Here is a 141,242-nt window from a genome sequence, read left to right as displayed (position 1 = left end):
AGCTATTGACATGCAGAGTAACTTCTACTGGTGACCTTTTGAAGCGTTGGTGTCTTAGGAAAAGTTGTTAAGCTACTTATTCCAAAAAAAAAAAAAAGATTTGGTTGGAAGACAGGGTGTCTCATCTACAGGGTGTCAACCCATTTCTCGCTTCTATTTAAGACCTTTTTGATAACTGAAAAGTGGGCGAAAAAGGTTACAAATCGCAAATTTAGGCCCTGTAGGTGTGTCACCCTGCATGTCAATAATTTTAAATAATAGTCACATTCATATACAATAGAAGTGGGCAAAATAGCTCTTTTTTAGGAGCCGCTCATTTTCGTTCGCTCTTTAAAAAGAGCCGCTCTTTTGAACGGCTCTTTAACTCTTTTTCAAAATTTGGATAAAAAGGGTTTTATCGAGAATCGTGTGATTTTATAAGTTATTTTACATTGGACTTTTATAAATTAGGCTGTAACCAATATTTTTGGAAGTTGTCCCGCAACTTTAGTCAAAGTCGCAAAAAAATAAAAATAATAACAAGCCATGGTTTGAACATTTTAATGCAAAAATAGTTTTAAAATGCATTTTACACATCCCCAGTTGTATTGCAATCATTAGTTTTGAAAATATTGATGTATTGATAAACTTTTTTTTAATCCGAAAAAAATTGGAATTGGAAAATTGCTATTAATTTTAAAATTGCGTTTATTTCTGCAAGAAATGAAATTTTAATGCTTAAGTTTTTGGAAATTCAATAAATTATATTTATAGCAAAAATCATGCCATATTGAAACGGTTCTTTTAAAAGACCGGAGTTTAAAAAAGAACCGCGGTTCTTTTTTTGTGAGCCACGCTCTTTTCAGTGAACCGGATCTTTGAGCGGGTCGTTCTTTTTTGCCCACCTCTAATATACAACAACTTTTCCTAAGACACCATTTTGCTAGCTTGCGTTAAAAAATAAGGTTCCGAAATATCTACACTCAAAGTCAGAAGTATCCCTCAAAAGGGTACTTTCAATCCTCAAAAAGGATACTTTCTATCCTTTTTTAAAGTTCACCCGGCGTCACCCTTTTAAAAGGGTATGTCAAATTCAGTACATTTTCGATGCCCTTTTAAAGGGTGACGACGGGTGAACTTGAAAAAAGGATACTTTTTACTTTGAGTGTACCGAAGTACTGGCAGTGTTGGCAAGAAAGATAATTTTCAGCACTTATTTTGAAATGCCTTTTTTTAAAACTCTGTATCTTTTTTCAGAAGCAAGATAGAACCATACTTTTTTCGGCAAAGTTTTAGAGGACATTCAGGGCTATACTTCTACGGTGTTAGCTTTTAAATTGAGTGAAAAATGAAAATGATAAAAATTAAAATGTAAAAACGAGGGTTTTCCCATACAAATTTCCATACCAATTTGAATCGCTTTGCGGAAAGCTGGGTCAAACCCAATCGCTCCCAAATTTGGGGGGGTTGTTTGGGGGCCCAAATAGGACCGGAAAAGGCCTGTTCTGAAAAAATGATCATGTCGAGCCACCCTAAATATAGATTTGTAGGTTGTACATTTTTATTTTACCATGTTATTGTGAGGAAGGCATCACATTCCGTGTTTGCTGTTGATCTAAGATTCAGCTATTTTGGCGCTCCAAAATACACCGTTGATGCTACCTTCCCTGACAAATGTCGCTTTAGCTAAACAGACGACATATTGCGTCGAAACGTCGGAATAAAAAAGAAAAAACTACAGGTTTTTTAAATTCTCTCTGACTGCTGAGCCGAAAAACAACCTAACTTGTTTTTATACATAACTTTTGAACCTCGCATTGAAACTTCATAAAAGTCAATAGTTATGTGTGCGACTTGTTTGATCAAAATCGGTTTAGCCAATGCTGAGAAAACTGAGTGACATTATGGGTCACATACACACAGTCTTCCCGAAACGCCATGTATGTTTACACGCCGTACAAGTTTCCAGTGTAGGAAGATTGCACGCGGTGTAAACACGAGGTGCAAATCTTAGGTACAAATACTGCTTCTCACTCTCTCTCTCTCTCTGCCGCAAACGGTGTATGGTATGGGATGAAATCATCACGAAACAAATCTTTTTCGCTTGCGCACTTTCTTCACCCACGAAAGAGAGAGAGGAGGCGAATCACCGTAAAGAAAATCGCTCCCGAACTTCTCACAAAAAAATCCATCTGTTGATGATTTTTTCTAAAATTTCCTTGTTCGCTTTGTTTACACAAATTGCCCATCCACAAAAAGTAGCAGGTCATTTTTCGACGTGTGACGTTACACTTGCAAATAACGTCACGCGAAGTGTAATGCTCATAGTTTCAAAGCATTTTTTTCCATCATAGCAACCAGTTTTGTTGAGATGATTTTGCCATTTCTTTTTCTTTTATAAGTTAAAAGTTTTACATTTGAAAATTGTAAGTTAAGCAAAAAGTTACACAAACAAATCATAACATAACAAATCATAACATTTTGGTCTGAAGTCATGGAACATTACATTAGGGTTCGGAATTGACACCCAGGATCCGGTGTTGAACCGCAGATTGCAATCAGAGACGACAACGATTATGTTGGCATTGAAGGATGCACCCGTGTGTCGGGGACAAGTCGGAATAGTAGGCCGAGCCGGTTTAACAACTAACAAAACTGACACCGCAGTGGTGGTGGTGACCATTGTAAATCAGGATTATTTTGTTGGGAAATTGGAAGTTTGAGTGGTGCCACGCCGTATTCGAGAACCCGAAACGGTATACAACAAAGCTATTTAAGGGCCACTTAGCACAGGAAGATATATGTTCCGACAACACTGCCGCCAGTCGCGGCAAAACAGACACGGTCGCAGCAACGCCGCAAAACGCGTCGACGCGACGCGTTGGCTACAACTGTCACAACAAAACAGAGAGACAGACAGAAAGAGCGAGGAGGAAATAAACACGAAGAAAGAGTGGTTAGCGATAGGGAGAAAGTTTGTTGACATCGAAGAAGAAGTTCACGCGGAAAAGTAGTTGCGCAAAAAAGTAGTTTGTGCGGGATTATTTGCGAGGTGAATTATTTGTGCGCGTAGGTCGGACGATCACAAGAACACGGATAAAACACTCGTACGGACTTCAGACCGTTTGACCAGGACAGAACAGGACAGTACAGACGGAACTGACGTGCCAGGATCACAGGTAACACGTAATTAACCTAAGTTAGTACAAAAGTGATAACTAACAATAGACAACACACAGATTTGGCACGAAGAACAACGAGTTAAAATCTCAGCAGAGCCCGGTGCGGTCATTGCTGCTGGGGTGAATTGTAAGTTGTTGCACAAGTTGAAAGTAAAGTTATAAGTAAAATAATGAATTAAAATTACTGATAGGATTTAAGGATCGGTGGATTGTGCAAGGATTAGGAGGAAATTTCTGTACGGAAGCGAACTAAAAAATGTAAGACGTACACACACATGTAAATAAGTACCAAACAAACTAAAATTGAACTTTTCAATATATTTTCAACAGTTTGATCTGCTGCGAAGCGGCTGATGCACAAAATTTGGGTTTTTATTCCACCACCGTCCGAACAAAATCAAAATTTTTTAAACCGGATTCGGAAATGGTTTCCCGTATGAAGGAAACGAAGTGCATGTTTTGCAAAAAGGCAGACAAGCACGAGCATGGTTGGGAGGAGTGTTCTAAGTGCGGTTCGTGGGCTCATACAAAGTGCTCGGGCGTGGATGAAAAGTCGGAAGAAGAGTGGATCTGTCCGAAGTGTGTCGACTCCGAATTTCTGCTGAAAGTTCCGGGGAATAAGACGAAGAAGTCAGGCGCCATCAGCGATTCGGGAACCGTCCCAGGCGCTAGTTCTGTTGCAGTTCCAACGGAAGAGGAGTTGGCTGAGGAACAGCGTGCCGAGCGGGAGGCTTTCGTGAAGCAAATTGAGCTGCGCAAGAAACGTCTGGCGGAAAAGCTGGCCTGGAGCGAGCAGAGGATGAAGGAGGAGGCGGAGATGCAGGCGCTTGAGTTGAAAACTCAGCGCGAGATCGAGCAGAAGCAGCTGGCGCACGATCAGGAGATGCTGCAGCGTCAGTTGTCTGTAGAGAAGGAGTTTTTAAAGAAACGGTCAGCTCTGAAGAAGCAGATCGATGCTAGCAAGGCCAAGGTCGAAGCGCTGAAGGCCGAGAAGTCCACGGAGCAGAAAGTGACCGACTGGTTGAAGGGCGGCGAGAACTCTGGAACTGGAGGGAAACCGAAGCCAAAGCCGAAACCGGAAGTCACTCCGGAGAGCAGCGATCATGAGGACTCTGGAGAAGATAGCGATTCGGTGAAGTCCGCAAAAAGTAGCGTCAAGAACAAACCGAAGAAGGGTGGCGGATCGTTTGGCAACACCACTCACATCACGCGAGAGCAATTGGCCGCGCGAAAGGTGGTGTCGCATGCCTTGCCGAAGTTCAAGGGCGAACCGGAAGTCTGGCCGCTGTTCATCAGTTGCTTCGAGCACACCACGGCAGCGTGTGGCTTCTCCAACATCGAAAATCTCACACGACTCGTGGAGGCACTTCATGGCGAGGCGCTGGAGAACGTGCGAAGCAGCCTAGTTTTCCCGAGTGCGGTGCCGGGCATCATCCAAGATCTCCGGAACATGTTCGGGAGACCAGAGAAGCTACTGAAAGCGTTGCTGGAGAAGGTGAGGCAGGCGCCGGCACCGCATGCCGATCGTTTGGGTACCTTCATCAACTTTGGGATGGTGGTGAAGCAGTTGTGCGACCACCTTGAAGCTGCAGGTCTGCACGACCACCTGAACAATCCCATGCTGGTGCAGGAGCTGATCGAGAAGTTGCCGCCTAGCTACCAGATGGATTGGGTCAGATTCAAGCGAGGCAAGAAGGAGAATCCACTGCGAAGGTTTGCGAACTTCATGAAGGGGATCGTGGACGACGCTTCGGAGGTGGCAGATTTTTCGTCCCAGAACTTGAGCGACCACAGCAAGCCGGAAAGAGGAAAGCCGCAGGGCAGAGCGTTCGTTCATGTCCATGAAACGGAGCTGAAGCAGGTCGAAGCGCAGCGCATCGAGAGACCAGGAAGGCCCTGCTGGTTCTGCAAGCGGGCGGATCACTTCATCCGATCCTGCGAGGACTTCAAGCGGATGAACGTCGCGGAACGGCTGAGGGAAGTAGAGAGATTGCAATTGTGTGGCCGGTGTCTGAACAATCACGGATCTAGACCGTGTAACTTCAGGGGCCGGTGTACGGTTCCGAACTGCGTCGGCGACCATCATCCCCTCTTACACCGCGCGGAAGAGACGGTGCAGCTGCAGAAAGCGGAGAACTCGAGTCGTTCGGTGATTTTCCGCATGATGCCAGTAACACTGCACGCCGGAAAGAGACAGTACGACACTGTAGCGTTCCTGGACGAAGGATCGTCGGCGACGCTGGTGGATGACGCCGTGGCCAAGCAGTTGAAGGCAGAAGGAGTTCCAGAGCCGTTGATTGTCAACTGGACCGGAAACATCAACCGGATTGAGGACGGATCGCGCAAGGTGGAGTTGATGCTGTCAGCCCAGGGATCGACAGAGAAGTTTCCGCTGTCGACGCGAACCGTTGGAGAGCTCCTTTTGCCACAGCAGGAAGTGAACTACCCAGAAGTGGTGGGAAAGTACACGCATCTGTCCGGCGTGCCGCTGGAAGATCTTCCATCAGGTGTACCGACGATCCTGATCGGATTGGACAACTTGCATCTGTTCGCGCCATTGGAGTCACGGATCGGCCAGCTTTATGAGCCGATTGCCGTGCGATCGAAGGTCGGATGGACGGTTTACGGAACGGAGAAGCGCAAACCGCGCAGAAGTGTCCTTCTGAATGTGCACTCGGTGGTTCCAGTGAGCAGCAGGCAAGCGCCCGAAAAGCGGAAGGTGCCGGATATGCAGGACGGCAGAAAGCCGTCTACAATTCCGGTTAGCGAGCCCAAGAAGGAGACGCAAGCACGAGAGATTCTGGAAGAATCGACGACCTCTCTGGGTCGAGAGCCGGAGAAGAACCCGGCACTGAAGGAGAAAAATGAGCCCACGAATCGCCAGCGGAACGAGGACTGCACAACCGAAGATGAGCAGCTGGAAAAGCCGAGAGCGGCAGCGAGCGAACATCGTTTGGACCCCGGGGCAGTTCCGAATACCAACGGCCACGAGACGAGCAAGGCGCCAACGAAGATGGTCCGGGAAATCGTCAACAACTGCGCGGCTCAGCTGACGTGGGTGCGGACGACGTGGTCGGTCAATCCTCCCCTGTCTTCTCACTTGGGAGATGCTTGGGAGCGACTGATGCGATCGGTCAGTGAAGCGCTCATGGCGCTGGACGATGGGCGGCGGCTCATGGACGAGATCCAGAAGACTGCCATCGACGAAGCGGAGAACGCACATCCGCTTACGTGCGTGTTGCAGCAGTCGGACGAGGCTGAAGCGATTTTTCCCAACTCTTTTCAGCGAGATGCTTCACCAAACCAACCGGGCGGGGCTCTACCGTCGTCACATCCGGCGGTGGCTCTACGGGACACGTGCCAGCGTCCCAAACAGCTGGCACGCGCAACATGGAAACGACGGAGCGACAAGAACCTGCCGAGGCGGACGAGGTTCGGGAAGACGACATCGCGGGAGAGAAATGCCCAGACCATGGAGGGCAACGAACGGAAGTGCTGGATTCGGGGCCCCGTGGACGAATCGATCGTGTGCAAGGACGAGCGGGCGAGCAAAGCGTGCGTGCGCACCGAAAGCGGCTGGTGCAAGCGAGCGGTGGCGAAGCTGGCAGTGTCGGAGATACGAGTGAGTAACCCTAAACCGGAAGCAGACTCCCGGATCGGGTTACGGGCTGGGGAATGTTCCGACAACACTGCCGCCAGTCGCGGCAAAACAGACACGGTCGCAGCAACGCCGCAAAACGCGTCGACGCGACGCGTTGGCTACAACTGTCACAACAAAACAGAGAGACAGACAGAAAGAGCGAGGAGGAAATAAACACGAAGAAAGAGTGGTTAGCGATAGGGAGAAAGTTTGTTGACATCGAAGAAGAAGTTCACGCGGAAAGTAGTTGCGCAAAAAGTAGTTTGTGCGGGATTATTTGCGAGGTGAATTATTTGTGCGCGTAGGTCGGACGATCACAAGAACACGGATAAAACACTCGTACGGACTTCAGACCGTTTGACCAGGACAGAACAGGACAGTACAGACGGAACTGACGTGCCAGGATCACAGGTAACACGTAATTAACCTAAGTTAGTACAAAAGTGATAACTAACAATAGACAACACACAGATTTGGCACGAAGAACAACGAGTTAAAATCTCAGCAGAGCCCGGTGCGGTCATTGCTGCTGGGGTGAATTGTAAGTTGTTGCACAAGTTGAAAGTAAAGTTATAAGTAAAATAATGAATTAAAATTACTGATAGGATTTAAGGATCGGTGGATTGTGCAAGGATTAGGAGGAAATTTCTGTACGGAAGCGAACTAAAAAATGTAAGACGTACACACACATGTAAATAAGTACCAAACAAACTAAAATTGAACTTTTCAATATATTTTCAACAGTTTGATCTGCTGCGAAGCGGCTGATGCACAAAATTTGGGTTTTTATTCCACCACCGTCCGAACAATATAGAAACACACGGAGAGCTGCGGAACTGCGAAAACCACGAGTTTTGGAAGACAGAAACGGGATTTGATTTTAGTGCGCTACCTTAGGATCTTTCGATTCGACGCAAACAAATCCCATTCGAGGGGTACTTGAAGTTCACGTCCGTGTTAGGGAAGCTCATTTCGGTATTCCGGTGACCGTCGTGGCAATCTTCATTAACTTCTTGGAACTCCTCCCAAGTTGGTGCACAAACTGATGGACACTAAATCCTCCAGAGGCAATCTGTTGGCTTATATTGGGGACGTAAGATTCAAGTACCTAGAATGTCACGCCGAGAGCATGCCATGCTAACGCTACATATTCGATTTTTTTTTTTGATTGACACCGCAGATAGAACTTTAAGACAAAAAAGGTTATTACTCACCTCTCGAACCGCTAGTCCATCACTGCCCTCGTTGGTTCAATTTCCGGCTGCACCAGGGCGGTGTTTTGTTTTGCTTTTTAGTAGACTCAACCGCTCTTCCTAGTTAGTATTCCGAAGCACTGCCATTCACACATTCACACTCACGCGCGCGCTCGCACCCTTTCACTCGCAATTCAATTGAAGCAACAGAAGCGCAAAATGGGTAGTAGGTAGAAGTGGGTAGTGTGTAACGTAACGTAATATTCAGCAAAATCTGCGCTCCTCGTTCCCAGGTTGGTTTGTTGTTGCTATTTTCCAGTAGCTGCGCGCGGCTTGTTCTCAGCGATTCTTTTTTTGTTTGTTTGAAGAGTTGTCTTGTTTAATGTATGCTTATAAATTTAGTTTTTACCATGTTTTTTTTTTGTTTTTTTTTCTTGTAATAGTTAGTGTTATACTTCATCATTTTTCTTTTATTGTAGTTATTTGATGTGTGGTTGGTTACAATTCAACAGTGTGTGGTTTTCCTCTCGCGTTGCTCCTCTTTTTGCTCTCTTATTGGTTGCTCCCTTTCGTGGAGGACGAGGGCGGGGGCATCTGGCCGTTGACGATGATCCCGAAGTAGGGATGTTCCATGGCTTCCCGCGCGGTCAGCCGCTCGTAGTGGTCGTAACGGAGCAGCTTGTCGAGAAAGTCGAGCGCCTCCGGCGACACCAGATGCTGGTTCTCGGAGTGGACGAAGCGTTCCCATCGCTTGCGGGAGTGTCTCGAGAGGATATCGTTGAAGCGCGGATCGAGCTCGATGTTGTACTTATCGAGATACGCGAACAGGTCCTCGGTGCCGAGTACCTTGGCGATGCGGACCAGCTGGTCGTAGTTGTCGTGGCCGTGGAAGAAGGGCTCCTTCCGGAAGATCATGGACGCGAGCATACAGCCGAGGGACCACATGTCCAGCGAGTAGTCGTACATCTGGTAGTCGACTAGCAGTTCCGGCCCCTTGAAGTACCGGCTGGCAACGCGCACGTTGTACTCCTGGCCCGGATGGTAGAACTCGGCCAGACCCCAATCGATCAGCCGGAGTTTGCGATTCTCGTGGTCAATCATGACGTTATGCGGCTTCACGTCACGGTGCATGATGCCCATGCTGTGGCAATAGTCGAGGGCCTTCAACAGCTCGTACAGATAGTACCGGATGTCGTAGTCGGTCAGCGTTTGGTACAGCTGCTTGAAATCCGTGTTGTTGACGTGCTCGAAGATGAGGGCCGGCGTACGCGAAACCGGATCCTTCACCACGGCCAGCAGCGTAATAATGTTGGTTCCGCCGCGCAGATTCTCCAAGATCTTGATCTCGCGTTTGATTTTCTTCTTCTTGACCGGCTTCAGGATCTTCACGACGCACTTTTCGTTGTTGGTAATCTTGATGGCCTCAAACACCTCGCTGTACTTGCCCCGGCCCAACTTCCGCACCAGCTGGTAATCATCCTGGTTGGCCCAGTCCACCACGTAATTCTCATAGTCCCAGTACTCCCGCGGCTTGTGCGAATTGACGTCCGCGTAAACCCGGGCACTGCTCGGCAAGGTCATTCCGGCACCCTTCTTCTTCAGCTGCTGCTGGGTGGTGGTCGTCGTCGCCGTCGCCGTCAAAGCGGACACCAACTGCGGACGAATTTTGCTCCCTTTGCCACCACCTCCTCCTCCTCCACCGGCACCTGCCACCAAACTCCCGCAGACGGCGGCGCTGCTACGTTCCGACGTAGAAAACTTTAAAATATGCGGAAATCGATGACGACGACGGCCAGTGGCGGCGGCGACTGCCTGCAAAGAGGCCGAACGAAGAAGAGCGGAGGTCACTACCAGCGGCAGGGTGAGAAATTATGGGGGGGTTCGGGGGTCGGGGGAAAGGTGAGGAACCTACAGAATTTCTTCACCGGAACCACGTCAAAACGCCACACGCGGAACACAACCCGTCGCTCGCGCAGAAACGGTCCGCGTCCGATTCACCTACTGGTTCCGGCCGGATCGGATCACACACGCACAACGCACGACTTTTTCTTCCGTTCCGCGCGGCGATCACGAAGCCAGGTTGACGAAACGAACGAACGGGGATTCTCAGGCACTCGACGACACCACGGCGCGATTTTCCAAGATGGTGGCCGCCACCGCAGAAAAAAAAAGTCTTCTCACCGAGGGGCGAGCGAGACCGACGACGACGACGATGGTGGGACTTGTGTGTGTCAGAGAGTGGCGGCGACGATGACGAGGCGAGACAAAACATGCCAGACGTCGGATGGGTGCGTGCGCGCGCGGTGGAGAGAGGGAGATGGAAGGATACGGCGCGAATGACAGCACTAAAAGGGAAAGGTTTGACAGGGTCGAGGTGGTTTGAAAGTGCAAGGTTGGGTGAGTTTTCGCATGTGTCATGTTGAGTTGAAATTTTAATTATTTAGGTTTTCTGTGCCATTTGTATTCAATATCATTCAAAATTCGTGATTTACAAAAATTTAAATTAAATTGAAAACATTATGTGACCCAATACACGCCAGATTCCGACTCAAATCCTTTGTTGTCAAATTCAAAGCAACTAATCGCTCTCAACCTATCCATTAAGAATCTTGGCGGGAGAAACGTCACATCAAAAGTCAAAAAAGTTTTGGATGAGTGTGGGCAAGGGTGCCATCAACGAAAGCCTCTGTTCCGAAGTGCTGTACTTATTTTGAAGAACTCTGTAAACTGTTTTAATAACTTTCTTGGCAGACAAATTAATGGAAAGTGTTTTTTTTTGCACTCGCGTTGATTACGCACAAAAGTTGCACGTAATCTGCAAACAGTGATATTTTCAGATTTATGTACGCACTTGCTAAAGAACAAGTCTAGAGTTTTTTTTTTAAAAAGGACCTAGGAACTATTGTCTTCCATATGTAATTTGTAATTTGTTGTTTTATTGGTTACGATAACCTGTTAGTATGTTTATAGGACCTATTAAAAAAAAACTCTAAGAGTCAAGAAAACACCGATGCAAATGTTTTTCTATGACTGTGACTTTGAAAAATAAAAAAATGATAATTTATTGAAAGTACAAGCACAGACAAACAGACGTGACTCTCCATACAAATTATTATGGAAATCCATTGTCCTTCATCAAACCACCAAATCACAGCGACGCCAGCGCTGCCTGGTGAGCTGATGCCGAAGCGCAGCCCAAACATACCAATACAAACCCTTCACTGTCATGTGTCATGTCAATGTATGCGTTAGACAATCAAGCCATAACGATTGTTAACATAATCAGCTGATCGAAATAATTTTGATGTTGCTGATCGTCCAGTCAGTACCCGATGAAAAACATAAAAATCAACATCGATGGCCGAAGATGACAGTGGCGAGGACAGTGGGTCGGTTCCACGGTTGGCTCTGTTTCCAATGGCAGAACTTCATGTGCCAAATCATGCGGCAGCATCAGTAACGACGCACCACAACTGCAACGACAGAGACTAAAAAACTGGTCCTCCCGTTGCTTCCAAGTTCTGTCGAAGATTCCTCCTCCACCGAAATCTCGATACCCCTGGTCACGAAAACACCAGTAGTGGAAAAATCCAATTCAAATCAAACATCCGCGGGGAACGTGTCCACGGAGCAGTTAAGTTGCCCCAAACAACAAAAGCAAAAAGTCGCAAAGATTCCAAAAAAACACTACCACAAAATCATACATCGAAACAGAATCAAAGAAACTCAACTGTAGAAGAAGATTGAGTGGCGCCCACGACGCAACATCGCCAAAAGGACGACCAGCAGCAGCAATCTGAGCAGCAGTCCACGAGGGATAAGCATCAGGTTGCTCCGAAGGAGATGACTCCACCATAGGATCTGGCTTCCTCCGCAGTATCGGGCGCCTCAGCAGCAGCCTCAAAATTGGCGCCCCAATCTTGTCCATCAAAGCCTGGATTGTGGATCATCGTTAGAATTCCTGAATTCCATCATAATTGTTTTGTTTTCATTTGCTGCCTCACACGTGCTCACGCTTAATTTAAAAACACACATCACACACACTGAGAAAAGACGGGCGAGCTGTAACGACAGCAGCGCCATCAGCGCCGGGTGAGTGGATGCCGAAACAAAATTGCATTTGAAATAACCGTTTTAGAAGGACGATGGTTCGGCATTCGAGTGTCCCGTCTGTTTGTCTGTGGTACAAGCTAGAATTTCAACAGTTCATTAGGCCGATGCAAATATTTTTTAAAGTCCCTCGGCTATGGCCGGGGTCGAGTGGGGCGAAAAATAAAAAAATATAGATATTGAAATAACAAGCCATATTTTGAATATTTACATGGAAAGGTGTTTTAAAATGCATTTTACATTAGTACAGTTGTTTTGCAATCATTAGTTTTCAAAAATGTAAGATTTTACGAAAACAAAAATTTCAGCGAAAAATAAAATTTTGCGATAATAAAGACATGATTCGAGTTCCCGGACGCTTCGAAACCCGGACACCTCATCTTGTTTTATCAATTATTTGGATATAAGTTCGAATTATGAATGTAAAAACTGTGCTATTTGATGAATTCTAACATCAACTTTCATTTTAAGTTTGTCATTTAAAGTTTGGTTTGAACACTGTAGGGGAGAGTGGGGAGACTTGATCCCCTTTTTTGTATCGCACATAACTCTGTCAATTTCTCACAAAACTATGATCTTTTTGCATGAATTGAAAGCTTAAACATTCAACTATGTTTGACTGATAAGGGCATTTCATCAGATAAACTCTTCGAATAATGCCAGCCTTTTTAAAAAAATATTTTAAACCGGCATTTTCAAAATGTTGGAGGTAATTTGACCCCACTTTCAACATTTTGAAGAAATCTTAAGCAAAATGTTTCTTATTCATCCAAACTTTTAATTTTCTATAAGATACAGCAATTTCACATTAAACCTGTACGTTTGTGTTCAAAATATAACAAGTTTAGCATGTACAATATTTAAAAACTTGAAATTTTCTTTTTTAGATCAAAATTGAGCATGTTTACAAAAGCTGGTAGATTTTGTTTAAAAACTTTTGAAAAATGGTTCAAACTGCAGTTATTTATGTACAACTATACTAAAGGAAACTATGTACGAAAACCCAGCCAAATTATTTAATCTTGAGGCTGATTCCAGTGACTGTAAAAATTCAGGGATCAAGTCTCCCTTAACGCACTTTTTTAAACAATTGATTGTAAAAATAGTATGACGATAACTTTAACGTCAAATGCGTAAGGGTTTTGGAGTTGATATGTTTATCAAACAATTCATGTATAAAAAATATTTTTTTGAATAATTTTTGAGTGTTTTCTATACTTATCAAATCAAAGAAAAAAGATCTCTTGGAAGTTTTTTGCAGCACTTCTTAAAAAAATGTGTGTAACTCAATCCAAACATTTTTTAATTTTTTTCTTTGTTTTCTACAATGAGTTTTAGTCAATTTCGCACAACTTTCTTGAACAAAGCTAATTGTTTTACCCACATGCTGACGAGATACAGGCTTGGGATCAAGTCTCCCCGGGGATCAAGTCTCCCCACTCTCCCCTACTTAATGCCAAAACAATGAAATAAAATTATAAGTTCACCAAAAATGAGAAACATTTCACTGAAATATGTCATAGGCATCTGAAGTACCGGGAAGCCAAAGCAGAGATTTATGGTTTTGATTTCCTTAAATTCTAACAAATTTTTATATAAAATATCGATTGTTTCGATGATAACAAGTTATTTGAGACCTAAAGAATGTCATGCACTAACATTTCAGTCCAAATGTGTGCGATTCATAAGCGAAATCGAGTGTCCGGAATTCGAATCAAAAGTGTCCGGATTTCGAATCAGCTTTTATCAGTGTTCGAGATTCGAAGCACAACAAGTGATTTTAATTTCAAAAATCGGATGAATTTTTTTTCGAAAAGACACAGTTTGCATGCATTCTCTTAAAACTAACTGTTTATATTACATCCTGATGATATTTCTACATTTCCAACTTATTACATGACTTTTTGCCAGCTATAACAAAAATGATATGCTACTAAGTGTCCGGATTTCGAATCATGACGTTAATCGAAAAGTTTCAAAAATTCTAAAGATTTTTAAATCAACCCAAACACGCTGGGGAATGCATTTTAAATTGATTTCAGCTTTAATTTCCATAAACTTTAATTTCCATAAACAAAATTTGTAGTTATTTAAAAAAAATATTTTTTTCGGGTAACCTTTGAAGGGGGAGGGGGAGGACAGACAAAAACTTTTAATCAAATTTGTACCAGCTGTTCGGAAGAACTATAAGTCAAACTAATTTTTATGTAGCAGCTGATTCCAGCAGCAGCTTTAAAACTGCAAATATATTTTAAGGTTAGTATTATTTACAAATTTCATCCCATTTCTCCTACTCACTCAATTAGTCTTCCTCCTCACAATAAACCTCCTTCCTTGACCTTCCTTCTGTCCTTCTCCTTCGCCTGTTCCTGTTTATTGTCTATATTTAGGTTATTATTAATATTATTCCTCTTTTTCAGGTAAACTCACAAATATAGTCACCGTCCGAGGTGGCACCAAGTGACGGTACGTTGAACGGTGCTGTTCTTTAGTCGTCGTGCGCAGCTGGTAAGTATTTTATCATTAGTTTTAACTTAATTGACACTAATTGTCGTTTTCACTCTACTTACAGGTTGCTTTTGGGATACGCTCTTTATAAACGTTGATTCGACCCTAAAAGCACTAACTTTGCACAGATTAAATCGAGCCAAACATTTCATTAGGGCATAAAACCAAAAACCGCGATTCGAGAAAATCGCTCGCAAAAAGTGGACAACTTGTTTCAATTCCTATTTAAAAAAGTAGCCTGACTGTTGGTATTTTTACTGATGATACTATAAAACACATCATTATCCTCAACTCTGCTTAAATGCTTCTTAATTTTTGTTGATTTTCGTAATAAAACTCATAAATTAAGAAAATTTTGTTATTAGGCCCTTTTAACTTTCCAACTGTTGTTCATAATGGGCCCTTTCTAAATGCAATTTCGAAGAGAGCTGAAAGGGCACTAAAGCGCTGTCACCGCATTGTTGTTTGGAATGATGTTTACGGGCCCTTTTGTTTAGTTAGAAATAATGAGGAATTCAGTAGAAATTTTGATAATTGGTTAAGTTTTGTGATTGAATAGTGTAAATAAGGTACGTGAAATATAAAAATTCTTCTAAAGTGTACTGAACAGCAGCCGCGGGACCGTATTAAATATTGTTTTTTGACGAAGTTTTTCTCTGCAGAAATCCTTGGTGAAAAGTAAACCAAACTTTTTTTTGAGGTGAATTAGTGTTAAGAATGCATGAAAAGTTCACTTTATAACACAAAAAGTTCCTTAAGTACGAGAAACTAACGAAAAATAAAAGGGCACAATTGAACTTTTTTTTTGGTTTGCAGTGAAAATGGTTATGTGCCCTTTTGCGTTTTTGTTTTTTTCAATAGGAAATTGTTTGTTATCAATCTGATTCTTGGAGGGCATGTAGGGAGTGTACTATTGAATGGAATAGTGGAATAATCCCGAATGTTTACGTTTTGGTTTTGTGCCCTAATGAAATGTTTGGCTCGAAATGATAATTTACCGCGAACTACTTTCGGTTACAACACCTCCAAAATGGGGAAATTTTCTTTGTTTTGTTTTTCTCTCTGCTTTGCGCGCGCATTGACATTTGAGATGGAATCGGTCGATTACACCGTTGGCCTTCCACTGTCTGGCAGTGCGCCCATCTCAGCGGTCGTAACACCAGCCTTAAAATAATTAAAAAAATAGTCTGACGAAAATTATTTTTTAGCGAAGAAAAACAAAATATGCATCCAAAATTCATTTAAACTCAAAATATTTTAGAAAACATGCAAAAAAAAAGATTCTAAATGTGGGGTTTCAGTTGATCGCACTTAAAGTTCCATTGAAAATTTCAAAGTCACCCCGGCTATCAATTTTACCCGGTTTGCGGTAACTTTGGAGCATTTTAAGAGTCGCATTCTACTCAAATTTTGATAAATATATAAATTTCGTGAATCGATTATCCGTATAGTTAAATTTTGATGAGAACTTTGAATAGTTGAGTTCGAACCTCGTTATTAAATTTGTTAACGCCTAAGCCTTACATATTTTTAATTTTTCGTGATTTAAAATTTTGAAGTAGTTGAACTTTTGATATTTTGTTTTTTTTAGATTTTATTTTTACATTTATTTTTTTTTACATTGCAGAATTTATTTCTTAAATTTTTCGTTTTATGTTTTGAATATTGTTTTTTTTTTATTTAAACAGAATTTTTTTTTAATTTTTATTCTGGAATTTATTTTTTTGGAATTGTAATTTTTTTTAATAAAATCATCTAAATTTCCGGTTTTTTTTTAATTTTTGAATTTTGGATATTTGTTAATATTTTTACTTTCAGATTTGGATCCAACTGTAATTTTTCGTTATGTTTAAATCCTTGACCTGATGCACAGTTTATACTAACAGGCTATCGTAACCAATAAAACAACAAATTACAAATTACAAATTAAACTTTTGAATTTATTTAATTTCCAAATTAGCCAAACATAGATCTAGGGTTTTTTCTCAAAATTTATTTTCCCTAAAAGAGCACGCAGCTAGCAACATCTAAACATAGAAACATGTACCCTCCATGTAAAGGCTTATGAATTGATCTCAGTTGAAAGGTTCTCCAAATCTCTGAATTGCAAATGTAACATCCTGGAGCAGAACTGTTAAATTCTAATAAACACCAATTGAATTGAATTGAATTAATTTCCAAATTTTGTGAACTTGTATTTTTTTATTTCTTGATTTCAGATTCTTTAAAATTTTTGTATTTCCAAATTTTCGAATTTTTGAACTTATGAATACTCAATTATCCGAATGCCTTGGAAAAAATTTCTCTTCGGATAGTCGAATATTTGAATAAGCAGTGTACGCACTTCACAGTATACAATTTCTGTGTAAAATCGCATGCAAAAGCATGCAGTTCACCTTTCTTAGTCAAAGTATGTAATATTATGAGAAAAAGTGTACACAAATATCATGCACTGTATTAGCCTTGATTTTTTTCAATTATTGAACAGATATATAAATTCAAAGCGCCACTTACTACTTTTCCCATCTCCTTTCTCCCATCAGGACATCTAAATCAGGGTGAAGGTAAAAAAAAACCCTACCAGAACTTCCCGCTGCGGCACCATCAAATCAAGTGAGAGGGATAATGTAATGGATCATCGTCCGCCACAATAAACCACCCACTAAATATGCTGGTAAACGCTAAACACGTAACCATCGCCAGCTGCGAAAACTCCCAGCCTCCTTTGCTTGGTGGGGGTGTGGAAAAAGGATGCATTTAAGGCAGCGCAGGTAAATAATTCTATTAATCATCGCGTTTCGGGTGCTTTTCTCTCCCCCCCCTCCCACTCGATTTTCCGTGTTTTTTTTTTCTCCTGTTTGGACAGCATCTCCAGCACCGCGAATTACACTTAACAGCCCTTTTATAAGAGCGCTGCTCCTGGTCCTCACTCCTCGTAGCGTGCATCTTGGCCAGGGCCGCATGCCAACAGCTCCCACACAATAGATAATGGCTTAGCGTGTTTCACACCCCTCTTAAATGGTTTGGTTGCGTGAGCGAGCACTTGGGCGGTTATGAGAAGAGAATAAAAGTTGGTTCCGATCGATTAGGGACTTTTTCCCGGATGCGGTAGCAGGCGGTTTGGAAATTAGTAATAAGAAGTTGTTTGAAAATTGGTATTACTGTATTTAAAATCTTGTTTGGTTACCTGGAAATATTATTGCTCTGTTCAGAAAATGTTTGTTTATATCCTTGACGTACGCAGTTTATGTCAACAGGCTATCGTTGCCAATATAACCCAAATGAAAATTCAACAGTTTTTTTCTACGAAGATTTTTTTGAAAGTTGTTAAAAGTAATTTATTTACTACGTGATTTATAGATGACCCATTCAAGGAGTTTTCTATTTGTTTACTGCGGTGCTGGAAAAGGCAGCGGTACACGTGCTGCAGAGACACCCTGTTGTTTGACCGTTTGACGTTTAGTTTGTGATTTTCCAAATTGAAGATTTCGTTCGGGTTTTTGGTGAAAAAATTATTTGAGGCCAGAATGAAAAAAGGTTTTGAATACGGTTCTTGCTGGCAATAAAGTGAAAACGTTGAGAAAAATATGAACAAAAGTGTTATTCTGCGACCTGTGAAGAATCAAAAGAAATTGAACGAAGAAAACTGTTCGATTTGTCGTTCGTCGTAAACAAATAAGAGGCGTATTCCTTTTATCAGTGATTGATGAGTGATGGGTGAAATATTTCATCGGTCAGTAATGGCTTTTTAATGAATCTACGGAAAAAATGTGATTAATAGGAAATTGTTGCAGTTTTGAAAAAAAAAAAATCTATAAAATTAGTGTGCTAGTGGCTATAAGTGAAATGAAATTTCAAGAAAAAGATTGTGTAAAAATGTTTAGGTTCCAAGGTATCATGATTTGGAGAACCTCGGAACCCACCGGCAGTCGCATACGTGTACTTTGTACACACTTTGTAAGGGCACTTGTATGAAACCCCAAAACAAGTGACTTCCGCAAGGCTGAGTGGACGCCATCTTGGTAAGTTTATATTTTTTTTTGCACTATAATGTACACTAAAAACCCGTTTTACGCTTCCCGATTTACGTAAAAACCCCCAGGCATTTTTGGGATCTGTACCCTGAAAAGCCAGATTTATGCTGATATATGCCCCAAAAAAATTAGTGCTTAAAAAATTCTACCTTTTCAACTATTTCACTTTTTGCACAACAAAATCTAAAATTCCAAACAAAAAAAGTATTATTTTTTTTTTAATTTCGAGATAACCAGGACAACATATTTTGTCGAGAATTGGGTCCTAAAATCAAGCTTGAATTTGTGATATTATTGCTCACAACGATAAAGCTTATTTTTCTGAGTAAAATGACCCTTTGAACAACCGCGATGGATTTAAAATGGATTTTTAATTCAATTTTGAAAAATTAACTTCACGGCCCTTCTTTACAGAAAAGGTCCTTCTTGACAGCTCGTTCCAAGGGGACCATAGTAAATCCATTGAAAAAATGTTGTCTTGTCAATTTTTTTTTTGGCACTAAAATGAATAAAAGTGATCCGAAATGGTTTTTAATCGTATTTTTAACCGTTGTACATATAAATTGACATAGGGCTTTAGTACCCAATTCAGGAAATTACCGGTTTTTGAATAACGTCATGATTCGAATTCCCGGACGCTTCGAAACCCGGACACCTCATCTTGTTTTATCAATTTTTTGGGTATAAGTTCGCATTATGAATGTCAAAACTGTGTTATTTGATGAATTCTGACATCAACTTTCATTTAAAGTTTGTTTGAACGCTGTAGTTAGTGTCAAAACAATAAAATAAAATTATAAGATTTCCAAAAATGCGAAACATTTCACTTGAAATATTTCTTAGGCGTCCGAAGCACCGGGAAGACAAAGCAGAAATTTGTGGTTTTGATTTCCATAAATTCTAGCAAATTTTTATATTAAATATCGATTGTTTTGATGTTAACAGCTTATTTGAGACCTAAAGAATGCCATTCAGTAACATTTCAGTCCAAATTTGTGCGATTCATAAGCAAAATCGATAGTCCGCAATTCGAAGCAAAAGTGTCCGGATTTTAAATCAGCTTTGATCAGTGTCCGGGATTCGAAGCACAACAAGTCATTTTAATTTTCAAATTCTGATGAAAAATTGTTAGAAAAGACATATTTTGCATGCATTCTCTTAAAACTGACTGTTTATACTAAATCCTGATGATATTTCTACATTTCAAACCAATTACATGATTTTTTGCCAGCTATAACAAAAATAATATGGTACCCAGTTTTGGGTGTAGCACAGCCCGAAAATCTTAAAAAGAAAATTTTGAACGTCAAAATCCGAAATCCGGACACTTAGTAGCATATAATTTTTGTTATTGCTGGCAAATAACCTTGTAATATATTAAATTTAAAATTTATAAATATCATCAAGATGTACAACAAACAGTCATCTTTAAGAAAATGCATGCAAAGTATGTTTTCTCTATTTTTTTTTTATTTTTAATTTCAAATAACTTGATGTAATTTGATTCCCTGCAACTGAATACATTCTGATTTGAAATCCTGACTCTTTTGCTACGCAATTTAGCTCATATTTCGTTCAAATTAAGACTAAACTCTAAGTGAACGGTATTCTTTATGCGATTTACTAAGCTATTTGCAGTCAATTTATCGATATTTATTTTTTATTAATATGTGCTATGATTTAAAGTTTTCATAATCATAAATGTCTGCGTTGCTTCCCAACTACTTTTGACGTCTTTGAAATGTTTCACGTTTCAGGCACACACATATGTTCATTTCATTTTATGTTTTTTGGTATAAAATACGGCCTCTAAATAAGTTTGAAATGAAAGTTGATGTGATTGAGTAAATTTTGTAATCAGTTATTCTTAAAAATATCGAAACAATATTTAAATGTCTCTTATTTTTTTCAAACAAAAGCCGTTAAATGAGAATGAATCGAATATTGCGATTCTTCTAGTACTTTCAAACATAATATTTTTTTTTGTTTTCTGATGCTTTAGGAAAACAATGAAGAGAGTAGAGCAAAAACTTTAAAATAACATTTGAATTGGAAATAACTTTAATTGAATGGAACATTTCTGAGCATTTTTAGTTTTGTAAATATTTGAATATAAATAAAAATATGTTTTGACTTAGCTTTAAAACAATAAAAAAGGTAAATGAAGTTGAATTTTTATCTGTTTGTAAATTGCCAATATTTATCACCAATTTAAAAAGGGGGTCGACAAGTTCCAACATCAAACAAAGATATTTACGAAAAACTGCAGTTCTTTCTCAATGCACCGTGCACGTGCAGCTAAACGACGACAGAGATGCTGGGTTGGTAATTATGTTCGTCTCGTTCTCCCTCACGACGACGATGGGTTGAAAAATAGGCGTTAACCTTTTTTTCTCGCCCCTTCTTCGCCGATGGAGTGTTGGCGGTTGGCTGATCTTGCTCATCTCGCGAAAAAAAAGAGACGGAAGAGAGCATGGATTTATAGTGTGGTGGTGATGATGCTGATGGAGATGAAGATGAAGTGATTTTCCAATTATGAGAGTGGGGTTAATCGCCATCACTTGTTCACGCCAGTCTGGCGGTGGATTTCGGATTAGATGGTGATGGAGCAGGACATTGACGTGATCAGTGACTCGAGTGAGGCCAGTTTTGGCAGTGAGAGGGATGTTAGTGAAAGGATTAGCCATGTGGACGTTGACACGTGTCGGAATTCTTCGTTGGACGACCCAAGAAAGGACTTTGGCTGCAAGAGGAAGACTTTTTCAATTGATGATATTTTGGGACTAAAGAAGGAGAGTAGTAGAAGAAGTTCGGTTGATGATCAGTGGCGGTACAAGGATCAGGATAGTTCCCGAGTGCCGAGCAGTTGGCCAACGGCGGCATTTCTGTACCCTGCTGGGTGGATACATCACCATCAACACCATAACCATCATCAGACGGACTCGGTCAACGGCTTCCCAAGTTCAGATTTATGTGAGTGTCAGCAGCCAGCAACCTTATATTTGCTCAACGCACGTTTCCAGTTGTGTTTTCCTCATAAAAACGAGGTGCTAAAATGAATAAATGTAGCTTAATATATTTGACTTGCTGGTTCGCTCCTCTTCCTCGAGCCAAAGCAAATAGTAGTAAACAATCGTTGTGTCCAAACCCAGCTTAACGGAGTGCCTAACAATTTGTTGAACAAGATTAAATCACAATACACAGAAATACATCTACAAACATCTTCATTCCGTGGCTATTTTAAAAGGCATATTTCACGGCTGATGGGGCTCGTCAGTCGAGTGAGAGCAAACATCAACTCTGTTAATAATAATGAAATGATCCTCGACGAAACGCGGATTGGGCTGTGGACGGAGCTGGTTAGCACCTACCCGTCAAGTCCCCATTATTAAACGACGACGACGACGGGAATTTAGAGCCGTCTATTTGTTCATTACACTACCATGCCGAAAAGTGGCGAGCTGGGCGCAAATATGCGGACACTGGATCGTCACCGCGAGTTTAGAGAGGTCTTAATTATCGTTTTGGAGTCATCAGTTGAGTAAACTTAATAAATTGGTTTGAAACTGCCATTTCAAATTCATGAATTCACGCCACATTACGTTACGTCCAAATCGATCGGTAATGACTAATTAGTGCACGGTATTTGTTTTTGAAGACACTCAATAATTAGCTGTACCGATAGCTCAAATGAGGTTGCACGCGGTTGACACCTTCAACGTAATTATCGACCGACCATGTGATCGAAGTCTTTTGTTTTGAGTCTTTATCCCTCTACTGCACAATTAGGCATCTCTAAAGTTTCATAAAATTGCTGTTCATGACGATCCAGAGGCATGTGTCAAACCAACAATATTTTAAACCGTCAAATGTTTCTTGATGTGTATCTAATAAAGACCAAAAACTTTTTATTACATGTTTTTTCATTTTGGTTTTATTTGGTCAAAAAAAAAAATAATAAAAAAATAACTGGATTGCAATCAGGCCATTGCCAATATTTTTAAAAGTTTTTGTCATTCCCTATTTCTAAATTGACTTCAAAATCAGTTCATAAAATTTCAGATTTTTTTTGGAAATAGAATAGAATTACATATTTTATTTCAAATGTTTGTACTTTTTTGCTATTTTGCCATATAAACTTCAACGGTCATTAGCGAAACTTAAACCTTATCCGATTTGGTAAAAAATCGCCACAGATTCTTAATTTTACCTTAGAAATAGGCCCAAATAGGGGAAAGTGGGGCAAGTGTAACAAGCTAAGGAAATGCTCGTTATAACCCATCAAAAACGTTGAAAAATCTGTCAGATTTTTTAATAATCATCTTATTTCAGGTCTTGACTAAGACTTTGATAGAACAAGTTTTTTAAAAATCCTGTTTTTTAATGTAAAAAAATGATTTTAAAAATTTTGATTTTCCGTACGTTCTTCTCAACTAGTGGGGCAAGACGAACAACCCGTTGGGGCAAAAGGAACAATCTATGAAACAACATGTTAATTTGCTAAAGATTGAACTGTTATCACTTAGATACATCAGATTAGAATGTATTTATAACGTTTCTTTCATTTTTAGATTAAATAATAACATTTTACTACAAAATTGATCGTTTTTACGAAAAAAATATTACTTAGATGATAAATTGCAAATTTTCATAATATCACTATTTTGTATGGACATTTTTTTAACAATTGTGTATCAAGTACTTTTATGTATTTATTTCCCAATAAAATATCTTGTTGCAGCAATTCGTATTTTTCCATACTAAAAATCCATATAGTACACTTGCCCCACCTGAACAAGATTTTTTAAAAGCTTTCAACAAAAATAAACAAAAGTTGAATCATACTTTATAATTAGTGCAAGTCATTGGTAGGGGCACTACTGATCTAGGAAAAATAGCATTTTGATAAAATGAGCCTCAAAACGAACCCTAAGCCTTATTTTGTATTTTCAAACATTCAAACATTCAAACATTCAAACATATTTTAAACAAAGGTTTTGAAAATACTTCATTGAATCTTTTGCTCCGTGGCGTTTACGTTGTTTTGGCGGTTATGTGTTAGTAGAATCAGCTAATTGCATTGCTAGCAACAATTCTTCATACTGGAAATAATCAAAATTGTAAAAATTACGACTGTACGAACGATTGTTCCTCTTGCCCCATATGGTCGTCTTGCCCCACCTTCCCATATGCACCCTTAAATATACAGGCTCTTTTCGGATATTTCTGAAACATTTCAAAATGAACCGATGAAACATTTCAACACTAAATTGTCAATTTAGCAATGTGCCTCATGATTTTATGAATTATTAAAATATTCTTAAAAATTTAAAAATGAATTGAGCGAATTCTACAGTTTTTTTGAACAGGGTTTATAGGCTGTGGACAGTGGAATTGCCAAATTTTACATGAAATATTAATTTTAAATTTCAATTATAATTTATAATGTAATAATTTGATTGAATATTGCTTAGGCAATTTTTGAAACAATTTGCGAAAAAATAATTTTAATATTTTGAGCTATTTTGAAAAAATAAAGTTTTGCTTTTCGCACATTTAATTGTAATCAACACAAAAAAATATCTGTTCATATTTGAATTTTAGAAAAAAAAGTGAGCTTGATTCCTGCTCTAAACTTTTTGATTTTTTTCAGTTGGATTGGAAGTTGGAGTTGAAAAATAATCGTTGAATTTAAAGCAGCTTCCACGTTTTAACATGTTGATATTATAGAAGCTGTTGCAAATATTAAAAAAGATAAAGGTTTTTTCTTGTTTAAAAAAAGGTTTTATCTTCCTTATTTCTTATATTATTCCTTAGTTTTGTGCAATTTCAGAATTGAGGAATTTCAAAACTTTATACCATACATCGAAAAGACAAATCTTTTTTATTCCTATCATTAAAAGTGATCAGATCATAAATGAATTAAACATTCTAAAAATCTATGCTTCTTTTATATAAACTCTACAAACTTTGTAGATCAGTTTACATTGTTATATATATTCTTGTAAAATTATAAAAATGCATAAAACTTAAAAAAGATATTCCCTAAAAATTATATCGCGAAAATGATGGTAGAAAAGCATTCAACGCAATCAGTTTTTGACAGTTCGAGGCGAATGAAATATTTCAAGATAACGGTAAACAAAAATAAATTCAGCGATAAAACTCAAAATGCTGAACTTAAAATATTCGGTGTATTTTCATCGCATAAATTGAATGGCAAAAGTGAGGCTGACATTTGACGAAAAATCTATCCCCGAAAAACTTTTTACCGACATGCCATAAGAAAACGTACCGATGAAACATTTCAATAACAAAAATCCATCAAAATTGTAAGTTTAACAAGACGGCTCTGAACTGATTTTTTTTATGCGTTTCATCGGTACGTTTTCACTTGCAGTGTAAATAAAAATTTGAGTAGTGCAAATAATTTGTGCGATGAAATGTTTCAATCAAATCTACCAAAATTATCAGTATAACAATACGACTCGGAAGCAATTATTTTTGTAAAACTTTCATTGATACCGAAATGTTTCAAATGCACTTGTTCAATAAATTGTTTTATTTTATTTATGGCGTCTTGAATTAAAAAAATAAAAAAAAAACATGACTATGACAAAAAGAGAAAAAAATATTTCCATTTTTTTTATTAAATAAAAAGCAAATGCAAAATAGCAAATTATTAAAACAAAATCTTTCTCGCGTTTGTCACAAACTTTCAGATCAGAAAATAGGTGCAAAACGGCGAAAGCAGGGCAATGACCGAAAACCCCGGCAAGCATACAGTGCAAAACAGCTAGAAAGGTACTTTTTACAAGCTTTAATTAATTATTAAATTAAAAAAAAACATCAAATTTAACTCTCCCAAGGCTCGAAACCGAATTCAAGCAGGACAAGTACCTCTCCGTCAGCAAACGGCTCGAGCTGTCCAAGAGTCTCAGCCTGACCGAGGTGCAGATCAAAACGTGGTTCCAGAACCGGCGGACCAAGTGGAAAAAGCAGCTTACGTCCCGGCTCAAGATCGCCCACCGGCAGGGTCTGTACGGGGGAGCCCTTGCCGGTCAGCATCACCACTTTATCAACGCGGCCGCCGTTAGCTTTCCGTTTCTTCCGGCGGCGGCCGGTTTTCTGCCCACCACCGGTCCGGCGATCCTTAACTTTAGCGTGCCGGAACTGACTGACAAGAGTAAGGTTAAGGTTGATTTGAGTGAATAAAACAGAGTTTTAGATGATTTTTTTGTGTTATTATTTTGGTGTTTTATTTTATTTACTTCTAAAATCACTTTTGAGAGGTTAAGCAATACACATACAAATTATACAATTATTTACAACTTTTGGTTCTTTTTTAAAATAAAACTACAAAGGTATCAACAACGACGTTTGTTCATGATGACATTCACGCCAGGGCCTCACTTCCGGTGCTTGGTAGGAAGAAACATAAAAAGCCACTTACTGAGAAATAAAGAGAAAAAGAAGCACTATTGAGAAATTTTGATTAAAATAAAATCGAATCAAAACTTACTAAATAACAAAATCGAAAACATCACAATTGGAACAACGCAGTTCAGATCGATCAGGTAACCAAAAAGCAGGTTCCCCACCAGGGCGCCACCGCGGCCAAAGGTCAAGGATAGGGCCGCTGCCATAACCCTGCAAAGAAAATCATTTTGATGAAAACCCGATTTTCCAAAGTAACTAAAATATCACCTCAAATTGGTCGGAAACAGGTCCACCATGACGCAGTACACCGTGCTGATGGCCATCGACGTGAGCGCCTCGAAGATGCAGGACAGGATCAGATTTTGCAGCGAGTTGTGCACAAAGTAGAGCCCGGCGGAAACGGCACCCGCCAGCAGCAAGCTGATGACTGAAATTTTAAAGAAAGTATTCTTCAATCATCTATATAACTGTGATTTTCTAGTTTTGTTTTTCTGATAACACCACGCGAAACACAACAAAAAAATAATCATTTAACGAAATGAAATTTGTGCAAAACGACAGTTTAGGGTTTTAAAAGTTTGAAATTTTTCTGCATGGTGGTATCACTGAAAGCATGAGCCGTGTTGTTGAACTGATTTTGGTAGATCCATGGTAGATTTTCTTGACAAATTTCGTTAGCATCGAACTGTTAAAAATTTACCAAATCATCCATCACATTGGTTAGAAAAGTATTCACCGCGATAAATTTTGGACGTTTTGACGCCAACGAAATATTTCAAGAAAATCTACCACGAATCTACCAAAGTCAGTTCAACAATACGGCTATGGTTTCACTAAACAAATGTGGCAAATATGTTGACAAACCGTTGTTTTGTGCACGCCGATTTTTACTGTTAACTTAGGTTGGACTAGATCTTCTATGTCTATATGTACTTATTTTTTTCTTCTGCAACTTATTTATTCTTAACGTTTAGTTTTAAGTTATAAATTGATATAAAATTGTTTGGTAACATCGATTTCTAATTTCTGATTCTATTTTCGTAAGAAGCCCAACAGTAATCAGATGACGTTCAATTACGATTATCTCCGTCTATCCTAAAGATTTATAGTTGGTAATGGTTCCTTTTCCTCATGGCTCATTATGCTCGGCAGAAATGTGGGATTGTCTCGTGATTTGCAACGTAATCTTTGATAAATTCATCCCGCAAAATATTGTTTTACGCTTGGTAAACTATTTTGATATTGTCACTTACGTCATGATTCGAAAGCCGGGCCCTAAGTAGGATGTCATTTTTTTACGGATCGGATCGGATACGGACACTGATAAAAGCTGATTCGAATTACGGACACTCGTTTGTTTATGAATCGCGCAAATTTGGACTAAAATTATAGTGAATAACATTCTTTAGATCTCAAACACGCTGTCAACATCGAAATAATCGATTTTTTTTAACGATTTGCTAAGATTCAAGGAAATCAAGGAATCATAAATTTCTGCTTGGCTTTCCAGTTGCTTAGGACGCCTGTGAAATGTTTCAATGAAATGTTTCACATTTTTGGTAAACTCATAGTTGTATTGTTAATTTGAGTTGTATAGTTAATTTCATTTTGGTTAACCGCGGTAGATTTTCTTGAAACAATTTGAACTATCAAAAGTCCACCAAAGCATCTACCACATTGATTACACAAAAAACTGTGGTAGAAAAGTATCCACCGCGATCAATTTTTGACAGTTCGACGCCAACGAATTCTTTCAAGAAAATCACATCAACAATACAACTAAGATGAGAGCCGTATTCTTGAACTGTCCGGGCCGAAGCCATCCTGGAACTAGAAGCATGACGGTATTCGAAAATCTGTATGCTGAGAAGAAATTTTCTGAATGATTCCAGGGTGGCCACTCAAGTCGGGAAATCGGGAAAGTCGGGAAATTGGGAAAGTCGGGAAAAAGTCGGGAATTTATATTTTTTTGTCAAAAAGTCGGGAAAAGTCGGGAATTCTGAGCATACTTGTTTGAAAATTATTTTTTAACTCTTGAATAATTTTGTAATATTTTGTACAATTTTCAAATTGATTTCACTCATATCTACTTTAGTAACTTACATTAAATTTAAGGTTCTTTTCACTATTTCAATCTTAATGAATATTGGAGACTTTGACACAGATTTTCATAATATTTTTTATGAATCAAATGATCGCCATTAATTTTTCTTCATCAAACAAGAGGTAAAGTTAATGAAAAAACTAATATAAAAATAGAGCCTAATGGCCAGCTTAGAATTATGATTCTATTTCATTTTGTCACATAATTGAATATTTGAAAACAGATTCCAATTTGAGTTTGGCGATGGTTTTTTTGTGAATATTTTTAATTGTTTAACTAAATTCATTTAGTAATTAAAAATATGTTTTTATTTTTTTGATGATGTTTTAAAAAATAGGAACGCTATTTTTAAGTTCAGTTATCTTTAACTTTTTGTCATGTCCAGTTGAAACGAAGTATCAAAAACTATACGTTTGCCAATTTAAAAAATAACGTGGAAGTTATAAGTATTGTTGAACTTTCGATTATTTTTTCAAAGACCAATTGTTTGTGTTTCTAAATCTGAATCATAATAATGAAATTCTATTTTTGAAGTTTTTTTTTATATTTGTTGTTTAGTTTCTGTATTTACAAAAAATGCTTAGGGTACGTTATCCATTAGTGGACCCCTTTCCTATAGTGGACCCTCTGAAGGGTTTTTAATGGAAAATTCAATAAAATCACAATTTCAAGCGTGTTGTTGTCTACAAATCTTTTATTTGGCATCATTTAGAACAATGTTGACTGACATTGAATTGTCCTTTTCACCAAAATAAGTGTTTTGAGTTCGACATCTGAAATCAGCCAATCCAATCATTTTTTGACTGATTATTTAACTTCAGCAAGTCGAAGTAATGTAAGTTTAAGGATATTTACTAAAATAAAGCGAAGAAATGCAATTTTCTAGCAAAAATTATGGGGGTCCAATATAGGACAACGAAAATCCAAACTTTTCCAAAAGTGGACCCCTGTTAATTAAACCTTCAAAAATGATGAAAACTGCGTACTCAAGCAAAAGTTTCTCTAAAACATACAATAAATGCTTGTTGTTATCAACCTAAACGCATATTTTTTCAATTATGAGTACAAATATAGCTGTTTTCATGTTAAAAGTACCAATAATGCTGAAGCCGTAAGAATTTATAATTAATCAAAACTATAGTTAATTGTACTTAACTGAAGCACCATAATTGCAGTTTGAAATGATATTTTATAATAATAAATCAATAACACTACATTTTTTTTCAAATAAACATGCTTGGTTTTATCAGCAACTGTAAACAATTCTATTGTTTAGTATCGGTCAACCATTTATGTAATTAATATGGAAAAATTTGCATCAAGATTACTTTTTTTAAAATTATTTTTATGTTTACAGTGGTTTTTGAGACGTTTTCTCTGATCTTTTTCGGAAATAAATGTGTTTAAATGTCTGTTTGGTTTTTTGTTGTTTAAAGCCAAATTTGTTAACAAAAAATATTTGTTTGTGATGAAAAGTGAGCAAAATCCATCTTTTATTCATTATATCTATCATTAGACCTACACCATGCATCAAAACATCAAATATCGGTTAAAGGTATAAAAATAACAGTTTGCCTATAGTGGACCCGGGTCCACAATCGGATTATGGACCCGGGTCCACTATAGGAAAAGGGGGTCCACAACAGGCAAAAAAAAACATTTTTTTCAATTGGCTATTTTTCTGCTCAAAAACAAATAACTGATGAAACAAATAGTCAAAATTGTTCGAAAGACTTCAGTTTTCATTGTTTTGTATAAAGGGTTATGAAAAAGTGCTTTAAATATTGAAAATTTGTGAAAAATGTGCTTCGGCTCTACTAGGGGGTCCACTAATGGTTAAAATACCCTATATTTGTTTTTTTTTAAATTCATTGAGATTTTTTTTTGTGGTTAATATTGACTGTTCTTATAGAAAGTTTGAAATCATTCTTTAGATAAGAAATGCCTACTTTTGGAGCATTCTGGAAAAGTATGAAAAAAAGTCGGGAAAAAGTTGGGAATTTGAAAATTGAATTTGAGTAGTCACCCTGGATTTGGTGTCATGGGCAAAGTTCTAGGCTATAATGTGGGACTTCAAAAAAAAAAATGGGCCTAATGGACCACGAATCCAAATTTCCAAAACTAGCCCATAATTTTTGAATTGTCATTTTCCCATCATCACATAAAAAAAATATCAGGCCTTAACGGTACACATCAACCAGAGCTTTTGCACTCAGATTTTTGTTACAGACATTTTAGTAACTTCAAAAATACGGGAACTATCGATATGGTTTTTTATTCAATCCTAAAATTACTGACTTCAAAGTTATTTACAACAAAGTTTGAATATTTTTACAATCAGATTCTTGCAGGATTGGGTTCGTAAGTTTGACAAATTTGGAATAAGAAGACAACAACTTCCTTGATTGCTGTGCACCCTTAAATGAATGAGTTGGTAAAACTAGTTTCCAAAAACAAACATCATCTTTTTCTTTTTTTCGCGAGATTTTTTGCTCGGTGATTCCGTAAAATGTCTGCTACTTCTAAGTTTCCATAGCTAGTTGCCTTCTGTAGAGGCGTCAATTTCAAGTAAGTATCACGCAGTTCCGCATTGGCTCCCATAAGAAGCAATAATTTGACAGCATTTTTAGCTCCATACGTGGCAGCCTCGTAAAGCGGAGTTTGGCGGTTGTCCGTGGTGGTACAATTTATGTTTGCTCCACAGTCCACTAACAGTTTGATAATCTCTGTCTGATCATTTCGGGCGGCCCGATGTATTGGGGTGTATCCATTTGTGCTTGTATCAAGGTTTACGTCGGTACCTCTACCGATTAGTAGTTCAACTATGTGTACGTTACCTTTAATGCACGCTTGTGCCATTAGACATATTTCTGCAGCCTCTCTTTTTCTATTATCTTCCATAGCTTTGAGTAGAAACTCAATATCGCTGGTGAAAGTTGATGGGTGCATTGCAATGCCTAAATCTGCTGAACAATTATGGACTCTGTAGTTTAACAAGATATGGACAATCTCGGAGTTGTCCCTGTCCGCCGCTATTTGTAGGGGAGTTTTTCCTTCATTGACGTTGACCTTCAAATCCGGATTAGCTCCAAGTTCTAGTAGTAATTTGACGGCATTTTTGGCACCATTCGAAGCAGCTTCATGAAGAGGGGTTCTACCATCATCCGTGGTGGTACAGTTTAGGTCTGCTCCTCTGGATTTTAATAACTTGACGATTTCAGTCCAATCATTACGTGCAGCCCAGTGTATTGGCATGTAGCCTGTGTTTCTTGTTCCGAGATTTAGGTCCGCACCACTATCAAGTAATAGCTGAACCAACTTCAAATGGCCGTTTTCGCATGCTCGAAGCAGGGGTGTAATTCCATCAACTGTCCATCTGCCATTTATATGATTGTGAATATTTTTTTCTAGCAAAAGTTTTAAAATCTCAACAGAGCCACATGCTGATACGGCGTGTAAAGCTGTATAACCGGACTCAATGGGATCAATGTTGACACCATGATCCAGTAAAGTTTGCACTATTTTCAAATATCCCTCGCTGGCGGCTATGTGAAGAGGTGTTCCATTAATAGTATGGGCAATCTCTGGATCAGCGTCCAAGGAAAGCAGTGTTTTAACAGAATTGTGTGCACCATACTGTGCAGCTTCATACAAAGGTGTTCGATTGTTGTTTGAGGTAGTACAGTTTATGTTTGCTTGATTTGCCACTAATAGTTTAACAATTTCAACGCAGTCGGAACGTGCCGCCCAATGCAATGGCATATAAGCTATGTTGTCTGTTCCGAGATGTACATTGGCACCTCTCTTGATTAAAAGCCTAGCTGCATCTAAATTCCCCGAGGCACATGCCTGAAACAAAGGTGTAATTGCAACATCCTTCCATATTTCTTGACATTCACTATCAATGTCAATGCCTTTATCGAGGAATAGCTCCAGGATTTCCCAAGAGCCACCTAACACTGCGGCATGTAATAGGTTTAAGCTGGTTTTGGCTGGTACAAAGCTAGCTCCATGCTCCAAAAGAACTTGCACTATTTCCAAGGCGTTCTTTCTAGCTTCTACCGAGTCATGTTTTGCCATCGCTGCATAATGGAGTGGTGTGTGTTGCTTAATCGTACCGCTTAGGTTCGCGTCGGCGCCCAATTTCAAAAGAATTTTAACAGCATTGGTAGCCAGCCGACATGATGCTTCGCACAATGGTGTTCGACCATCTGTAGTAGTGCAGTTAACATTGGCACCTTTGTTCACCAATATTTTAATGATTCCAGGGCTGTCACTTCTTGCCGCTCCATGTATTGGCATATAATTAATATTCGATACACCAAGACTCACATCAGCACCAAAATCAAGTAACATATGTACTACGTTAAAGTGTCCTTCGGAACAAGCTTGGAACAACGGTGTTACATCAGCTGCGTCCCTCTTGCTGTTAACGTTTATTCCACTGTACAACAGTAATTTAACCACCTCTACAGAACCACTTTTAGCTGCGTCGTGTAACAGCGTAAATCCAGAGCATTTGGCACGAACCGTTGCACCTTCGGCCAAAAGAAGACGCACAATGTTGGCGTTATCATTTTCGGTTGCAACATCTAAGGCTGTTTTCCCCTCTTCTGTGGTAGCACTGTCAATATCTGATCCAGACTCCAATAGAAATGAAACAATTTGCTCGAAGTTGTTCTGTGCTGCCCAGTGTAATGCCGTCCATCCCTTTGTGGTGGAAATGTTAACGTTAGAACCGTTACTGACCAACAACTGTACCATCTCCAGATGACCCATTTCCGTTGCTGATTGCAAAGGTGTTCCCCCGTCATCTGCCACAATACTATCGATGTTTGCCCCTTCCTCAAGCAAAATCATAACAATTTCGCTTAGGTTTTTCCGAGCAGCTAAATGTAACGGAGTCAATCCCTCTTTCGAACTAATGTTGACGTTCGATCCCTTTTCCAGCAGTAACTTAACAAGTCTAGCGTACCCTAATGAGGCAGCAAAATGCAACGGAGTATATTTCAAAAATTTAGTTGCGCTATCTAATGAAGCTCCTTTTTCTAGAAGCAGACATGCTATGTCATAAAAGTTTTTTTCAACTGCCCAGTGAAGTGGAGTGCGACCAAAATCAGAATTCCCAACGTTTATGTCTGGATTATTTTCCAACAATATTCGTACAATTGCCAAGTGGCCATTCTGTGTCGCAAAGTGCAAAGGCGTCGAACCGTTTTTCCTTGTTCCAACATTGACGTCTGCACCCATTTCAATGAGATGCTGCACGATATCCAGGTGACCATTGCCCGCAGCAATATGCAGAGATGTTTCACCGTCCACTGTAGTAGCACTGTCGATCACTGCCCTTTTCGCCAACAGCATGGACACGATCTCGACGAAACCTTCCCGTGCTGCCAGATGCAGCGGAGTGATGCCAGTGTTTGTCATACTAATGTTAGCATCCGCTCCGTTGTTCAACAACAGTTCTACAACGCTGGTGTGGCCATTTTCAGTTGCCATATGCAGTGCTGTCTGCCCATTTTCCTTTGTAACAGCATTGATGTTTGCCTTCACAGTTACTAAATGGTCCACAACGCTAGTATGACCTCCGTTCGCAGCAAAGTGTAACGCTGTCCAACCATCTAACCAATCAAACGTGGCATTTACTCTGTCCGTTCTTGTATCATTTATCATACGGACAAGACAAAAAAGCCCATTTTCCGACGCTTTGAGAACCAGGATATCTCGAAGGTGGTTAGATTTTCCAGAGAGAAATTCTTTTATTTGACTAAAACATTCACTGCATGATGCTACGGAACTTTCGATAATACCTAGCAAACATGGAAAAGATTTTTGGTTGAACTTTTTCCAGGAGTTAAGGGAAAAACATAAAAGTTTTTCGAGCAATAAACTAGCCTTCAACTCAACGTCTAAACAGTCTTTAATTTTTTTCTGCGCTATTAAGTGCAAAAAGTTGGTAATTTGGGAACGTTCATCTCGCATTAGGTGAATAATAAAAATGTGATCAATAAACGCTTCAAATGATTCATTTTGCAGGGAACTGTATTTCTCCCATAAAAACAATGCTGCAAAAAATTCTGCATAAGTTTGGTGTATAAAAATGGGCTTTCCATTGACTACTCCTGTAATAATCCCAGTTTTTTCAGTTGAATTTTGTACATCTTTAAGAAACTGCTGTACAGCTTTTATCTCAGCATCACTTAAAACCTTTACCACGTCGGTTTGTTCAAACAAGGCATACAATGCAGCTTTCTTGTGCTTGGTTTGAACTAGTTCGAAGCTTTGCTTAATTTGGTCGATCATGCCCGGCATATTGGTCTTAATTTTAAATTTTTCTTCCATAAGAACTGAATTGAATTTTAATTCAATAAATTTCTCGTACAGGCTGACCAAGTCCAGCTTCTCAAATTTAAACTGTCTTTTATTTGATAAACAATATTTCTTGAACTTGTTCCGAAATACCATTGCAATCATTTTAATTTGCAGTGGCACACTCAGCAGTTCCAACTCATCACTGGGAAAAGACTGGAACAGATACTGTTTTAAAAAATGATCCAACTTTTCTCGTTGACCAGTTTCAATTTTCAACTGTGTTCTCCACAAATTCCACAAAAGCAGTTTTGATTCTTTTATGGTAAAAGGTTTCAACGAGTATGCAACCAGGCCCAGGTTTGATTCTAGCTCTTTTTGAGCACCACCGGTACGAGTAGTTATCCAAATTGTGACGGCTACTCTTTCTTTGCAGAGCTCCAGTAGCTTCAGCACAACTTCGCTGTAGGTGGGACTGATTTCATCGAATCCGTCCAAAAGCAAATATATTTTCCTAGACTGTTCACATTCGTAGAGCCATCGAAAGAGCCTGTTCTCGAATGAATTTTGCTGGCATGGTTTAAAAGTCGTTGCTTTTACAATAAAATTAATTGCATCATTTGTTTTCAAAACTTTGTTGGCTTCCTTCCACTTTGAAAATTTATCAACATGATTTAGCAGGTTAATTCTCACAATCCATGTTGATGGGTTGGATTTTTTCAGTTCCCCAGCAAAACGAGTCAGCAATGTTGATTTTCCCATTCCTGGCTCGGCAGCTATTACAACCAGTTTATCCTGAATTTCGCTAATTGACTTGCTAAGTTGAAGTTTGCCCAGCAGTACTCTATCAATGTAGCATTTGACAGAGTCTTGATGATCTTTAGTGAAACATGACTTTGATATGACAATCTTTTCACCAGCAATTAGCCTCTGTAAGGTTAAGGCATCTATCAATGTTTTAGGTACATTATCCATGAGCATACCAAGAGGGATATTAGAACCTTGAAATTTTACCATGGTTTTTAAAAGTCTTTCCTGACACGGGATCGTAAGATCGAGTAAACTATCAACCTCATCTGATAGTGGTTTCCAGGCTTCATTATATTGTTGGTCGGTAATAATGATACATTTTCTAAATTTTTGTCGAACTTGCTCCATGACTGCACTATCAAACTTCGGTAGATAAATGATTTTCAAACTATGTTGACTTGCTTCTGATAAAATCGGAAAAATGTGCGTAATTTCGTCATAATCCATAATAATGAATTTAAAGTCGAGTTCATGCAACTTAAAATATTGAATAATCTTTATGCAGCTTAGCTCGGGTGTGCTGCTAGAAATGTTAACAAACAATCGCTTATCTTCTTTAACTTCCGAACATAAATTAAACCACTTTGAATTATTCAATATTTCATTTCTAAAGCTGATAAAGCCACTCTTGATTCTATCTAAACTAATCGCCTGCTTTTGTTCAAGTCGCACTTCGTTTGCTGCCGTTTTGAAAATGTTGCATGTTTTACAAAGAAATTGAACTTCACCAACTTTTTTCCACCAGTTTTCAACGGCCTTGTGTGATTGAAAGTAAATTGACTCTTCATTTTTGTATTGTTTCTCTTTGATTTCGCGCCTAATAATTTCATCAAGCTCAATTTCCGTCGTCTGTTCAGAGTAAAATCTCAATTTTGAGAAGAAATCCTCCACAATTTCAATGTGTTGCTTTTTTGACGGTAAAAGCGACTCTGGAAGTATTTCTGCAATCTCTTTACATAGTTTATTAAACATTTTATCATGATCCTGCGTCCTTTGCGGTTTGTAAAATTGTCTCAGAATATCTAACCATTTTAAATTGCGTTTGGTTGTAAATTGTTCTAGACTAAGAAGCTGCTCTATCGCTGCTTTCAAATTAGATTTATCGTACTCTTTCAACACAATTTGCTCTGCAAAAATCTTTGCGACTGTTTTCTTGTGCCATGCGTTTGATATACTAACAAAATACTCTGTCAATCCCGAGGGACACCAAATCTTTTGAGCTTTTCCCGAATGTATTGTATCGAATAAGTTACACTTGGTTAAATTTTCATATTGTATTCCATCAGAATAATCCATCTTGGCTGGAGTAAACATGATAAGCTCCAACTCCGCCTGCGCGTACTCTCCACTAAAAATTGTATGATCACTTGTCGAACCGAACATGTATCGTATTTGCAGAAAGCTCTCAATGTATTTTTGCGACAGAAATTCACACTTGTCAGCTTCAACTTTCACACAACTTTCCGCCTTTCGATGCTTGGCTTGAAGGCAGTACACCCGGACTTTTCCGCCCGCACAGCATCTCAGGACGATGTCATCGAACGCGCCAGCATCGTCAGGATTAGTGCCCAGGTAGAAGGAATCGATCCGGTCATCGTGCAGCAATCGGAACAGAACCAAAGTCAGTAACTTGGTTTCATAGTACTGACCAACATTCGCCGTTCCAGTGCGTTTGCAGTAGGTTCTTGGTGTTGTTTCCTGGGATTGCGGGTTCTTAATGGCATCGGACGGCTCCAACTTGACCAATTTAATGCGCTTGGGACACTGGTCCGTCTCCATCTCAGTTGGATTTTCGTCACCGAGCGTGAATTTTCTTAGCAATTTAAAAATTTCAACCGTTGTTACTTTTCATCCGGGGTTCTGATTGCATAAGTATGACTTTTATAAGAAAATTGAAAAAACTTCGAAATTGCTTCAACTTGATCAAGCAGTAAACTACAAATTCGATGTGCTTCGTTCAAAATTTCACGGATAACTGCGTATTCGCAGAAAAAACCTGCAAGACTTCAACTGCCGTTCTACGCATAATTGTCCCATGTTTGAAATCCTGTAACTGTAAGAAAAGTGCGATTGAAATGTTACCATCGTTTGCTGTATTTCCTCGCATAATTGTCCCAGCTGTATTAATTCGTTCCTTTTCGCTCTGCTTAGTAATTTATCAATATTATTTAGAATTAGAATCTTGATAAACACAATTATCAGCACCATATTAATAATAATTCTTTGAAAAAATTAAATTAAATTTTTGTGACCGAAAGCCAAAATCGACCAAAAATGACATGGGACAATTATGCCGTGGAACGGCAGTCAAACCCGTCCTCAATATGTTAGTTGCTAAGCTAATAATCCTTAGCGTAAATGTGTTGAGATCAAACCATATATCTTAAGCAAACAGTTTTTTTCAGCAAATTTTGTTGAAATTACGTTAAGTGCCAACCCTTATCTGAAGCATGCCAATTTTTTGCGAAATTGTTTACATTGTTAACCCTTAGCGCATCAATCAATTATTAGTTGTTAGGTAGCCCAAACAGAAGAAAAACTTTAAACAAAAAGAGGATGTTGCCCAAAAGTTCTTCAACATGATTAAGTAATTATAATATATATAATTGATACAAAACATTCAAAAAAAGATTTTTCCACAAATTGAGTTTTGAGGGTTAATTTATGTTTGTATGTGATGATAAGTTGCCGAATTGGGTTTGCATAAGTACACAAGATAATGTATTATTTTTGAATTCAGAATTTTTTTCAAATACCGCAAAACGGGGTGACTTTCATAGCCGGGGTGACTTTGATAGGTTTGCGATTTTTCCGCAAAATGAAGAGTATAATTAAAATACGTAAGGAATGGTTTAGAAACATACTGTGGTAGAAAAGTGTTCAAAGTACCTCAAGAAGAACTTTTCATAAAATTTTGACAAGTTTAAAAAGTTAGTTAACTATAGTTAAGAAAATGTTGATGAAAGTCATTACTTTAAACTTCTCAAAGTGTCATGATTTTCTCAATGAACATGATTTAGAATCGTAAAACGGAATGCATTTTCGGATTCCTTGGACAATTTTCCACTAGGAGAAGGTTAAATAAGTTTGTAAATAATAAATAATATGTGGTTTTGAAACACAAATAAAAAAAAAACTCAAAATTTATAGGCAATTTCAGTTGAACAAATTTTATGTAAAATGTGAAAACTTGTGATTCGTGCTTCAAATTCAGTATAAAATGCAACATAAATCGATAATTTTACAAACAAAACTATTTTTAACAAATTTCAGCCAAAATTCCGACTTTTTAACAATTTTATCTAAAATCTATATGTATTTTGGATTGGTGCGCTGGAAGTGGGGACGCGATGTCGTGATTATTCAGGTTAATTTTTTTTGTGTGCTTTTGTGTCGCTGTTCGTGTGGGGTGAGTGCATAATTTGTAAAGGTGGTGTAAAAAATATTCGGAGTATAAAGTGATTTTTTTGTGTGTGCCTTTGGTCGTGAATTGTGTGTGTCTTAATTTATTGTTTTGTGATTTTCAAAGCCCTTCCTATATCATCGTTGATCGGAAGGCACGGCGTCGGGTGGATTGTGTTTAAATTTTTTTATTTTTTATGGTGAAAAAGCCATTTCTATATAATGATCGAAAGACGCACTGACAATTTGGATCGTCGAGTTAATAGTGGAGCAAAACAACTGTGTGTGAGTGATTTTGTGGGCTAACCAGAAAGACCTTCCCATAGCGCCGTAGCTCGGGAGGCATCGAAAAGCCAATACCATATCCTACTAACCCAAAAAAATATTAATCACGTGATGCTTGAAGGAGATGCTGTGGATTCAACGGCCTCAAGCGGTATCAACAAGTATATAGCGAAAAACTGTGTGCTTGATGAGTCTGCAACTTCAACTATCGGACTAATATTCCTCCCTTTCGTTGAACTGCAGGCTTCTTGGGAGGGCGCCGGTATTGACTAATAAAGTAGGGATCTTCAGAGGTTAAACAGTGAACGGATGGTTGGCTCCCACTGATCATATTTGATTCATTGTTTAACTTCAGCTGATCCGTCAATAGCAGCTCATTGGCAGTCAACCATGCTCATGCTCATGCTCATTTTATCCAAATTTTATATGTATTTTGCTAAAAAGCTTATACACTTAGTTCACTGAATAGAAACATTGATTTTTTTTTCTTAAAAACTATATTAGCTACTTTAGTGATAGTACATTTAGCGTACAAATAAAGTTTAAACATCTTAAATAGTAAATTTTAAAGAATCAATGAATTTTTAACGTAACTATTTTTCTAGACATTATTGAAAAAACTTCTTTTTTTTTCAATAATGTCTAGATGGCAGGAAAATATTTTAAATACAAATTGAAATCCTATCAAAGTCACCCCGGTTTACGGTATTTGTTAACATGATAAATTTATGAGTCCGCTTTAGTTTATATAGAAAATTCCTGAAGAGTGTTATTTTTATTCGAAACATTTAGGAATTCTATATATATATTTTTAATATTTAGCGTGTGCAATTTATATTTTACACCAAATCTGCTGATATAAATTCTTATACACATATGACAGTATAATCAAACCTTCGAAATATCTAGGCTGTATCTTATTAGAAGCCTTCTTTGATTACTCATACTTTCTTCTAACATCTTTGTATAACAAAGACTCCCCTTGTTGCGTACTCACCAAGTATGAATTTGGCCCCAAGTCGGTGCACGCACAGCGGCAGCCAAAAGCTGGTCGGAATACAGGCCAGCCCGATAAACACGGTGTGCAAATACACGCTCGTATCAATTTTCCCGCTGCAAAACTCGTCCACCATCGTCCCGTTGACGTCACTGCCCAGCACGATCGACGAAACGTCACAAACGGACGCCGACGTGTCCGGGAATCGCGTCTCGTACTGTTCGAACCGATCGAACAGCTCCGGAAACCAGATCATCAACGTGTAGTAGCTGCTCGTGATGCCAAACTGGATCACACAGGTCAGGATGGTTCGCTTGAGGTGGGGTGGGTGACAGAGGGCCTTGGTCTGGTCCCAGATTTCGTTCAGGAGGATCATCAGGTGGTTCGGTTTGCCCAGGCTGAGCGTTCGCTTGGAGCGATTGTGCGTTTCCATTATGTTGTTGACCTTGTCGTTGCCCTTGAGGCCGTGAATCTGCGTCGGGAGGGAGTTCGTTAGGAGTTTCTAAGATTTGAAACTCAACTTGAGTAACTTACCGGATATTCAGTGCGATCGCGTCTTGAGTTCTTCACGTAGATATCCTTGATGATTTCGAGGGCCAGCTCGGTTTCGCCGCACTCCACCAGGAACTTTGGACTCTCCGGGAACATGAACAGACTCAGCCCGAGGACCAGACTGGGCAGGGCGCAAACCGCCACAAACAGCTGCCAGCTGCTGAAGACCCACGTGATCCCAAGCGAGCCAACGACCCACTCAAACTGGAGGTGAAAGGTCAACGGGATGATGAGCCACGCGATGATCGGCAGCAGGATGATGCCAACGGTCCAGAACATCTCCATCCAGCAGAGGACCTTCTCGCGGTACTTGGTCGGCTGGAATTCACCCAGGTAGGGGAAGCAAATGCCCATGGCACCGGTGATTCTGTAAGAAAAAGTAATCGAGATTAGATAATCATCTTTTGATAAACGTAGAAGTCAACTCACGCGAATCCGTTGATGAACCGCAGCAGCATGAACAGGCCAAAGATGGTCGTCACCGACGACAGCAGGCCGGACAGGCCGTCCAGCAGCAGGGCCGCGATCAGCACGATCTTGCGGCCCTTGGTGTCGGCGAGGCAGCCCCAAAAGTACGAACCGATCACCATGCCTGTCCGAGGGAGAGAGGGTGAATAGGAAATATTTGTATAAATCTCTAACAATCGACTGTAAGAATTTTGGAATCAATTTTGGATTTTTATTGGTCAAATGGGACAATTTAAATTAGGAAACCAAATTGAGAAAAGGAGGCAAACTTTTTTTTTATTAATTTTTATTTTGAATAGTAGCATAACTGTTTTCACGATTTTTTGATACGTTTTTGTTAAATTATGTTTTGAAATACCTGGAATCTTGAAAAAAAAAATATGATGTAATCAAATAATTTGAAATAATATTGCTCGTAAAAAGAGTTAAATTCTGATCAAGGGATCGTGCAAAAACCACGATCGAAATTTTAAATTTTCAGCCCCTTTTTCTCCAAACAAAAAAAAAAACAACTTTTTTATGGAGCGTGTTTTTTGCAAAAGGAAATATCCGAAAAAATCCATCAATCAACATTTTAACAGTTAATTTGAACACAGCTCATTTACACGCGTTTGACGGTTTGATAATTGCTTAAAATTGTATGAACTTATATTTGTGCAATAGTAAATATTACATTACAAAAATAATGTGCAAAATTAGATGCTTTATCCATGTTTTATATTTTTGTAAACATATTTTCTAGAAAATGACTCGAGTTACAATCATCAGTTTGAAAATAATTTAGAATTTAACGATACAATATTTTCATAAAAACTATTTAACAGCTGTCCATACAACAATGGTATGTGGAAATTCAAAAATCTGTATCTTTTGAAGTAAGTAGCCCTTTCATAAGGATATTCTCGATTAAAAAAAATAAAAAAATATACATAAAAAAAAATTGAAAACAGCAGAAAATTTCACAAAATTTTAATTTTTACCACCCAAGGTGATCAAAAAAGGAGGGCTGATTGGGTACTAAAACCCTATGTATTTTTATATGTACAACGGTAAAAAACACGATTAAAATCAATTTCTGATCACTTTTTTTCATTTTACGCAAAAAAAAATATTGACAAGACAACATTTTTTCGATGGATCAACTATGGTCCCCTTGGAACGAGCTGTTAAGTCGGACCTTTTCTGTTAAGAAGGACCGCGAGGTTAATTTTTCAAAATTGATTTAAAAATCCATTTTAAACTCTTTGTGGTCGTACAAAGGGTCATTGTACTCAGAAAAATAAGCTTTATTGCTGTTAACAATAATATCAACAATCTATGCTTCAACAATGTTTCAAAAAAGCAAATGGTATAAATTTTCTCAGCTTTCCGATTTTTTTTTCAAAGTAGGGCAAACATGGTCACTTGAAAAAATAAAAATAAACTGCGACTTTTTTCAAAAAAAGTTGTCCGAAATGGCTTTAACTTTAAAACGATACAAAGCAAAGCAATCCACTTTAACGACCCCCGGGTCTTTTGTGGTCTCTGTTGCAAGTTTCTGCTCTGGGATTGAACCCAGGCCTTACTGGGGTGAGAGGCTATCACGCTAACCACTAAACCATCGGACCCGGCCGATGCACTTTATTTAAATTTTACTTAAGTATTTGTGATTGGATCTCTTTGTTTTTTTCTCTTTCTTCGAAAAATCACATATTTAAAAAAAAATCTAGGCAAAGATTTTTTAACCACTTCAAATAATTTTGAACAATATTTTATGTCCAAATTCGCTTAAACAATAAAAATGGCGGTTTTCTTTCAAAGAAAAAAAATTTTATTTATGTAAACAAACAGGCAAAAAAAACATGCATTATTTTTTGCCGGTGCCGTTCTACCAAACTGATCATACAAAATGGCAGCCCAAAAAGTTTCAGTCAGAATCCAATAAAATAAAAAATTGCATGGCTGAAATCTCAGAGAATTGCTCGATAAAAAAGCAACGTTGGAGATTTAGATTACTTTTTAATAGCTTACAGTTGACTCAGAATTAAGAAATTTTATTTAGAAAAAAAATATGGCTCCTCATTTTTTGACAAAAAATAACAGGGGAGTGCTAAATATTGTGCCTTTTCTTGCTTAAACCGAAACAAAAGGTCATCAATAAGTATTTTTGAAAATTCCTTTAATTACAGTCCAGATTCGGTTATCCGAAGGCCTTGGCAAAATTTCACTTCGGATAATCGAAACTTCGAATAATCGAAACTTCGAATAATCGAACCACAAATAAATGTTTTTTTCGTTGTCATATTTTTGATTGTTGTGCTTTAGTATGACATCTAAATTACTCTAAGGTGGTTTAGAATTTTTAAATTAAAAATGGCGGCCAAAATGACGGTGAGAAATATTGAATAAAAAAAAAGGCATTTTTTCAAATTTTAATACGCAACCAACTATTCAAATTTTTAATAAAATGAGGTCACAGAACTCGAATTTGATATCAAAAACAAGAAAATTAAAAAAAAAAACGATTTTTTCCCTGATAATCGATAATCGGATAATCGAACTTCGGATAACCGAAACTTCGGATAATCGAGTATATTCATTTTTCGAGTATTTTCTCATTTTTCTTAAAAATAAAATGAATTTGAATTCTAAAAATTTCATGCATTTTTCATTATGATTTTTTGTTAAATTAAAAATGGCTCTGTTTACACGGAAAGAAATGTCTGAGGTAGATCCGTAAAATAATGATGACGAGTTTTAAAAAACGTTTTTTTACATGATCGATGACATTTTTTCAAAATCGTTAACATTTTTGTGATTTCGAAGCTAATGTTTTTAAAATTGAATTTGTTTTACAACTTTGAAGAAAAATGTAACGATTACGAAGACAGCCTTGTTTTCAAATTCGTTAACATTGATTTTAATTGATTTGCTCACAATATTTCTATCCTTGTACGAATCGCACTTAGGTCCTAATACAAACTTAAAATATTAAAATTTGTATTTTATACATATTAGGCCGTTGCAAATATTTTTCAAAGTTTATGTCGCCCCCCCCCTTTAAAATTGGTCTGAAAAATCAGGGGGCAAAAAAATAATTTCAAAAAAAAAAAATCTAAATTTCCATGAAAATAGAAGTCTAATCAACTGAAAACAACCTAAAATGCATTTTTCTGCATTGATAATCATATTTAGCTTATTTGGGCTTGTTTAAAAATGTTTTGATTTTTTATGGAATTCCAATGTACAGCACCGCAAAAATTTTATTTTTCGCAAAAAATAAAATTTTCGTCAATACATAAATATTTTGGAAACTAATGATGGCATAACAACTGGATAGGTGTATAATGCATTTTAAAACACGTTTTTCATTAAAATGTTGAAACCATGGCTCGTAATTTCAATTTTATATTTTTTTTTATTTTTTTTTGCTCCCTCCCCCCTTCCCCCCCTCGACTTTGGCCAGGGTCGAGGGACATAAACTTCAAAAAATATTTGAAAAAAAACTTGTCAAAATTTCAAAATAAATTCATTGGCCAGTTTCCCAAAAAAGTTTCAATCATAATATGGGATAGTAGGGTGGAATCGAAAATTGATTTTTTCAGCAACACATTTTTTGAGTCCCTTTTAGGGTCCCAAACAACCTCCCAAAATTTAGGAGCGATTGGGTAAGCCCACGATTGGCGCAAAGCGAATGAAATTTGTATGGAAATTACTATGGGAAAACTTGCATTTTCACATTTTTAAATTCACAAAATTCATATTTTATTATTTTATGAAGCTAACACCGTAAAAGTATAGCCCTGGATGTCCTTAACAACTTTCTCGAAGCTAAATTGTTCCTAACACAAGTTACAGAGCGTTAAAGAGAGACATTTCGTACTACTCGGTAAAAATCATACTTTTTGCCAACACTGCCAAGTCAAGCGGAAACTTTTTAATACTTTAATATATTTGAGGAATTGGGGTCCAATTTAACTAAATAATGTCTTCTGAACATTTCTCCATAACGATTTTACGTTAGGTTCATCAAAATATAAGAACAATCATGTTTGTTTTGTATTTCATGGTTCCTTTGGCAATGTTGGCAGAAATTATGAGTTTCACTGATTATGTTAATACACTACTTTTGAAAACTCTGTATCTTTTTTGCGACGCACTTCAGCACCATACTGTCTTTGGGAGAGTTGTTCGGGACAGTCTTGGGCTATACTTCTGCGGTGTTAGTTTTTTAAAAGAATAAAACATGAATTTTGTAAATTCAAAAATGTGAAAATGCAGGTTTTCCCATATTAGTTTCCATACAAATTTCATTCGCTTTGCGCCATTTGTGGGCTTAACCAATCGCTACCAAATTTTGGGGGGTTGTTTGGGACCCCAATAATGGTTTGCTGATTGGATTTTTATCATTTTCAATATTCCCATATAACTAGATTCCACCCTAATGGGATAGTTTTCCTTAAAATTCAAAATAATGTTGAAGGAATCTGTAATCTGTTTATCAAAGTTGTTCCTTTCTTACAAAGGAAAGGAAACGATCTTCCTTAAATGTGCTTCCGATCACAAAATCGAGTCCGAAAACAAGAATTCCAACCAAACCTCTTCCCTCACTCACCAAGCATGGGCGCGGCCGTCAGCCAGCCCTTGTCCTCGGACGTCATCCGGAAGTCACACGTCGCCGACGGTAGGACGAACGAGATGATGGTGATTCCGACGGCCGTATTGGCGTAGATCAGCCCGCAGATGCCGAGCAGCCAGTAGTGGAACCGGCCGAAGCCGGCCAGGATGAGCGCATTCTCGTAGTCGGCGTTGCCACCCTGGATAAAGTCCAATCCTGTGGGAATGTTTTTTTTTTGTGGGAACTTTAGTGTGAGAAGGTTGGGATTTTCGTAGACATTTTGGATTTACCCATCACTGTTGGCGGTTGGTGCGATGTTTCGTTCCGTTCTCGGTGATTTCCCGCGCAAACTGGTTCAGATCGACTGGTATCTTCTGAAAGCTTCTAGCAAGCTCGTTCTAAGTGACAACAGTGTGTTTACTAGCTTGTGGAAATCGACTGCTTACTATAGTGTATTCTGATGTACTGATAAAGAAATGCAGCAATTAACTAAAGCTATGCAGCTATTGCTTGTGGAGGAACAACTATTGTTGTTTGAATGGCATTCCTCTCATATCTTAAGTCAGGCCTTGCTAGTTTCTGTTTGTTCGAATTTGAACCAAGCCATTTTCGTCACACTTGACGTACGGTAAGAATAAATAAGCTGAGCAATTTTGTTGCACTTTAATCCGGGAGGAATGTCCTCTATCGACGGTTGAATCACGTGATTTGGCAGGCCTATTTGTGAATGGTTTGTTCAAACTGACAAAAACAATTCCTAATTGAGATATTAGCTTCCAACAAACAACAAATTAGCGCTCTGACGTGGGCTTACATTCCAAAGACTTACCAAAAAAAACAAGTTGAGTTATTTATTTTTTCTTGAACATTTTCGCACAGTACACAAAATTCGAGCAAACAATTTTCCCAATCCGTGCTGGTTGGTTATATAAGGGATACATGTAAGTCAGGGCTCAGCTAGTTATGTGACCGTTCAAAAGTTCACTTGCTCAAACGCTTTTCCTCCCTCAGGCAAAGGAAAAAAACCCAACAAAAACTTATCAATTCTCACGACACTTTACTCGCACAAGGTCCATCCTAACTCTAGAATCGATTTCGAGCTCAATTTACGCACTTTCGATGCAAAATCATGCTGAAAATTCGGAAAGCTTGTCGAACCCCACACAAACTGCGCACTTGACTTTCGAAAAAATAAAATCCCTGAGGACACACAGTATTGCTAAACAACCCCGAATTAGATCCTCGAGAGAGCGCGCGCGACAAAAGTGCATCCACTTTCACCGAGTGCACTTTCTAAACTGTAAAAATGGCCCTTCCTGCAGGCAGCTAGTAGAATGCTGTTAAAATTAGAACTTTGTAAGTGTGAATTTTCACTGTCGAGGTTAAGCGGTGCGATTGTTTTCGTGACAGGTTGAGGAAAATCTGTCGGAAAATCCCCCCAAAAACATCACAAAAATCAAGCATTTTCATAATCCCTTTCCAGCCACGTGGCTGATTCGAATGCGCCTACTGTGATGACCTCGCGCATAGGTTTGGGGGAGGCGTCGCGACGCCCGCTGCAAAGCAAAAACAAAGCGTCACCACTTTTGTTTTTGTGTTGTGCTGCCCGGTGGGGCAGTGGGTGGCGACGTCATCATAGTGGGCCATGCCATCATCAGCTCGGGACACACCTCCAATTGGCACTGTGGGAAAAAGCTAGGTTTGTTTACGCAACTCAATTATGTTTTTTTTTGTTGGATAAAAATTTATTCATTCGTTAGGAAAATCAAGGAGATTTTTCGAAAAATTGGAAATTAGGGAATTTTAACGAATATTGAATGGTAATGGCATAAAATTTGAGTCTTGATTCCAACATTTTCAAAAAAGTGCACCAGTCCAGTATGCAAGCATTGACGAAAATTGCATTGGTTTTCAAAATAACGAAGTATTGAAAAAAAATCAGGAATAACAAACTTTTCGCGGTACTGTGCATAGGAATTAGACAAAAAATTAAAATAAATCAAATTAACACAAGTGTGATAAATATTATTTTCGCAAAAAATGCATTTTAAATTGTTTTCTGATTCTATTTCAAAAAAAAAATTGGAAGCTCTAAAAAAAAAAAAAATATTGCAACCTAATTTTTCGAGCTAACTTTGAAGGGGGAGTGGGTTCGACATAAACTTTGAAAAATATTTGCAACGGACTAACTTGGCTGTAACAACAAAAAAAAAAAAAAATGTTCGAAAAAATCGGAAAATTTTACGAATGTTTCATGTTTTAACATTGAAAATCGGACCATTAGTTGCTGAGATATCGACATTAGAAAATGGTTTGTTGTTTGGGTGAGACTTAGAAAAATTAAATTTTCGTGTTTCTTTTTGTTAAAGCGGCTGTATCTCAGCAACCAGAGGTTCAATCTTCAATGTCTCTTAGACAATTTTATAGCAAATTTTCTGAACATTAAAAAAAAATATTTTCAGAAATGGTCACTCATGGTCACTATTTTTAAAAATCGAAAAACTGCAAATGTTTCGCTAAAATCAAACTTTCGTTGGCTATATCTTGAAAAAAGAGCTCTTTATCAAAAAATCTGTGAAGTAGTTTTCGATTGCAAATTCAATTTTGCATTAAAAAATAACGTCAAATTTGTGTTAGCATAAAATTTCGATTTTTTCCAAAAATCACTATTTTTTCAAAAATTCATAACTCGGCGGCAGATTTTTTGACCATGTTTCTCTATGGCTCAAAAGTTGCGGATATTTGTCTCCTTAAACATATCAAAAAATCTCGAAAATCAAAAAATACGTATTTTGGGAAATTGAGTTTTTGTAAAAAAATAGATTAAAAAATTTGCAATTTTTGTGTACCTATTTTTCTCAATAGTCCTTAACAATACCTACAACTTTGCGGAAGACACCAAATTGATCAGAAAATTCACTCAAAACTTACAGCAGTTTGAATATTTACATACCATTTTTGTAGGGACAGCAGCCAAAATTGTATGGAGACTTGTATGGGTAAACCAATGACGCAAAATAGCTTATTTGGTCATAGGGAAGGCCCCCACAAAGTTTGAGCCAAATAAAAAATACAAATAAAATCCATTTCCGGTTTTGGTAGAGAATTGCTCAATTGCAGTTATGCTACTATCCAACATTTTTACGTCTTTTTAGTCAACTGAGCCCTATTTTGTTTTTTCTTAAAAATCTTACAACTATATTTTGAACTGTCAGATGGGGGACAAATATGGTATATTTTCACCGGAGATATTCCGGATTTCGTTGAGGTACTTTGGACCTCCTGTATGGGTATTTTGTAAATTTAACAAAAACTTGACAGCATCAAATTTGAACAAAACTACAAAAAGTTACAAATTAAATTAGTAAGAAAGGCAAAAAAATAGGGTCAAAAGACTACCCGAGCGTTTGAGAGGTAAAAAGTCTATATTTGAATACAACTGAACAAATAAGCGTTATAAAATGTATTCCATACAGTTTTCTATCCATTTTATAAGTATTTACAATGATAGTTTTAATTATAGTTAATATTTATTTTGTTATCCCTTGATTTTAAATTAAATTTTGCAATCGCCTAATCGAACTTTGGATAATCAAAACCTTGGATAATCTATATATACTTTAGTCTACTATGACTATTATTATTACTAAAAGGTTCTTCCAAGCAAAGTAACCTTCCATGCTGTCGATGGACAATGTTCGAAACACCAAGTTGAAGTCCTCCTGAAAATATACTGTTGTGTAGCAGTAACAAGTATCACAAAAAGGGATTTTCCTCCCCCTCACGCAGCAAAAGCATCAATCTGGTCCCCGCGGGACCAATTAGTCCACTGCCATTTACTGGCCGCATCCAGGCATCTTTTCCTTTAGCTTGAAATGCTTTCTTTTTAACGGTTTGTCGCGGTCAGCCTTAAATATCCTCCAAACAAAAGGAAAAGTCTTAAAAATCGGCCAAAGCTTTTAGTATAATTGTTTACCGCTCACGAGCAGCAAACGCTTTTGACGGTCCTCCCCACGCAATTATCACCTCGTCACTTGCCGTTAATTCGCTCAATAACGCCCCAAAACTCCGCTCTAAACAGTCAATTATGTGGGTGCCGCCGCTAAACACATTCTTCGCGCAAAACGCTTGTTGACCGTTTCCGTTTTCACCCTGCCCGTGTTTGGCGGCGGCGGCAACTAATCGCAGAGGTGCTAACTAACCGCCAAAAATGTTATTTTGCTGCTGCTCAAAGTGTCGTCACCCTTCGCGTAATCAAAGTTGGCACGGCACACAGACTTTCTCGCGAAACCGAGTTCCGAGATCGTAGTATGCGGGCAAACGTCACGTCATGTTTTGTTTTTCATCAAGTGCAAGTGCAAGGATTCGGATCGAGCAGCTAACGGCAACGCGTGTCTACTACAGATAAATAGTATGTCATGAGAATGTATAATGTCTTGCGGTGTAGACGGGTTACAGCGTTATAAAATAGATGAAGCAAGCTGTGACGAAATTGGTAAAATGCGTGCGCCAGCTTAATTGTACTACATTTTATAACAGTCTACAGTCTACATAACAGTCTTATTTAATTTTATTTTGAAAAAACGCATTTCATTAGACATTTTGCATTGAAATAAAGATTCCAAAAAGCAATTCTGAATTTCCAAGGAAGATTTTACTCAAAAAAAAAAAAAAAAAAATACAGGAATTTACGCTTTATTTTTATTTCACTGAAAAGGTAGCTTTGAGCACTCGAGGAACATAAAAAATGACAACGGCTTGATGAAAAAAAATGTAGTTTATGCAACAAGTTGCAACTAGAAGATTTTTTCAGCACGAGTCGTACATTTATCCAACGAGGTTTACCGAATTGGATATAAACGACGAGTGCTGAAAAAATCAAGTTTGGCAACGAGTTGCTTACAACATTTTTTGCAATTCCGTGAAACGCTTTTTGAAAGGAATTTTATGCGAAGGATTTATGTGCTAAGTAAATTTACCATTCAAAAACAAAAAAAAAATGAAAAATGTTACTCCAATTTTTTTATGTAACTTTCTATGACTAAAAGCTAAAGCCGTTGCCAATATTTTTTTCTTCAATAACAAAAAAAAAATCATGATTCCGTCTTATAATTAAAATTGTCTTTTTGTAGACCTTTTCAAAAGTAAAGCTTGATCCTAAAATTTTGAAATTATTTTTGTGAAGAGGTCTAAAAATATCGCAAAAGTTTCATTTTTCGACATTTAAAAGGGGACCAATCTTTCCGAGATATCGTCAGTTGAAAATTTCAGGCTAATTAATTCATTTTCATCGATTCGAATTTTTTGTGAGGCTGTGCCTCAGAAACTTATTTCTCGTTTTTCAAAGTTCCAGAGAGAAAATTGTAGGAATTTTTCTAAGCTTTTCAAACATATTTTTTCAGGGGTGCGAAATATTTTTAAGATGCAAAAAAAAAGAAAAGAAATCGAAACAAGTAGCTTAAAGTAGCTATAACGTAAAACGGTACATTTTATAAAAAAAATAGTTTACTTCGATTAAAAATTCAATTTTTCTTCAAAAAATGATTTTTAATATTTTTTTGTCCAGGTTTTCAATAAAAAAAACGATTTTTTTTCAAAAAATCATATCTCCTGAACAAGATTTTGCACCATCACATTTCACAGGTTTTTTTTTTAATTTTAACTAGCCAAGTTAGGGCGATCTAACAAATAAAAAGAAAGGCAAAAAAACTTGTTTTTTAATCATAGGCCCCATTGCACAGGAGCAAATCCACATAAGATAGGTATCCAAAAATCGTGAATGACTGTTGAAAAACGGTCCGAAAAATTAGAGGGCAAAAAAAAAATACTTTTTTCAAAAAATTTCAATGTAATTTGAAGTACAATCAGCTGAAAAAATAAATAAAAATAAAATGCATTCCCCTGCGTACTGTAAACCGGGGTGACTTTAATAGGATTTCAATTTGTTTTTGGAATATTTTCAAACTGGGAAGGTTTTTCTCGAGATTATTATTTTTAAAACATGTTTTTGGGGTAGGCCGCACAAACTGGACTATTTTGGAAAAAAAAAGTTTTTTCAGTAGTGTTTAGAAAAATAGTTACGTTAAAAATTCTTAGTGTTAATTCCGAGGTGACTTTGATAGTAATAGTTTTTCTTGTTAAAATCATATTTAAGATGTTTAAACTTTATTTGTACGTTAAATGTATCATTACTAAAGTACAAAACAATGTTTATATTTAGTTAACTACGTTTATAAGCATTTTAACAAAATACATATAAATTTTAGGTAAAATTATTAAAATGTCGGAATTTTGCCTAAAATTTTTTAAAACTAATTTTGTTTTTAAAATTATCGATTTATATTGCATTTTATACTAAATTAGAAGCACGAATCACAAGTTTTCACATTTTACATAAAATTTGTTCAAGGTAATTTCTGCCTATATATTTGGAGATTTTTTTAAATTGTGTTTCAAAAACACATATTATTTATTATTTACAAACTTATTTAACCTTCTCCTAGTGGAAAATTATCCAAGAATCCGAAAATGCATTCCGTTTTCCGATTCAAAATCATGTTCATTGAGAAAATCATGACACTTTGAGATGTTTAAAATAATGACTTTTATCAACATTTTCTTAACTATGGTTAAATAACTTTTTAAACTTTTAAATTTTTTATGAAAATTTCTTCTTAAGGTACTTTGAACACTTCTCTACCACGATCAGTATGATTCTAAACCATTCCGTACGTATTTTAATTGTACTCTTCATTTTGTGGAAAAATTGCGAACCTATCAAAGTCACCCCGGCTATCAAAGTCACCCCGTTTTACGGTGTATAATCGTGATTATTTTTTTTAGTTTTTCGCGAAAAGAAATAGTTTTCTTTAAAACATAGAATATTTGAACACGAATTATTTTAAACCAACTTTACTGCTGTATAATGCATTTTCCTTATCTTTGCAATGTAAAATTCTGGCTTGTTATTTAAATTATTATAAATATTTTTTTCCAGAGCTGAGGGACAAACACGTTGGAAAATGTCTGCATTGGCCTAACATGGTTCTGAGACATGACTTTCGTGAAAAAAATAAAAAAATAAAAATCGTCGTTTTTTGGTACATATATTAATCGAACTTAAAGAACCATGCTTCTCCATGAAAACGATTTCCAAGTACATTAGATAATTTTTGTTTAGATCCTGCTGGTTTCGTCCGTTTTTCGATAATGGTAGCTAAGATTTTGCGGATAAAATTGTTTGGAGAAACAATAGTTAAACAAAACTCAGATTTCGTTAGGGTGTTACCACCCACATGTGCCTTGTAAATTCGACTTATTCAAATACAGCCCAGACTCGAATACACAACTCGAAATTTTTGAACTTGTTGTCAGAAAACGCTTTATTTTCGTCAATGTATGATAGATTTAGGCTCTCTGAACACGTTCCAGTCATCAGAATTGAATTTTAATGATTTTTTTTTTGCAAATGAACAACATTGGAAATTTCGGCAAACATGCTATGTATCTTAGATTCTTAAGCAACCATGTGCACCCCCTTATTTGTGCTCCCTCCATAGATAAACGTGGGTGTGCATGGTTACTTAGGAGAATTTTTTAGCATTTCTAGTTTTTTTTTGAAAAGGTACTATAAACATATGAAACACAATAGCTTATAGGACCTTTTTTAAAAAAAAGTCTAGATTTATTCTCGAAATTTTCAATTTTATTTATTGGAAGGGAACTCACTAAAAAACAAATCTGTCGATTGGAGCGTGTTCAGAGAGCCCAAATCTACCATACCTTGACGAAACTGAAGCGTTTACTGACATCATCTTCAAAAACGTCGAGTTTTGTTATTCGAAGGAATTGGAACAAAAAATCACAGTCTTTTTATTTTAAATGCACATCCCTACCACCACGTGCATTTCCTCTCCCGATTCCATTCGGCGCTAAAACAAAAACTCTTCAAGACGGACACAATCGGGAGCGAAAACCAGCGTGGTCGGTCCTTATCAGCGTCTATTCAAAACATGTGGGGAATCCTCGCTCAGTCCCGAACCAAGGAGAGAGCATTCATTACTTTCTCCACAAATTCCTCGGAAGGGGCTTCCCTCGGTGTGCTCCTTCCCGAACTGGAAACATTCGAATTTGTACTCGCGACCTGATCGGACCTGACTGTTTTTCGTTTGGACCATTTTAGAGAGATTGTGGTTGATCTTGTGGGGGTGCTGATTTTCCAGCGAATTTGACAAAGCCTGACCTTAAGTGAGAATTTTAATTGACTGGCTCGATTCTATTGTGGAGGAGGTCAATCGATTGGAAAGTGTATTATATCATTAAGAGCGATTGTTGCAACAAACCTTTGAAGGAGGTGTCGTTAATTGAATTAGAGAATCGTTTTTTCCTCTTCCTGTGGATGGTTTTAAGAATAGCAACTCGGTCAAGAACGGATTAGTCCGGAGTGAAGAACTAAATTTGTGAAGAATCACCTCGATCAGTGGTGCGTGTAATCAGTGAACAATTAAAGCTCATTCATAGAGCGTCGCGACGCCCCCCCTTAATCCTGCCCCCTCTCTTCACCTACCAGTGTGAGCGCGTTCTAAAGTGTGACTTTGTGTGTGGAGAAATGTCGAAAGTTATTACCGCATCATAATGGAGCCCCGTTGTCGTCGTCGTCGAGTGGATTAGCTAACTTTAGCTGACGAGACTTAGTACTCCATCGAGAGAGAGATAATGGTGTTGTACTGTTCCAGTGAACTCAACCCTGGTGATTTGTTTTAGTTTGGAGCATAAAAAAGCAAATAACAAAAAAACCTACAAAAAAATGGACAAACTGCACGATTACCAGGGTTGGACGGGACGGTTCCACGAGATTAAGGAACGGGTTCGAGCTAGACATGCGGCGTGGCGTGAAACGCGAGGAGGAGCGGGAGCAGGAGCAGGAGGAACCGGAAGTGGATTAGGAGCGTATCTGCGTGAAAGCATTCGGACACCCAACCAACGTCAGGACGCCGAGGGAAATGTGGACTTTTCGCACATTTATCGGTATGCGTGCGGATCGGCTGCTTTTATTGGTTTAAATTGATGGAGGGGGATTTGTCTTGATTGGCCCATCTGTTTGGTTTTATTGGCTGGGAAGGCTTTGGGAGATCAACTGGTGTGCAAATGACAAGCTGAAACTTGTTGATCGCTTTCGATTTTGGTTTGGGTTTCTTTGGATGCTTTTTGAAAATTCTTATTTTTATCATGAAAATTAGGCAGAGGCCAAGGTATCAACACATGAATAGTTTTTTATAAATGCATTTTATAACAGTTTAATTGTTTTGCAATATTTTTTTTCCGAGAATTTTTTTCCGGTAGTGTACATTGAAATTTCCTAAAAATTCAAAATATTTTTCAATCAGCCCAAACATCAAATTGTTTTCAAATTTGAATGTTTTTCGAAACAAATAATTTTTTGCCTCCTGATTTTTCGGGCCAATTTTGAGGGACGACATAAACTTTGAAAAAAAAAATTGCATTGGCCTTAGATACTTAAAACAATTAGTTTAATTAAATAAAATCTGCGATGTTTGAAAGTAGGCGACAATTTTTTATTTATTACTAGAACTCGTTCAATAATAAATACAATTTAAATAGGAAAGTTATTTTTTTTTGCTATTTTCAGTTATTCTAAACAGTTATGTAAACGAAAATGTATAGCTTTTAAGGTTTCTTTTGTTCATAATTTACGTTGAGTGCAGTTATCTAGCAAAATCTTTGGCCATTGCATAAACTAATCAATAATGTCAATAGACTTACCTAACCTTAACCTCCCAAATTTAATAAAATCAATAACTAAAAAAACTTAAATTAAAGTTCAGAATTTGTGATACACAAGTGCGATTCCCCCTTTTAAACATCGTCATTACAGTGATTTTTTTTTTCGTATTGCAATGCAAGCTTTAAGAAAATATTTTTTTTACGTTTAAATGTCAGTTCTTTAAAAAAAACTTTATAAATTTTGGACACAGATTAGAAACTATATTTAACGGGATAATCTTTTTGCTTAATTTCGTTAAGGGCCAGTGCTAATTTTATTTGCCATTTTTTTCTTCTAGAATATTAAATATTTATTGAAAAACTTGCCAAACTAAAGTTTAGAAAAAATAGAATGTTTATATAATAGATTTTAATGAGACGTGGAACTTAAGGAATCAAATCCAAAATTCTTAGATATTTTGTTTGCTGTATTTTTTTTGTTTTTTTTTTTGAAAATTAGGCTTAACGTAAGATTTACAATGTTTACTAACCTAAAGCAAAAAAAAAGATTAAATATATTTTTTCAAGAAAAAACCGATTGTAACCTATTGAAAATAATAATAAAATAAATATAACCAAATTATGCACTTTTAGGGGTTTAAAAAACGAATTTCGACTTGAGATCACATATAGGAAAAAACGTGAAAAATAAGGAAAAATAAAAATCACGAATGTATTTGAATGCTGCAATTTTTTGCATCAAAATTTGAAAAGGTTGCTTGAAATTTTATTGGTGATTTTAATATACTTTTTCTTGACCTTGCCATTGCTTTGAAAAATTTATTTGTCTTTGGTTCTGAATTACTTATACTTCACTTTAACAAATTGTGACTGCAAAAATATGAAGCAATAAGAAAAAAATAACAACATATCAAGACAAATGCAAACAAAAGCACAAGAGAAACATTTGGAAGAAAATCATAAAACAAAAAAATATATCTTAATCATCAGAAAAAAAAATCTGAAAAATAATTGTGTTGGCTAACGGGGTTGTCACAAAATTAAGTAGTTTTCCTGTATTATACAAAAGCAATATAACTTGTGCTTTATATGCACATTACATTTTTTTAAATACGTAGTTTTGTGAATTTTTAAGGTTTTTTTTAAATTTTCGATCGATTTTTTTAAAATACGTAGTTTTATGAAAACGTTGAGTATTTTCAGAAAATTGCTAATACTATTGAAATTATTTTCAAGGCAAATTCAAGGCTTATCTATTTATTCCTGAGCTCATACCAGTAAAATTTAATCTGGAAAAAATATTTGCCATGAAAAACATATTTTCTGCATTATATTTTTTTCATTGCAACTTAATTACAAATATTATTCTTTATTATATTCTCTCGAACTGGGCACAGAGACAAATTTAAAAGCATTTGTGATTAAAAAAATAATACCTACTTTTAAAAAATACAATTTTCAATCAGTGTTTATTGAAATTCAACAGTTCTACTCCAGGATGTTACTCTCTAATGCCAATTTTTTTTCGCAAATTTCTATTTTTCTCGTTTTATTCAGGAAGTCATTTTGAGTAACTTTTGTTCTACGAAAAACTTTACATCTCTTGTTTTATGTTTTTCTTGTTCAATTTTTAGTATTTAAATTTTAATTTGCAATGCTTAGTTAATGTCATTCATCATTCATACCATAGTCTGGGACATAAAAAAATATCTGCATACTTATTATAAGTTGACCCCGTAAAAATGAAATTTTTAAAAACTTTGGCAAGACCACATAAAACAAGTAAAACAAACCTTAAAATTTTGTAAAATTTTAAGAGCTTTTCTACCCAATGCTTTTGAAGATCAAAAATTGATTGAAAAATTGGGTTGGGTTGTAGAGGGTTAAACATAGGGTGGTTCTCAACTAAGGCAGATTTATGGGGCAGTGCAAAACCGAAGCATGACTGTATACAGCTGAAAGCTTCTTCTAATCATCAAAAAGTATTGAAAATGGGAGCCAATCGGGACAAATCAGATCCGACCATTACCCCAAAGTGACTCCCAAATCTTACCCCCTCCCTTCCTTCCAGCAAAAAGACCCGCCTGGAGCTGATCCGCGTGTCGGCCGCCGTAATGGGCATCGAGTTTTCGTACGCAGCCGAGACGGCCTTCGTATCGCCCACGTTGCTCAAAATTGGCGTCCAACATCAGCACATGACGCTGGTGTGGTGCCTCTCGCCGCTGGTGGGCTTCTTCCTGACTCCGGTGCTGGGCTCGTTGAGCGATCGCTGCAAGAGCAACTACGGCCGGAGGAGACCGTTCATCTTTCTGCTTTCGGTGGGGGTCCTGCTGGGGTTGCTGTTGGTTCCGAATGGGGAGGATTTGGGGTACGCGTTTGGGGATGTTGATCCTTATGCAGGGAATGGTACGTTGCCGGTGCAGAGCGTGTTGCCTCATCGAGCGACCGCGCTGGAAGCTGAGGAAACGAGCGAGGAAGTGCTGACGAGACCAAGTCATCCGTGGGCGATCTTCTTTACGATTCTTGGGACTGTAATGCTGGATTTTGACGCCGACGCGTGCCAGAGTCCGTCGAGGGCTTATCTGTTGGATGTTACTATTCCGGAGGATCACGCCAGGGGATTGTCTACGTTTACGATCATGGCAGGACTGGGTGGATTTATGGGATATTCATTGGGTGGAATCAATTGGGACGATACAGCTATCGGTAGGGCGTTTGGTGGGCATGTACGAGCCGTCTTCTCACTGATCACGATCATATTCATTCTGTGCGTATCGTTCACCATCACAAGCTTCAGCGAAATCCCACTGTGGATACTGGAAGAAGAAATCGAACGACAATGCTCTCCAACGGAAACTGGAAGCAAGGAACAACCCCCGCCACCACAGCTCGTACGATCCTCGAGCGAACACGAACCACTGGAGAAGATCGAGTCTTCCGCATCGTACGGAACCGTCGAAGAAGAACACATGCTTCATGCCCCTCAGAATCACCAGCGTAGATTCACAATGCCAGCTCCAAACACCAAACGAGACTACGACGTCCTGCCAGGGGAAAACTGCGCCGAGACTTCGTTCAATAAGAACGTTGATCCGGTCACGTTGGAAGCCGATCTTACCTCTAAAGGTGAAGTCGTAACGCTGTCAATGTACCTAAAATCGATCATTTTCATGCCTCACTCGTTGCGAATGGTTTGCCTGACGAATCTGTTCTGCTGGATGGCCCACGTCTGCTACTCGCTGTACTTTACGGACTTTGTCGGCGAAGCAGTCTTCGAGGGGAACCCGCAGGTAAGGTTTCGCGCGCGATCTCAACTGTTGACCACTCGCTACCACTATCATTTTTTAGGCGCTGGACGGATCCGCCGAGTACATCCGGTACGAGGAGGGCGTCCGCTTCGGCTGCTGGGGTATGGCCATGTACTCGCTGTCCTGCGCGTGCTACTCGCTGGTGATCGAGCGGCTGATCAAGCGCTTCCGGGCTCGCAAGGTGTACATCGGCGGACTGCTGTTCTACTGCTTCGGCATGACCATGATGGCGCTGACCAAGCACCGAGTCGGGGTGATCTTGTTCAGCTGGACGGCCGGGGTGATGTACTCGACGCTGTTCACCATGCCATACCTGCTCGTGGCGCACTATCACTCGGAGGGGATCGTGAGTGGCGAGCGCGTTGAGTTGTTGACCCTTAACACTCAATTTTCGTTTCTTTCAGTTTGAGGAAATCAACCCCGAGGATCAGCCGAAGGAGAAGGTAGTGAGAGGGCTCGGCACCGACGTGGCGATTGTCAGTTCGATGGTCTTTTTGGCACAGTTTATCCTCTCGATCTGTATGGGCACGATCGTGTCCTGGACGGGAACCACGACGGCCGTCGTGAGTGTGGCGGCCTTTCTCAGCTTCTGCGGTGCCATCGCGGCCACACAGGTTATGTATTTGGACTTGTAAGGAGGAACGGAAAGAAAAACAACAACGAGTAACCCCAACACACACACACACACGAAAGTATCTGCTTAGTGCTTCATGTATTCGCGATCATGATATTCAATAAATATAATCTCAAAGATATTTAGCTTACACAATAAAAATATTATGTGGACGGATCACTTTGTTTCACTGTTTCCTTAATTCTTCAGGTTGTTCCGGCACTTGTCTAGTATGTCTTTCTTGATTGACGGATAGTCGGGATGGATCTTCAGCACCTGCTGGCAAATGTCGATCGCGTCAGCATACCGCTTGACCTTCATGTAGTTGAACGCCAGCTTATAACCCACGTTGGGCTTCGACTTGGCACTGCACTTCCATGCCAAGTCGTAGTTGATCGCAGCGTTGCGATAGTTTTGTTCCTTCTCGGACACCAGTCCGCACAGTTCGTACGCCTTGGTGCAGGATTTGTTGTGTTCCAGCACCCGTTTCAGCAAATCGGTAGCCATATCAAACTTGCTAGCCTGCATGTAAAGATCCGCAAGCAGCAGCCACGATTTCTCCAGATAATCCGCCTCCTCAAAGGTCCAGTTGTTCTTGGCGATACGCTTGAGCTGGTTCTTGGCTCGCTGCGACTGTTTCAAAATGACGTAAGCCGATGCCATTCCGTAGACCGCTCCCACGTGCTCCTTGTACTCTTCCTGTGACGCGATCGCGGTAAAGTCCTGCAGAGCACGATCGATGCTGTGCTTCTGGCGGGACGCCAGCAGGTGAAAGTTTTCCAACAATCTATGATTCAACGCCTCGTTGTCGATCACCCCAGGTCTGGGCTTGAGTTCCTTCAGCAACCTCTCCGCAGTTCTTAACGCCATAGCTCGAGAATCCTTAATCTCCAAGTCATCCGCCCCAATGTCGATCACCCCCTCATTAGGCAAATCACCGTCCGGATTCAGACAGATCTCGATCATGTTGTAAATCGCCTGCTGACCCCACTCCGGATCGCGTCGGCAGTTGTTGAAGAACCTCAACGCACTGTTGGGATTCCCATTGTACCACTCCTGCAGTCCCTTGCAGTAATTCAAGCCAGCCTCATTGTCCGGACGCAGACACTCATCTTCAGCTCGATTCAAAAACGGCTGCACATCGTGCAGCGTCCCCGACCGTCGCATAACCTCGATCAACCTTGCCAGCGCCGTCCAGTACGTCGGCTGAGAGATCAACAGCTGGGAAAAATGATAAGCAGCGTTTTCAAAGTCCATCCTCCGGAACGACAAATCCGCCATCATCACCGATGCCGCCTCGTTGTTCGGGTCGTTCTGCAAGATCGTGGCGCACGTTGCCTGACACTGGTCCATGTTGTTGACCTGCATGTAGGTTCGGGCCAGCGCCGCCAGCAAACCAATCTCATTCGGGGTTATCTTGAGCGCTTCCTTGTAGTGGTGGATCGCTTGCTCGTTGTCCCGAATCGCGATCGACTGCTCGGCCATTAGAACGCAGATCCTGGCCAGCATGTTGTTCTGCTCGCTCAACACCGAATTCTGATCGACGAGCATACGCTTCTGGATCTTGTACTGGTTATCTCGAGCTTCCTTCAGCGTGTTCAGCGACGAACTCAAGTACCCGGCCTTTTCACGAATCCGTGCCAACAGCAGCAGCTGCTTGGTTCTTGTTTGAAGTTTGGAAATGTCTCCACTTTCTCCCTTGGACAGCTCGATCTCGTCCACCAGCGTCTGTTCGGCGTTCGAGTACTGCTTCAGCTTCAGGAACAGCTCCGCCAAATCCAGTTTCAGCAGATAGTTTTCAGGGGAAGCAATCGCCTCCTGGTAGTACGCGATCGCCTTCTTGTACTGGTGAGTCTTCACGTACGCCCGGCCGAGCTTGCTGGCCAGCAGAGAATCTCTGGGGTTCTGCTTGTGGGCTTGCTTGTACGCTTCGATGGCGTCGTCCGGTTCCTGGATGGACATGTACGCATCGCCCAGCATCAGGTAGCTTGACGGTCCTGGGCAGTTGGCGACCAACTCGCGGAAACACTGAGCGTACGTCAGCCGGTCCTTCTTGTGGACCAGGTAGAACTGAGCCATTTTGGTCTTCGCCTGGACGTAGTACGGTTGATTCGGACGGATATTCTTCAGCAGTTCAACTGCCTTGTTAAAGTTGCCTTGCTGCATGTAGAAATCGGCGGTTGCGATTGTCAGCCGACCTTCCTCAGTGGTTGAGGTGAACTCGGACGAAACCATCTGCATCAACTTTAACGCTTCCGAGTTTTGGTTCATGAGAACGTGCGTGTTGATGATTTCCAGGTAGAGCGTAAGTAAATCAGCGGTTCCAAGTGTCGTACGATCGGCCATCTTCTTCGCGGAAGGTGACCTGTTGGCGCTTCCGGTCGAGCTCAAGCCGCAGATGTTCATCGCCGTGAAGAAACTCTTCAGTCCGTCTTCGTACCGCTGTTGGTTCTTGTACACGATACCCTGCAGCAGGTGGTACATCGGATTCTCGCGCACCTTAAAGTCGTGACTCAGACAAATCTCCAAGCTCTGCGCTGCCCGCTGGTACGACTTTTGCTGGATGTGGATCTGGGCGATCAAGAGATGGGCGTCTGAATAGGTGGGATCGATGTCGTGCAGGATTTTCTGCAACGTAGTCGCAGCGGCTCCCACCTCCGAGCTGAGAAACTGAACCTTGGCAAGCAGGAAAGAAGCTTCCACGAGTCCCGGACAGGCTTTGACGACCGAATCGAGAATGTTGCTGCACTGACGCAGGGTCGGATGGAGGGCGTCAACCGAGATTATGTCCGCGTTGTGCTCAGCTGGGGAATGCTTGAGTAGTTCCTTGACGAGTTCCAGCAGGAAATCCGGATTAAACTGGCGCAGGTATTCCGCGCCGTACGAGAGGGTCTTCAAATTCTTGAACTGAATTTCGCTGGCTTCAATCAACAGTGCAACGGCTTTGTCGTGATCGGTTTGATACAGGATTGACGACATGAGCAGCAGGATGGGAATCTTTTCATCGCCCTGAATTTCGGTCAGGAACTCAATCTGCTGGGACACCTGCTCGGAAACGCCGGATTCCATCATCTGACAGAGGGTTAGTCCGCACAGGGCGTACATTGAGCTGTCGTCAATTTTTGAAGCAGTTTTGAACAGTTTGGTTGCTTCCTTGTACTTTTTCTGAAGTGCTGTTTGGTAGCCGAGCTCGGTGAGGAATTCCGCATTTGATGGATTCAGTTTGTGAGCTTTCTCCGCGAAGAGGTAGGCTTCCGCTAAGATTGCTGGATTTCTTCCGCAGATTCTTGAGAATAGCTGTCCGGTGCGCATGAACAGGTCTCCGTTGGCTGGTTCGATCTTTTCCATGGCTTTGAATAAATACTGCAAGGCGGATACACTTCCGGTAAAGTTGCCATCTTTGGCTATGAGAATCAATATCTTCAGCTGAAGCGCTTCCAAGTTTGTCGGTTCCAGGTTGAGAATCCTGGTTGCTGTTTCCACTGCATTGTCCCAGTTCCAGTTGGAAAGATTGCATTTCATCTTCTCAACTAGAGGAATGTTTAGCTCGGGATATCGGACCGACAGGCGATTCAGCACTGAAATTGCAGTTTCGTAGTCGTTGTTGAGCTGATGGTAGCGAACTTGTCCAATGTTGGCATCGAACTGCTTGCCCTGCTCGAGTGCCTTCTCGAAGAGGTCCAGTATGAACGACGAGCGATGTTTGTTCAAATACAGCTCACACCACCCTTTCAGCGATAGAACTTCCGGGCTGCTTGGACTGAGTCGCATGGCTTTGTCCGCGTATTCGCGAGCCTTGTCAATCTTCCCAGTGAGAAACAAAAACAGAGCCGAATAGTAGGCCGAGGTCGCAGTAAGACGTTTTCGCTCATCCTTCAGCTTCCCGTCCAGCTGAACAATTTCCTCCTTGTCGATGACACTGCAGCGTTTGTGGGCGTACATAAGACTGAGAATGACGGCCATTCCAAACTCTCGGTCCCCTTGAAGCTGGTTCAACTCCCGGATACCTTCCTGCAACCGGACTCCCTCGAGCACCAAAGCCATTCCGTTGTAGTAGCGGAAGCTGGTGTCCGCGGTGTACTTGGCCATCGCCTCCAGCACCACCCGGTGCATGGTCCGGTACAGCTTCTCGCGACCGTAATAGATTATGATACTTTTGTAGTCTTGCTCGTCCATTTTCGAATCTTTTCACAGCAAATTTCAACAAAATTATCCAGATTGCAACTTTTCTTCACTCATAGTTGTTTTGTTTACGGTACTCTCGTTGCCATGACAACTGTTGCGCGTCATAGAGTTATCTACGTGCGCATGTATTGCGTGTACGTACACGAAGGATTTCTAGGTTAAAATTTGTACCCGCCAGCAAAAACAAATGGTTAGTTAGTGTGCGTGACATCGGGCTTAGATAGCTCTATAGACTGGCAGCTTGCTCTGAAGATTCCAACTGGAATCACCACTACAATGACACCCGAGATTATGACACTACCTGTTTACTGTCAATCCCGCTCTCGTCCGATAAGTTTGTTTACAGTTTTCTTCAAACAAAATGTTCCCGGTATCACAGGTGCTGTCCCGGTCGCGTTATCTAACGCGCCTGGCCAAGGCGGAGATGTGCTCCGGCGTGCTGCAGATCGGTCACGACCCGACCCAGGCCGAGTTTAGCGTACATCTCAACGAAAGCAAGGCCTTCCTGAGCTATAGGCTGGACCGGAAGGCCCGGGTGCTTAGCCTGGACCACACGGAGGTACCGGCCGTGTTCCAGGGAAAAGGTGTCGGGAAGAAGCTGGTGGAGGTCAGTAGATGATTGAAGGTTTTTTTGAGCTTGACTTATTTTTGGACCATTTATAGGCCGCTTTGCAGCACGCGGTGCAGGAGGATTTGAAGGTGAAAATCTATTGCGACTTTGCGCTCAAATACTACAGGGATAACGAAGCTCAACTAGCGGGGAAGATTAAATATGTTCCCGAATGAGGGGTAATAGCCAAATACAGAAACAGGTCATTTGTTAGCTTTAGTTTGCAATAAATATTTTTTTTAGCAAATCAACTGACTTTTACTCAATAAATTGACGCAAACTGTGGTAAAATGGTAACATTTATTGATTCTACAAATTGTTCTAAACTAAAAATTACTAGAGTGCATCACACAATATCAAACATCAAAGATAAACTGCTGGTAGTTGATCTTGGGCCCGATTTCCCGCTTCCATCTGAGCAGCTTCATGATCGTGTCCCGCATGCGCTTCAGAATCTCCTTGTCCATGGTCTGGAACGTACGCGAGTAGCGGAAAAAGATCTGCTCGTACATGGCGAACTCGTTCTCGGTGGAAATCTTCCTCAACAGGATGGACACGTCTTGCAGTGAAAGATACGATCGCACGTCGATCCACTCGTTGAACAGATAGTCCAGCGTATACTTGAGCGCGATCTTGTTGTGGCTGATCGAGGACAATATCTGACAGTTGTACAGACTAAACAAGGGGTCTTTCAGCAGTGCGATCGTCTTCTTGATCAAGCTAATCTCGCGGGTACAACCGAGTGCCTTCACCAGAATTTTCTGCAAGTTGATATCGTCCGAGTTGAGGAACCGCTCGCGAACCAACTTCCACTCGTTGACTCCGCTGTACTTGACCACGACGCACGTCGCCTGGAACAGGTCGTCCTCGGAGAACTGGAACGGCGACGACGTTCCTTCGACGAAAATCTCGCGGAACATGCGCTTCTGATCCTCGATGCAGGCGGCCACGCCCAGACGGCAGGCCCACTCGACCAGCAGGGACGAGATCAGCGGGTTCCGCGAGTCAGCCGTCTCGGTGAAGTTGTTTTCGTACTTTTTCGTTATGAGGAATTCGAGAAAGTGCTGGAAAAGAGCGATCGCGTTAATTTGGACTGATTGATCTTCAACGGTTGATCATACCTCAACGTGAACATAGCTGGGATGGTCCTCCAGGGCTTCGTAGATAAACTTCAGGTTGTCCAGGGCACTCTTCCACGGTTGGTACAGTTCGTCGTTCTTGCGCAGGAACGAGATCACGTTGAACGCGATCGAGTAGTCGAGCAGGCCGAGGCGGGCCAGATTCAGCGCGTCGTCGACGATGGTCGTCAGCGTACTGTACGGCAGAGTTCGGAAGTTGCTGTTCAAAACGTGCGCCAGTCGCGTCCAATGGGCGACCTCGTAGTTCACTCTGTAGTAGCCTGAAAGAATGATGATCGTGGAGGTTACACGGTTCAACGAAGGTCACGATCGACTTACCAATGCCGCTCGGGTTAACGATGACCCACGTATTGTTCGTGATCATTTCGCAACTAGTCTCGATCGTCAGCAGGTTGTTCGAGTCCACCAACCAACGCACCTTCTCCATAAACAGCTGCTTGTTGGTGTCGTTGATGAACGTCACCGGGATGGTCCAGATTTGCTCGCTGATTTCCTCTTCAAACGGAATCATTCGCTGACGCAGCTCAAAATGGCCGCTGTAGTTGTTCCGTCCAATCTCGATGATCGGATACTTCTCAAAGTTGGTCCAACTGTGCAGAAAGCTGTTGAACGTGGCGTCCGTGTGGCGGTTGTTGTTGTTCAGGATTTCAATGATGTCGATCGAGTCGTTGTTCATCCGGCGTGAAAAATACTCCCGAATAAACGCGTCGAACGTTTCCTCGCCCAGCGTGTAGTTCATCATGCGAAGCAGACTCAACCCCTTGAACCGGACCAGCTCAAAGTGGGCGTCCTCCTCCCAAGGGTTCGTGAGGACGTTCAGAGGGGAAGTCTTCACGTTGGTCTCTTCCTGCATCGCGCGTAACTTGCCCTCGAGCAGGAAGTCGTCCATATCGAACGAATTGTTGTTCAACTTCCTCAGCGCGATCGACTCCATGTACAGCGGTATTGACTCGTGCAGCCAGTGCATCTCTTTGTTCTTGTAGTCCGCCAAGTTGTGGATCCACAGTTTGGCGAGCTCGTTGGAGATGATCCTCAGCAGCGTTCCGTCTGGCGTTGGGAAGTACGTTTCGTCCTTGATCAGTCGCTTTTCGCTGGTGAAGAAAATTAGAATCAATCGCTGAACCAAATTGTTTTAAGAGCATCAACCATACCTCGACAGTATCATGCCCTCCTTGATCTCCCGCACCGAACTCTCCGTATTTGGGATCGTAACGTATTTTATACTGTCGTACGGGAAGTTCATCCGCATGTAGTCCTCGTACACGTTCATAACGGCAGCGAAGACCGACACGATCTCCTTCAAATAGTTGTCGTAGCGATTCCTCGTGTACGCAATCAGATGGACCTTCTCTGTAAGCTCGTACCGTTCCGGAGTCATATCGGTGATGATGAACCCGATTTCAGACGCCCGGACCATGCCCGTGGTGTTGTACGTATCCACTACGACGGCTTCATTTTCCCTAAAGAAGACGAGGTATCCCTTAAAACCATGATCTACTTTCAAACTGATTAACTTACATCGGTTCAGACATCTCGAATTTCATACTGGAAGCTGTGTTCATGTTCACCTTTCTAGCGATGTTAATCTCGAATGGCGATCGGAAGTTGTGATCGTCCATGCACGGATACAGCTTCCGTGCGTTATTCGGCTCCAGTACGGTTGCCGCTATGAACCTTCAAAAGAAAACCAAACTTATAAAATCTGAAGTCAAACAAAACAAGGTCACTCACTTGTGACTACCTTCTCCATCCTCGTAGTGCGTCCAGTACAACCCCTTATCATTGGTCATGTTCCCAGTAAAGTTGACCTTCACGATGTAGTAGATGTCCTTCTTCATTTCCGTCCCCAAATAAATGATCATCTTCTCGTTCGACTCATCAAACTCCAAATCCAGAATCTTGATCGTTACAAAGTCGTCCGGCGGAAACACCGGATGGTGATAGAACACACTCTTATCAATGACCGTCGCATTCTCCTCATAATCATCATCCAGCACCTCCCCCCCACTATTGCTGTCCACCGTCGTCGACGCCAGCCCTCCTCCTTCTTCCTCCACAACCGCTTCAACCTCCGTCTCATTCCCAACCACCTGGCGACGCTTCCTCCTGTGCAGCCCCCACGTCATAATGTCCTCCTCGCTCAAGTCCCAGTCCAGATCCTCGTCAAAGTCCGCGTTGGTCAGCCGGATGCTCTTGAGCACCGTGACGTCCTCCATCCGGATGTTCAGGTTCTTCACGTTCAGCTCGATCCGTTTGCTGTTGTGCTTCTTGGACGTGACGGTGATCCACACGACGCCGCTGTACGTGAACGGAGTGGCCGTCTCGTTGAAGGTCGGCTGCAGGAACAGGCGGTAGTGCTTGGGGATGACGTGCTTCGGGATGCGCGATCGTTTGTCGATCAGGTACGCGCGATGGTTTAGGAAGTCCTCGAGGGTGATGTTGGGTTTGTGCTAGGGTAATTGGGGAAAAATATTTAATATTTAAGACCAAGGTTGTAAACGACAATATTATCGAGGATCGATAACGAAAACAATAATGTTATCGTTATCGCAGGAACGAAAATCTTATCGTTATTAAACGTTTATTTTTCCCGTTTTTGGTCGAATAGGAGACTTCTGGCGTACTAGAGTTGAAATTTGACATGACAAAATAATCAACTTTTAAAAATTTGCAATACGATTATTACGTAAAATACATAAAAATGCCAAAATTCGTATTTAAAAAAAATACAAAACAATTACAAAACATAGTATCTTAAAAAGTTAAATTTTCAATTTTAGCGAAATACCGCATTTAAAAAGCATTAAAATTTGCACAAACTACAATTTTTTTTAAATATTCAAGATTTCCTAAATTTAATTAACGACGGGGTTTTTGGATGAAGTTTCACAGTGTAGAGTTGATATTATTTTGTTGAAAATAAATAATGCTTTTAAACACATTATTAAACGATATTCAAATTTTCACAGAACGTAGAATTAAAAAAAAGTACCAATACCGGTGTTTTTTTTTTTCTTAAAATACCGTCATTTAAAAAAACTATATTTTCTGCTCAAAATACCCTTATTTAACAAAAAATCAAAATTTTCACAGAATACTGTATTTTTATGATTTTTTTCACAAAATACCATATTTTTGAAAATACTACACCCACAGTTGCAATCTGAGAGAATAAAGAACACGATCTGGTAGTATAAAGGTACTATGAACGGCACAGAGGATAAATCCCGAGATTGACGAGAGCGTTATTCTCATGGGTTCATTTTCAAAACAGTTCATCAACCAACAAAAAAAGTGCCGATATCGAGACCCAAGACCTTTGACATATCGAACTGCGCCTTTGCCGTATCGGCCACCAAAGTTCGGTGAATTTGAGATGGTCATTTGCCAATATTAGCCACTCAATGGGATGAAATGTTTCAATGAACAAATGAACACGATTTTGGTGTGGTTCACCCGCAAGAGGTTTATTCTTCCATTTGATTTTGGTAGAGCAATTCTCTCGGCTTTCTACTGTGGGTGTATTTTTCATATACAAAATACCGTAATTAAGAAAATACTAAAATTTTCACAGAATACCAGTTTTTTTCAAATTACTTAAATTTTCCTAATATACCGTTATTTTAAAAATATTTTTTTTACATATTGTATTCTAGAAAATACAAAAAATTTCGTATTTAAAAAAAACTCCGAATTTTACAAAATACCATGCTTTTGAAAATACCTGTTTTCTAGAAAATACCACAATTTTCATGAAATACTGTATTGTGTAAATCCTAAATTTTCATCATTTACTGTTTTTCATAAAACATTTTTTATGAAATTTTATTTTTTCTTTCTAAATTTCAGTATAAAACGACGAGGATTGTGAATAGATTTTTACTGTTTCTAGCCTTTAGTGTTAAATCCTTTTTTTTAACAAAACACCGTATTCTTGAAAATAACAATATTTGAAAATTATACCAATTATAAAATGTTTTTTTGAAAGCAGATGTTTTAGTGTTAAATATTATTATTTTTGATCAAAATATTACTTTTTAAAAAAGAGATTTAATTCATTGCAATATGGATTTTAAACGACCCAAAATTTTGATTGGATTTTTCAACATCACTATATTTGGTTTTGGTGTAAAATACTTAAATTTGACTAAAATTCCTTGTTTTTTGAAAAAAATATATTTTTAAAAATCTGAACGTCTTACGACATATTGTACTTTTTAAAGTACTTAAATTTTCTTTTTGCAATTCCGTCGTGAAACTACTTACTTTTCCTGACATTCTTGAACGACGAAATAGCCTACTTTTCTGTACCAAAAATAACAGAATCGAATAGCAACACTTCTCAAAATAAATGCTGAAAAGTTCTGAAATGGGTGCTGAAAAGTTGAACTTTTCAGCACTTGTTTCGAAAAGTAACACTTTTCAACATTTTTTGATTTAAACGATTTATTGACAAAATACTCGGTGAACCTCGTTGGATAAATGTACGACTCGTGCTGAAAAAATCCTCTTTTTGCAACTTGTTGCATAAACTACTATTTTGCAATTCCGCTGTCAACTTTTCCCGTCCTTCTGGAGAAACGAAACGGCCTACTTTTCCCTACCAAAAGTAACAGAATGGAAAATTAATACCTTTCAATAGCAGTGCTGAAAAGTTGGATTTTTCAACACTTTTTTCAAAAACTTACATTTTTCAATATTTTTTTGTTTTGAACGTTGAATTTACTAAACACATGAATGTTTGACATAAAATTCCATTCAAGAAGCGTTTTTTGGAATTACAAAAAAATGTTGTAAGCAACTTTGCAAAACTTGATTTTTTTCAGCACTCGTCATATTTATCCAACTCGGTAAACCTCGTAAACTTGTGCTGAAAAAATCTTCTTTTTTCAACTTGTTGCATAAACTACTATTAAATAACGTATTTAAAAAAAATTCTTTGCCAAATACCGTATTTTTAAACAATACAATTTCACACAGCACTAAAATAAAAAAAACATCATTATCGAAAAAAAACAATATTTTCACAAAATACCGTATTTCTGAAAACAAATATATATTATACTCAAATTTTCACAAAAAATGCAGTCACTAATTTTGTATAACAAAACATGGTTTTTCAAAATATCGACGCAGAATATGACTGCTTTCTAGATTTTAGTGCTAAATACAGTCCAGACTCGATTATCCGAAGGCTTTGGCAAAATTTCGCTTCGGATAATCGAATCCCCAAAAAAAAGTTTTTTCGTTGAAGTCCCATATAAACCTTCGGATGATCGAACTTCGGATAATCGAAACTTCGGATAATTGAGGCTTCGGATAATCCAGTCTGGACACAAGTTTTTTTTTACAAAATTTGGTATTTCAAAAAAGTGCAATGTGGGTAACAAATGTTACGATATTTTGTATAGATTTTCTCTACATGAAATATTTTAGTGTAAAATACCAATAAAATACAAAAAAATTAAAAAAAAAACATATTTTTGAAAAAACATTTTTTGTTGAAATTTTTAAATATATTTTCACAAAATCGTAGTGAGACGATCGAATTGAACAATTCGATGAAGAATACTGAAATTAAACTAAAATATCGTGTTTATGAAATTCATAAAATATCACAAAATTTCGTATTATGGAAAAATCTAGAATTTTCTCAAATTAAAGTTTTTTTTAAATTTTAATGTTATTTAAAAAAAACTTCGATAATCCGAAGATGTACATGAGACTTCGGATTATTGAATCTTGATCAAATAAAATATTTCATTTGTTTTTTTTTGTTTTATTGTATTGCTTTTAACATCACATTCGAGTTCCATGACCCCATTTCAGGCAAATTTGAATGGTAGATTGCCTATTAAAATATCAAATGCATCTTCTCCATATTTCATCACTGCCATATTAGCCGTAATACTGGATTTAAAAATTCTAAAGAGTAGTTTAGGGATCATACCTAAGCTCGACAATAAAAAATTAGACACCTGAAAATATATTTTTTCGTTATTCGATTATCCATTCTTAGAATGATTCCATTGCGCATTTGTAAGCGAAACATGAGCTATTTTTAGTTGGAATGAATTAGAACTCAATTTTGTCAATTTTGCAGCTGATGAAAAATCAGCAGTTTTCGACATTGACCTTTGAAATGTCGAGCTGTGTTATAAAGGGTTAAATTAGAATAAATCATATTAATCCAATATAAAAGCAGTAATCTCGTCAACTGCTTCAGTCTGAGTGAGGTCATAATTATGCAAATTTGTCCCGAGCATTTTATGCAATATTTGTTTGAGCGTAATCTACCAACAATAATAAAAATGTAATCATTTTAAAATGGTAGTCATAAAGTTCTGTTGTGATCATTAAATTAGTTAAGACACTGAATGGCATTCTTACCTCATACGCATACTTGGTGCTGAAGAAAATCGTAAACGACATGAAAAAGATGAACACAAAGATCAACACCGCAATGCTTATCCCTCGGCAGATCGACACGAAGCAGCCTCCCTTTCGCGAGTACTCAATGTTGTTATCCTCGGGCGAGTGCGTAAACACAAAGTTTGCCCGGCTGTTGCCATTGTTTCTAAACTCGGCCGGAGTCCCGCCGTATCGGAACACCATCTTTCGTTCCGCCTCCCGGTCAACCGAACCCATCTTGGCTTGGCTGATTCTTCTTATTTGCACGTTGTTTGAGATAATCACATTGTCACACACTAATTATGCTCGTAAAACGCGATCATCTTCTCTGGCTAATAAAATAACCGGAAATTTCCACCCTCGAACGAACCAAAAAAACACCTGAACCGAACCGCGCACTGGCCTCGACTGACTTTGCGCGAGATGTTCTTCTCCGCGGCGAGAGACACACGATCGCGATTTTATCCGGTTGATTGCTCTTTTGTCGTCCGAGTGAATATTGTTTGTTCTCCTCCTAAAAAAATAAAGAATCGCCACACACATGCGCAAAAATTCGCGCGCTCGCGACGTCGATTCAATGCAAATTTGTCACCAAGTCACACTTTTACACACACAGAGAGAAGAGAAAAGAACCCAGATTGATCGCGCGAGCTCCTATTCAAATTCCGTATCAACTGGTTCCAGCATCCACGAGGGAAGTCAGAGATGCTCTGAGCCACAACTCTGGCTTAGCGCGAGAATGTCCAGTTCAGTAACGAAAAACTAGATTGTGACGTTGAGCCGCCTACCTGGCTTATCTTTGTGCAAATATGTATAAAAATGCTGCGTCTGTGTGTGACGACATGGTCTCTTCTCTCTCTCTTTTGTGATGCGCGCTCCGAGTTACAATAAACGTGTATACATAACATAACATAACACAAAAAGATGTTTGTTATAATGAATGGCTTGGGCTTGCATGAATGACTAAGCGATGTTTGGGGGTGCGGAATATCAGTCAGAACGAACGCGAGCTGTGATTTGATGCCGCCGACATTTGAGTTTTGGGTGACTTATCTGTAATGAATAGCACAGGTGAATCAAGCTGGAGGGCACAGTGAAAAATATCGTTTGGTTTTCATTAAAATTCTATCAGATTTTAAACACCTTTGAAAATTTCCTCTTTTTACACAATCCCGATCTCGATTCCAGGGTATCTGAACTTAGCAAGAGAGTTCGGGCTTGTTCGGGAACAATTTTGTCCTCTTTTCGGCCAATTATGAAGCAATCATGAGTTTCATCGAAAAATACCATTCCAAAATAGCAGAATTTTCGATTAAAATAGCTGAAATTTTATTTAGATTCATAAATTTCGATTATAGGCTTTGATTGCAAATCTGCAAAAAAAAATAACTCATCAAAATTTACATCTTAAAACAAAATACTTGAAAAAAATGTTGAAGAAAACATATTTTTTAAAACGTAGTGAATTCAACGAAATAAAAAAAACAAAAAAAAAACGGCTAGCTCTGATTGGTGAAACCGATTTTTTGATAGATTAACTAAAATTTTATTTCGACTGAAAACTCTCATTAAAATTTACTTATTAACAAGATTTTTTCTGAACAAAACCTCTCAGACTTGAAAAAAATGTTGGTGACAACAATTCAAAGGAATAAAAATATCGTATTTTTGAAAACAAGAACATTTTTTCCCAAAGTTACATTTTCTCAATGGTTTATCACCGCCATTTTGGCCAGCGTCCTGGATTTTAGTACTTCCGAATCACTTTAGAGTATTTTGCGTCGTTTGATACCTTTATTGCAAATGATTACAATTTTAGAATTTACACAACAAAATGCAGAGTTATGTAAAAATTATGGTACGTTTCACTAAAAACTGTTTTGTAGTGAAAAACTGTACACAATTTCGAGTGATCATAAAATTTTAAGTATTCAAAAAATACGATATATTTTAAAGTAAAATGAATTCTATTTACATTTTGAACAAAAAGTTAGAAGTTTTTGAATGTTTCTTTTGAACATTATGAAATGTTTTGTCAACCTGGTTAAAATATAGATTTTTCTAAGTTCTTGTCCCTCAACTCTGGCCGAGGTAGAGGGGGAGGACAAAAATAAAAAAAATAGATTTAAATTATAAACCAGTATTTAACCAGTTCATTGAAAAAACTGGATAAAACTATTGGAAAATGTGTAATACGCCCGTACAGTTAATACGCAATCATAAGCTTAAAAAATGAAGATTTAACAAAAAATAACAAATTCTGCGAAAAAAAAAACATTGTTCGGTTTTTTTTTTATTTTGAAAATGCACCTAAAATTCAAAACATGCAAAACATGATAGTAAACGCAGGGAATTTCAAATTAATTTTAGTTGATTGCACTTAAATTTCCGTTGAAAATTTAAACTTTTTTGAAAAAAAAAAAATGTTTTTTTACCAGCCTAAATCCATTTTTTTTTAATTTTGGGATGTAATTTTTTGAAAAAACAAAATTTTTAAATTGTTTGAATTTTAGAACTTTATATAATCTTAACATTTTTGAAATTCTTAAAAGAAAATCATTCATAAAAATATTAAGATTCAGATTTCTATAAGAAAATTTACAAAATTAAAAATTAAATAAGAAATAAAATAAAAAGTTCTATTTTTTTGTAAATTTATTATTTATTTTTGTTTTAGGAGTATTAAGAACCTGTTTTAAAGAATTTTAATGTGTTGAAAAGAATTTTATGAATTTTAATGTTTTTTAAAGATGTATATTGTTTTAATGATTTCTAAAGAATTTTATGAATTTTAATGTTTTTAAAAGAATTTTATGAACTTTAATGTTTTGAAAAAAAAATTTAATGACTTTTAATGTATAATTTTTTTTTTTATAAATTGCTTATTTTTTAATCTGTAAAAATCTCAAAAATTTTAAGAATTTTAAGAATTTTAAGAATTTTAAGAATTTTAAAAATTTTAAGAATTTTAAGAATTTTAAGAATTTTAAGAATTTTAAGAATTTTAAGAATTTTAAGAATTTTAAGAATTTTAAGAATTTTAAGAATTTTAAGAATTTTAAAATTTTAAGAATTTTAAAAATTTTAAAATTTTAAGAATTTTAAAATTTTAAGAATTTTAAGAATTTTAAAATTTTAAGAATTTTAAGAATTTTAAGAATTTTAAAAAAAATTTTAAGAATTTTAAGAATTTTAAATTTTAAGAATTTTAAGAATTTTAAGAATTTTAAGAATTTTAAGAATTTTAAGAATTTTAAAAATTTTAAAATTTTAAGAATTTTAAGAATTTTAAGAATTTTAAGAATTTTAAGAATTTTAAGAATTTTAAGAATTTTAAGAATTTTAAGAATTTTAAAATTTTAAGAATTTTAAGAATTTTAAAATTTTAAAATTTTAAGAATTTTAAGAATTTTAAAATTTTAAAATTTTAAGAATTTTAAGAATTTTAAGAATTTTAAAAATTTAAGAATTTTAAAATTTTAAGAATTTTAAGAATTTTAAGAATTTTAAGAATTTTAAGAATTTTAAAATTTTAAGAATTTTAAGAATTTTAAGAATTTTAAGAATTTTAAGAATTTTAAGAATTTTAAGAATTTTAAGAATTTTAAGAATTTTAAGATTTTAAGAATTTTAAGAATTTTAAGATTTTAAGAATTTTAAGATTTTAAGAATTTTAAAATTTTAAGAATTTTAAGAATTTTAAGAATTTTAAGAATTTTATGAATTTTAAGCATTTTAAGGCTTTTAAGAATTTTAAGAATTTTAAGAATTTTAAGAATTTTAAGAATTTTAAGAATTTTAAGAATTTTAAGAATTTTAAGAATTTTAAGAATTTTAAGAATTTTAAGAATTTTAAGAATTTTAAGAATTTTAAGAATTTTAAGAATTTTAAGAATTTTAAAATTTTAAGAATTTTAAGAATTTTAAAATTTTAAGAATTTTAAAATTTTAAGAATTTTAAAATTTTAAGAATTTTAAAATTTTAAGAATTTTAAGAATTTTAAGAATTTTAAGAATTTTAAGAATTTTATGAATTTTAAGAATTTTAAGAATTTTAAGAATTTTCAGAATTTTAAGAATTTTAAGAATTTTAAGAATTTTATGAATTTTATGAATTTTAAGCATTTTAAGGCTTTTAAGAATTTTAAGAATTTTAAGAATTTTAAGAATTTTAAGAATTTTAAGAATTTTAAGAATTTTAAGAATTTTAAGAATTTTAAGAATTTTAAGAATTTTAAGAATTTTAAGAATTTTAAGAATTTTAAGAATTTTAAGAATTTTAAGAATTTTAAGAATTTTAAAATTTTAAGAATTTTAAGAATTTTAAGAATTTTAAGAATTTTAAGAATTCTAAGAATTCTAAAATTTTAAGAATTTTAAAATTTTAAGAATTTTAAGAATTTTAAGAATTTTAAGAATTTTAAGAATTTTAAGAATTTTAAGAATTTTAAGAATTTTAAGAATTTTAAGAATTTTAAGAATTTTAAGAATTTTAAGAATTTTAAGAATTTTAAGAATTTTAAGAATTTTAAAATTTTAAGAATTTTAAGAATTTTAAGAATTTTAAGAATTTTAAGAATTTTAAGAATTTTAAGAATTTTAAGAATTTTAAGAATTTTAAGAATTTTAAGAATTTTAAGAATTTTAAGAATTTTAAGAATTTTAAGAATTTTAAGAATATTAATTGAATTTTTAAAATGTTAAGAAAAATGTTATTTTTTAATTGTGTCTCAAAATATGCACAATTTTCGTGATTCCACGGTTGAAACGAACATCAAACGTCGGAATCGCTAATTGGTTCTTCGCGTTACGAGCTCATTGAACATAACAATGATTCAGTCCAACTCGTCCCGCCCCACCCTTGCAAGCTTGTTAACATGCAAATGGCATTAGGTAGTATTTGGGCAGTATGGAACAGAAGATTTTTCGGTTGTGAAGCAATAAAATAAAGCTGAGTTTCTCAAATCTGATTCGCTGTAAGCTCAGCTTATTCACTCTAGCAAATGAATCTACCCGAGCAGGGGTAAATAACACGGGAATACCAAATTTTGGTATTACTTGGGCAAATAACAGGGACCAAAATGTGCCCTTGGTTGCCCAGTAATAGATGGTAAAATACCATGAAATCATACCAAAGTCCAGTATGTGGAAGGGCACAACAATACCAAACCATGTTATTCCAAGGGTAAAATAATACCTCAAAATAAAACCATTTCAATACCAAGTTGAGGTCTTCTGGATTTTTGAACATTGCTTGAATACCAAAACTTGGTTTTGCCATGGTTTAATTTTTAGGTATTCCCGCGCCCTTGGAAAATCAGATTTTGGTATTCCTGTGGTCTTCCACATACATGATTTTGGTATGATTTCATGGTATTTTACCATCTATTACTGGGCAACCTAGAGCACATTTTGGTACCTGTTATTTGCGCAAGAAATACCAAAATTTGGTATTTTCATACCAGTTTTAGTGCAACAGTTGCAGTTAGTGAAAAAACGGTAATGATCCATATGCAACAGCCAAATCTACTCACCTGATGTTTCCATGTTGTTCTTAGTGATATTCTTCACCACATCGAATGCATTTGTCGTTGATGAACGGCCTGTGCTTGAAGTTCTTGAAGATTCTAAAAAATAACAAGATTGAAAAATAAGTGTTATTAAAATGAAACTGGATTGAAATTCACCAAAATTCAATAAAATGTCGATTAACTCGTTTTTCAAAGTATTTGGTTATCCCAACTTAGACAAATTTCAACGTTTTAAAAAAAATCTTAGTGGGTATATAAAAAAAATTGAAAATCAGCTTTAACATTTTTGGGTTTCAAGTCATTTTAGCGCAAAAGTAATTATCTCATCAAAATTTATAAAAAAAAATCCCATAGTTTCAGAGGAATTAATTGAAACCTTTCAATACCAAAATAATACCAAAATAAGGCATCCTAACTAAGAAAATTTTCCACAATTTCAAGTCATTTCTTTAGGGGGTATATCAAAAATGTTTAAAATCAAGTTTGAAATTTCCGGTTTTCAATGAAAGCATTCGCTTTGAGACATCATTTTAGTGCAAAATTAATTATTTTGTCAAAATTGGTCAACATTTTCCCATAGTTTCAGAGGAATTTGATAAAATACTGTTATACCAAAAGAATACCAAAATGTGGTGTTCGACCATTGACAAATTCTGCAATTTTGCAATATCAAAACAATACCTCAAATTGGTATGATAGCACATTTTGCTCTTGCATAATCCTTAAGACAAATTTTAAAGGGTCCTGGAATAACAAAATTTGGTATTGATACCAGAGAAAGGTATTATTACGCATTTCCCTTGTTATTTACCCATGCTCGGGTACTCGGTAATTGGGTAATGAGAAGTGCACTTGCTTGTTCAACTACATGATCAGTCGATCGCGCGATCTTCAACTTGGTGGACGCGTTAAAATGGGTTGTGATACCTTAAAAAAAAAATCAAACAACTTCTACAGTGTAGACATCCAAAGCGGCCATTTATTTCTCACACCGAAAACATCCAAACATCCAGCAGGTTCTCAATTGAGGGTCGTAGTTTTAATAGATTCGTTAAAGGTGTTCTTCTTGGGTTTATCGCCCACCATTTCGGCGAGCTTGTTGAGCCAAAGTCTTCTGGTGGTGGGTTCCATCAGGATAAAGTACACAAACATGATGAAGCCCTGTAGCGGGGCGGTCAGGCAGAACAGGTAGGAGAAGATGCTGCCGGCGCCGACGGCCACCATCATGCCAAAGATCCAGGGCAGTCCGAGCAGGAAGAAGAGGAACATCGAGAGTCGGAGTTGGGACAGGGTCATGCTTTTGTCGAGGGAGCGGGTTAGGTTGTCCGGGATGCGGAACACGTTGTAAACGATTAGGAGGAAGCTGGCTACGTTGGCGATGAGGACGAGACCGATTGGGAGTAGGAGACCATATGTTAGGGCGATACCGTGGGGGTAGCAAATATCGGAGATGTTGTCGCGTTTGTGGTACAGGGTGTTGTCGTAGGAGGCGAAGATCAGGACGGGGATTAGTGGGAATCCCCAGCTGATGATCGTTGCTTTGAGAATGCAGTGCGAAGGTCTTAAGCGGCCGAGGACCTTGACGAATCGCATGAACTGAAGGTACGCGATCACCAGCATCCACATGAACGTGACCAGGATGATGTAGTGGAAGGATGCTCCTAGTAGGGTACAGCCGATCTTGGTGTCTGGTCGGGAGTAGTCGATGTCTGGTCCGTCAAAGGTGAAGATGATCATTTCGAACGCGATCGCGAATGAAAGCTGGAGTAGGATGTTCGCGTTGGCTGTGGTTCTCCAGGAGGGGAATAAGATCGCGGTTACGAAGATCATGGCCACTCCGAGTAGGGAAAGCGCGCATCCGATCGCGGAAATCACCGTCAGAACCATGTTGTTCTGTTGACCCACAAAGACCTGGTACACGGAGACGTTCTCCACGATCTGCACGTCCGAGCAGAGTCTCGAAAACGACGTCAGGTGGGAACACCTGCACAGCGCAACATCGTCGACCTGCTCCGCCAGCGTGCACCCCCTGAATGACCACTTGGACCCTTCAACCCCGTCCCCGTTGGGTTCAAAGTCCCAAAAGCCGCACACGCTGCTCTGATTGGCGTCCGCTTCGCGCAGGAAGATCGGCAGCTCACCGGGCAAGTCCGACCCGTAGCCGGGGATCGTTACGCTGATGATCTTGCTGTTGGCGCGGGAGATCGTTCCGTTGGTGGTCTCGCGGAAGATGTGATCGTTGAAGTAGATTGAGATTACGACTCGGAGGGGTTCGGTGGCGTTGGTGGTTGCGTTGAGATTCTCGTTCATTCCCGACTGGAGCTGCTCGATCTTTTCGAGCAGCGATCGCGGCACGAAGGCGGCTATTTCGAGGTTCGGTAAGGTTAGGAGGTCTTGTTCGGACTCATCGACGGTTAGTAATCTGGAAGGAGGTAGGGGGTTAAAATCAGTTGGGGTTTGGTTAGGATCATTGGGTTACCTCGTGTCGTAGGAATCAAAGTCACCGTCCTCGGTGTCATTCTTCCTGAGCAGAGCGATCCCGGAGATGTCGTCGATCTGAGGATCCGCAACCAACAGGATCAGCTTGCCCGTCCTGAACAGCAGCGTCCCGTTACGAGGTGCCTCCAGACTGTTTCTACCGTGACAGCTGAAGCTACTTCCGGAGTTCAGGAACTCCGCTGAACCGTTGGCCACAGATAACTGATTGATGATGGCGTCCGCCGAGTCCAGCAGGATATTGGTGGTGTTCAGGGCGGCCTGCGATCGAAACACAACTGACGCGTTCACGTCCATGACCCGGCTCAGGATTCCGGCCAATCCGCAGTAGTACGAGTTGCTCTTGTTCCCAGCCGCCGCGATCTCACTCGAGTCGTTTCCGAGCAAGGTCGTCCGGATGTTCTCAACGGTCGCGGACAGGTAGAACACGTCCGCAGGGATGAGATTCACCGCGGAGTCGTCCAGAACCCGTTCAATTTCTCCAAACACCTCCTCAATATGACCTTCCAAGTTCGAGTGATACCGGAACAAAGCCAAGGTCTGCGCTCCGACGGCCTGTGAACACCTCTCCGGGTCACCTTCAAGACGCTGCCAAACCCCTCCGTAAGTCCGGTCTCCAATGCACTTTCGACGCAACGGCAGGCCCGTTGACTCGACCAGACACAGGTGGTGATGGGGCGTTACGGTGTGGCCGATGGGGGCCGCTGGCCACGTCAACCCGTCCGTGTCGAACCGTTCCGGCAGGCAGACGTCGGTGCTGTTGATGCCCAAAAATTGGTACTCCGAGCTGCTGGTCCGCGTGAACATCGCCGTCAGGGCGTACTTGAGCCGGTAATGCTTGCGGATGTCGTCGGGCAACGCTGAAACGAAGAGAGAAGAACAATTAATTACAATTAGCGGAGGACCTTGAGTCGGTGCTTGATGAAATCTTATAACGCTGTCCAAAATTAATATGTTATCCTTTTGCAGATAAATTGTCCCAGACGGGACGAGGACATTGTCCTTGGCGGCTAATGGAATGATGGATGGTGGCCGGAAATGGACGCGAGTAGCTGGTGAAATTGTTTCATTCTGTGTGCTAAAATAAGAAACGCTCGAGAAACACTTTGCCAAGAATAAAAGTTCATAGACCATTCCCGAATCACCCTAAATTTCAGCCAATTTCGTCACGTTGACGGGCACGTGACCCTTGGAAGAAAAGCAATAGTAGGCTTCTTGTTTGAACTTGATTGATTGTTTTGCCTTTTTGAGGACTCTTTAAGTCATTAAGACAACTTGCCCAGAAGTTCATTCAAATTGGGTCACCTTTTGGCTTCCTCATTGTAGGAAAAAATGTCACTCAAATATCTCGGAGCATGCTGAACCGATTCATGCCGGATTTGTTCCATTCGATCCGGATTGGGATCCCATAAGTCCCCATTGAAAATTATTAAGTTTGATAAAGTGCTTTAATAGTTATAAATAAAACAAAAATCTGATGGTTGCAGAAATTTCCGACTTCTTGTGAAAGCTTTTTTTATTAGCTTTTTTTTTGCATGCATTCAGGCGCAATCAAATGTGAGGAAGTCATCGCTCACTGAGGTGGTTTAAATAAAGTTTTCGAAACCGGAATTCCTTTAACCCTTTCAACTTTTTTTATTAAAATGAGCAACACGTGTTGCGTGCCCAAATCTTCACAAATCTTGAAGAACCCAGCAAAAACAACTAAAAAACACGCAAAGTTACGTTCACGAGTGAGCGGTTACCTGCGGACCAAAAACACTTGCGAAAACAACGTCAGGATCTTATCCCGACCAGTGGAGTGGAAAGTCAGTTTTGGAGTTTCACGAGCGCGGGCGCGCGCTCGCTTGGTCGCCGAACTTGCCTGATTGATTTATCGTTCATTAGGGGATCCTTTCAGGAGAGAGAGAGAGAGAGAGAGAGAGAGAGAGAGAGAGTTGAACTTGGAAATTGTATAAGTACTGCTTGGTGGAAGCCAATGGAGAAGGTTAGGATATAGTTTGGTTGGAAAGTTTTTCCAGCCAGCTTTTGAATGCGGATTGGTTACGTGGAAATTGGCTTCTTTGTTGGTGGGAGGAAGAGTTGCTGCTTGGGGAATGAGAAGGGTTATACAACTATTGGAGCGGAAAATTTCCCGGAATGTCGACAGTATTATTAATTTAAAAAGTATCCACGTTGGTCCCTTAGTAACAAAAAAAAAATTACATTTCAAAGGGGCTGCTAATGGGCTAAACAAATATTTTGGAATTTTTCAAATATCAGGCTCGAATTAAACATTATTTTAAAAGAAAACATTTTGGGTGGGAAAAACGACTGTTTGTATGAATTTTGGGGTTTTTTGTTTCGGCTGATCAGTCAATTAATATGCGGTTGGTCCGTTTTATACCAATGCCAACGTTTCGATGCTATTGGGGGGCATCTTCATCAGGGCCTATTTATTTTATTTAGACAGTTAGGACATGAATTTTGACGTGAGAAATACAACAGAACTTACTAGGGCTTGACCAACTTAGTCAGGTTTCGTCGATCGGGCGATAATTTGTCACTTTTGGTTTGCACTGCCTCCCGTACTATTAATATTAAGGAAATAAGTATCTAAACTGACAAAAAAAAAAAATGATAAAACAACTTACATTGTATCATTAAGCTCGTTAAGGTGTACAGATCGTTATTTTTACTTAAATGGACACAAATAAACGGGGATAAACGCAAAAATTGGCAACAGGTCACTATTTTCCATGCAAAACGAAAATGGTTTTAACTACTTTAGGATCAACTGGGGGGTGGTGGTGTTGGTTGCAGTGCAGTGGGATGTTGTGTTAGTGGAATAGGGCTCAGTGTAGCGTACGCACATCTCCTATCGTCTATCTCACTCATTAAAAAACCGAAACCAAACACGAACACCAATAGTCAACCATCCCATACCCAAACAAACCATCCCAATAGCCCTATTCCACTAACACAACATCCCACTGCACTGCAACCAACACCACCACCCCCCAGTTGATCCTAAAGTAGTTAAAACCATTTTCGTTTTGCATGGAAAATAGTGACCTGTGCCAATTTTTGCGTTTATCCCCGTTTATTTGTGTCCATTTAAGTAAAAATAACGATCTGTACACCTTAACGAGCTTAATGATACAATGTAAGTTGTTTTATCATTTTTTTTTTTTGTCAGTTTAGATACTTATTTCCTTAATATTAATAGTACGGGAGGCAGTGCAAACCAAAAGTGACAAATTATCGCCCGATCGACGAAACCTGACTAAGTTGGTCAAGCCCTAGTAAGTTCTGTTGTATTTCTCACGTCAAAATTCATGTCCTAACTGTCTAAATAAAATAAATAGGCCCTGATGAAGATGCCCCCCAATAGCATCGAAACGTTGGCATTGGTATAAAACGGACCAATCGCATATTAATTGACTGATCAGCCGAAACAAAAAACCCCAAAATTTAAAAGAAAACATTAGGGTAGGGTAGTCATCAATGAGACACTTTTGGTTTTTAACTTTCAACGATTTTTGTATTTTTTTCATCAGCATGTTTTAATGAGTTTTTTGTAGCATTTTCTTTCTTTTAATGTGTTCTAACATTGACCAAAATATGAGATCGATCCGACCTCTACAACCAGAGCTATACAACTGTCTCATTGTAGACGCACTTGGCAGGAACAATGAGACAGGTGGGGAACAATGAGACACTTTACGAAAATCAATACTTTTCTAGTAAAACATCATGTTTTTGTATTGTTCCATTGCAGGTGACTTGTCTTGAACATTTTAAAGCAAATTTGCCAACTTGAAACTTTAATTAACAAAAGTTATACTAAATTGTATTTCAATTTAGTTAAATCCATTTATTTATACCAAATAACTTTATATTTTTGGCTAAATGGAGTCAAAACTCAATAAATATTCCAAAATCACTTCCGAATCATGTTTTGAAGGATTTCCCTAGATTTTGAAACGTTTAATGAAGAAAAATCAAAGTGTCTCATTGTTACCCATGGACTGAAAAGAGTGGGGAACAATGAGACAGCCCTGGATTCTGGGTATTTTTCAATTTTGGTCAAATCTAATGAAAGGCTATTGTAGCCCAACTCATGCCCTATGAAAAGACGAAAAAAATTTGAAGAAATATTAGTTTTTGTATTATTGGCAGCCTATGAGCGAAAATGTAATTTTCAGTCATAATTTACTTTTACACCCCAAAATCAAACATTTATGAATAACTTTGCAAGGCAGCGTCCATAACCAAAGCCACTATTATGGCAGACATGTATCCTATAGACACACCTTTCCCCAAAATATGAGCCTGATTGGTTGAAACTACGACTTGTGAGAGCCATTTTATCATTGTTCCCCGTGTCTCATTGATGACTACTCTACCCTACTGTTAGTTTTATTAAAAAGAGCAAAAATTCCACAAATATGGTCATTTGGTAAATAGGGTCTTATTAAATGACACTGAGAAAATAGAAAAGAGAGAGAGAGAAATCTATTTTTAACAAAATGCTGTATCCCAATTCTCTGCAACCAACAGTTCAACTTGAAAAGTCTATAGAGGAAATTTGTAGGAAATTTTCTCAGTATTTATAAAGAATATGACAAAAAATAACTTATTAACTTGTTACTTAACTTATTTCAAATTAATAATAACAAACAAAAACATCTATTTTTAAATAATAATCGGGATTTTTTTCGTGGAATTACTTTTTTCTCAAAAGTCCTTGTTATTTCTAAAAACTTTGCTAATAACAAAAAATCGATTAGAAATACATATCATTCAAAAGAATTGAACTATCTGAAAATTTTAAAATAAAAACTTTTTTGTTGTGCAAACTTATCGAAAATGTTGCGTCGTTTAGTGTATGTATTGAAAATAATCTTTGTTCCGAATATTTTGTTATTTTGTTAAAAAAAAAAATACTAATTCGGATTTTCCAGAGTATTATAGTATTGAAAAGAGATTTTAAATATTTTTGCGTGAAAAATAACCTTATCTAGCGAGATCCTGGCATTTAGAAATTTCTAAATTGAAAAAATCCATTTTAAACTTGATTTGCCAACAGAAAACCACAGTTTTTTCATGTATTTTTTTTTTAATCATTAAAAGTCGATTTATAATATGATTTTGTCGAGGTTTTCCATCTAACAATGAATTGAAAATTCGTTTTGATCATATTTTCGATATTAAAAACAAAGAGCAAAAAAAAATAACCGCGGCTTCATTGCAAGATTATTAAGCATCGCATGTATTTTTTTTACTTACAAAATTTAATATGTTTTTTTAAAATTAAATATTTATTTTTAGTTTTTTTGAATATGTTTTTTTTAAGGCTAAACTTATTTTTGATATTTAAGAATGCTAGATATTAAAATGTCATTTTCTTTAAATTTTAATTCTTCAACATTGGACATCGGTCGGGAAGTATTGCGAAATATCGATGATCAAAAAACGACGGCTAAATGGGCAAAACTGAGAAAAACTAATTTTCCCTATCTTTGTAGGGCGAAATATTGGTTAACATGGCACTATTTTTAAAAAAATTAAAACACTTCATCAATTGTACTTTTCGATTAATTTTACTTAAAACATTTTTTGTTCGTTTCCAGTTTTTTTTTCAAGGTCGTTAAAAGTTGGCATTTTATGTCCCTTAACACATTAAAAAAATAATAATAATAGTATTTTTTGTAAATCAAATTTTAGTGACAAAAAGAGATTTTGAAAATCATAATTTTTTTCCGTGTTTCAATTTTTGTTCAATTTCTATCGGTGTATTCCTCATCCATACCTACAACTTTTCCCAAGACACAAAATCGATCAAAATATTCCTTGAAATTATACAGATTTTGGAATTTTCACTTACCATTTTAGTATGGACAGCTTGTGGACAGCTGCCAAATTTTTATAGAAAATTATATGGAATAACTTATTATGCAAAATGGCTTCTTTGAGCATACGGAAACGGAATGCACCTAAAACTTTTCAGCCAGATTGAAAAAAAAAATGCAAAAAAAACGTATAACCAATATTTAAAAGAATAGCTTATTTTGGAATTTCATCTATTCTTTTGTTTGACAAAAGTTGAATTAAATATGTATTATTGTTTGTCGAACTCGCAAAAACGACCAGGCCTCAACACATTGTGTAAGCCTTAATCGACTCAATACTCGAGCCAAAATTCTCACTGGGAAGTTTCATTTGAGTATTTGTACAAAAATGGATTATTATTTTGAATATTCTTGCAAAATTTTTCTTCTGCTGTAAATCTCGAGAGAAAACCTGTAATTTACAAAATTACAAAAATAGTAGTTTACATGTTGCGAAAAGAAGATTTTTTCAGCACGAGTTGTAAATTTATCGACGAGTGCCGAAAAAATCAACATTTTATACAACATTTTTTGCGATTCCGAAAAACGCTTCTTTAATGGCATTTCATGTGTTTAGTAAATTCATCGTTCAAAACAAAAAAAATATTGAAAAATGTTACTTTTCGATACTACCCGGGCAGACGTTAATAACAAAATTCATGTCATTTTTTTTAAAGTCAAATGTTCATGTATTTTGTCAATTAACCGTTTGAATCAAAAAATGTTGAAAAGTATTACTTTTTGAAACAAGTGCTAAAAAATTCAACTTTTCAGCTTCCATTCAGCGCTGAAAAGTAGAACTTTTCAGCATTTATTTTAAAAAGTGTTACTATTCGATTTTGTTATTTTTGGTAACAGAAAAGTTGACTTTTTCATCGTTCAAGAATGACAGGAAAAGTAAGTAGCTTCACGACGGATTTGCAAAACAAATAGTTTTCAGAACTAAAATCATCACATAACGCTAAAAAAAGAGATAAATTCCTTACCTCCCGTCAAATCCTCCTCCTCCTCGTCACTCGAATCCTCCAGCTCCCGCTCACTATTCTTCACGGCAACGTGCAGCAGCACCGTCAGCCTCTTCCTCCCCTCATCGACCTCCTCCACCCGCATCACTTGCATCCGCTTCAACAGTCCCACCACCGCCTTCACATCCTCAAACTGATCCAAGTAGTCCCCGTAACCGAGCACCAACTGTTTGAGGTAGCTCTTCTGCAGAAAATCGTCCCGCTCGAGCGTTCTCATCCGGATTTGTACCGCGTAAATGTGCACGTCCGCGTCCTTTTTCTGGGCGACAATCTTCTCGGATTTTATGAGGGTAAAGTTGGGCACGGCGTGTCCCTCGCACCAGTACTGACCGGGGAAGTCGCCCTGCATTTTGAGCTCGTAGATTTGCTGGGGTTCTTCGGGGGAGTTACGTGCGCCGGGAGGTGGCCAGAGCTTGCGTTGGATTTTGACCTTCTTTAGGAGGTCGGTGTCGGCGTCGGTGAAGCAGACTGCGCCGGGGTCACGGTCGGGGCGTTCGCGGAAGAGGTAGCGGCCGTTGGTGATGGTGAGGAGGAGTCGGCGGTGGACGCGGTCAAAGTTGAGGCTGAGTTGGGGGGTTTGGGTGAAGTTTTGGGTTTGGCGTTGGTAGGCTACGCAGTTGAAGGTGTCGACGAGGGCCATGGTTCCGTCGTTGAGGATTGCGACGACGGAGGTTTTGGTGATGCGGGGTGTGACCGAAGCCAGGGCTTTTTGGAGTTTGGAGACCGAGGCCGATCGGATGACCGTATGGTCACAGTGGAGTTTGGAGCGGCGGTGCAGGGCGTGGTAGAGCTGGAACTTGCGATGACTGTCCACTTCGTAGAGGGAAGTGTTTGGGTTGACGGTTTGGGTGGAATCGATTTTGAAGCACGTGTCCTGGTAGTGACTGTACCGCGTGGTCAGTTCGGCTGGGTCTTCACAGTAGAGTTGCAGCAGTGGTTCTTTGGCCTTGTAGATGCAGAGTTGGGGGTAGGTCCGATTGCAATCGTCGAACCTCGCCTTGGAGTAGTTGAGTCGAATGTCCATCAGGAGGCACTCTCCAGCCGTCTGCTGCAACTCCACGTCGTAGTCTTCGGCCAAATTCAGCGGCCTGCCCCAATCAACCCCCGGCAGTTTCTTCCGCGGAGGTCCGTACGCCCCGTCGCGCCGAACCGATATCCAGAACTCGGTAACATTGGCCTTCCTCAGCAGCTCGTTCAACACAATCCGTTCGTCAACGGCCAACTCGTAGTAATCTTCCCCACTCCCAGAACTCCCGCACAAACCCCCGGACCAAACCCGCCCCTTAGTCAGCATCACACACATCTCCGACGCCGTCGTCCGGTTCGACCGGAGGGCCACAAAGTGCGGCGGACAGCCACAGTCCACCGATATCGACACACTCCGGTTCCACAAGAACTCGTCACTCTGTTTGCACTGATCATTAGTGATAAAAGCTCCGGCAAGTGCCGATGGCGACAACAGCACGATAAACACTGCAGCTAAACTCATTGCTGCGAGCTTAAGTAAGCAAATTAGTAACTAAGTAAGTGTAACTAACTACAGTCTAGGCAGGTGCGAAGAAGCGGTCACGGAGACACGTCCGAGCGTGGGCCACTGCCAGACAGGAATGATTGTAACCGCGCGATTCTTGGTAGATTCAACCCGAACGCCGAAGCAGAACCGAGCACGTTCCGACCGACGGCGACGACGATGACGTCGGGATGGTCGCGTCGTGTTATCAGTTGAGCTGGCTGTGGTGAGAGAAGGTGTGTTTTGCACGTAGCAGCAATTAAAAAGGGTTTGGACATGGCTTAGAAGGGGGAGGAGAGGGGGTCTCTCCCCCGGGAGGATCCACCGGTGATCGTCGCTCTCCTTTTTGTTTGTTTGTTTTATTTGGGTTGTTTTGCACAAGTTTGATTGTTGTTGCGCTGGAAGAATTCTCCACGGGGTAATTGTGAGCTTTAATGGCTATACATGGGGTGTAACTTAGAATCTAAAAATGGGTAATTAATTAGCATACTGGTTAAACGAACATAAAAAAGATCGATTTTTGCGACACGCAAGGTGATGCTGAATTGCGCAATCCTCACCGTATTAGGCTAGTGACTAACGTTTTGTTGAGGTTTTAATGGAATGCCATTTCCTACAGAGGAGTTATCTCTGGAATCAATCCAATTATTATTAAATATCTATATTTTGAGGGTCTAGGAACGCCGCATGGCCGAAATAAACACAATTTTATTACTGAATAATGTGCGCATTTTAATATCCTTTAAATCCTTGAGGCAGAGTCAGTATAAAGTCATAATCGAAAACAGACGTTCTAATGACAAGCTGGCATTTGACGAGCCGATGGGATTTGTTTGATTGAGGTGAATTGCTGAAGATTGCGCCGTTGAAGGATAGTATATGAAGGTAGACAGTTAAAATATATAAAAATCATGAAATTTTCATAAAATTCTTCTCTAAACTGGCGTTGAAAAATGATATTTAAAAAAAATCAAATTTGTTTATTTTAAAATAAATTGACAAAATTGACAAAATTGACAAAATTGACAAAATTGACAAAATTGACAAAATTGACAAAATTGACAAAATTGACAAAATTGAAAAAATTGACAACATTGACAAAATTGACAAAATTGACAAAATTGACAAAATTGACAAAATTGACAAAATTGACAAAATTGACAAAATTGACAAAATTGACAAAATTGACAAAATTGACAAAATTGACAAAATTGACAAAATTGACAAAATTGACATAATTGACAAAATTGACAAAATTGACAAAATTGACAAAATTGACAAAATTGACAAAATTGACAAAATTGACAAAATTGACAAAATTGACAAAATTGACAAAATTGACAAAATTGACAAAATTGACAAAATTGACAAAATTGACAAAATTGACAAAATTGACAAAATTGACAAAATTGACAAATTTACACAAAATTTGACAATTGGGTCCTGATATGAAGCTTAAATTTTTGATATTATTGTTCACAACGATAAAGCTTATTTTTCTGAGTAAAATGACCCTTTGCACGACCGCAAAGGATTTAAAATGGATTTTCTAATCTAATCTAATCTAATCTAATCGAACACAAGCGCAGCCAGTCCGAAGAAAGCATCCGGGAAGAACTTATGGTTAGATTACGCCTTGAGTTCTTTCTTGTCATTATTAATGATTGCAGTACTTTCGAGAACCCCCGAAATGTATTACACTCACTAAAGCGGCCCGACCTACTGCGTTGCATTAACCGCAAGAGACAGATTCTATGAACGGAACCCACATTTCATGGAATCATCAGGGGAAGAAGAAGAAGTGGGGACATACCGTACCAACCACTTCGAGTTATTTATAGAATATGGTGTGTGGTGTGTGTAGGGGAATCGTTGGGAGAGGGATTGTTGTATTATTTAGTAAATGACCTTGCGACATTATTTCACCACTACGGATTAATTCACTCAAGGGGTGTTAACCCCTCGGTGGCCGAGTGGCTAGAGCATCTGATTACCAATCCAAAGGTGTGAGTTCGAATCCCACCTGATTCCATGCGTTTTTTGTTCATATTCAAAGTTCAATTAGAGTCAAATAATTTCAAGGAGACCGGTCGGGAATCGAACCCGGAACCTTCCGTTTATGAGGCGGGAGCCGTAGCCATTAAGCCACGGGCCGGTCCTCAAAGGATTTAAAATGGATTTTCAGATTAATTTTGAAAAATTAACTTCGCGGCTCTTCTTCACAGAAAATGTCCTACTTGACAGTTCGTTCCAAGAGGACTAAAGTTGATTCATTAAAAAATTATGTCTTGTCAATTTTTTTTTTCATCAAAATGTAAAAAAATATGATCAGAAAAGGTATTCAGTCGTGTTTTTACCGTTGTACATAAAAATTGGCACAGGGCTTAAGGATCACATAGGCCTCAGTTTTGTCAAGCCTCAAATTTCGCAAAATTGAATATACCGTGATTCCAAAGATACTTGTATTTTCATTTTTTTATGTTTTCGGATCAGATGTGTTAAGGGACTATCCATAAACCACGTGGACACTTTTTTGAGATCTCCCCCGTGAATAATTTCCATATAAAACAAATCTTTTTTGTATGAAGCGTAGACAATATAATGTTCCCCCTCCCCATCCTCCCAAGGTGTCCACGTGGTTTATGGATGGTCCCCTAAAGGGCTTAAAACTTTTTCTGACTATTTTTTTTATTTTTCGCGAATTCTCATATTTTTAAAATGCTGAAATAAACACAAATTGTAGTACCTGTTTGTAAATAAAGCTTATATTTAAAAAAAATCTTTGCAATGTAGTTGTTAATGTTACTGAATAATATTATTTAAAATAATATTGATTTTCAAAACTCAAATTTCCATAATCCAGAAAGGTTTTTTGCATAGTTAAAGTTATTGGTATAACTAAAATATCGTATTTTAGAAAACATTTTTATTTTCATTAATACTAGCACTTAAAAAATATGACCGAGCTACTGAACCTTATCAAGACACCTTACCCGAGCATGGGTAAATAACAAGGGAAATGCGTAATAATACCTTTCTCTGGTATCAATACAAAATTTTGGTATTCCTGGACCCTTTAAAATTTGTCTTAAGGATTATGCAAGAGCAAAATGTGGTATCATACCAATTTAAGGTATTGTTTTGATATTGCAAAATAGCAGAATTTGTCAATGGTCGAACACCACATTTTGGTATTATTTTGGTATTAAAGTGTTCTATCAAATTCCTCTGAAACTATGAGAAAATTTTGACCAATTTTGACAAAATAATTAATTTTGCGCTAAAATGATGTCTCAAAGCGAATGCTTTCATTGAAAACCGGAAATTTCAAACTTGATTTTAAACATTTTTTATATACCCCCTAAAGAAATGACTTGAATTTGTGGAAAATTTTCAAAGTCAGGATGGCACATTTTGGTATTGAAAGTTTTCATCAAATTCCTATGAAACTATGGAATTTTTTTTATAAATTTTGACGACATAATTAATTTTTAATTGACTTGAAACCCAAAAATGTTTAAGCTGATTTTCATATTTTTTTGATTTACTCACTAAGATTTTTTTTAATAAACGTTGAAATTTCTCTAAGTCGGGATAACCAAATATTTTGAAAAACGAGTTAATAAACAGATTATTGAATTTTGGTGAATTTCAATCCTTATTTTTCAATCTTGTTATTTTTCAGAATCTTCAAGAACTTTAAGCACAGGCCGTTCATCAATGACAAATGAATTCGATGTGGTGAAGAATATCACTAAGAACAACATGGAATCATCAGGTGAGTAGATTTGGCTGTTGCATATGGATCATTTCCGTTTTTTCACTAACTGCAACTGCTGCACTAAAAATGGTATGAAAATACCAAATTTTGGTATTACTTGGGCAAAACCTGCGACCAAAATGTGCTCTTGGTTGCCCAGTAATAGATGGTGAAATACCATGAAATCATACCAAAATCATGTATGTGGAAGACCACAGGAATACCAAAATCTGATTATCCAAGTGCGCGGGAATACCTATAAATTAAACCATGGCAATACCAAGTTTTGGTATTCAAGCAATGTTCAAAAATCCAGAAGACTTCAACTTGGTATTGAAATGATTTTATTTTGAGGTATTATTTTACCCTTGGAATAACATGGTTTGGTATTGTTGTGCCCTTCCACAAACAAGACTTTGGTATGATTTCATGGTATTTTACCATCTATTACTGGGCAACCAAGGGCACATTTTGGTCCCTGTTATTTGCCCAAGTAATACCAAAATTTGGTATTCCCGTGTTATTTACCCCTGCTCGGGATAGGAAGACAACGTATGGAATGTTAACATTAACCTTAACATGTTAACATTAAGTTGATTCAAGGGTGTTCCCCTCAGGAACTGGGAATGATTTACTTTACTTAAAAAATATTGACACCAATATTGCAAATTAAAAAAGTTTTAGCATTAAAAACAGAATTTAACAAAATATGATATTTTTAAGCAAAATAAAATATTGCCATTCTTTAAAAAAGGTATTACAGTTGTCCTTGAAAAAAAAATCTACTCAAAATCTTTAAGCGACCCATTTTGAGTATTAAACAACTTGGGACAAAAAATCCTTGTTCAGTGTTTAGCTTTTGATGAGTTCTATTAATTTGCTGAGCAATTCATTGAGTTGCATTTTTCCAGTGAAACGTTTCTCCACTTAAAAGTAATTTGTCGTACTAGTTTTTTTTTTTTCAGATCAATTAAATTATAATCTTCATCCAGACGTAGAATCCGATTTTTATTTGAAAAACACATTTTTCTTACCAAAGGAAAACATCAATCTCTACCTAAAGCCGCCATTTCATTCCTCTTTTGTTAACCACAGACAACTTACAGACTATAACAGATGAACAAAGTCCACCTCCAACTGCTAAAAGTTTTCGCGAAATCGCCAAACTTTGCCCCCGTACAATGCACTCGTCCCAAGGGAAATTTGGCTCCTAAATCAATTACCAACCACACGCCACTGCTGTGAGTTGTATTCTTTTCTATTGGCTAAATAGCGCCTGAATGGTATAAATCACCAAAACTTCCTGCACTCTTTCTTGATGATAAGTTTTGTGCTTTTCTGCTTCTTTGTGGTCTGTGGGATGCGTCACCTTCAGTGTTGTACGATAAAATGTGCACAATTCTGGACGTTTGAGATTTCAATTAGGAACATGTGAAGTTGTCGAACAATTGCCAGAATCACCTCCCGCTACTTTAAATGCACTTTCGCAGAATCCGACTGTTCTGGGGATCGCTCGGTTGAGTAAGAGTTAGTTCTGTAACTTTTTCTGTGCAGTTCAAGACGATCGCGCCTTCGGTCAAGTTCTGCAATGAGTTTCAATTTGGTGATTTTGGTGTTGGTCGCGAGTTCTACGTTGGCCAAGGCCGAAGACTTCCTCACGGTCAACGTTTGTGGCCAGAATGACACGCTCTCGGAAGCCTGTAAGTGTCCGCCGAATTTCGCCTTGCTGGAGAACGAAGATATTTGCGTGATGCTGACGGGGGCACGGGCCTGGTCCGGGGAGCTTTGCCTGGCCACCGGAACCGTGGACGATTTCTACCAGCTGGGTGACAAGGAGGTGGCTGCGGTGCGGGAGCTGATCCTGAAGAATGCGAGTGAATTTTGGATTTCGGTGCGAAAGGACGGTCATTATGGGTTGCCACGGAGTAGACTGCCGGGCGGGGGTTGGGGAATTGTGCCGGATCTAAGGGAAATTGCGATATCTCAGCACGGTTCTTCTGGGGACTGTTTGAAGGTGGACGTGAATAGTACCTCGGCGAAAGGAAAATTTGTCGATTGTGGTGAAGAGCATCATCAGCTGTGCATCTACAGGCCGAAGAAGACCCTGCTGCGGTTGTACTGTGAAGATCCGGACGAACTGACCACGCGGTATAGTTTGTACCAGGACACGTGCTTCAAGATCGAGTCCAACAATTCAAACCGGACGAAATTGGCTCAGTTTGTTGTCGACGGTTATCGCAAGTATGGAATACTCAAGAAGTTACAAAATCAGACTTCGTATCAGTGCTCAACGATCCTGTACAACAACACTTTCAACGGTACAGCATATCTCAACCAAAATTACAATGCATCATCGAAGAACTACTCTTCCCTGGCCAACGTATCCTCCTGCGTCGCATACCAGCGAAAACAGCAAACGATCATCCTACCTCAGCTCAACCTAAACTATGATCGTGTCGTCCACAAACTCCTTCTAAGTATCACGAACAGTCGCTTACTCTGGCGAGACTCGGACTCCAATCCCGGATTCACCTGCTTCTCCGGAGCCGACCTGCAATTCCGCACAAGTGTAACAATAAAGCAAAAACTGTGGCCACCTCCGAACGCGACGAACACCGGCAACGACGCCGAAATCTACGAACTAACCATCCTCGATCAATTCCCAAGTTGGTACTGGTGTGAAGGTCACGCCGTGCCCAACTTTACCCTGGTTCAGTCGCAGAAGGTCGTCGAGCAGAAAAAGGATCCGGATGTGCACATTTTTGCGATTAGGATTCGCTATCAGAACAAGTACGCACACGAACAGTCGACTGAGAATATGGAGCATCGGTACAGGGAACATTTGACCAGTTCAAGAAATGGCCATTTGGTGGAAAAAGTTCACGTGGCAAAGATTGAATCGATGCAGGGCAACAACCTTACAATGTTGGTGCATGTTGCGGCGAAATACGGTGGTCAAAATGCTTCAAACTTCGACAATTCCAGTGGTATTCCCTTGAGTAAGTAGACATTTAAATAGCATTGCATTGTTTACTGGGAATTCGGTTAGTTAGTGCGTAGAAGGAAACGAGAACCGCGTCAAATTGGAGTCTCTGACTCAGACGCAAAGTGGATGGGTGCACCACTCACACACGATAAGGTTTAATTCATAAATTTGTTCTGAATGGCAAATGAGTGACGTTTTAGGGAAGTACAGATCTTTTTTTACAACTCAGAATACACTATTGTAGTTCATAGCATTTCTTCTGAATTTATAAACAACTTTAATTTTATGAACAATTCTGTCGATTTTGAACAATTAAAATTTCTGACAAATATGTCAGTGTTTGTCAATTTTTGTAATATATTTCTTTTTTGTGTTTTTTTTTCGTTTTCCTATAATTTTTCATTTTTGCCATTTTTGCAATTTTTGTAATTTTTGTCATTTTTTATTTTTGTCATTTTTGTCATTTTTGTCATTTTTGTCACTGTTGTCAATTTTGTCATTTTTGTCACTTTTGTCATTTTTGTCATTTTTGTCACTTTTGTCATTTTTGTCATTTTAGCCGTTTTGGTCTTCTGGTTATTTTGGTCATATTGATCATTTTAGTCATTTTGGTCATATTGGTCATTTTGGCAATTTTGGTTATTTTGATCATATTGGTTATTTTGGTCATATTGGTTATTTTGGCTATTTTTGTTATTTTAGCCGTCTTGATCATTTTGGTCATGTTTGTAATTTTTGTCATTTTGGCCAATTTGGTCATTTTGATCATTTTGGTAATATTGGTCATTTTAGCCATTTTGGTCATTTTGATAATTTTGGTAATATTGGTCATTTTGGCCATTTTGGTCATTTTGGTCATTTTGGTCATTTTGGTTATTTCGATCACTTTGGTTATTTCGGTCATTTCGGTCATTTTGATCATTTTAGTCATTTTGGTCATTTTGGTTATTCCGGTCATTTTGGTTATGTTGGTCATTTTGGTAATTTTGGTAATTTTGGTAATTTTGGTCATTTTGGCCATTTTGCTCATTATTGTCATTTTGGTAATTTTGGTCATTTTGGTCATTTTGGTCATTTTGGTCATTTTGGTCATTATTGTCATTTTGGTAATTTTGGTAATTTTTTGTCATTTTTGTCATTTTGGTCATTTTTGTCATTTTGTTCATTGTGGTCATTTTGATCATTTTGGTCATTTTATTCTTTTCATTTCAGTCGTTTTAGTCTTTTTGGCCATTTTGGTCATTTTGGTAATTTTAGTCATTTTGGTCATTTCGGTCATGTTGGCCAATTTGGCCATTTTGGTCAATTTGGTCATTTTGGTCATTTTAGTCATTTTGGTTATATTGTTTATTTTGGCAATTTTGGTTATTTTGGTCGTTTTGATAATTTTGGTCATTTTTGTAATTTTTGTCAATTTGGTCATTTTGGCCAATTTGGTAATTTTGGCAGTTTTGACAATTTGAACAATTATGACAATTTTGAAAATGTTTACATTGTTGAGTGAATTGTCAATATTGATAATTTTGACAAATTTAAGAATTCTGTCAATTTGAAAAAATACAATTTTGATAATTATGTCAGTTTGGACAATTTTTACAATTATGACAATTTTTACAATTATGACAATTTTGATATTTTTTATAATTTTGATAATTTTGATAATTTTGATAATTGTGACAATTTTGACAATTTTGATAATTTTGATAATTTTGATAATTTTGTTAATTTTGATAATTTTGATAATTTTGATAATTTTGATAATTTTGATAATTTTGATAATTTTGATAATTTTGATAATTTTGATAATTTTGATAATTTTGATAATTTTGATAATTTTGATAATTTTGATAATTTTGATAATTTTGATAATTTTGATAATTTTGATAATTTTGATAATTTTGATAATTTTGATAATTTTGATAATTTTGATAATTTTGATAATTTTGATAATTTTGATAACTTTGATAATTTTGATCATTTTGATAATTTTAATAATTTTGATAATTTTGATAATTTTGATAATTTTGATAATTTTGATAATTTTGATAATTTTGATAATTTTGATAATATTGATAATTTTGATAATTTTGATAAATTTGATAATTTTGATAATTTTGATAAATTTGATAATTTTGATCATTTTGATAATTTTAATAATTTTGATAATTTTGATAATTTTGATAATTTTGATAATTTTGATAATTTTGATATTTTTGATAATTTTGATAATTTTGATAATTTTGATAATTTTGATAATTTTGATAATTTTGATAATTTTGATAATTTTGATAATTTTGATAATTTTGATAATTTTGATAATTTTGATAATTTTGATAATTTTGATAATTTTGATAATTTTGATAATTTTGATAATTTTGATAATTTTGATAATTTTGATAATTTTGATAATTTTGATAATTTTGATAATTTTGATAATTTTGATCATTTTGATAATTTTAATAATTTTGATAATTTTGATAATTTTGATAATTTTGATAATTTTGATAATTTTGATAATTTTGATAATTTTGATAATTTTGATAATTTTGATAATTTTGATAATTTTGATAATTTTGATAATTTTGATAATTTTGATAATTTTGATAATTTTGATAATTTTGATAATTTTGATAATTTTGATAATTTTGATAATTTTGATAATTTTGATAATTTTGATAATTTTGATAATTTTGATCATTTTGATCATTTCGATCATTTTGATAATTTTGATAATTTTAATAATTTTGATAATTTTGACAATTTTGGCAATTTTGACAATTGTCATAATTTTGACAATTTTAAAAAATTGGACAATTTTGACAGTTTAGCTTCCAATTTGTCTAAACAGACAAAAAGCTTACAATTTAGGTGAGCGGCCGTGGCTGACTGGTTACGGTGTTCGCTTTGTAAGCGAATGGTTCTGGGTTCGATTCCCATCTGCTCCCAACGAGAATGTTAAGAACACATAAATTTGAAATGAATATATGATGAACGAAAAATCAAAGTCGCTCGAGGTGGGGTTCGATCCTCCGTCCTTTGGATTGGTAAGCAAAAATGCTAACCACTAGGCCATGACGACTTGGTGAGCGTGGACTGGAATTAGGAATACTGTTACAGAGAGCGAGTTGTGGCGCTATAACCACGGCAAATAGTGTCCAGGGCATTCGTGGAAATACAATGTCCCATCCCAGAGGGGGTCCGGAGTACCAAACCTTCTTAGCATGGTGCTCCCAACGAATACAACCAAAATCTCGGAGCGTATGGTGGTGTGTCCCCACGCTTCTTCCTCCCCTGTCGATTCAGAATTGTGTTGTTGTTCGAACACTCAGTGCTCAAACTCAACCCAATTACGAATCATCTCTGCGATACGGCTTTACGCAGTAGGCTTGGCCGCTTTAACGCTTGTGATGTTTCAATGCATTTTCGATGCAATGGCGCACTACAAATGTTAATAAATGACAAGAAGAGTGCTAGGCGTCATCTAACCTAAGGCATTCTCCAGGATCCCTTCGAAAGATTGGCTGCGCTAGGGTCTGATTAGATTAGATTAGATTAGATTAGACAGACAAAAAGCTTACAATTTGCTTAAATTTTTTAAATTTTGTTTTTATCAATTGATAGTTGATGTTTTGTTTTAGAACTGCTAATCAAATAATTTTTCACTCAAACTGAAGTGATAATTTGTCCCGAAAGGAATCTTAACAAGATAATAGAGCCAATTTAATGCTCATAATGCGAAACATTCGTGCGAAGGAAATTCTTTCTATTGCAGATGACCACCTCCACACATACAGTTAGATTAGTCAGACTGATTTATTTGGTCTCCAACCAGCTCCGTAGCACCAACAGAACTGCCATCGTATCAATTTACGCTGATACAATTGAGTATAGTTCCAGCTATTCCCAACCTTACCTTAGCCGTCGCTCGTATATTACCTGTATTACACACTACGAATATATCCCCTCAACAAACACTCCAACCGGAACTCCCTAACCCATAAACTTCTCCTCGCTCAGCTTGTTCCGGCTGAGGAAGTTGTCGAGCCACTTCTCAATGACCGGCAGGTTCTCGTCGCTCCACTTGGTCTCCTCCTTGATGTTCTTCAGGCTCTTCTCGACGATGTGCTCGGCCGTTCCGAAGTCGCCCTGCCGCTGGGTGTACAGCTGCGAGACCAGGTCGTAGCCCTCCTGGGTCGTGAACAGGCCCGTCGCCGAGTTGATCAGGTTGTCCCAGAGGCTTTCGCGGTCCTTAAGACTGGAAGAAAAAAGATTTGAAGGTTGGGTTTTTTGAACACTCGTGAATAGAGTTGGTACTTACCGCGCCTTGATCACATCCCAGTTTTGCTGCAGGAACTTGAACAGGGCCATGTAGCCGTTGGAACCGCCGGACAGCATCTTGAAGATCAGGCTGATGTCGTTGTCGGTAAAGTTGCCGTTGTCCTCCAGGATGGTCAGGTTGAGCAGCCGGTTGATCTTGGCCGCCTGGATCGGACAGCCGGCGAGCGTTTTCAGCAGGTACGTCCGCTCGCTCTTGACCCGGGACTCCGGGAAGTTGATGACCCGCTGCAGACCAAACTCCCACTCTTCCTGGGTGCCCCACTTGAACACCGGGCAGATGTACTGGTTGGCAACACTGTAAAGAAATCAATTATACAAGTGGTCACATTCTGACAGCTGAACAACTCACGGATTTCCCATGTCCGGTTCCGTGCTGTCCATCCACTTGCGGAAGATCTTCTGGGCCTCTTCGATGCACGGCTTGTAGCCGGCCTTGCACAGGAACGACTTGGCAAGCGAGCGCAGGTTGCCCTTCCAGCGTTCCTCGTCGTCACGCTGGTTCTCGACCAACTCTTCGTACAGCGGCGTCAGCAGGGTTCGCACGTAGATCTCGAACTTCTTGTGCACGGCCGACATGTCGATGTGGCGTCCGATGTGGTCAATAAGGGTAAACACCGGGTTCCACACCAAATGGTTCCGCTCGTACTGAATAAAGAGGGTCATGTTGAACGCCGTTGCGAAGCTCAAATCTCCCGCGTAGGCCAAGTTCCACGCGTCGTGCAGCAGCTTAGCCCTCGTGTACACGGGAATCTTGGAGCGACCCTGCTCCGTCTGCAGGTAGTCGGCCAGCAGGTTCCAGTTCTGTTGATCGTAGTTCACCGGGAACGGTCCGATTTCTTCCGGGTTCACAATGATAAAGTTGTTCGCATCGGGAAGGTTCTCCAGCGTGACCTCCCGGACCTTCTTCATCCACTTGGTGGCGCTGGTGTTGGTAAAGTTCAGCCCGTCTTGACGCACCACAACCAGCGGGATCCACCACAGCATCTTGTCCTGTTCGGGCACGTCGTGAGGCCGTTCACGCAGGTACAACCGCTGAGTGACCGTCGCGGTTCGCTTCTCGTACGACCTGACCACGCTGACCATCGGGATGCGATCCTTGGTGATCCACGACTCGGCGATCTCGTTGACCGTTGCCGTTTCGCACAACCTGTTGTCCAGGTGGGCCTGCTTCGTAAGGGCTTCCCAGATATCATTGCTGACGAACGTCTTGTACTCCCGATGCTCGATGAACTTCTGCAGTCCCTTACGGAACGTTTCAGCGCCCAGGGTGTAGTTCAACATGCGTAGCACCAACTCGGTCTTACTGCACGTGGTCTCCTGCTTCATCCCGGTGATTCGCGAGTGCGGGTACCGCTTGCTAAACTCGTAGTAGATCGAGTACAGGATCGTCATGGGCCACTTGCCTTCAAACTCAACCCCGTTGTCGATCGCGATCGCCGTCGAAGCCGACAAGAACCCGGCTACGGCCTTGTTCACGTGGGCATCGCTCCACCAGTGCGGCGTGATCCACGATCCGAGCCATTGGTACACCAACTCTTGGGTGATCCCGTAGTACCCTTGCTGCAGTTCGTTCTCCTTAAACATGATCAGTCCCCAATTATCAGCCGGCTTCACGGATGCAAAGTTCGGCAAAGCAACGATATCCAACTTCTCCAGCGGGTACTCCTCGTTCCAGTACCGATTCAGGTGTTCCAAAACAACCTTCACCCTACGTTTCACATCCTTCAGCTGATCGTGAACGTCCTTGCGAGCCCAAATACGAAGCACAGGCTTGACCTGGGAGTCTCCTTCCGTCGCGGTGTACGCCACCTCCGACAGCTCGGACACGACGAATCCCAGCGTAAACGTGGACATCGCCGGAGTCACCTTGAAGTGATCCGCCTCAAAGTGATCGTCAACCGTTTCAGTCCGCTCGAGGGGCGTATTAAACAACGTGTGGTATCCTTTGGGTCGCACGATCGTCACCTGGAACGGAACCTTGTACGCGGGCTCATCGAAGCAGGGGAACACCCGACGCGCCAAATGCGGCCGGAAGTACGTGGCAAAATACGAGTGCTCCTGCATGTATTCCCCTTCCGAGTTCTTGTACTTTCCCTGGAACAACCCCTCGGTATTCTCCCAAATCTGACCCTTGAAGTGAATCCGCGCCTCGTACAACCCTCCCGCGGCAAAGTCATCGTGGAAGTACACCACCAGCAGTGGCTTCTTGGGGACGCGATCGACGCGGCGGATCTTCACGATCGCCGAAGCTCCCTCTACGCCGCCCACGTTGTGCTGCACGACCTCCAGGTTGACCTCGTCCACCTGCAGATCGTGGTGGGCGTGCAGGTTGATTTGGTTGGTTCGCTTGGCGCAGGTCATCGTGATGTTGACGGCGCCGTGGAACGCCAGCTGGGCGGCGTTCAGCTCGATCCGCAGGCTGTAGTTCAGGGGTACGAGGTCCGTTGGTAGTTTGGTGTCCGGGATGAGCGGGTTCGTCGCGGACAGGTCTATGCTGCGGCGGATGCGGTACTGTTTGGGAAGGTTTGGGATTTTTAGATGGGGATATTTGAGGTTGGGTTTGTGGGTCTTACCTCACGCCATGAAAGTGTTGGTGTGACGATGGCCAGTATCGCTACCAGAAGGGGGATGTGGTGGCGACACCCCATGATGATCTGCAAGGGAAACCTAGTTCTAATGAGCTTTATTTGTTTTCAGAATCGCTGCGCGGCATTTGGGATCACTATCAGCTTAAGCTGCTGTTGGAGACCTTGTTCAAAGAGGTCAACAACAGGGAGTTCGGCTTCCTGGGCATGAACAGCACAGAGATTTGTTTTCCGGAACCGTCTGACCGTAACGGGACGTGGTGGCCAAAGGCTCCAATAGGACAGAGCGTAACTTTGGAACAGAAGGTTCTGTGCTCAATCGAGCCCGGACTGATTCCGTACAGAAAGTGCCTCGGCGATCGAATCTACGGTGGAACCTGGGAATCCGTTGAAAAAGACTCAAAGCAGTGCCTGCCTCCGGTCAACCCAGAAACCAACAAACTTGATGCCATTCATAAGAATTCCTCCCGCATGCAAATTGACGAAATTGAGGGCGCCTTGAAGGGCATCAACGACGTCATTAAGACCTATACCAAGAAGATGGAACCAATGGACATCTATTTAGTGTCGGGTGCGATAGAAAATTTCCGAGAGACCTTATTGAATAATGGCACCAATAACGCGGCCGTAATTGGCAATAAAAGCACTTCCTATTACTGCGGCTTGTCGGACGTTCTGAGCCACATGATGAGCGTCGAGAGGTCCGTTATGAACGGCTCGCAGTCGCTGTACAACGCCACGAACCGCCTGCTGGACTCGACCGAGAGTATAATCAACCAATTGTCCATCGCGGAATCAGAGCGCGGATTCGTCGGAGTTGACCGTAATTGTCTTAATGATCGGCGAGGGAACGACTCCGAGGAGCAGGGTACAATGTTGCTTCGCAAGCCCAGGTTTGTCCTGCTGGTGGCGGATCCTGACGAGGCGAACGTCACCGGGATGGCGCTGATAAGGAAGAATACCACCGAGGATCATGATTTTGACTCGTACGATGTGAGGTAAGTGGTTATGAGGTTCTTTTGGTGCACTTTGCACTGTTTGGATCACTTTTGGGTCCTCTAAAGTATCCTGGAATGTAGATCTTGGAGTTTTCTAAGAAAGTTCGTATCCAATGATGACCCTGGAACCCTTAGACATCACTATGAACTCGTTGAGCAACTTTTGGGTTGTTCTGGGACCTCCTAAGTATCCTCAATTACAGAATTTTGAATCTACCGCCGTTACAACCCAATTTTTACAAAGTATTCATTGAAGGTTCCTTTCCAGTGATGTCCTTAGGACCTTTTGGCACCACTATGAACTTTTTGGACCACTGTTGGGATGTTCTGGGTCCTCCAAAGTGTCCTGGAATACAGAGCGGATTCGTAAATCCGAATTCGCTAATTAGAACGGCTGACAGCTGTCAAAAGCACGAAACCACGTGATCGGAAATCGACTAACAAAGGGGGTCGAAATGTAAAGATTAGGTTGACAGTTCGGTTTTGACGTTAGAACCCGTGGAAAAGGTCCATTTACCTTTAGTTTTTGCTGTTAATTTTAGTTTTAAATATGTTGCTGAAATGTTCAATATTTTGACAAAGCTCTTTCTGACGTGAAAAATTCCGAGGAATCCATTGATGATAGTACATGGTGACCACTCAAATCCCATTTTGAAATTCCTGACTTTTTCCCGACTTTTCCAGAATCTCAAATAATAGGCATTTCTTATCTGAGTCTGCGATCAGCAGAGAAGCGAGTCAGACGTGCGTCCCTCACAAACCAAAAAAGTGCTAAAAAGTGCAAAAAATGCCTCACGGCAAGAAAAAGAGGCGGTCCTCACCAGCAGGATCGGCAGATTTGAAGAAGCTAAAAAATGCCGAAGCGCTACCTGCAAAGCCAGGCAGTTTGAGCAAGGACGCTCAAAATTCGTCTGGTAACCAGTTCGCTACCCTCCCTGTGGACGTGAACGAGAAGGAAGAATTTGAACGACGGGAAAAGTTGCCACCCATTTTTGTGAAAACATCGTCATCGGATTCGGTGCGAAAGTGGCTGACCGGGTTTATCAAATCTGGTGCTTTACGAGCTTCCATTCGCTTGTGTGCTGATGGACTCAAAATTCTGCTACCTACCAGAAAGGATTACAACTACGTTCGGGACTTCTTGAACAACACAAAGATTGAATACTACAGCCATGACGATCCAGGTAAACGCCCCATGAAACAGGTCCTCCGTGGCCTGTATGACATGGATGTGAGTGTGCTGAAAGAAGAGCTCAAAACTCTGAAGTTGAACGTGATCGAAGTCTTCAAGATGACGAGACACAACAAGGACATCAATTATCGTGATCAACTGTACCTGGTTCATCTCGAGAAAGGATCGACAACGCCGTCTGAGCTGAAAGCAGTTCGGGCAATTTTCAACATCATCGTGTCTTGGGAACGTTATCGTCCAGTGCACCGTGACGTGACACAGTGTTCGAACTGTTTGCAGTTTGGACATGGTGGAAGGAACTGTTTCATCAAGAGTCGTTGTGCAACCTGCGGAGGTGAGCACAAAACTCAAGCTTGCGAAACAATAAACGAGAACATCGAAGCGAAATGCTTCAATTGCGGCGGCGACCATTCTACCAAGAATCGAAGCTGCCCAAAACGAGCTGAGTTTGTAAAAATTCGACAGCAAGCGTCGACGAGGCACCAACCAAATCGTCGCAAAACACCACCAACTTTCACGGACGTGGATTTTCCTGCTTTGGCGTCACCTGGAGCGGGATCTGTTCGAGTGGTTCCAAATCTGCAGCCATTGCCGTTGAACCAGCGGCAAAGAGTTGCAGAGAATACAACACCTCCAGGCTTCAGCCAGCAACCGAGGGAAAACCAACCAACATCAACGGGTGAAGGCAGTAGTGACCTGTTTTCACCACAAGAACTTTTGAACATTTTCATCGAGATGACAACAACACTGAGTGGTTGCAAAACTCGTGCGGAACAAGTAAGAACGCTGGGAGGATTTATCTTAAAATACAGTTCGTAGTTTACTCGTTCTAATGATTTTGAATATTTCAATGAATTTTCATTTTTTAGTTTTAAGTTAGGATTAGTTTTTAAAGTGATTTTTTCTTTTTTTACCCAAATGTATTCGATTCAATGCAAAAATGTAAAACAATTTGAAGTAAATAAACGAATGTGAACAGTTAATAATAAAACGAAAAATAAAACAAAGATGAAGAGCATTAGCCATACCACTTAGAATGTAAATGAAATGTAATTATTATAAGAAAGTTCAATAAAGACATATTTAATTTCAAAATTTCATTTCTTATCTAAAGAATGTTTTCAAACAAAAAACTCCTTATAAAAAGTCTATATAAACCATAAAAAAACGAATTATATAAACCATAAAATAAACGAATTTAAAGAAAATAAAACTATCGACAACTTTCGATAAACAGAAACTTAACAACAAATTTCTTAAAAAAAAATTGAAGCACTCATTATTTTGATTCCGAATAGAAACATAAACAATAAGTCTTTGAAAAATAACCAAAAGCTTAATAATATTTGTGATTTCAATATTAATTTTTTAAATTGGCAAAACTATAGTTTTTGATACTTCGTTTCAACTGGAATTGACAAAAAGTTAAAGATAACTAAATTTAAAATATTTTACTAATTTAAAATATGATTGCTGTTATTCTTTAAAATACTTTTGAAACATCGAGGAATTCTTTAAAAAAATGTTTTTACAAAGTTTCCTTTAGAAGTTTGTAAATTTTGTTATTGATTGTTTGAATTTATGTTGATTTATCTAGTTGTCAGTATTTAACTGCTTTAATTTTTTTCAATGAAAAAAAAAACAGTTTGATAAGATTTTATGTTTCACAACTTATTTTATGTGAAATGTTTGAAGGAAAAAATCTTTTGACAGATTTGCAATAACTTTAACCAAAATTTGTTGGATTAATTTTTTAACAAATTCATTTTTTCATGTTTTCAAAACAATGTTCGTTCTGAACAAAAAAAAAGTTTTTTAAGTGATTTTTTCGATATTTAAGTTTTCCGATAACTGAAAATCAAGCTTTATCAAAAGTATTTTACACATACTCACAAAAAATTCAAGGGAATCATTTGGAAAAAATATTAAATGACTTAATGAATTTAGTTCAACAGTTAAAAATATTTACCACAAAAAAATTGCCTAACTCAAGTTGGAATCTTCTATGAAATATTCAATCAATGTGATCAAATCAAACAGAATCATACGTTTGCGCTAGCCATAATCGTTAAAATTAAACTCAATTTTTATAATATTTTTTCATGAACTTTGTTGTTGTTTTAAGTTAGAGTAAGAACAAGAGGTAATGTTTGATAAACAAAAATAAATTTAAAACACCCTTTGATTCATTAAAAATATAATAAAATTCTGTGTCAAATGCATCTAGAGTTTATAAGTATTTTAATGTCTTAAAAAATCCTTTCAATTATCATATAAATTGAAATAGTGAAAGAAACCATAAATTTTAAGTAAGTTACTTAAGAAGAATTCTTGCTTACTTTTCAAAAGGTTCTATGTAAAAAATATTACAAAATTATTCAAGAATTAGAAAAAAGATTAGGCAGGTATGCTTGGGATTCCCGACTTTTCCCGACTTTCTGACAAAAAATCACAAATTCCCGACTTTTTCCCGATTTTTAGCGGATTTTGGCGAATTCCCGACTTTTTCCCGACATTCCCGATTTCCCGACTTGAGTGGCCACCCTGTGATAGGGAAAACTCGCAAAATGTACCTGTAGAACATTTCAATGGAGAAGAAAAAGTTATGCCACCGCATTGAACATTCAAGCAACATACACAGCTAAAAATGTAGTAATCCAGCTGCGTGTAAAAGGCCTGGGTGTAGAATAAATATTGCATTATTTTATGCAAAGTTATGTGATTTTACACTTTGAAATATGTAGCCCATCAGTATGAGAAACCTAGTTGACCGAAATGTCAAGCTCATATATGCGTTTATCCTTTCAGATTTTCACCGGTCTGATGGCCGAGTTGGCTAAGGCGTCAGTCCTTACTGTTGGTGCTGGGTTTGAATCCCGTCGGTTGCAACTTTTTTTTGTGTGTTGCAAAAATTGTACATGCAATGTGTAATATTAAGTGTTTATTTTGACGAAGGTGATGTGCATTCTTTTGCATGCGATTTTACCATCGGATTTTTTGCTGTGATTTAAAACTTATAAAAACAGCAAAAAATAGGGTAAATCGACCTTAAACTGGCCTTACGCAAATTTCCGCGGATTCTCACTATCACCAATCGATTCCTCGGAATTTTTCACATAAGAAAAGTCTTGGTTGATAGTTCTAATTGACCGGCATTAATAAAGTCCGTTTTTTGCCTCGATTTTTCCCACTGTGCGGCGGTAGACTCCAAAATCTGTAGGGCCCGAAACATCACAAAAGGGGTTCATCGAGTTCATAACGATGCAATAGGGTGCCGCAAACTTTAAGATTTGGATTTTGAGGACCAAAAACATCCTAAAAGTTGTCCAACTGGTTCATAGTGATATCGAAGGGTCCAATGGTCATCACTGGGTATCAAAAACTTGGTAGAATCATGTTTTTACAAAAGTTTACCAAGATCTGTATTCTACAACACTTTGGATGAAAATTGTACCTAGACTTCGTGTCTCGTTTCAGACTACTAACGATGGACGACTCGGAAGAGGATACCTTAGCTATCGAGAACCTCGAGATCGCTTCCTTCGTTCCGCGGACTCTTCTAAACAAAATGAAACAACTCCGCCCCAACAACTCAAACCCCGATGTCCCGTTCCGGGTGGTCATTTCGGTGTACTTCAACGATCGCTTCTTCCAAGAGTCTTTGGGGGAGAACAGTCGCGGAACTAACGGTAAGATCGTTAGCGTTACCGTGCCCGGGTACGGATCCGAACTGCCCGAACGATTGCCGGTGTTTGTCCGCGAAGTGGATCCCGCTCGGAACAGTTCGTGCGAGTTTTGGAAGTTTCTGCGAAACGACGGTGACGATACGAGTCGGTGGTCTCCGATTGGGTGCGAATCGTCCGGAAAGTGGAACAACGTGAATCTGTGCAAGTGTTCCCACATGACGAGCTTCTCGCGGATCTTTCTGGACGCTGTTGGCGCTGAAAAGCTGACGGAAGAGCATCCGAACGCTGAACTGATTCTGGATACGATCACGCTGGTTGGCTGCTTGTTGTCCTTGTTTGGAATTGTGGGGATCTTCATAACCGCGATCGTGTTCCCGCGATGGAACGACCTGTTCAACACCAAGATTCTGCTGAACCTGTCCTTTGCGGTCGCTATCGAGTTGATCGTTTTTACGTTCATCGGATACTTCAGTAGACCCGACGATGACATGTGGTGTGCCGTACAGGGTGCCTCCATTCACTACACCATCCTGGTGACCTTTATGTGGATGCTGGTGATCGCGCACTTGCAGTTCATGCAGTTTGTCAAAGTACTCGGCAAGCTGAGGCCAACGCACTGTGTCCTGAAGGCAACGATCGTGAGCTGGGTTCTTCCGTTGGCTCCGGTAGGCTTCTTCTTCTTCCAAAACAATGATCTTTACCTTCCAAAAAAGAATTACACTTCGGACATTTGCTTCCCACACGATCAAGCCCAATTCTACGGTCTCCTTATACCGATCGCACTGATCCTCACCGTCAACCTGGCTTGCTTCCTTCTGATCATGTACCACGTGTCCCGAGCCCCGGACAACCTGACACGATCAACCAACAAAAACATGGCCCTGCTTCAACTTCGCCTGCTGGTGCTGCTGTTCTTCCAGCTCGGACTATCCTGGATGTTCGGCATGATGATCACCGAAAACGCACACCTCGTCTGGTCCTACTTGTTCTGCTTCACCGCTCCCTACCAAGGACTAATGCTCTTCGTCAACTTTATCCTGCTCCAACCCTCCACCCGAAGACTCTGGTCGAAAAAGATCGCCGAAGTGGTCACCCAAAACTACGACAGATTCGCCCTCAAGAAGTCCACGTCCTCTTCCCAACCACCAATGTGGCTGTAAACCCAACTCTCGACAAAATAAAACCTATTCAAGAAGCTGCCACAAAACTGTAACTTTCCTTTCTCCAACTGACAACCACTCCTGTAGAGCTTAATCCAATCCGGCAGGTTTCCTCTGGTGTGTCCGGTTGATCCAAAGGTTCGCGATCGACTGATCGCGCAATCCCGGCCTAGCGAAAACCTTAACTCAAACCTCCTGCTGAAGCTGAAGCCCTGGGGGATTAGATCAACGCGCCTCGCACATTATTCAATTAAGCAATAGAGAAATTTCGAGTGTGTTGTTGTTGTTGATCTCCTTCTCGGTGCGATGCGCGGAGATTTGCGCGAAATTCTTGAACCCGCTGATTGTTGGAATTATCCAATTTGGACGGTGGGTAGGCACCTGCCACTTGAAGACGGTTCGTACGTGATGGACGCGCGGGGTTGAGAGTTTATTTGAATTAAATGTGCCGCGAAATGTACTTTCTGTATAGAACATGGAGAACGTTGTACGGATTGATAACGACGGTTGTTGGGAGGAATTGGGAAACCTTCCGTTGAGTTTGTTTGTGCGTCATTCATTCACAACCAATCTTCAAGTGGATGGAAATTACGATGAAACATTGTCGTTTGAATATTATTTGTAGAGAAAAATGTCGTATTCGCATCAAACTATAATGTCAAAACAACAATCATTCGATGAAACTTACTTGGAGAATTTCCCTTATCCTGTTGAAAAAGTCGAGCATAAACATGACGAAATCCAGTATGCAATCCGCTAAAATCACCGTCTCCAAGCGCTACTAAAATACTAAAATACTAAAATACTAAAATACTAAAATACTAAAATACTAAAATACTAAAATACTAAAATACTAAAATACTAAAATACTAAAATACTAAAATACTAAAATACTAAAATACTAAAATACTAAAATACTAAAATACTAAAATACTAAAATACTAAAATACTAAAATACTAAAATACTAAAATACTAAAATACTAAAATACTAAAATACTAAAATACTAAAATACTAAAATACTAAAATACTAAAATACTAAAATACTAAAATACTAAAATACTAAAATACTAAAATACTAAAATACTAAAATACTAAAATACTAAAATACTAAAATACTAAAATACTAAAATACTAAAATACTAAAATACTAAAATACTAAAATACTAAAATACTAAAATACTAAAATACTAAAATACTAAAATACTAAAATACTAAAATACTAAAATACTAAAATACTAAAATACTAAAATACTAAATTACTAAAATACTAAAATACTAAAATACTAAAATACTAAAATACTAAAATACTAAAATACTAAAATACTAAAATACTAAAATACTAAAATACTAAAATACTAAAATAAAATACTAAAATACTAAAATACTAAAATACTAAAATACTAAAATACTAAAATACTAAAATACTAAAACACTAAAATACTAAAATACTAAAATACTAAAATACTAAAATACTAAAATACTAAAATACTAAAATACTAAAATACTAAAATACTAAAATACTAAAATACTAAAATACTAAAATACTAAAATACTAAAATACTAAAATACTAAAATACTAAAATACTAAAATACTAAAATACTAAAATACTAAAATACTAAAATACTAAAATACTAAAATACTAAAATACTAAAATACAAATAAAATACAAATTGACAAAATTAGCAAAATTTACAAAATATACCAAATTACAATATACAAAAATTGACAAAATTGACAAAATTGACAAAATTGACAAAATTGACAAAATTGACAAAATTGACAAAATTGACAAAATTGACAAAATTGACAAAATTGACAAAATTGACAAAATTGACAAAATTTACAAAATTTACAAAATTTACAAAATTTACAAAATTTACAAAATTTACAAAATTTACAAAATTTACAAAATTTACAAAATTTACAAAATTTACAAAATTTACAAAATTTACAAAATTGACAAAATTGACAAAATTAACAAAATTGACAAAATTGACAAAATTGAAGAAATTGACAAAATTGACAAAATTGACAAAATTGACAAAATTGACAAAATTGACAAAATTGACAAAATTGACAAAATTGACAAAATTGACAAAATTGACAAAATTGACAAAATTGACAAAATTGACAAAATTGACAAAATTGACAAAATTGACAAAATTGACAAAATTGACAAAATTGACAAAATTGACAAAATTGACAAAATTGACAAAATTGACAAAATTGACAAAATTGACAAAATTGACAAAATTGACAAAATTGACAAAATTGACAAAATTGACAAAATTGACAAAATTGACAAAATTGACAAAATTGACAAAATTGACAAAATTGACAAAATTGACAAAATTGACAAAATTGACAAAATTGACAAAATTGACGAAATTGATAAAATTGACAAAATTGACAAAATTGACAAAATTGACAAAATTGACAAAATTGACAAAATTGACAAAATTGACAAAATTGACAAAATTTACAAAATTTACAAAATTTACAAAATTGACAAAATTGACAAAATTGACAAAATTGACAAAATTGACAAAATTGACAAAATTGACAAAATTGACAAAATTGACAAAATTGACAAAATTGACAAAATTGACAAAATTGACAAAATTGACAAAATTGACAAAATTGAAGAAATTGACAAAATTGACAAAATTGACAAAATTGACAAAATTGACAAAATTGACAAAATTGACAAAATTGACAAAATTGACAAAATTGACAAAATTGACAAAATTGACAAAATTGACAAAATTGACAAAATTGACAAAATTGACAAAATTGACAAAATTGACAAAATTGACAAAATTGACAAAATTGGCAAAAATGACAAAATTGACAAAATTGAAGAATTTGCAGAATTTCAAGAATTTTAAGAATTTTAAGAATTTTAAGAATTTTAAGAATTTTAAGAATTTTAAGAATTTAAAGAATTTAAAGAATTTAAAGAATTTGAAAAATTTGAAGAATTTGAAGAATTTGAAGAATTTGAAGAATTTTAAGAATTTTAAGAATTTTAAGAATTTTAAGAATTTTAAGAATTTTAAGAATTTTAAGAATTTTAAGAATTTTAAGAATTTGAAGAATTTGAAGAATTTGAAGAATTTGAAGAATTTGAAGAATTTGAAGAATTTGAAGAATTTGAAGAATTTGAAGAATTTGAAGAATTTGAAGAATTTGAAGAATTTGAAGAATTTGAAGAATTTGAAGAATTTGAAGAATTTGAAGAATTTGAAGAATTTGAAGAATTTGAAGAATTTGAAGAATTTGAAGAATTTGAAGAATTTGAAGAATTTGAAGAATTTGAAGAATTTGAAGAATTTGAAGAATTTGAAGAATTTGAAGAATTTGAAGAATTTGAAGAATTTGAAGAATTTGAAAAATTTGAAGAATTTGAAGAATTTGAAGAATTTGAAGAATTTGAAGAATTTGAAGAATTTGAAGATTTGGAGAATTTGAAGAATTTGAAGAATTTGAAGAATTTGAAGAATTTGAAGAATTTGAAGAATTTGAAGAATTTGAAGAATTTGAAGAATTTGAAGAATTTGAAGAATTTGAAGAATTTGAAGAATTTGAAGAATTTGAAGAATTTGAAGAATTTGAAGAATTTGAAGAATTTGGAGAATTTGAAAAATTGAAGAAATTTAAATAATGAAGAAATTTTAGAAAATTTAAGTTATTGAAGAAATTAAAAAAAAATTAAAGAAATTTAAAAAAATAAGAAATAGAAGAAATTGACAAAATTGAAGAAATTTTAGAAATTGAAGAAATTTAAGAAATGGAGAAATTTTAAAAATTTAAGTAATTTAAGAAATAGAAGTATTGAAAAAATTGACAGCATAGACATAGACTTAGATTTAAAAGATCATTTCGAAGAGAAAAGAAAAACAATCCACAGTTGTTACTAATGATGATCACGTGCATTTTTTCTTGTAAAATGAATTAGTACAGTTTGGGTGAGACATTTTTTTGTTGTTGTAAAACAATCATCTCCATCGTGAAACAGAGTGCTGATTCTAGGTTCTTAAAAACATGTTCGAGTAAAGTAGGCAGTATCTCAGCTCAAATGTCAGATTCGATTGTTTCCATTTTTTTTTCGCTCTCTCAATTGTAGTTCCGTTCCGTTTGACTGTTCGTTTTGTTAAATCGCATTAATTTTAATTCGATTTGACACGAATAATTTTCAGCAAGGACAGTTGTTGTGCGCATTTTAGTGAGTTTGTGCTGTAAATGCGTGCGCGCAGGGTTGAACTTCGAGTTTTAGTACTCGTCGCCTTCGCCGACCTCCTCCGTCGAATCGACTCCGACTTCCTCGTAATCCTTCTCGAGGGCGGCCAAATCCTCGCGAGCCTCGGAGAATTCACCCTCCTCCATGCCCTCGCCGACGTACCAGTGGACAAAGGCCTGAAATATTTTGTTGAAAAATTATTATAAAATTCCGAATTTCAAAAAAAAAAATCACTCACCCTCTTGGCGTACATCAGATCAAACTTGTGATCCAACCGAGCCCACGCCTCAGCAATGGCCGTCGTGTTCGACAGCATGCAAACGGCGCGCTGCACCTTGGCCAGATCGCCACCCGGAACGACCGTCGGCGGTTGGTAGTTAATTCCCACCTTGAACCCAGTCGGACACCAGTCCACAAACTGAATCGACCGCTTCGTTTTGATCGTAGCAATCGCCGCGTTGACATCCTTCGGAACAACGTCACCCCGATAAAGCATGCAGCAGGCCATGTATTTTCCATGCCGCGGGTCGCACTTGACCATCTGATTAGCAGGCTCGAAGCAGGCGTTGGTAATTTCCGCCACCGTCAGCTGCTCGTGGTAGGCCTTTTCGGCGGAAATGACAGGGGCGTAGGTGGCGAGGGGGAAGTGGATACGCGGGTAGGGCACCAGATTGGTTTGGAACTCGGTCAAGTCCACGTTGAGGGCGCCGTCGAATCGCAGCGAGGCCGTGATGGACGACACGATCTGGCCAATCAGGCGGTTCAGGTTGGTGTACGAGGGCCGATCGATGTCCAGGTTGCGCCGGCAAATGTCGTAAATCGCCTCGTTGTCGACCATGAAGGCACAGTCCGAGTGCTCCAGCGTGGTGTGGGTGGTCAGAATCGAGTTGTACGGCTCGACCACAGCAGTTGAGACCTGGAATTGGTGGGGGTGGGAAATGTTAATCAATACTTTGAATGTGGAACGAACGCACTTAGAAAAAGGAGAGGTGTTACATAATACAAATAACACAATACAGTTGTAATAGGGGTAAAATTGTAGGTTAAGGATATCCGAGTGGTTGATCGATTTTTTTCTGAACACGATTCTCCTTGGGCCTCTAAAAAAATTCCAAGCGTATACTATTTATAAAAAAAAACATGTTTTTTTTTGTTGCTTTTCAACAAAACATCGTATTTCAACCTTCTTTGAGGCTGACACACTCTATGCCATGTAATTCAAGTAGGCCGGTACCTCAGTTTAGAATCGTCTTTAAAACCCAACGTTGTTTTTGGTGTAACCTTAAAAATTAAAATGTTAAGAAAATTCATTCATAATTTTGCGTCTTTAGATACCTACATTGAAGAAAAAGTATTTGTTTCAAAATAACCGTATTTTGATAATTTCAGTAGTTTTCATCAAAAACATTAATATTATCGAAATGAATTTAAAATTCCACACCCAAAACTGGCCAGCGCTCATTCGAGAGAATAATGGCCTCCAGCCGAGAGAATAGTGCTACCATTTACAGACACAGAGAACACAGCTCGAGATGGGCGAGAGAACTATTTCCTGGAGGTTCATGAAAAAAAAGTTCATCCTGAGCTGAGCTTGGTGACCATGGAGTGGCCAGAAGTCGATGTACGTCACTTGTGGAAATTTAATGTTTTAATTAACGAATGTTTTGGTGGTGTGAATGGTAGCATTGTTCTTTAGATTTTGACACTGAGCCCTCAACAAATTTTGAGGGAACTATTCTCTCGACTCTGAATTGTGAGTGCACGTCTTTTGATAATATTGTTATCAGATATGAAATTTTATGTATTTATTAAAAATATCGTATTTTGGGAAAACTATTGTTTTTTCACCAAAACTTCATGTTTTCAAAATTTTATATCAATATCACACATTAGAAAAAATGAAAAATTTTAGTATCTGTTAGGCGTCATCCATAAAGTATGTCTCACTCTAGGGGGAGGGGGTCTGAGCAAGTGTGACATTGCATGTTATAAGTATAGGAAAAGCGTGACAAAGGGGGGGAGGGGGGGGGGGTAAATTTTGGCTGATTTTAGCGTGTCTTTATGGATGAAGCCATTATAAAACAAAATTTTGTAAAAAAAAGAAAACCTTTCAAAACTTAAATGCTTGAACTTTAATGCATTTTAAAAAATAACCGTATTTTGTGATTGTTTGTATAACAAACCAAAAACTATAAAGTTGTAATTTTTTTCACGACATTTGATGCCAATATTGCAAAAAAAAAAAAAATATCTGTGTAAATATTTTGAAAGACAAAAATAACACATTTCGTGTACCCTCCATAATGTTGAGAAAATGTATTAGGTTTTGTAGCAGTCAGTCAACCACCCGAACAGACGGAAATAACTTTGGTATATCATTTTTTGTTATTTGAAAATACTAGGCCAATAACATTTTATGTTATCTATAACAAATTTTGTTATACGCCGTTAAGATTTTTTTTGTTATTGGATTGTTATTATAATACTGCTAATAACATTTTAAGTTATTCTTCGTACAAATCTTTGTTGTTATTTTAGCATTTAATCCGATCATCCCAATAACATGTTATTCCCAAGTTGTTTTTGCATTCAATCAATATCAGACCAATAACAAATTTTGCTATGATAACATACACTGTTATTCAAGTCTTATGCACAAATTATTTTTTCAGGAAAAACAATAACACTTTTTGTTATTTTAACAGTATTTGTTATTGAAATGGCATGAATTTATTACCGTCTCATTTCTTTCATAAATCTGTCTCATAAAAATGGAATTTAAGGTCGAAAAGAAGTTGAGAAGAAAAAAGCGTGAAAAATCACTAATCCTAATTCGTAACCATTCAGCCACGACCGCTCCCTTTTGCGCAAATCTTATGAACTTATGAAAATTTCATCAGTTTCTGATAGAAAATATCCAAGCAAAATGCGTTACAGTAAAGTTGCAAAATTTATATCGCATGCAAAACATTACAAAACCTCATTGTTTTATAGTATTTTGGAAAGGGTACGTAAATAAGAGAACGTTTTCTATAATTTTTTAACTAAACAAAATGGATAAACTTTTATTGTTCTACATATTCTACTTCAGTATGAGAATAAAAACATCAGGTATATATTCATGCGACGTATCTAACCTTAAAATATTTTTTTTCTCAAATTTCAGAAAATTTCACTTAACTTTAATTTTTTGACAATGAAAATCGGATCATTATTTGCTAAAAAAAATCAGCATTTGCAAGGGCTATTTGAGTAATAACAAAAAAAAAACAAATTTTCTTGTTTTTTTTGTGACTGTGTTTCAGTAACAAGAGGTTAAAGTTTTCTAAGAAAAATTTATTGGAAATTTTCTGAACTTTTTGAAAACAAGATTTTCAGATATGACATATGAGCAACCAACACGTAATCTTAAAAAGTTCGAAAATTGCAACATTTCGCAAAAAATAAACCATTTAGATGGATTTATCTCGAAAACGGCGTACTTAAAAAACAGTGAAGTACTTTTCGATTCAAAATCCAATTTACATTTAAAAAAAACAAAGAAGTAAAATTAGTTTATGGAAATGTTTTCCAAGTTTTAAAAAAATTACAATTCATTTTTGCCAATGCTGGGTTAAAGCTAAAAAAACACTAAAATACAAATTAAAGAAAAATCATTTTGCGCAAATCGTTTGAGTTTCGCTCCGCTTGTGAGACGGTGATTTTAGCGGATTGCAAACTGGATTTTTTTCTAAATCCAGTTTAATTTTAACGATATTTGATTATTTGGGTGGATGATTCCCGTGAAAGTTAAATATGCCACCTGTATTTTGTTTTCTGTTTCCATTTTGAATAAAAATTTCGATTTCGTTACAAATTATATTGATTTTAAATTTAGTTTTTGAAAAGAGAGATGAAATCCTTAAAAATATTTTTTAAGGTTGCGGGCTAAACGTCGCAGAAAATTCAAATTATTTTACTCATTTTGGCTGGACAAGATTGTTGAATCTTGCTTTGATATGAAATTCAATAAAATGTTTACTGATAAAACAGAAGCAAATCAGCGATGAAGTTTTTGCTTTATTGGTCGAATATTAAAAAAAGTAGTCCAATAAATGACGCATGCCCTACATTTTGTTTTAAAATATAGATAGAGCTCATCCATAAACCAGGTGGAAACTTTTTTGAAATTTATGAGATTTTTTTTGTGTCACGTTGAAATTTTGTGAAGATTTTTTTTTAGTTTATTGAAGAATAATATATAATGAAGCTTAAAAAGTAGTTTCTACGATTTAAAGGAAAGATTTTCAAAGTTATTTTAACATCATTCACGTTCCGCGAAATTTGCGTGAAATTTGGTGTTTTGAAATTGGGGTCCCTTGAAATTTGCTATTTTCGAGCGTGAAAAATCACTGAACCTAATTCGTAACTATTCAGCCACGACCGCTCCCTTTTGCGCAAATCGTTTAAGTTTTGTATAAAAGTAAAACAGAGATTTTTAATTGATCAGAAATGCATTTCATAACAAAAAGAATAATAAAAAATAATATATTATTCAAACAAAAAAAAAAAAAAAATGCCAAATCTTTCGAGAATTGAGAGAGATGGCAAAATTGCTCAATTCTATCTAATGGTCTTGCAAAAATGTCGAAAAAAAACCCAAGATAAAAAAAATCCCATCAGAAAACAACACCCTTCCCTTCACCCACCCTCTGCTACGTCCCTGACCTACCCCACAGTCTACCACCCACCGTGCATGGCCTACTAGGACGAGAACGGCTAAACTCCGCGATTAAATCTGGCAGCGGATTTCCTCAACCTACGATGTTAGCCTACTTTGTTACTCGCTATATTCCTTTTGTAGGCCACAAACCGCAAGCATTTCGAGGGAAAAGTTTTTCCGCGCCGTGAATCGATGGATTTCGACGGTGAAAAAGCACCGCTTGTCACGAAATCGTACAGGGGAGTAGGTAGGAAAAAAGGGGGTTTGGGTGGGGCAATTACCACTGTTTTGTAGTCTGGTAACCTCGATTTTCTTTCCCATAAAACACCAGACTGGTGAATGCATTAGGATACAGTCAGTCGCGAATAAAAGTTCGAAAGCCGACTGTAAAATTAATGTTTTCCTCAAGATAACCCAGATTTCCACGCTGAATAATGGACTCACCTGCGGGGCCGGATAGATCGAAAACTCCAGCTTGGACTTTTTGCCGTAATCTACGGACAGCCGCTCCATCAGCAGCGACGTGAAGCCACTTCCGGTGCCGCCGCCAAACGAGTGGAACACCAGGAAGCCCTGCAGACCGGTGCACTGGTCGGCCAGCTTGCGGATGCGGTCCAGCACGACGTCGACGATTTCCTTGCCGATGGTGTAGTGGCCACGGGCGTAATTGTTGGCCGCATCCTCCTTGCCCGTAATTAGTTGCTCTGGGTGGAACAGCTGGCGGTAGGTTCCGGTGCGAACCTGCGAGAAAGAAGAACAACGAAAAAATGACGTTTTGTTACCTTCCAGCATGCTTTGCATTGAGCCACCAATGCAAACAACGCACAAAGGTAAGCATCTGTCAAACGAACCTCATCCACAACCGTCGGCTCCAGGTCGACAAAGACGGCCCGCGGCACGTGCTTGCCCGAACCGGTCTCGCTGAAGAAGGTGTTGAAGCTGTCATCGCCGCCGCCGATGGTTTTGTCCGAGGGCATCTGGCCATCCGGTTGGATGCCGTGCTCCAGGCAGTACAGCTCCCAGCAGGCGTTGCCGATCTGGACTCCGGCCTGGCCGATGTGAACCGAGATGCATTCCCTCTGAAACGCGAGCAATTTGAGCCAATTTAGATTAGTTTAATTTGAGCGTGTAGGCCACGCGGTTTTAGTTCTTTTTTTTTTGTGGGTTTATTTTTATTACCGTGTGTCGCGATGAAAATAAATGGCGCGTGGGAGGAACGCAATTCTTCGTTTTGAGGGAATCGTATCATATTAACGTAATCGATTCTAACCAAAAATGGCCCGCAATAAACAATAGGAAACAATTGAAGCATGAAACAATTTCGGCTTTGAAGACGTCGAGTTTGTCTTTTTTTATGGAGTTTTTTTATTAGTCTTTGTCGCGTGCGATTCGAGGAAAAAATGAACTTATCTTGATCGTTCTAGTTTGGTTATATTTATTTAATTGACTCATGTTTATTGTCTATTTATTAAGAATAATCGAAATTTAAATTTCATCAAAGTAGTCACAGATCTCCAGACTACAGATGACTCACAGCCTACTGCTGCACCAGAGAGGGCATGAACCTCACTTCAACCCAGAAAGAAGATTGTCGTGCCCGGTTCGATTCGCTCGATCGCCTTAGAGTTTTTTTTTCTTATTTGGAGCTTGCAATTTCACATCTTCCCCCCAATCGTTCCTTGCTCCAAATTTCGAAAAGGGGCAGCAGGAAATTGCGCAAAATTAGGATTTATGGTTCATGAACACAAACCCGCGCGGTCCCAGAGTGCCATGTGCCAAACTAACTACTTCGCCGAAGCGTGGCTCACTCGATTGGGCCGGCAATGAAAGTTTTCAGTTTCTTCTCCGGAGTGCGCGATCAATTAGCGTTTTTTTTTTCAGTGCAGTTTGTGAGTAGATTGGGCTTGTGCGGGAGTGGCTCAATAAACAAACAAACGGGATCGGTGCAAAGACCTAGCGATACTTTAAGTTTACAGTAAGTGGGTGTTGATTTGACCTCTAGTTGTATTTCTTAAAGTTAAATTCTATATTTTTGATAAACTAGACTTTCAAAATTTATTTAAATAAATTTAAGAAAAATTTAAGAAAAAAATGTGTCCAATTTAACCCCACAGAATGGTTACCTAACTACTCAAGAAAACATCATCAATCTTCTGTTCTGGCCAAAACATGGGAAGAAAAAAAAACGAGGTGCGGCGTGCGCATCCGTTAAAATAAAAATATAAAATTGCAAGCCTCAATCCGTACAAGACGAGCGAGTTGTGCTGCGTTGCACTGATCTGGAACGAGCCAACAAGCGGCAGTTATTACTTGTAGTGATTCGCGACATTACAAGTAATCACGAGATTGATTTGGGAGGGGCTCGTGAAGTGCGAAATTGGAGCACGTGGAAAGAGTGGTTATTTAGCTATCCTTGTAATTTGATTAGATTCTTTTTAATGAAAAGATTGGGGAAATTTTATAAACTCCAGTTTGGCAATCCTTAATTGGATTTTTGTGTTCTTTTCCCCTTAAAATTATCCCTTAAAAACTATGAATCACAAAAAAATATGTCTGAAAATTTCAATTTTAATGTAATATTGACTGGTACAATCGAAAAAAAAACCTATTTATATTACATTTTATAACGTTTATTTTTAAATTAAAACTAAATAAATGCTCTTCAAGCTTTTATTGGGACCATAGATCGGAAAAAGACGTCATACTTAAAGAAAAAAAAAGATGTTTTGCAATTTTTTACATAAGCAAAAATAAATTGATAAAAAACAATTAAACAAAAAAAATGTTATAATTTAAAAAATATTAACTGTTGATACCATTTTTTTATGTGTTTGTCCCTTTCCCCTGAATTTGAAATACGATGTAAACTTTCTATTATTCCGAAGTAAAAAGTTAACAATACGCTTATCCCTTTCAGGCCTGACGTTTTTTTTTTTTAGTTAATGATGGGAAAATGATTCGTATGACCTTCTAAAAATTATAGGCCAGTTCTGGAAATTTAGATTTTTTTTCACATAATTATATTAGAATTAGGTTCTAGAAGAAAGTTTCATTTTCTAATTTTGTTAGATACAGCTGATTTGTTTAAGCACATTTTTTTTCTAACAATCACAAACGGTTTGAAATGAATTTTTGCACCAATTTTGAAAAATTGACAGAAAGTCTCTGCTTTAACATCTCTTTCAAAGGCAACCATTTCATCGTGAAAAGTCGTCTTGACAATTTGGCCTTTTTATAAAATTAAAACAGTGATCAGAAATTGTTTTTAAATGTGTTTTTTAAGTTACGCAGGGCTTTTAGCACTCTATTGACGAGTTTATTTTTTCCTGAAGTTTTATGTCTTTTTGCCGATCTGTGGCCCTGGAATCAACACGCAGAATAATGTTTGTAGAATCAGCCTGTACGAGGTTTGAATCAACAAAATTTTTGTTGAATATAATCAACGCCACTTTTGCGTTGAAACAAACCTTGATTTTCTCAATTCCACAAAAGTTATTTGTTGTTTCGAAAAAGCTGCTTTGACGTTTAGCGTTGATTCAACAAAAATAATGATTTTCAAATCAACAAAACGTTTTGTTGATTCAAATATGCCTTATTTTTCTGCGTGAAGTATTCAATAAAGGTTTCAAGCTCGCTTTCAAGTCCCCATTTGACTAAAAATGAGCAAAATATGATATTAACAATGTATTCGAAATTATTTTGATATGATTTAATTGTGCATTTTTTTTACAATAAAAATTATCAATTTTAATAGTTAATTGACTTTTTGGCCTCCGATTTTTCGGATAACAATTGGGTCCTAAAATGAAGCTTAGATTGCTGATATTATTGTTTACAGCGATAAAGCTTATTTTTCTGAGTAAAATGACCCTTTGTACAACCACAAAGAATTTAGAATGGATTTTTAAATTAATTTTGAAAAATTAACCTTGCGGTCCTTCTTGACAGAAAAGTTCCTACTTGACAGCTCGTTCCAAGGGGACCATAGTTGATCCAGTGAAAAAATGTTGTCTTGTCAAAAAAAATTTGCGTTAAAATGAAAAAAGTGATCAGAAATTATTTTTGATTGTGTTTTTTACCGTTGTACATACAAATTGACATAGGGCTTTAGTACCCAATTCTAAATGAATTTAAATTTAGCTTTTTTCTAAACTTGTATGTGTTTATAAAATTGCTTTTTCTCGGAAATTTAAAATTTTGAAAGCAACGGTTAATTATAAATTCGCATTTTCTAGAGTAAGCACACCAGTGAATAATATAATTTAAATTGTTTTTTTTTTCTTTTAGCTATCAAAGTTATTTTAAAAAAAAGCTGGTACATTTTTTTTTAAAATCTCTCTTAGCTTCAAATTTCAAGCCAAATTTTCGTAAAAATAAGCAAAAAGTATCACAAAATGTTTTTTAACCTCATTACATGCTACTGTCACAAATTTGTTAATTTATGAAAATATATATTTCCCTATGATTAAAGTTTTTTGCCGATCTATTGTCCCACAATTTAAATTGGTAAAAGTATTCAAAAACCATTTTTATTTTTCTAAATAGTTGACAACCGATTTTACAATGAAAATTTAAATTTTCAGCAATAATTATGTTTTTTTGCGGAAATTTTAAAATTTTCACTAGGCTTATTTTAAGCTCATTGAATTTTTGGACCACAGATAACGTAAACACAGACGTGAAACCTAAGGGGGAGAAACATGAATTTTTATTTCTTTCGGGAGAAGCATGATTGTTATAAAGTCTCTGAAATTTTTATTGAAGTTTGTGCTACCAAATAAATAATATCTTGTTTGCAATGTTTTTCCCGATCGGCCTCTACCAAGACCGTGGCCCAAAAATTAAATTATAGTTTGGAAGTAAAAATAAACTAGAATTTATAGGGTCCTAAAATCCTATGTCAATTTCTATGTAAAACGGTGAAAAAACACGGAAAAAAACATTTCTGATAATTTTTTTTTCATTTTAAAAAAAATGTCAAGACAACATTTTACGATGGATCAACTATGGTCCCTTGGGACAAGTTTTCAAGCAGAGGTTTTCTGTCAAGTAGGCTGCAATGTTAATTTAAAATAAATTTCAAACTAGCGTTATCGCTGTGAACAATAATATCACCAGTTTAAGCTTAATTTTAGAATCCAATTTCTAAGAAACAAAAGAATCCCAAAATAATATTGATATGCTCGGGAAATTCTTCAATATTTGTTGCGTGCGCAAACAAAAAACAGCGCGTTCGTTCTATTTGAACCAATTATTCCAACGTTTAAACCACTTTTTTCACCAGGGCAATAACACTGTTCCATATTTCATGACCGAAAATAGTTTTAGCGACCGACAAAGAGGAAACTAAACCAAACTGTGTTTTCGCCAGATTTGCTTCAAAATATCCCTATAAATTTAGTCCTGAAGTTTATTGCTGTTTCAACACCACTCGACCCCCTCTGGTAGTCAATAGATGAAAATAAAAGAAGGGGGTGAAAAACTCATGTTTTATGCAGTACCTTACGAACTAGTCGAACACCCCCGGCCACAGGTGAGGTGGGTGGGTGCGATAATTATTTTAGCCACTTTTTCCCCTATCAAATTTTTTCCCCTCTATATTAAATTATCCTTGCGGTCGGCGCCTGTCGGCGCGGCATGTTGGTACCATAAAACGTCCAGCGACCCTAAATTAATCACACTCCCGCTTTAGATCCAAGTAGACGGTGACAAAATCGGTCTGGATAGGAATAAAAAAGCTAGCTAGACCACACAGTTTTGAATTCTTCAATTATAATTTAATGACAGAGCGCGTGCGACGCCGATTGCATGTTTGAGGGAAAGTCTGTTGGAAAACCGATTTGTTTGCTGGGTCACAACATTGCGTGAAGATTTGTCGTTTGTCACGTTGTTGGTTTGAGGAACCTTTGGTTTATGGGTTAAAGGTGAATGCTCTAGCCCACTAGATTTTTTTAATTTTCAAACAACAAACTTAAAAAAAACTCACCATTTTTATAAAATGTCCTTTTTAATCACGATTCACAGTAATAAAAACGCAAGGCACTGCGGCTAATGTTAAGGCAAAGTTAGAATTTTTAAGGGTCCACTCGATTTGTCTGGCAAGGCAACAAATGTGAAGAGAGACTGACGGCTGCACGGAAAGGCCGACCGACTTTTATACGCCCGCCGAACCCGAAGTCGGGCCGGCGAAGCCGGAGCCAGCCAGAACTGGGAGGAACATAACGTAAAAAAGTGCGTCTCTCTTTCTCTCGCTCCCCGATGGTTGTTTTCCGACGAAGGCAAACATTGAAGTTTGGGAGATTTGGGATTTTTATTTTTTTTTCCTGGATTTTGAATCGAACTAATTAATCCTCAAAATAATTCAAAAAAATAAATAAAATAATCAAAATTATAATTATTAAAAAAAAATTAAAAGCGACAAAGTTATAAAGTATTTTGTTAGGTTTTTAATAGTTTTTTTTTAGGATTTTGTTTAACTTTCTATACAGAGTTGATTTTTTGTAAAAAAAATGTTTATGAAATTTAGTTAAAAATGCATTTTAAATATGTAAAAACATTTTTTAAAGCTTGATTGCAATACAGAAGCATTTTTAGTAACAAAACAACAGAACAAAAAAAACACACTTTTTCATTTACACGCCAGCAACTTATCTGAACTTTTTACGTCTGTGACTTTTCGTTTGACGTTTGCCCAGTCAGTATTTTAGCGAATTCTAACCGAGCTGGACGTTCAGAATTCCGGCTAAAATTTCAAAATGATTTTAACTGTAATCTGATAGAATCAGCATTTGGTGAAAGAATTCATGAACTTTTTTTCTAAAGTTAGACAACTTTCAGTATTTTTTTTGCCTGTGTAGTTTTTATGTTAAAATTTATGTTTGATAAAAAAAAATCATTGTTTTTAATTTATTTTAAATCAATTGAGTTAATCAAGACACTACTCGTTCACCCTACCCTGTACCACCAACCGAAGTTATCCGCGCCCGCGAATCGACGAACCACAACAAAACGATCCAAACAACGAAAAAGGAACCTCCAGATCCCCTCATAACCCGGCCCGTGTACGAATCAGCTGCTGTGAGGCGAAGTTTTTCCGGCATAGTGCCGCCACCGGCGGCGATTTTCGCCGCATTTGCTCCACTTTTGGGCAGAATAATGCTGCCATAATTCCATTTTTGGAATTTGTCGAGGCCAATTAATTGCCTTATGCGAGCCAAGGTTCTATAAATTGGTGGTGCAGATAATTCCACACGATGCTCTTCTCGAAGTGGCTGTCTATGTGTTTAGATGGTTTCAAGAATATTGTTCAAATTTTTTTGAGGAAGCTTTCAAAAAAATCCTTAAAATAAAATAAATAAAGAAAAAAGGATTTTGAAAATTCCATTTGAATTTTTTTTTTCGAGGGTCTTTTGGGGAGTCTTACAAACATAATTTTTGAGATATTATTTTTCAATCATTTTCATCGCAGAACATGTTTTTTAGGACCCCCAAAATGACTGGCCATTGATTGGTTGACCAATTGAGACCACCACTTCTCCCCCCTCCAGGTTTTTGATTCTGGATATTAAAAGGAACCCTAGAATTAAAAAAAAAAATCCTAATTGTTTCGTTTGTGTTGTTCAGTTATAACACTTAGTTATATTTTTTTCATCAAATTTATCGTAAAATTTTGAGTTTAAAGATGTTTTGCTTCGAGAAGTAGCTTGGAATACGACTGTATTTTTTTTGGAGGGGTATCTGGAGGGGTATTTTGGAGGGGTATTTTGGAGGGGTATTTTAATGATTTTTTTTAATGGGTAAATTTAATGATTGCAAAACAACTGAACTAGTGTAAAATGCATTTTGAAACACTTTTTTCACTTTTCATCATGTTATTTTTTCAATAATTCAAAAATATGTTAAGGGGTTACATACATGTAGAAAATCGAAAAATTTCATATTACAAAAAAAATATTAAATCTACTTAAAAAAAATTAAAGTTTCATGAAGATGTTTTATGATTAAAGTAAGTTACAGACGATTTAAGCTAAAAAATTTGCCATACGCAAAGCGAACTGTCAAACTTTTTTTTTTCTCTGAACACCGAGTTGATTTACGGGTGCCACGATATCTCAAGATGGGATATACAAAATTGGCTGAAATTTGGGGTGAAGACATAACCCATGTGCATGACGAAGTCCGATTTTGAAATTTTGCATTTTTTAAAATACAAAAATCAAAAAGTTTCGTTTTTTTATGTTAAAAACATTAAAATATTTTGTATCCTTTTTAAAAACAAACTTTTTGAAAATCGGCCTTCGTCATGCACACGTGACCGGTTTAACGAGTTTTCACCAAAATTTTGAGCCGATTTAGGCAAGGCAGTTGAGATATCGTGGCACCAGTTTTTTTTTTTTTAAACTGCTAACTTCATAAAGCTGTATCTCGGCAACAATACATCCAAATATCTTCAAATTTATTTTGTTAATAGTTGAAAATGTATATGTTAATGTCCTGAAAGCAGATTTAAAAAAAAGTTTAAGTTTGTTCTCAAACCAACCTCTAACATTTTTGCCGATTACATGTATGCAACCCCTTAAAGCTTTTGTGCGCGTACAAACCCACTGAGAATTTTGGCTCGAGCTTCGACTCGATTCAGGCTCGATCTCGAGCCAGATCGACTCGAGGCTCGAGCCAAAATTCTCAGTGGGAAGGGTCATTGTGCTCAGAAAAATAAACTTTATTAAAGGTAGTTTTTTAAATCCAAAGTCCAATAACAACACTTTCTTTTTTTTTTGCTTTAAGGGTGTTTTGAATATCTCTCAAGGCGGTTTAAAAAAGCACTCTAGTTCTAATTTTAATTTTGTTTTTACCTAAAGTGATTCATCTGGACATTTCCAGTCTGTGACTTTTAGAAGTTTTACTCATTTTCATTTAACAGTATACGACAAACGTCAAACAAATTTGTGCGTCACATTCAGCAAATTACATCACCTTGCTCTTGGAGCCACGGCAGAAAGGCAGCTTTTTCCTTTTGGTCCTGTTTTATCCAAATTTCGTTTATTTTCCCGTTTTTTACATTGTGCTTTTTGTAAAATTTGATAACTTTAATCACTATTTGTATGTTGTGAAAACATAAATCTGCTAATTGTGTGCCTCAAGTGCCGTGAATTTTGTCCAACGGTAAGAGTCGTGTCCTTTTTTGGCGATGACGCAAGACCTAACCTCAAAGTTCCCCCTTCCCGGCAAGGTCCTTTCTAAAACATGTTCCCAACCCGCTTCCCGACGGCCGGCGATCCGGCCGTGGACGTGAGCGACCCACTGTTCGGAATGTACTCCTGGTACAGCGGCGAATCGTCCTCCTCGTCGGACGACCTCAGCGAGCTGGCCGCCTCCTTCCAGAGTGCGCTGGCCCTGGACCTGGAAGCGTTCGGACGGGACGCGCTGGGAATGCAGCATGCGCGCCCGAACCTTTCGCTCGTCCGGGACGACTTCATCCGCAACGGGATCGATTTGGCCATTCCGGGCCGGAGCGTGCGCCGCCGTCCGCCCGGGTTCGTCCAGGAGCCGGTGTCGAGCCCCCGGTGGCCGCTCACCAGCTTGGAAAACGTGCTGCAGACGTCGACGCCGGTGGAGCAACAACCGCCGCCTCCAAAGACGGGTTCGTCGGATGGCCGGTCCCGGCGCAAACACAAGGAGAACGACTATTGCGTGTTTTGCTACAACAACGGTGAGCACCAGGAGGTGTACATGAGCCATGTGTGCCGGGACGAGCGCGGTCAGGTGCAGTGCCCGCGGCTGCGCCGCTACATCTGTCCGTACTGCTTCGCTACGGATCGGAACGCGCACACCAAGAAGTACTGCCCGAACAAGCCGATCATCACGCCGGAGGATCTGCTCAAGATGCCGGCGGGGGAGACGGCGGACGCGGCACCGGCGCCGGTGACCAAGTCCAAGAGCAAGAAGTCGTTGCGGTTCTAGGTGGAAGTTTTGTTTTATTCTTTTTATTTTTTACCCCCTTTTAATCACACGCTAGTTCGTGTGTGCCGTTCGGTGCCTCCCAAGAGTCGGAGGTCTTCGTAAAAAAGCCTTTATGAAATTGTAGTAATTTGAACCATGTAAGAGAAAAAAGAAACTGTCGAATTGGTTTCGCTGCCTGGCGCGCGAAGATTTGCAAAAAGCTAGGTGGAAAGAAGGTTTGTTCCGGAAAAAGTGTCATTTGTTTACACGTCGAATGTGTATTCTTGTTTTTTAACGCACTTTTTATACTGTTTATTCTATATTTTTTGTTACTGTATAATCGAGCCTTGTATAAGAAAAAGCGTTATGTTCTGACTATGATGAATTCAATAAAGTGATGTTCGAACGAATTTCTCAGAAGAGTAATTATCTACGTGTCCATATTTTATTTATTAACCCTTTCAGGCCTGATGGGTCATATATGACCCAAATATGAAAATTTCCAAAACTAGCCTATATTTTCGTATGGTCAAAAGCTGTCAAAAAAATCATTTTCCCATCATTGAATAAAAAAATATTTTTTTTGAAAATTCAGGCCTGAACAAAAATCAGAATTGAAATAAGTTTTTTAACTAACTTTTTAGAAGAAACTGTTTCTTCCAGCAAAGAATAAGTAAATTTAGAAAAATATTTGTAGCAGCCCATGTTTTGCAAATTATCGAGCGGTTTACAAAAAGACATTTTTCAAGAATTTTAAAATTTACCCTAAAAAATTATAATTTTAAAAAGTACAAAAAAACTAAAAATTACAAAGAACTAAACCTTTGGCAGTTTGACACTTTTCAGTTTGTACTCCGTTGGTTTGACAAAGTCGAGCTAAAAAAATGTCAAACTGTCACTTTTTTCACGACGCTCACGCATACTATTAAAACAAAACGTATGGTAGTGTGTGTTAAAGGCTAGTATGCTGATCGGAAGGAAAGGGGTCAAGAAACAGCTTTACGAACAGCAGACCAAGGAGAGAGAGCGTTTTCTTGGGGCTTTTCTTCACCCTCTCTGGCTTGCTTTCGCTGCCGCTGCTGTCCATTTGAAATTTTTCTTGACCGGTTCATTCCGAAGTGCGTATACCGCTTAACGCCGTGTAAAAGGGGTTTAAGGGTGTCAAACTTAAAAATTTAATGTGCTTTGATCGGGGTTTTAATAAAATATTAAATTAAAAAAATCATATTTAAAATTTAAAGAATTCTAGAAAAAAAAAATCAAAAATATAAAAATTCAAAATTTCTTAACATTAATTAAGTTTGCTCTTAAAAACTTAAAATTGAAAAAAAAGCTAGATTTAAAAAAAAAATTTAGGGTAAAATAAAAACTCTAAAATACAATTTTTTTTAAAATGCATTGGAAAAAAATCTAATTATTGAATTCAAAAATTTTTGTTCATTCTAGACTCGATTATCTGAAATTATCGAAAAAAAATCATAATCGATAAACGAATCACGAAAAAAAAAATCCCGTTGTTTTTCTAGAAAAAAAAAAAATAAAAGCATAAAAGCATTTGGTAATGTAACATGGTTATTTACCACTTCACCTCATATTAAGGCCACTGAACTGGAATTTGATGTTTATTTAAAATTAGAAAATTAAGAAAAAACAAGAAAAAAAAATTATTATTCGAAAGTCCATTGAAACATTCGGATAATTAAAACATCGGAAGATCAAGGCTGGACTGTATTTTTAAATGTTATACTTACGAAAATTCAGAATTTAAAAAAAATCTGAATATCAAAATTTCCAAATTAGTTACAAAAATTCTAAACAATTCAAGGCTGAAATTTCTAAAAAAATATAGAATTTAAGGATTTTATGACTTAAATGTTAGAAATTAGGAAAATCGAAAATATTGAAATTTTCAAAAAATGAGTTCGTTTCGCGGTGCCTGTCCGTCGGGACGCATTTTTTTTTCGCGTTCCGTTTTCGTCGATCGTCGTCGGTGTGTATTTCGGGTGAGTTCGTGCGCGTGTGTGTGTGTGAAGGTGCGGCTAGCTCTGGTTGTCACGATGACAGCAGAGCTGAGCCAGTTCATTTCGAGGTGCCTGTCCGTCGGGACGCATTTTTTTCGCGTTCCGTTTTCGTCCATCGTCGTCGGTGTGTTTTTCTCGTTAGTCATGTATTTGATACACATCACAGTCGGATTTCTTTGTTCTATGATTTGCAATTGTTTCACGGGAAGATTCTTTTTAAATTGCGTCAGCAAAATATAAATTATCATTCAATTCGACCATTCGTTTCCCGCGAATCACGGCGACAAATATTGTTTCAACGCGATTGTTCAAGTCCTTCAGATAACATCATAACTCTTCAGTCATTAATTGGTCGCTCATCTTATAATAATTTAAAAGTATAAATAGTCTCAGGGCAACTCTACGTAAATATGTTACGCTGAGTTTAATATTTCACCTTTTAATCACACATAATTTTGATTCTATCTTTCCACAGCCGGCTGTCTAAGATTGAATCATTTATGTCAAACTCAACACCAAATAACCGGGAACGGTCTCATCCGCATCATCCGATTGTTTGCCTTGAGAATACATAATACATCACCCTATTCAACAAAATTCATTGATTATTGGGCCACATCATCATCCTCTATGATGAATCCTGGCCATTACCCTTCCCCACTAACAAAATCCCAAGTAGAAGTAGTTTTCCGGCACACGCGGGGTGTGGATATCGTATAGAACCCACCCTTGGTAGCAGCCTGTGCTAACTAACATTCCCGTCCCATCCCCTCGAGATCTACAAACTGACATAGCGGGCGCCGTTGGTGGCCAACGACTGTTTCCTATTCGCACCGGCTCTAGTTTTGATGATCGTGATGTTTTATCTTTTCAGCGCATTCATGCATGCTTTTGATAAGGGAAACATCATTTCTCGACTTTTTTTTGATTAGGTCCTATAAACATATGAAAGACAATAGTTTATTGGTCCTTTTCAAAAAAAACTCTGGATTTGATCGTTGAAGCGTGTGACCAGTTGTGCTGATGGGATATTACGGTCCTGTTCAGCAACGGAGAAGGACAACCATGGGTGGTCTCTCATGCTCATGCTCATGCTCATATTGAAATTTTCAAAAAATATTTACAATCCAGACTCGATTATCCAAAGTTTCGATTTTTCGAAGGTTTGTATAGGACTTCGGATAATCGAACCACAATTTTTATTTTATTTTCTTACTTTTGAATTTAATATTCGAGTTCTACAACCCAATTTTAGTCAATTTTGATTTATTTGGTTTATTGCTACTGGTTTTCATAAAAAAATAATATTATGTTTTAAATTACATAATTAAAAAATGCGCAGGAATCGGGCTAGAAACATTATAAAACGCAAAAAAAAATTAAAATAAAAAATATATATAAATAATATAATTAAAAATTCAAATTGTATTTTGAAATTCCTATTTTTTACTAAATATTAATAAATTAAAGAATATAACATTAATGCAAAACATTGTGATAAAATTAATAAGTTACACAATTTCAAAATGTAAAGTTTACGTAATCTAGATAATACAATAAAAATTCAACAATTGTTTAGTTTCGTCCGGGTACTTAGCCGAATGGTTAAGCGATCTGCCTTTCAAGCAGACGATCAGGGATCGAATCCCGCCCGGTCACCTCGCCACCGATTTTTCGGTGGCAACTTGAACCCCCTGCTCCCTCTGGGAGCAACAGATACACGGTAATTAATTACCACACACACACACATGCCACTCCCCCCACTACAACAACTAGCGGTGGGTGAGTGGGGAATGGACGGGAAGATGACCAACAAACCACACCACAACGCGTGAAGGAAGCAAGGAAGGCTCTTCCAACAAGACCCCCAGGAGATCATCAACATCCATCAAGACGAAGAACAATAGATCTCGGATCTATAAATAGACGCACGGCTCCGTGATGGCAAGGCCGATTGAGCCAGTTAGGGTATAGGTTAAGATAGAGGACAAAGAATAAAAAAAAAATTGTTTAGTTTAAAAATGCAGGAATTTGAAAAAAAAATTTGAAACATATTACTTCCGAATTAGGCCGTTGAAAGATATTTCCAATGGCCTTAACCCCTTTGAAGTGAAAAAATCAGTGTCTCTCTGATGCAACCATGGGCGTTAGAGGGTTAATAAAATTCTAAAATATTTTTTGTTCAATTTAGAAATCTAAAATTCCCGAAATAAAAAAAATAAAAGATGTTAAATAGGAATTGAATTACCGGAATTGGAAATTCAAAATTTTCGTATTTATAAATTATGAAAAAAATTAGAAATATAACATTAAAAAAATTCAAAGATTTAAAAAGCTATAGAATGGTTTACTCAAATATGTTGTAAAGTAAAAATCCAAATTTTAGAAACAAAGAAATAAACGAAATTGTAGATTTAAAACTCACGAAGCATATACAAAAATGTTAAAATGGAATCTCAAAAATCCAATAATTTCAAATGAACAAAATTTAAAATTCAGCAATACAAAAACCATAAAATTTAAAAAATATTGCTAAGGAGCTAATAAAAGGCTTTGGGGCCCTATCTGGTAGCGAAGCTACACCATTTATTTTTTCAATTTTAAATTCGATTTTCTAAATTTAAGATTTCTTTTTTAATAAGATTCAATAATCTTATAAATTTATAAATAAATTGATGATTAAAGTTATTTAAAGACAAATTTATTTTGAAAAAATCGTTAAAAGAAAAATAGTTTAAAATATAAAATGAAAGTAAATTATTGAAATTGAATAAAAAGGAAATATTAAAGAATTCTTAAGCTATAATAATAATATAATAATGGAAAAACCAAAAAAGCTTTTAGTTAAGTTTTGAATTTCTCAGAAATCGAAACATTTTTTAAGTTAACGTAACGCGTATTTTATTGTTTCAAACAAGCGTCATAATTACACAATAATCTTTTTCAAATCTCTTCCCGCTGACTACAGTCACTACTCCTCCTTTTTCGGTGCCGCTCCGACCCCACTGGCCGCACCCGTTCCGTGAATGGGCTTGTAAATTCCCAACAACTGCAGCAGCGCCTTCGGGGACGGATCCCGCCCGCGGAACTGCCGAAACACTTCCGCCGGATGGCACCCACCGCCCGAGGCAAGGAACGTGCTGCGGAATCGGCGCCCGGCCTCCGGCAGAGCATCTCCCTTGGATTTTGCCTCGGCAAAGGCGGAATAGACGTCCGCGGCGACCAGGCGGGACCAGAGGCGGCTGTAATAGGCCGCGCCCCAGTCGCCGGAGAAGATGGGGGTCATCGAGCATGGGTGGGCGTCTTTTTTATCGAGGGGGAAGGGGTGGAACAGGGGGTAGAGCTTTTTCACGATGTCCAGCCAGTAGTCGGAGGTTAGGTGGAGCTCGAGGTCCAGGTTGGAGTGGTAGAGTTCTCGGCAGAGGGAGTATCCGGCGAGGTGCGTGTGGCGCTTTTGGATGGCCAGGATGCACTCTTCCGGGAGGGGTTGTTCGGTGCCGTAGTGCGAGGAGATGGAGCGGATTACGTCGGGGTCTTGGAGGAGGTGGGTCAGGACGTGACCGGAGACTTCGACGGCGTCCCATTCGACGTTGGAGAGGCCGGCCAGTTCGCTGTAGTGGGTCTCGGTGAGGAGGTGCTGCAGGGCGTGGCCGAACTTGTGGAACAGGATCTGGACGTCGTCGAGGGAGAGGAGAGAGGGTTTGCCGTAGAGTGGTGCTGGGAAGTTGCAGATTAGTGCGGCGAGGGGTTTTTCCTGTGCGACGACACTCTTGTTGACGATTCCGACCATCCAGCCGGAATTGCCCGCGACGGAGATCTTTTCCTCCTCGCGCGAGTACAAATCCGTGTAGAATCCGGCCAGCGGTTCCGTGCCGTGTTTGGCGTCGAAAATGTCGTAAAATTTGACGTCCTCGTGCCACGTGTCCACGCCGGAGGTTCGTTCGACGATTTTGATGTCGAAGAGGGACTCGGCCAGGTTGAACAGTCCTTGCTGGACCTTTGGCATCGGGAAGTACTCCCGCAGGGCTTCCTTGTCAAAGTGGTGCACGTCGGTCAGTTGACGCCGGCGCCAGTACGGAACGTCGTAAATGTCCAGCTTGCCCTTGAATCCGTTCGCATTGGCGAATCCCTCGAGCGATGCCAGTTCGTTGTCCAGGGCGGGTCGAGCGTACTGCAGCAGCTCGGAAAGCGTTCCACGGAGGTAATCAATCGATTCCACCATCTTCGTCTCCATGGACATGTGCGCAAAGCTCTCGTAACCGAGCAGTTTGGCCTGGCGCTTCCGCAACCCACGGATCACCTCCAAATGCGTACTATTCTCCAACGCCTTGTCCGTGTGATTCGAGCACTTGCGAGTGTCCGCCTGCCACAGGTTCCAGCGCTGCGTCCGATCCGGACAATACTCCAAAAAGTTCTGCACCACAAACGGCTGCAGCGTAATCTTCCACGGTCCCTTCACCACTTGACTCTGATCAACGGCCAGCGCCTGCAACACCCCCGAGGGAAACTCCCCCATCAACGCCGGATCCTTAATCACGTGCGAAAACTTCTTCACCGCGACCTCCCTCTTCCCGTGGAACTTTGTCCGCTCCTGCGCCAACTTCTCCAACACCTCCCGCAGCTCCTGCTTCGACCGCTCATCCACCTCAATCCCGTTCAGCTTCGACTCCAGCAAATACTTGCTCACCAGCCGCTTCTCCTCCTGGCCCAACTTCTCCACATCCGCCCCCTTCAACGCCTCGTAAATCGGAACGCTCACAAACTTCCCGCGCCGCGCATTCCGCGCCCTCTCGTGAATCGTCATGTAACTCTTCGTCGGCATCTTCGAGCTGTTCCCCAGGTACAGCGTCTTCGCAACCCCCCACGTCGTCTCCAGCGGCGCCCCCGTCAACTCCAACGGAACCAGCACGTCCCGAATTACATCCACACCCTCCCCACCCGCACCCAATTTCGCCTCCAACTCCTTCAGGCCCTTCTCCACCCCGATCGCCTGCTGGCCAATCGTGCCCACGCACCGCTCAATCGTCACGCTGTTAAACTCCGGCAGCCCATTCTCCGACTTGGTCAACGGATTCCGCTCCGGCAAATCCTCGCCAATCTCAGGAACCCTACCGAAAAAAAAGTTTAGTGAATTTCACAATCGAAGCAATCCGCGATTCCAATAACATCTTACAGCACAATGTAACCGTGGCGGCGCGGGTTGGCCGCCAGCAGGCTGGACCGGGTCAGCAGCAGGCGCTTGCCGCAAAACGAGACGGCCATCGGGAAAAGTGATACTGTTGTGTTGTGGTGCCGGTGAAATTTCAGGTTCTTATCATGCTCTCTCCTCCGGGAGACTTTTTGCGTGCAATTTTTCAGCTCGAACTCGCGATCGCGGTTGCGGTGTTTTCGTAACTTTGACAGGTCGGGCTGAGTACACGGAAAACAGGTATTAGTCGTTGAAGCTTAATTTTTAGGCATTTCTGTGCACGCAAATACGATACTACACGCAACATCTAGTTAACACACATTTGGGTAAAATTCTGCACAGATCGCCCAAAAGTGGGAATACACGTGAGTTCGTCACTGTTAAGAATTTTAGAATTTTATAATTTTAAAATTCTAAAATACTATCCTTATAAAATTCTAAAATTTTAAAATTCTAAAATTCTATGATTCTAAAATTCTAAAATACTAAAATTCTAAAATTCTAAAATTCTAAAATTCTAAAATTCTAAAATTCTAAAATTCTAAAATTCTAAAATTCTAAAATTCTAAAATTCTAAAATTCTAAAATTCTAAAATTCTAAAATTCTAAAATTCTAAAATTCTAAAATTCTAAAATTCTAAAATTCTAAAATTCTAAAATTCTAAAATTCTAAAATTCTAAAATTCTAAAATTCTAAAATTCTAAAATTCTAAAATTCTAAAATTCTAAAATTCTAAAATTCTAAAATTCTAAAATTCTAAAATTCTAAAATTTAAAATTCTAAAATTCTAAAATTCTAAAATTCTAAAATTCTAAAATTCTAAAATTCTAAAATTCTAAAATTCTAAAATTCTAAAATTCTAAAATTCTAAAATTCTAAAATTCTAAAATTCTAAAATTCTAAAATTCTAAAATTCTAAAATTCTAAAATTCTAAAATTCTAAAATTCTAAAATTCTAAAATTCTAAAATTCTAAAATTCTAAAATTCTAAAATTCTAAAATTCTAAAATTCTAAAATTCTAAAATTCTAAAATTCTAAAATTCTAAAATTCTAAAATTCTAAAATTCTAAAATTCTAAAATTCTAAAATTCTAAAATTCTAAAATTCTAAAATTCTAAAATTCTAAAATTCTAAAATTCTAAAATTCTAAAATTCTAAAATTCTAAAATTCTAAAATTCTAAAATTCTAAAATTCTAAAATTCTAAAATTCTAAAATTCTAAAATTCTAAAATTCTAAAATTCTAAAATTCTAAAATTCTAAAATTCTAAAATTCTAAAATTCTAAAATTCTAAAATTCTAAAATTCTAAAATTCTAAAATTCTAAAATTCTAAAATTCTAAAATTCTAAAATTCTAAAATTCTAAAATTCTAAAATTCTAAAATTCTAAACTTCTAAAATTCTAAAATTCTAAAATTCTAAAATTCTAAAATTCTGAAATTCTAAAATTCTAAAATTCTAATATTCTAAAATTTAACATTCTTAAATTCTAAAATTTCGAAATTTCTAAATTATGAAATTCTAGAATTGTTAAGTTCTAAAATTCTAGAATTGTTGAATTCTCGATTAAATTTTCAAAAGGCCCTATGTGCATAGGAAACCCATGAGGGATAGGTTGTTTTGAAAATTTAATCTAGAATTCTGAAATTATTAAATTATAAAATTATAAAATTTCAAGTTAGCGAAACTCGACCACAACTTGTTTAAAGATATTTTTTTATTTCATTAAAATATTTTTTTCAGGACCCCAAAAATGGCATTTTCATTGGTTAATCAAATGAATCCACCAATTTTCTCCTTCCAGGAATTTTAGCGGAATTTTAGAAATTTTTTAACAAAATATTCAAATCAAATTTTACAAATATTTTGCTCGTTGTTATGCATGTATCTTTCAGCTAGAACAGTGGCTAAAACACTAAACCAGTCACGAAATATTCTCGCAGAGCTGGTTCTCCCAGAATCCTGCTAGAACGGTGGAAAATTTCTGTTAGAATGCTGTAAGTATATCCAGCTCTGTGATAGCTCTACTATCATCCTGCTAGCAGGATTCTAGCAGAGCTCTCACAGGGTCACGGCGTTCTAGCAGGATTCTAGCAGAGTTCTCACATAGCTGGATATTCTCAAAGCATTCTAGCAGACATGTTCCACCGTTCTAGCAGGATTCTGGCAGAACCAGCACTGCTAGAATATTTCGACTTGGTAGAACGTCGTGACTGGGAAGTTGACTGTTTTTAATCAAAATAATCGTTAAATTTCATTGTTTAGTATTAGTAATCTTTTATCTAATGGTACGTTCGTTTGATGAGCCGGTGTGGCACTGAGTGCCGCACTCGTCGGTGCCAGTTTTGGTTCAATCGAACGTCATTTGTCAGTGCACGTGGAACTCGCATGAAACTGAAAAAATATCGAGTGCGGCACTAGAGTTTCAGTTCCAAGATGGCGGCTAAACTCGTGCGGAAATAGCGCGAGTTTCTTCAAAGAAACACTTTGACAGCAATGAGTGCGGCACTCAGTGTGGAACTAGCCATCAAACGAACGTATACCACAGTAAGCTGGAGTGAATATCACACCAATAAATATTTCTAGAAGCGCACCATTTGTTTTGATGTCTGGTATTGCACACTTTGCACCAAATTCTCCACCCTTGCAAATCATAACTGCACACCAAATATTTGCACACTTGAAATCCTACCCCTTCTCCCCCCCTCTCGCCTAAAGTGGTGCGTGTCTCGACTGAGCTTTGATGCTTTCGACCACTTTATAACAGTTTCAAACTAGGGTATGTGTTTTGGAAAGTTTTTTTCTGCTGTAGTTTGAGGTGTGCACTTTGTTCGAGAGCTTTCCACAAATTGCACGATTGTCTAAAAATCTCCGAAATCCGCAATACTATTTTCAACCTCACATTTCCGTGTTCGTACACGCAATTCACATGTAGATAATAATAACTTTATTAAAATTTTTACTCATTTTCACCTTGCTTACTGATCTACTCACTGCCGTATCATTTTGAACCCAATTCCCTTTTGGCGTGTAGAGAATTGATTTTCAGCATCTTCAGTCGCAGGGGGAGTGTGCGATCTGCCAACACGCACGCACACAAACTCACTCACAAAAACCGAACTGTCAGTGGTTCATTCAACAGAAAAGTGTAAACTCACCATCGACACAGCAGCTTCCTCAAACTTTTCCAATTTTTGCTGATTTTTCGACTTTGAAATGGTAAGAAATGTTGAAATAATTACTTTTTAAGTGCGATTGATTGGGTAGCCGCTGAAGATTATCGAGTTTTGCGAGTTTGCCCTGCTTTTGAAATGTCTTGTTTATGTCGTCTTTTGTTCCGTCGGATTTGTTAGGTTATGTTGTCGCAGCAAAAAAAATGGCCAGTCATCCTGGACACAAACTAACTAATCTTTTCCGGTTTGCTTTTCTTTCCGCAGGGTCAAAATCAGTCCGCCGGCGGGGGTGGCGACAAGAAGGATGACAAGGACAAGAAGAAAAAGTACGAGCCCCCGATTCCGACCCGAGTCGGCAAGAAGAAGCGCAAGGCCAAGGGACCGGACGCGGCCATGAAGCTGCCGCAGGTCACTCCGCACACCCGGTGCCGGCTGAAGCTGCTGAAGCTGGAGCGGATTAAGGACTATCTGCTGATGGAGGAGGAGTTCATCCGGAACCAGGAGCGGCTGAAGCCCCAGGACGAGAAGAACGAGGAGGAACGGTCCAAGGTCGATGACCTGCGGGGAACTCCGATGTCGGTGGGGAACTTGGAGGAGATTATCGACGATAATCACGCGATCGTGTCGACTTCGGTGGGCAGCGAGCATTACGTGAGTATTTTGTCGTTTGTGGACAAGGACCAGCTCGAGCCGGGTTGTTCCGTGCTGCTGAACCACAAAGTTCACGCCGTGGTGGGTGTTTTGGGGGATGACACCGATCCGATGGTGACGGTGATGAAGCTGGAGAAGGCACCGCAGGAGACGTACGCGGACATTGGTGGGTTGGACACGCAAATCCAGGAAATTAAGGAATCTGTGGAGCTTCCGTTGACCCATCCGGAGTACTACGAGGAGATGGGAATTAAGCCCCCGAAGGGAGTCATTCTGTACGGACCGCCGGGAACTGGGAAGACCCTGCTGGCGAAGGCCGTGGCCAATCAAACGTCGGCAACGTTCCTGCGAGTGGTCGGGTCGGAACTGATTCAGAAATATCTGGGCGATGGCCCGAAGCTGGTTCGCGAGTTGTTCCGTGTGGCCGAGGAGCACGCGCCGTCGATTGTGTTTATCGACGAAATTGACGCCGTCGGAACCAAGCGGTACGATTCGAACTCGGGTGGCGAGCGTGAAATCCAGCGAACCATGTTGGAACTGCTGAACCAGCTGGACGGGTTCGATTCGCGTGGTGACGTCAAAGTCATCATGGCCACCAACCGTATCGAGACGCTCGATCCGGCCCTGATCCGTCCGGGACGAATTGACCGGAAGATTGAGTTTCCCCTGCCCGACGAAAAGACCAAGCGACGCATCTTCAACATCCACACGGCGCGAATGACGCTGGCCGAGGACGTGAACCTGTCGGAGCTGATTATGGCCAAGGACGATCTGTCCGGGGCGGACATCAAGGCGATCTGTACCGAGGCGGGGCTGATGGCACTGCGCGAGCGCCGCATGAAGGTCACCAACGAAGACTTTAAGAAATCCAAGGAGAGTGTTCTGTACCGCAAGAAGGAGGGCACCCCCGAGGGACTATATCTGTAGGCGCGTGTTTCACTAATTATAAACTATTCATTTTGCATTAGCCCAACACCTTTTTCCTGTCCGTATTAAAAGTAAGCAGGGTTGCTTTTGTGTAATCGGCAAAGAAAAAAAAAAACCTCAATAAAAACCATTCTGGCGAGAGTGAATCAAAGCTGCTGCGGTGTTTTTATTTAGATTGAGAAATTTCCACACACAAGATAAGTAACATTCCAATAAAATTCATCTCAATCCAATACACAACAGATTCACATGTAGGGCCAATACGCACCTCTCAAGAAAAGGGGTCAAGAAACAGCTTTACAAACAGCAGAACAAAGAAGAGGGAGCGATTTCTTGTGAATTTTCTTCGCTTTTTTTCTTGACCAGTTCCTTACCAAGTGCGTACACTGCTTTAAAACTGGAAGCACTGGAGACTTACGGACATTACGGAGTCGGAACAGAAAGTAATTCGCCAGAAAATTGTTTGCCAGAACACCAAAAGCCACAAAATGCCACGAAATTATAAATATTACAGTGGACCCTCTTGTTGTCGATATTGAAGGGACCGTCAAGAGAGGGAGTTATCAAATTATAGAACGAAAAATCAAAGCATGCTTCTTGAAGGGACTGAAAAAATTATTGACAGCTGGAGAAATATTGATATCGAGAAGATCGACAGCCAGAGAGTCGACTGTAATTCTAACCTAAAATACTAATATTGAAAAAAACGTCATCGCAAAATTTATTCAAACCCGCTAATCCCCGTCGCTTGACCCCTCCTCCTCCAGCTTCCGCCCAAGCAGTTCCGCGTCCCTGCGAAGCGCATCGTTCTGCGGGTCCAGCCGGGCGGCCGCCACCATTTCCTCGTAGCCCTGCCGCACGAATCCCATCCGGGCGAGGGCCGCTCCGCGCCTCGCCAAACAGGAAACGCGCGCCTTCCGGTTGGCCTCGATCGGCGGAACGAGCAGCTCCAGTGCCGCCGAGCAGTCCTCTGCCTAAGAAAATTGATTAGAATTTCTCAAATTTTAGATTTTTTAAGAAACTCACGCAACGTTGATAATTCTCCAGCGCAAAATGCGCCGCCGACCGGTTCAGGAACAGCGAGTAGTACTTGTCGGTCAGCCGGATGCCGGCCGTGTACGCCGAAATGGCGCCCAGATAGTTTTGCTGCTGGAAGAACGAGTCCCCCTTCGCCTTTAGCCACTCCGGGTTGCGTTCCTCCGGCCGCAGATCGTCGTCCACGAAACCGATCGCCTTTTTGGCCGCGGACTGCTTCTGGATCCAGTCACGCTCTTCCGGTTCGCGCGATTCACGCGAGGGCGTCACGAAGTTCCGCTCGGTGAAGGACACTTGCAGGGTGGCGCTTTGTCGAATCGCCGGAAGTGGTGCCGGGGCGGGTTTTTTGACGGCCGAAGGGGGAGGAGCTTCTTTCTTCGGGGGAGGAGCCTTCGGTCGGGGAGTGTCCTTTCTCTTCACCTCTGCCATGCGCTCGAGTTCACGCTGCTTCGCAGCATGGAGCAGGTTCTCGATGGCGGTGCGGTCATTTCCGTCCCGCTCGATCTGGCGTGAAATTTCCTCCTTCTTTTTCTGGTCCTTTTCGACCAATCGTTGCTTCGATTCTTCCTCCAGCCGTTTCTGGTGCGCGGCCAGCAGT

General features: G+C 38.3%; 15 protein-coding genes and 2 long non-coding RNA genes across 18 annotated transcripts in view; 8 read left to right on the top strand and 9 right to left on the bottom strand.

The window, feature by feature from the left end:
• Window positions 1-10,205, bottom strand: part of LOC6044333 (casein kinase II subunit alpha) — a 14,055-nt gene extending 3,850 nt beyond the window's left edge. The window contains exons 1-2 of the mRNA XM_001861828.2: window positions 9,907-10,205; window positions 8,016-9,806 (exon numbers count right to left, since the gene is read on the bottom strand). Of these exons, the coding sequence (XP_001861863.1) occupies window positions 8,547-9,575 (1,029 nt within the window). The 5' untranslated portion in view covers window positions 9,576-9,806; window positions 9,907-10,205 and the 3' untranslated portion in view covers window positions 8,016-8,546. The remainder of the gene's footprint in view (window positions 1-8,015; window positions 9,807-9,906) is intronic.
• An 11,007-nt stretch (window positions 10,206-21,212) lies between these two features.
• On the top strand, window positions 21,213-25,901 carry LOC6044334 (homeobox protein koza). Its single transcript, XM_001861829.2, has 3 exons — window positions 21,213-21,619; window positions 25,369-25,450; window positions 25,516-25,901. The coding sequence occupies exons 1-3, from the start codon at window positions 21,244-21,246 to the stop codon at window positions 25,859-25,861; spliced, it is 804 nt and encodes a 267-aa protein (XP_001861864.2). The 5' UTR covers window positions 21,213-21,243; the 3' UTR covers window positions 25,862-25,901.
• A 93-nt stretch (window positions 25,902-25,994) lies between these two features.
• LOC6044335 (synaptic vesicle glycoprotein 2C) lies at window positions 25,995-46,921 on the bottom strand. Of its 2 annotated transcripts, none has more exons than XM_038248385.1 (9): window positions 46,428-46,921; window positions 45,904-46,078; window positions 45,611-45,829; window positions 40,978-41,140; window positions 40,531-40,915; window positions 39,997-40,468; window positions 26,354-26,513; window positions 26,169-26,296; window positions 25,995-26,098 (listed from the first exon to the last, which is right to left on the bottom strand). In XM_038248385.1, the coding sequence occupies exons 2-9, from the start codon at window positions 45,905-45,907 to the stop codon at window positions 26,043-26,045; spliced, it is 1,587 nt and encodes a 528-aa protein (XP_038104313.1). In that variant the 5' UTR covers window positions 45,908-46,078; window positions 46,428-46,921; the 3' UTR covers window positions 25,995-26,042. The 2 variants fall into 2 exon arrangements, with proteins under 2 accessions (XP_038104313.1, XP_038104312.1); XM_038248384.1 differs by having other exon boundaries at window positions 46,443-46,921.
• Window positions 46,922-54,419: 7,498 nt separating this feature from the next.
• LOC6044336 (proton-associated sugar transporter A) lies at window positions 54,420-59,455 on the top strand. The gene is made up of 4 exons (XM_038248213.1): window positions 54,420-54,640; window positions 57,429-58,647; window positions 58,706-59,011; window positions 59,070-59,455. The coding sequence occupies exons 1-4, from the start codon at window positions 54,420-54,422 to the stop codon at window positions 59,298-59,300; spliced, it is 1,977 nt and encodes a 658-aa protein (XP_038104141.1). The 3' UTR covers window positions 59,301-59,455.
• Window positions 59,330-63,534, bottom strand: LOC6044337 (tetratricopeptide repeat protein 21B). The gene has a single exon (XM_001861832.2). The coding sequence runs from the start codon at window positions 63,452-63,454 to the stop codon at window positions 59,477-59,479; it is 3,978 nt and encodes a 1,325-aa protein (XP_001861867.2). The 5' UTR covers window positions 63,455-63,534; the 3' UTR covers window positions 59,330-59,476.
• A 247-nt stretch (window positions 63,535-63,781) lies between these two features.
• Window positions 63,782-64,320, top strand: LOC6044338 (protein NATD1). Its single transcript, XM_001861833.2, has 2 exons — window positions 63,782-64,070; window positions 64,127-64,320. The coding sequence occupies exons 1-2, from the start codon at window positions 63,825-63,827 to the stop codon at window positions 64,247-64,249; spliced, it is 369 nt and encodes a 122-aa protein (XP_001861868.2). The 5' UTR covers window positions 63,782-63,824; the 3' UTR covers window positions 64,250-64,320.
• A 34-nt stretch (window positions 64,321-64,354) lies between these two features.
• On the bottom strand, window positions 64,355-108,972 carry LOC6044339. The gene is made up of 16 exons (XM_038266566.1): window positions 108,822-108,972; window positions 101,716-101,796; window positions 99,492-101,653; window positions 99,123-99,437; window positions 98,798-99,059; window positions 93,478-93,679; window positions 86,510-88,039; window positions 79,634-80,510; window positions 78,238-79,576; window positions 71,603-71,923; window positions 66,944-67,662; window positions 66,731-66,886; window positions 66,364-66,672; window positions 65,531-66,303; window positions 65,195-65,472; window positions 64,355-65,137 (listed from the first exon to the last, which is right to left on the bottom strand). The coding sequence occupies exons 2-16, from the start codon at window positions 101,788-101,790 to the stop codon at window positions 64,430-64,432; spliced, it is 10,026 nt and encodes a 3,341-aa protein (XP_038122494.1). The 5' UTR covers window positions 101,791-101,796; window positions 108,822-108,972; the 3' UTR covers window positions 64,355-64,429.
• LOC6044340 lies at window positions 78,107-88,160 on the bottom strand. The gene is made up of 3 exons (XM_038249656.1): window positions 86,510-88,160; window positions 79,634-80,510; window positions 78,107-79,576 (listed from the first exon to the last, which is right to left on the bottom strand). The coding sequence occupies exons 1-3, from the start codon at window positions 88,035-88,037 to the stop codon at window positions 78,175-78,177; spliced, it is 3,807 nt and encodes a 1,268-aa protein (XP_038105584.1). The 5' UTR covers window positions 88,038-88,160; the 3' UTR covers window positions 78,107-78,174.
• On the bottom strand, window positions 81,990-82,338 carry LOC119765551. The gene is made up of 3 exons (XR_005276810.1): window positions 82,284-82,338; window positions 82,145-82,220; window positions 81,990-82,081 (listed from the first exon to the last, which is right to left on the bottom strand). It is a non-coding gene; the product is annotated as an uncharacterized LOC119765551 (long non-coding RNA).
• Window positions 82,642-83,042, top strand: LOC119765552. The gene is made up of 3 exons (XR_005276811.1): window positions 82,642-82,795; window positions 82,859-82,934; window positions 82,998-83,042. It is a non-coding gene; the product is annotated as an uncharacterized LOC119765552 (long non-coding RNA).
• Window positions 101,809-103,178, top strand: LOC119765550. Its single transcript, XM_038249657.1, has one exon. It carries the CDS (start codon window positions 101,935-101,937, stop codon window positions 102,727-102,729), a length of 795 nt encoding a protein of 264 aa, XP_038105585.1. The 5' UTR covers window positions 101,809-101,934; the 3' UTR covers window positions 102,730-103,178.
• On the top strand, window positions 107,405-108,763 carry LOC6044342 (adhesion G-protein coupled receptor G2). The gene has a single exon (XM_001861837.2). It carries the CDS (start codon window positions 107,405-107,407, stop codon window positions 108,761-108,763), a length of 1,359 nt encoding a protein of 452 aa, XP_001861872.2.
• A 3,704-nt stretch (window positions 108,973-112,676) lies between the features above and the next one.
• Window positions 112,677-123,848, bottom strand: LOC6044343 (tubulin alpha-2 chain). Its single transcript, XM_001861838.2, has 5 exons — window positions 123,695-123,848; window positions 118,560-118,787; window positions 118,153-118,449; window positions 113,245-113,922; window positions 112,677-113,182 (listed from the first exon to the last, which is right to left on the bottom strand). Exons 1-5 carry the CDS (start codon window positions 123,695-123,697, stop codon window positions 113,039-113,041), a joined length of 1,350 nt encoding a protein of 449 aa, XP_001861873.1. The 5' UTR covers window positions 123,698-123,848; the 3' UTR covers window positions 112,677-113,038.
• Window positions 123,849-126,670: 2,822 nt separating this feature from the next.
• On the top strand, window positions 126,671-128,073 carry LOC6044344. Its single transcript, XM_038266855.1, has 2 exons — window positions 126,671-126,870; window positions 126,938-128,073. The coding sequence occupies exon 2, from the start codon at window positions 126,952-126,954 to the stop codon at window positions 127,666-127,668; it is 717 nt and encodes a 238-aa protein (XP_038122783.1). The 5' UTR covers window positions 126,671-126,870; window positions 126,938-126,951; the 3' UTR covers window positions 127,669-128,073.
• Window positions 128,074-132,603: 4,530 nt separating this feature from the next.
• On the bottom strand, window positions 132,604-135,079 carry LOC6044346 (probable cytosolic oligopeptidase A). The gene is made up of 2 exons (XM_001861841.2): window positions 134,842-135,079; window positions 132,604-134,776 (listed from the first exon to the last, which is right to left on the bottom strand). Exons 1-2 carry the CDS (start codon window positions 134,928-134,930, stop codon window positions 132,640-132,642), a joined length of 2,226 nt encoding a protein of 741 aa, XP_001861876.2. The 5' UTR covers window positions 134,931-135,079; the 3' UTR covers window positions 132,604-132,639.
• A 2,869-nt stretch (window positions 135,080-137,948) lies between these two features.
• LOC6044345 (26S proteasome regulatory subunit 4) lies at window positions 137,949-139,760 on the top strand. Its single transcript, XM_001861840.2, has 2 exons — window positions 137,949-138,077; window positions 138,296-139,760. Exons 1-2 carry the CDS (start codon window positions 138,075-138,077, stop codon window positions 139,607-139,609), a joined length of 1,317 nt encoding a protein of 438 aa, XP_001861875.1. The 5' UTR covers window positions 137,949-138,074; the 3' UTR covers window positions 139,610-139,760.
• A 570-nt stretch (window positions 139,761-140,330) lies between these two features.
• The window catches only part of LOC6044347 (dynein assembly factor 4, axonemal), a 1,305-nt gene continuing 393 nt past the window's right edge, over window positions 140,331-141,242 (bottom strand). Inside the window, exons 1-2 of the mRNA XM_001861842.2 lie at window positions 140,636-141,242; window positions 140,331-140,583 (exon numbers count right to left, since the gene is read on the bottom strand). The exon at window positions 140,636-141,242 is cut by the window's right edge and continues 393 nt beyond it. Coding sequence (XP_001861877.2) covers window positions 140,344-140,583; window positions 140,636-141,242 — 847 coding nt within the window. The 3' untranslated portion in view covers window positions 140,331-140,343. The remainder of the gene's footprint in view (window positions 140,584-140,635) is intronic.

Source organism: Culex quinquefasciatus, chromosome 1, assembly GCF_015732765.1.
Source record: "Culex quinquefasciatus strain JHB chromosome 1, VPISU_Cqui_1.0_pri_paternal, whole genome shotgun sequence".
In the NCBI taxonomy this organism is placed as follows: domain Eukaryota; kingdom Metazoa; phylum Arthropoda; class Insecta; order Diptera; family Culicidae; genus Culex; species Culex quinquefasciatus.
Note: the sequence above shows the minus strand (reverse complement) of the source record. Positions and strands in the feature narration are given on the sequence as shown.

Excerpts from the sequence above, each read along its gene's own strand:
- LOC6044334 (XM_001861829.2), top strand. The coding sequence starts at position 21,244 with ATGGTGATGGAGCAGGACATTGACGTGATCAGTGACTCGAGTGAGGCC. Across the intron at positions 21,620-25,368 it reads CTTCCCAAGTTCAGATTTAT|ATCAGAAAATAGGTGCAAAA; the intron begins GTGAGTGTCAGC and ends ACAAACTTTCAG. Across the intron at positions 25,451-25,515 it reads AGTGCAAAACAGCTAGAAAG|GCTCGAAACCGAATTCAAGC; the intron begins GTACTTTTTACA and ends AACTCTCCCAAG.
- LOC6044335 (XM_038248385.1), bottom strand. Across the intron at positions 40,469-40,530 it reads GCGATCGCACTGAATATCCG|ATTCACGGCCTCAAGGGCAA; the intron begins GTAAGTTACTCA and ends CTCCCGACGCAG. Across the intron at positions 26,514-39,996 it reads TGGGGCCAAATTCATACTTG|TCATCAGCTTGCTGCTGGCG; the intron begins GTGAGTACGCAA and ends TTAAAATTTCAG.
- LOC6044336 (XM_038248213.1), top strand. The coding sequence starts at position 54,420 with ATGGACAAACTGCACGATTACCAGGGTTGGACGGGACGGTTCCACGAG. Across the intron at positions 54,641-57,428 it reads GACTTTTCGCACATTTATCG|CAAAAAGACCCGCCTGGAGC; the intron begins GTATGCGTGCGG and ends CCTTCCTTCCAG. Across the intron at positions 58,648-58,705 it reads TCTTCGAGGGGAACCCGCAG|GCGCTGGACGGATCCGCCGA; the intron begins GTAAGGTTTCGC and ends ATCATTTTTTAG.
- LOC6044337 (XM_001861832.2), bottom strand. The coding sequence starts at position 63,454 with ATGGACGAGCAAGACTACAAAAGTATCATAATCTATTACGGTCGCGAG.
- LOC6044338 (XM_001861833.2), top strand. The coding sequence starts at position 63,825 with ATGTTCCCGGTATCACAGGTGCTGTCCCGGTCGCGTTATCTAACGCGC. Across the intron at positions 64,071-64,126 it reads TCGGGAAGAAGCTGGTGGAG|GCCGCTTTGCAGCACGCGGT; the intron begins GTCAGTAGATGA and ends GACCATTTATAG.
- LOC6044340 (XM_038249656.1), bottom strand. The coding sequence starts at position 88,037 with ATGAGTTTAGCTGCAGTGTTTATCGTGCTGTTGTCGCCATCGGCACTT. Across the intron at positions 80,511-86,509 it reads GGAGGAGGATTTGACGGGAG|CGTTGCCCGACGACATCCGC; the intron begins GTAAGGAATTTA and ends TCTTCGTTTCAG. Across the intron at positions 79,577-79,633 it reads TTTGATTCCTACGACACGAG|ATTACTAACCGTCGATGAGT; the intron begins GTAACCCAATGA and ends ACCTCCTTCCAG.
- LOC6044339 (XM_038266566.1), bottom strand. The coding sequence starts at position 101,790 with ATGGGGTGTCGCCACCACATCCCCCTTCTGGTAGCGATACTGGCCATC. Across the intron at positions 79,577-79,633 it reads TTTGATTCCTACGACACGAG|ATTACTAACCGTCGATGAGT; the intron begins GTAACCCAATGA and ends ACCTCCTTCCAG. Across the intron at positions 66,887-66,943 it reads GATGGAGAAGGTAGTCACAA|GTTCATAGCGGCAACCGTAC; the intron begins GTGAGTGACCTT and ends TTTCTTTTGAAG.
- LOC119765550 (XM_038249657.1), top strand. The coding sequence starts at position 101,935 with ATGAACAGCACAGAGATTTGTTTTCCGGAACCGTCTGACCGTAACGGG.
- LOC6044342 (XM_001861837.2), top strand. The coding sequence starts at position 107,405 with ATGGACGACTCGGAAGAGGATACCTTAGCTATCGAGAACCTCGAGATC.
- LOC6044343 (XM_001861838.2), bottom strand. Across the intron at positions 113,923-118,152 it reads CGATCTATCCGGCCCCGCAG|GTCTCAACTGCTGTGGTCGA; the intron begins GTGAGTCCATTA and ends CACCAATTCCAG. Across the intron at positions 113,183-113,244 it reads ATCTGATGTACGCCAAGAGG|GCCTTTGTCCACTGGTACGT; the intron begins GTGAGTGATTTT and ends AAAATATTTCAG.
- LOC6044344 (XM_038266855.1), top strand. The coding sequence starts at position 126,952 with ATGTTCCCAACCCGCTTCCCGACGGCCGGCGATCCGGCCGTGGACGTG.
- LOC6044346 (XM_001861841.2), bottom strand. The coding sequence starts at position 134,930 with ATGGCCGTCTCGTTTTGCGGCAAGCGCCTGCTGCTGACCCGGTCCAGC. Across the intron at positions 134,777-134,841 it reads CGCCACGGTTACATTGTGCT|GGTTCCTGAGATTGGCGAGG; the intron begins GTAAGATGTTAT and ends TTTTTTCGGTAG.